Raw genomic sequence first — 140,074 nt, 5'->3', positions numbered from 1 at the left:
GGTGCTCGGTGTTCGTGCAGGGAATAGGGTGCCCAGGAGAGGTCCTCCGTTTCCTGAAATGCTTACTAACGTTAAAGAAAGCAGACCTAAAGCTAATGCCTCAAGGACTCTGCTCCAAGCTTCCACTTCGGCAGGGCTATTCAAGGCTTTACCTTGAGGAAAGGACTCACGTCAAGTTTCCTTTTAGCTCTAGAGCGTATCAGGAGGAGCTCCCACCCAGGCTATGAAAGCACCCTGTTGATGTAGAGAAGACTCGTTCCTTTCCCAGAGCCCTGCCTGCAGTGACTAGAGACCCGTCGTAAAACTGTGATTTAGGTAGCTTCAAGGCAGCATGAATGGAGCATTCAAAATGGGAAAGCAAGGCTTGTGCCATAAGGCCCTGTTTCCAGCGAACACGCAGCCTACCTCCTTGTGATTTCTACCAAGTATACACTCTAGCTACACACTGGTCCCTTCCTTGAATAAAGTTTATTTGGCACGGAGTTCTGCGTGTAGCCAACCGCCTCCCCCAAGGAACGCTCTTGCTAGGCTCTCGGGCTTAGCTTCTTCTAAAACCCTGCAGTGTAAGAGGAAGAACTGTGCTTTGTTTACAGCAGGAACGCAAGCCGAATTTCTCCTGTAAGGATGGGGTCTTAATGTATGACTTTGTGGAAGGAATGCGAAGCAGTTTTGGTTTCTCAGTGCCGCTCAGCCTAGGGCAATGAGGCAGATTTGCATGACATGTAGGACGTGAGAGAACACAGTTCCTGGAGCTGTTGGAGTGCTGAGGAAATCTAGCTCTCCCAGGGAAGAGTGCAGTGTGTTGCCCTACACTCAGCATACACTGAGTGACTGGGAAAGGATTCCGGCCCTGGAAGTTTCTTAGCAGCCTAGTGGAGCCTGCCGGTGCTCGGTGTTCGTGCAGGGAATAGGGTGCCCAGGCGAGGTCCTCCGTTTCGTGAAATGCTTACTAACGTTAAAGAAAGCAGACCTAAAGCTAATGCCTCAAGGACTCTGCTCCAAGCTTCCACTTCGGCAGCGCTATTCAAGGCTTTACCTTGAGGAAAGGACTCACGTCAAGTTTCCTTTTAGCTCTAGAGCGTATCAGGAGGAGCTCCCACCCAGGCTATGAAAGCACCCTGTTGATGTAGAGAACACTTGTTCCTTTCCCAGAGCCCTGCCTGCAGTGACTAGAGACCCGTCCTAAACTGTGACTTAGGTAGCTTCAAGGCAGCATGAATGGAGCACTCAAAATGGGAAAGCAAGGCTTGTGCCATAAGGCCCCCGTTTCCAGCGAACACGTAGCCTACCTCCATGTGATTTCTACCAAGTAAGTAGACACTCTAGCTACACACTGGTCCCTTCCTTGAATAAAGTTTATTTGGCACGGAGTTCTGCGTGTAGCCAAACGCCTCCCCCAAGGAGCGTTCTTGCTAGGCTCTCGGGCTTAGCTTCTTCTAAAACCCTGCAGTGTAAGAGGAAGAACTGTGCTTTGGTTACAGCAGCAAGGCAAGCTGATTTTCTCCTGTAAGGATGGGGTCCTAAGGTATGACTTTGTAGAAGGAATGCAAAGCAGTTTTGGTTTCTCAGTGCCGCTCAGCCTAGGGCAATGAGGCAGATTGGCATGACATGTAGGACGTGAGAGAACACAGTTCCTGGAGCTGTTGGAGTGCTGAGGAAATCTAGCTCTCCCAGGGAAGAGTGCAGTGTGTTGCCCTACACTCAGCATACACTGAGTGACTGGGAAAGGATTCCGGGCCTGGAAGTTTCTTAGCAGCCTAGTGGAGCCTGCCGGTGCTCGGTGTTCGTGCAGGGAATAGGGTGCCCAGGCGAGGTCCTCCGTTTCCTGAAATGCTTACTAACGTTAAAGAAAGCAGACCTAAAGCTAATGCCTCAAGGACTCTGCTCCAAGCTTCCACTTCGGCAGGGCTATTCAAGGCTTTACCTTGAGGAAAGGACTCACGTCAAGTTTCCTTTTAGCTCTAGAGCGTATCAGGAGGAGCTCCCACCCAGGCTATGAAAGCACCCTGTTGATGTAGAGAAGACTCGTTCCTTTCCCAGAGCCCTGCCTGCAGTGACTAGAGACCCGTCCTAAAACTGTGATTTAGGTAGCTTCAAGGCAGCATGAATGGGGCATTCAAAATGGGAAAGCAAGGCTTGTGCCATAAGGCCCTGTTTCCAGCGAACACGCAGCCTACCTCCTTGTGATTTCTACCAAGTATACACTCTAGCTACACACTGGTCCCTTCCTTGAATAAAGTTTATTTGGCACGGAGTTCTGCGTGTAGCCAACCGCCTCCCCCAAGGAACGCTCTTGCTAGGCTCTCGGGCTTAGCTTCTTCTAAAACCCTGCAGTGTAAGAGGAAGAACTGTGCTTTGTTTACAGCAGGAACGCAAGCCGAATTTCTCCTGTAAGGATGGGGTCTTAATGTATGACTTTGTGGAAGGAATGCGAAGCAGTTTTGGTTTCTCAGTGCCGCTCAGCCTAGGGCAATGAGGCAGATTGGCATGACATGTAGGACGTGAGAGAACACAGTTCCTGGAGCTGTTGGAGTGCTGAGGAAATCTAGCTCTCCCAGGGAAGAGTGCAGTGTGTTGCCCTACACTCAGCATACACTGAGTGACTGGGAAAGGATTCCGGGCCTGGAAGTTTCTTAGCAGCCTAGTGGAGCCTGCCGGTGCTCGGTGTTCGTGCAGGGAATAGGGTGCCCAGGCGAGGTCCTCCGTTTCGTGAAATGCTTACTAACGTTAAAGAAAGCAGACCTAAAGCTAATGCCTCAAGGACTCTGCTCCAAGCTTCCACTTCGGCAGGGCTATTCAAGGCTTTACCTTGAGGAAAGGACTCACGTCAAGTTTCCTTTTAGCTCTAGAGCGTATCAGGAGGAGCTCCCACCCAGGCTATGAAAGCACCCTGTTGATGTAGAGAACACTTGTTCCTTTCCCAGAGCCCTGCCTGCAGTGACTAGAGACCCGTCCTAAACTGTGATTTAGGTAGCTTCAAGGCAGCATGAATGGAGCACTCAAAATGGGAAAGCAAGGCTTGTGCCATAAGGCCCCCGTTTCCAGGGAACACGCAGCCTACCTCCTTGTGATTTCTACCAAGTAAGTAGACACTCTAGCTACACACTGGTCCCTTCCTTGAATAAAGTTTATTTGGCACGGAGTTCTGCGTGTAGCCAAACGCCTCCCCCAAGGAGCGCTCTTGCTAGGCTATCGGGCTTAGCTTCTTCTAAAACCCTGCAGTGTAAGAGGAAGAACTGTGCTTTGGTTACAGCAGCAAGGCAAGCTGATTTTCTCCTGTAAGGATGGGGTCCTAAGGTATGACTTTGTAGAAGGAATGCAAAGCAGTTTTGGTTTCTCAGTGCCGCTCAGCCTAGGGCAATGAGGCAGATTGGCATGACATGTAGGACGTGAGAGAACACAGTTCCTGGAGCTGTTGGAGTGCTGAGGAAATCTAGCTCTCCCAGGGAAGAGTGCAGTGTGTTGCCCTACACTCAGCATACACTGAGTGACTGGGAAAGGATTCCGGGCCTGGAAGTTTCTTAGCAGCATAGTGGAGCCTGCCGGTGCTCGGTGTTCGTGCAGGGAATAGGGTGCCCAGGAGAGGTCCTCCGTTTCCTGAAATGCTTACTAACGTTAAAGAAAGCAGACCTAAAGCTAATGCCTCAAGGACTCTGCTCCAAGCTTCCACTTCGGCAGGGCTATTCAAGGCTTTACCTTGAGGAAAGGACTCACGTCAAGTTTCCTTTTAGCTCTAGAGCGTATCAGGAGGAGCTCCCACCCAGGCTATGAAAGCACCCTGTTGATGTAGAGAAGACTCGTTCCTTTCCCAGAGCCCTGCCTGCAGTGACTAGAGACCCGTCCTAAAACTGTTATTTAGGTAGCTTCAAGGCAGCATGAATGGAGCATTCAAAATGGGAAAGCAAGGCTTGTGCCATAAGGCCCTGTTTCCAGCGAACACGCAGCCTACCTCCTTGTGATTTCTACCAAGTATACACTCTAGCTACACACTGGTCCCTTCCTTGAATAAAGTTTATTTGGCACGGAGTTCTGCGTGTAGCCAACCGCCTCCCCCAAGGAACGCTCTTGCTAGGCTCTCGGGCTTAGCTTCTTCTAAAACCCTGCAGTGTAAGAGGAAGAACTGTGCTTTGTTTACAGCAGGAACGGAAGCCGAATTTCTCCTGTAAGGATGGGGTCTTAATGTATGACTTTGTGGAAGGAATGCGAAGCAGTTTTGGTTTCTCAGTGCCGCTCAGCCTAGGGCAATGAGGCAGATTGGCATGACATGTAGGACGTGAGAGAACACAGTTCCTGGAGCTGTTGGAGTGCTGAGGAAATCTAGCTCTCCCAGGGAAGAGTGCAGTGTGTTGCCCTACACTCAGCATACACTGAGTGACTGGGAAAGGATTCCGGGCCTGGAAGTTTCTTAGCAGCCTAGTGGAGCCTGCCGGTGCTCGGTGTTCGTGCAGGGAATAGGGTGCCCAGGCGAGGTCCTCCGTTTCCTGAAATGCTTACTAACGTTAAAGAAAGCAGACCTAAAGCTAATGCCTCAAGGACTCTGCTCCAAGCTTCCACTTCGGCAGCGCTATTCAAGGCTTTACCTTGAGGAAAGGACTCACGTCAAGTTTCCTTTTAGCTCTAGAGCGTATCAGGAGGAGCTCCCACCCAGGCTATGAAAGCACCCTGTTGATGTAGAGAACACTTGTTCCTTTCCCAGAGCCCTGCCTGCAGTGACTAGAGACCCGTCCTAAACTGTGATTTAGGTAGCTTCAAGGCAGCATGAATGGAGCACTCAAAATGGGAAAGCAAGGCTTGTGCCATAAGGCCCCCGTTTCCAGGGAACACGCAGCCTACCTCCTTGTGATTTCTACCAAGTAAGTAGACACTCTAGCTACACACTGGTCCCTTCCTTGAATAAAGTTTATTTGGCACGGAGTTCTGCGTGTAGCCAAACGCCTCCCCCAAGGAGCGCTCTTGCTAGGCTATCGGGCTTAGCTTCTTCTAAAACCCTGCAGTGTAAGAGGAAGAACTGTGCTTTGGTTACAGCAGCAAGGCAAGCTGATTTTCTCCTGTAAGGATGGGGTCCTAAGGTATGACTTTGTAGAAGGAATGCAAAGCAGTTTTGGTTTCTCAGTGCCGCTCAGCCTAGGGCAATGAGGCAGATTGGCATGACATGTAGGACGTGAGAGAACACAGTTCCTGGAGCTGTTGGAGTGCTGAGGAAATCTAGCTCTCCCAGGGAAGAGTGCAGTGTGTTGCCCTACACTCAGCATACACTGAGTGACTGGGAAAGGATTCCGGGCCTGGAAGTTTCTTAGCAGCCTAGTGGAGCCTGCCGGTGCTCGGTGTTCGTGCAGGGAATAGGGTGCCCAGGAGAGGTCCTCCGTTTCCTGAAATGCTTACTAACGTTAAAGAAAGCAGACCTAAAGCTAATGCCTCAAGGACTCTGCTCCAAGCTTCCACTTCGGCAGGGCTATTCAAGGCTTTACCTTGAGGAAAGGACTCACGTCAAGTTTCCTTTTAGCTCTAGAGCGTATCAGGAGGAGCTCCCACCCAGGCTATGAAAGCACCCTGTTGATGTAGAGAAGACTCGTTCCTTTCCCAGAGCCCTGCCTGCAGTGACTAGAGACCCGTCGTAAAACTGTGATTTAGGTAGCTTCAAGGCAGCATGAATGGAGCATTCAAAATGGGAAAGCAAGGCTTGTGCCATAAGGCCCTGTTTCCAGCGAACACGCAGCCTACCTCCTTGTGATTTCTACCAAGTATACACTCTAGCTACACACTGGTCCCTTCCTTGAATAAAGTTTATTTGGCACGGAGTTCTGCGTGTAGCCAACCGCCTCCCCCAAGGAACGCTCTTGCTAGGCTCTCGGGCTTAGCTTCTTCTAAAACCCTGCAGTGTAAGAGGAAGAACTGTGCTTTATTTACAGCAGGAACGCAAGCCGAATTTCTCCTGTAAGGATGGGGTCCTAAGGTATGACTTTGTGGAAGGAATGCGAAGCAGTTTTGGTTTCTCAGTGCCGCTCAGCCTAGGGCAATGAGGCAGATTGGCATGACATGTAGGACGTGAGAGAACACAGTTCCTGGAGCTGTTGGAGTGCTGAGGAAATCTAGCTCTCCCAGGGAAGAGTGCAGTGTGTTGCCCTACACTCAGCATACACTGAGTGACTGGGAAAGGATTCCGGGCCTGGAAGTTTCTTAGCAGCCTAGTGGAGCCTGCCGGTGCTCGGTGTTCGTGCAGGGAATAGGGTGCCCAGGCGAGGTCCTCCGTTTCCTGAAATGCTTACTAACGTTAAAGAAAGCAGACCTAAAGCTAATGCCTCAAGGACTCTGCTCCAAGCTTCCACTTCGGCAGCGCTATTCAAGGCTTTACCTTGAGTAAAGGACTCACGTCAAGTTTCCTTTTAGCTCTAGAGCGTATCAGGAGGAGCTCCCACCCAGGCTATGAAAGCACCCTGTTGATGTAGAGAACACTTGTTCCTTTCCCAGAGCCCTGCCTGCAGTGACTAGAGACCCGTCCTAAACTGTGATTTAGGTAGCTTCATGGCAGCATGAATGGAGCACTCAAAATGGGAAAGCAAGGCTTGTGCCATAAGGCCCCCGTTTCCAGCGAACACGTAGCCTACCTCCATGTGATTTCTACCAAGTAAGTAGACACTCTAGCTACACACTGGTCCCTTCCTTGAATAAAGTTTATTTGGCACGGAGTTCTGCGTGTAGCCAAACGCCTCCCCCAAGGAGCGCTCTTGCTAGGCTATCGGGCTTAGCTTCTTCTAAAACCCTGCAGTGTAAGAGGAAGAACTGTGCTTTGGTTACAGCAGCAAGGCAAGCTGACTTTCTCCTGTAAGGATGGGGTCCTAAGGTATGACTTTGTAGAAGGAATGCAAAGCAGTTTTGGTTTCTCAGTGCCGCTCAGCCTAGGGCAATGAGGCAGATTGGCATGACATGTAGGACGTGAGAGAACACAGTTCCTGGAGCTGTTGGAGTGCTGAGGAAATCTAGCTCTCCCAGGGAAGAGTGCAGTGTGTTGCCCTACACTCAGCATACACTGAGTGACTGGGAAAGGATTCCGGGCCTGGAAGTTTCTTAGCAGCCTAGTGGAGCCTGCCGGTGCTCGGTGTTCGTGCAGGGAATAGGGTGCCCAGGCGAGGTCCTCCGTTTCGTGAAATGCTTACTAACGTTAAAGAAAGCAGACCTAAAGCTAATGCCTCAAGGACTCTGCTCCAAGCTTCCACTTCGGCAGCGCTATTCAAGGCTTTACCTTGAGGAAAGGACTCACGTCAAGTTTCCTTTTAGCTCTAGAGCGTATCAGGAGGAGCTCCCACCCAGGCTATGAAAGCACCCTGTTGATGTAGAGAACACTTGTTCCTTTCCCAGAGCCCTGCCTGCAGTGACTAGAGACCCGTCCTAAACTGTGACTTAGGTAGCTTCAAGGCAGCATGAATGGAGCACTCAAAATGGGAAAGCAAGGCTTGTGCCATAAGGCCCCCGTTTCCAGCGAACACGTAGCCTACCTCCATGTGATTTCTACCAAGTAAGTAGACACTCTAGCTACACACTGGTCCCTTCCTTGAATAAAGTTTATTTGGCACGGAGTTCTGCGTGTAGCCAAACGCCTCCCCCAAGGAGCGCTCTTGCTAGGCTATCGGGCTTAGCTTCTTCTAAAACCCTGCAGTGTAAGAGGAAGAACTGTGCTTTGGTTACAGCAGCAAGGCAAGCTGATTTTCTCCTGTAAGGATGGGGTCCTAAGGTATGACTTTGTAGAAGGAATGCAAAGCAGTTTTGGTTTCTCAGTGCCGCTCAGCCTAGGGCAATGAGGCAGATTGGCATGACATGTAGGACGTGAGAGAACACAGTTCCTGGAGCTGTTGGAGTGCTGAGGAAATCTAGCTCTCCCAGGGAAGAGTGCAGTGTGTTGCCCTACACTCAGCATACACTGAGTGACTGGGAAAGGATTCCGGGCCTGGAAGTTTCTTAGCAGCCTAGTGGAGCCTGCCGGTGCTCGGTGTTCGTGCAGGGAATAGGGTGCCCAGGCGAGGTCCTCCGTTTCCTGAAATGCTTACTAACGTTAAAGAAAGCAGACCTAAAGCTAATGCCTCAAGGACTCTGCTCCAAGCTTCCACTTCGGCAGGGCTATTCAAGGCTTTACCTTGAGGAAAGGACTCACGTCAAGTTTCCTTTTAGCTCTAGAGCGTATCAGGAGGAGCTCCCACCCAGGCTATGAAAGCACCCTGTTGATGTAGAGAAGACTCGTTCCTTTCCCAGAGCCCTGCCTGCAGTGACTAGAGACCCGTCCTAAAACTGTTATTTAGGTAGCTTCAAGGCAGCATGAATGGGGCATTCAAAATGGGAAAGCAAGGCTTGTGCCATAAGGCCCTGTTTCCAGCGAACACGCAGCCTACCTCCTTGTGATTTCTACCAAGTATACACTCTAGCTACACACTGGTCCCTTCCTTGAATAAAGTTTATTTGGCACGGAGTTCTGCGTGTAGCCAACCGCCTCCCCCAAGGAACGCTCTTGCTAGGCTCTCGGGCTTAGCTTCTTCTAAAACCCTGCAGTGTAAGAGGAAGAACTGTGCTTTGTTTACAGCAGGAACGCAAGCCGAATTTCTCCTGTAAGGATGGGGTCTTAATGTATGACTTTGTGGAAGGAATGCGAAGCAGTTTTGGTTTCTCAGTGCCGCTCAGCCTAGGGCAATGAGGCAGATTGGCATGACATGTAGGACGTGAGAGAACACAGTTCCTGGAGCTGTTGGAGTGCTGAGGAAATCTAGCTCTCCCAGGGAAGAGTGCAGTGTGTTGCCCTACACTCAGCATACACTGAGTGACTGGGAAAGGATTCCGGGCCTGGAAGTTTCTTAGCAGCCTAGTGGAGCCTGCCGGTGCTCGGTGTTCGTGCAGGGAATAGGGTGCCCAGGAGAGGTCCTCCGTTTCCTGAAATGCTTACTAACGTTAAAGAAAGCAGACCTAAAGCTAATGCCTCAAGGACTCTGCTCCAAGCTTCCACTTCGGCAGGGCTATTCAAGGCTTTACCTTGAGGAAAGGACTCACGTCAAGTTTCCTTTTAGCTCTAGAGCGTATCAGGAGGAGCTCCCACCCAGGCTATGAAAGCACCCTGTTGATGTAGAGAACACTTGTTCCTTTCCCAGAGCCCTGCCTGCAGTGACTAGAGACCCGTCCTAAACTGTGATTTAGGTAGCTTCAAGGCAGCATGAATGGAGCACTCAAAATGGGAAAGCAAGGCTTGTGCCATAAGGCCCCCGTTTCCAGCGAACACGTAGCCTACCTCCATGTGATTTCTACCAAGTAAGTAGACACTCTAGCTACACACTGGTCCCTTCCTTGAATAAAGTTTATTTGGCACGGAGTTCTGCGTGTAGCCAAACGCCTCCCCCAAGGAGCGCTCTTGCTAGGCTATCGGGCTTAGCTTCTTCTAAAACCCTGCAGTGTAAGAGGAAGAACTGTGCTTTGGTTACAGCAGCAAGGCAAGCTGATTTTCTCCTGTAAGGATGGGGTCCTAAGGTATGACTTTGTAGAAGGAATGCAAAGCAGTTTTGGTTTCTCAGTGCCGCTCAGCCTAGGGCAATGAGGCAGATTGGCATGACATGTAGGACGTGAGAGAACACAGTTCCTGGAGCTGTTGGAGTGCTGAGGAAATCTAGCTCTCCCAGGGAAGAGTGCAGTGTGTTGCCCTACACTCAGCATACACTGAGTGACTGGGAAAGGATTCCGGGCCTGGAAGTTTCTTAGCAGCCTAGTGGAGCCTGCCGGTGCTCGGTGTTCGTGCAGGGAATAGGGTGCCCAGGCGAGGTCCTCCGTTTCCTGAAATGCTTACTAACGTTAAAGAAAGCAGACCTAAAGCTAATGCCTCAAGGACTCTGCTCCAAGCTTCCACTTCGGCAGGGCTATTCAAGGCTTTACCTTGAGGAAAGGACTCACGTCAAGTTTCCTTTTAGCTCTAGAGCGTATCAGGAGGAGCTCCCACCCAGGCTATGAAAGCACCCTGTTGATGTAGAGAAGACTCGTTCCTTTCCCAGAGCCCTGCCTGCAGTGACTAGAGACCCGTCCTAAAACTGTTATTTAGGTAGCTTCAAGGCAGCATGAATGGGGCATTCAAAATGGGAAAGCAAGGCTTGTGCCATAAGGCCCTGTTTCCAGCGAACACGCAGCCTACCTCCTTGTGATTTCTACCAAGTATACACTCTAGCTACACACTGGTCCCTTCCTTGAATAAAGTTTATTTGGCACGGAGTTCTGCGTGTAGCCAACCGCCTCCCCCAAGGAACGCTCTTGCTAGGCTCTCGGGCTTAGCTTCTTCTAAAACCCTGCAGTGTAAGAGGAAGAACTGTGCTTTGTTTACAGCAGGAACGCAAGCCGAATTTCTCCTGTAAGGATGGGGTCTTAATGTATGACTTTGTGGAAGGAATGCGAAGCAGTTTTGGTTTCTCAGTGCCGCTCAGCCTAGGGCAATGAGGCAGATTGGCATGACATGTAGGACGTGAGAGAACACAGTTCCTGGAGCTGTTGGAGTGCTGAGGAAATCTAGCTCTCCCAGGGAAGAGTGCAGTGTGTTGCCCTACACTCAGCATACACTGAGTGACTGGGAAAGGATTCCGGGCCTGGAAGTTTCTTAGCAGCCTAGTGGAGCCTGCCGGTGCTCGGTGTTCGTGCAGGGAATAGGGTGCCCAGGAGAGGTCCTCCGTTTCCTGAAATGCTTACTAACGTTAAAGAAAGCAGACCTAAAGCTAATGCCTCAAGGACTCTGCTCCAAGCTTCCACTTCGGCAGGGCTATTCAAGGCTTTACCTTGAGGAAAGGACTCACGTCAAGTTTCCTTTTAGCTCTAGAGCGTATCAGGAGGAGCTCCCACCCAGGCTATGAAAGCACCCTGTTGATGTAGAGAACACTTGTTCCTTTCCCAGAGCCCTGCCTGCAGTGACTAGAGACCCGTCCTAAACTGTGATTTAGGTAGCTTCAAGGCAGCATGAATGGAGCACTCAAAATGGGAAAGCAAGGCTTGTGCCATAAGGCCCCCGTTTCCAGCGAACACGTAGCCTACCTCCATGTGATTTCTACCAAGTAAGTAGACACTCTAGCTACACACTGGTCCCTTCCTTGAATAAAGTTTATTTGGCACGGAGTTCTGCGTGTAGCCAAACGCCTCCCCCAAGGAGCGCTCTTGCTAGGCTATCGGGCTTAGCTTCTTCTAAAACCCTGCAGTGTAAGAGGAAGAACTGTGCTTTGGTTACAGCAGCAAGGCAAGCTGATTTTCTCCTGTAAGGATGGGGTCCTAAGGTATGACTTTGTAGAAGGAATGCAAAGCAGTTTTGGTTTCTCAGTGCCGCTCAGCCTAGGGCAATGAGGCAGATTGGCATGACATGTAGGACGTGAGAGAACACAGTTCCTGGAGCTGTTGGAGTGCTGAGGAAATCTAGCTCTCCCAGGGAAGAGTGCAGTGTGTTGCCCTACACTCAGCATACACTGAGTGACTGGGAAAGGATTCCGGGCCTGGAAGTTTCTTAGCAGCCTAGTGGAGCCTGCCGGTGCTCGGTGTTCGTGCAGGGAATAGGGTGCCCAGGCGAGGTCCTCCGTTTCCTGAAATGCTTACTAACGTTAAAGAAAGCAGACCTAAAGCTAATGCCTCAAGGACTCTGCTCCAAGCTTCCACTTCGGCAGGGCTATTCAAGGCTTTACCTTGAGGAAAGGACTCACGTCAAGTTTCCTTTTAGCTCTAGAGCGTATCAGGAGGAGCTCCCACCCAGGCTATGAAAGCACCCTGTTGATGTAGAGAAGACTCGTTCCTTTCCCAGAGCCCTGCCTGCAGTGACTAGAGACCCGTCCTAAAACTGTGATTTAGGTAGCTTCAAGGCAGCATGAATGGGGCATTCAAAATGGGAAAGCAAGGCTTGTGCCATAAGGCCCTGTTTCCAGCGAACACGCAGCCTACCTCCTTGTGATTTCTACCAAGTATACACTCTAGCTACACACTGGTCCCTTCCTTGAATAAAGTTTATTTGGCACGGAGTTCTGCGTGTAGCCAACCGCCTCCCCCAAGGAACGCTCTTGCTAGGCTCTCGGGCTTAGCTTCTTCTAAAACCCTGCAGTGTAAGAGGAAGAACTGTGCTTTGTTTACAGCAGGAACGCAAGCCGAATTTCTCCTGTAAGGATGGGGTCTTAATGTATGACTTTGTGGAAGGAATGCGAAGCAGTTTTGGTTTCTCAGTGCCGCTCAGCCTAGGGCAATGAGGCAGATTGGCATGACATGTAGGACGTGAGAGAACACAGTTCCTGGAGCTGTTGGAGTGCTGAGGAAATCTAGCTCTCCCAGGGAAGAGTGCAGTGTGTTGCCCTACACTCAGCATACACTGAGTGACTGGGAAAGGATTCCGGGCCTGGAAGTTTCTTAGCAGCCTAGTGGAGCCTGCCGGTGCTCGGTGTTCGTGCAGGGAATAGGGTGCCCAGGCGAGGTCCTCCGTTTCCTGAAATGCTTACTAACGTTAAAGAAAGCAGACCTAAAGCTAATGCCTCAAGGACTCTGCTCCAAGCTTCCACTTCGGCAGGGCTATTCAAGGCTTTACCTTGAGGAAAGGACTCACGTCAAGTTTCCTTTTAGCTCTAGAGCGTATCAGGAGGAGCTCCCACCCAGGCTATGAAAGCACCCTGTTGATGTAGAGAACACTTGTTCCTTTCCCAGAGCCCTGCCTGCAGTGACTAGAGACCCGTCCTAAACTGTGATTTAGGTAGCTTCAAGGCAGCATGAATGGAGCACTCAAAATGGGAAAGCAAGGCTTGTGCCATAAGGCCCCCGTTTCCAGCGAACACGTAGCCTACCTCCATGTGATTTCTACCAAGTAAGTAGACACTCTAGCTACACACTGGTCCCTTCCTTGAATAAAGTTTATTTGGCACGGAGTTCTGCGTGTAGCCAAACGCCTCCCCCAAGGAGCGCTCTTGCTAGGCTATCGGGCTTAGCTTCTTCTAAAACCCTGCAGTGTAAGAGGAAGAACTGTGCTTTGGTTACAGCAGCAAGGCAAGCTGATTTTCTCCTGTAAGGATGGGGTCCTAAGGTATGACTTTGTAGAAGGAATGCAAAGCAGTTTTGGTTTCTCAGTGCCGCTCAGCCTAGGGCAATGAGGCAGATTGGCATGACATGTAGGACGTGAGAGAACACAGTTCCTGGAGCTGTTGGAGTGCTGAGGAAATCTAGCTCTCCCAGGGAAGAGTGCAGTGTGTTGCCCTACACTCAGCATACACTGAGTGACTGGGAAAGGATTCCGGGCCTGGAAGTTTCTTAGCAGCCTAGTGGAGCCTGCCGGTGCTCGGTGTTCGTGCAGGGAATAGGGTGCCCAGGCGAGGTCCTCCGTTTCCTGAAATGCTTACTAACGTTAAAGAAAGCAGACCTAAAGCTAATGCCTCAAGGACTCTGCTCCAAGCTTCCACTTCGGCAGGGCTATTCAAGGCTTTACCTTGAGGAAAGGACTCACGTCAAGTTTCCTTTTAGCTCTAGAGCGTATCAGGAGGAGCTCCCACCCAGGCTATGAAAGCACCCTGTTGATGTAGAGAAGACTCGTTCCTTTCCCAGAGCCCTGCCTGCAGTGACTAGAGACCCGTCCTAAAACTGTGATTTAGGTAGCTTCAAGGCAGCATGAATGGGGCATTCAAAATGGGAAAGCAAGGCTTGTGCCATAAGGCCCTGTTTCCAGCGAACACGCAGCCTACCTCCTTGTGATTTCTACCAAGTATACACTCTAGCTACACACTGGTCCCTTCCTTGAATAAAGTTTATTTGGCACGGAGTTCTGCGTGTAGCCAACCGCCTCCCCCAAGGAACGCTCTTGCTAGGCTCTCGGGCTTAGCTTCTTCTAAAACCCTGCAGTGTAAGAGGAAGAACTGTGCTTTGTTTACAGCAGGAACGCAAGCCGAATTTCTCCTGTAAGGATGGGGTCTTAATGTATGACTTTGTGGAAGGAATGCGAAGCAGTTTTGGTTTCTCAGTGCCGCTCAGCCTAGGGCAATGAGGCAGATTGGCATGACATGTAGGACGTGAGAGAACACAGTTCCTGGAGCTGTTGGAGTGCTGAGGAAATCTAGCTCTCCCAGGGAAGAGTGCAGTGTGTTGCCCTACACTCAGCATACACTGAGTGACTGGGAAAGGATTCCGGGCCTGGAAGTTTCTTAGCAGCCTAGTGGAGCCTGCCGGTGCTCGGTGTTCGTGCAGGGAATAGGGTGCCCAGGCGAGGTCCTCCGTTTCGTGAAATGCTTACTAACGTTAAAGAAAGCAGACCTAAAGCTAATGCCTCAAGGACTCTGCTCCAAGCTTCCACTTCGGCAGCGCTATTCAAGGCTTTACCTTGAGGAAAGGACACACGTCAAGTTTCCTTTTAGCTCTAGAGCGTATCAGGAGGAGCTCCCACCCAGGCTATGAAAGCACCCTGTTGATGTAGAGAACACTTGTTCCTTTCCCAGAGCCCTGCCTGCAGTGACTAGAGACCCGTCCTAAACTGTGACTTAGGTAGCTTCAAGGCAGCATGAATGGAGCACTCAAAATGGGAAAGCAAGGCTTGTGCCATAAGGCCCCCGTTTCCAGCGAACACGTAGCCTACCTCCATGTGATTTCTACCAAGTAAGTAGACACTCTAGCTACACACTGGTCCCTTCCTTGAATAAAGTTTATTTGGCACGGAGTTCTGCGTGTAGCCAAACGCCTCCCCCAAGGAGCGTTCTTGCTAGGCTATCGGGCTTAGCTTCTTCTAAAACCCTGCAGTGTAAGAGGAAGAACTGTGCTTTGGTTACAGCAGCAAGGCAAGCTGATTTTCTCCTGTAAGGATGGGGTCCTAAGGTATGACTTTGTAGAAGGAATGCAAAGCAGTTTTGGTTTCTCAGTGCCGCTCAGCCTAGGGCAATGAGGCAGATTGGCATGACATGTAGGACGTGAGAGAACACAGTTCCTGGAGCTGTTGGAGTGCTGAGGAAATCTAGCTCTCCCAGGGAAGAGTGCAGTGTGTTGCCCTACACTCAGCATACACTGAGTGACTGGGAAAGGATTCCGGGCCTGGAAGTTTCTTAGCAGCCTAGTGGAGCCTGCCGGTGCTCGGTGTTCGTGCAGGGAATAGGGTGCCCAGGCGAGGTCCTCCGTTTCCTGAAATGCTTACTAACGTTAAAGAAAGCAGACCTAAAGCTAATGCCTCAAGGACTCTGCTCCAAGCTTCCACTTCGGCAGGGCTATTCAAGGCTTTACCTTGAGGAAAGGACTCACGTCAAGTTTCCTTTTAGCTCTAGAGCGTATCAGGAGGAGCTCCCACCCAGGCTATGAAAGCACCCTGTTGATGTAGAGAAGACTCGTTCCTTTCCCAGAGCCCTGCCTGCAGTGACTAGAGACCCGTCCTAAAACTGTGATTTAGGTAGCTTCAAGGCAGCATGAATGGGGCATTCAAAATGGGAAAGCAAGGCTTGTGCCATAAGGCCCTGTTTCCAGCGAACACGCAGCCTACCTCCTTGTGATTTCTACCAAGTATACACTCTAGCTACACACTGGTCCCTTCCTTGAATAAAGTTTATTTGGCACGGAGTTCTGCGTGTAGCCAACCGCCTCCCCCAAGGAACGCTCTTGCTAGGCTCTCGGGCTTAGCTTCTTCTAAAACCCTGCAGTGTAAGAGGAAGAACTGTGCTTTGTTTACAGCAGGAACGCAAGCCGAATTTCTCCTGTAAGGATGGGGTCTTAATGTATGACTTTGTGGAAGGAATGCGAAGCAGTTTTGGTTTCTCAGTGCCGCTCAGCCTAGGGCAATGAGGCAGATTGGCATGACATGTAGGACGTGAGAGAACACAGTTCCTGGAGCTGTTGGAGTGCTGAGGAAATCTAGCTCTCCCAGGGAAGAGTGCAGTGTGTTGCCCTACACTCAGCATACACTGAGTGACTGGGAAAGGATTCCGGGCCTGGAAGTTTCTTAGCAGCCTAGTGGAGCCTGCCGGTGCTCGGTGTTCGTGCAGGGAATAGGGTGCCCAGGCGAGGTCCTCCGTTTCCTGAAATGCTTACTAACGTTAAAGAAAGCAGACCTAAAGCTAATGCCTCAAGGACTCTGCTCCAAGCTTCCACTTCGGCAGGGCTATTCAAGGCTTTACCTTGAGGAAAGGACTCACGTCAAGTTTCCTTTTAGCTCTAGAGCGTATCAGGAGGAGCTCCCACCCAGGCTATGAAAGCACCCTGTTGATGTAGAGAACACTTGTTCCTTTCCCAGAGCCCTGCCTGCAGTGACTAGAGACCCGTCCTAAACTGTGATTTAGGTAGCTTCAAGGCAGCATGAATGGAGCACTCAAAATGGGAAAGCAAGGCTTGTGCCATAAGGCCCCCGTTTCCAGCGAACACGTAGCCTACCTCCATGTGATTTCTACCAAGTAAGTAGACACTCTAGCTACACACTGGTCCCTTCCTTGAATAAAGTTTATTTGGCACGGAGTTCTGCGTGTAGCCAAACGCCTCCCCCAAGGAGCGCTCTTGCTAGGCTATCGGGCTTAGCTTCTTCTAAAACCCTGCAGTGTAAGAGGAAGAACTGTGCTTTGGTTACAGCAGCAAGGCAAGCTGATTTTCTCCTGTAAGGATGGGGTCCTAAGGTATGACTTTGTAGAAGGAATGCAAAGCAGTTTTGGTTTCTCAGTGCCGCTCAGCCTAGGGCAATGAGGCAGATTGGCATGACATGTAGGACGTGAGAGAACACAGTTCCTGGAGCTGTTGGAGTGCTGAGGAAATCTAGCTCTCCCAGGGAAGAGTGCAGTGTGTTGCCCTACACTCAGCATACACTGAGTGACTGGGAAAGGATTCCGGGCCTGGAAGTTTCTTAGCAGCCTAGTGGAGCCTGCCGGTGCTCGGTGTTCGTGCAGGGAATAGGGTGCCCAGGAGAGGTCCTCCGTTTCCTGAAATGCTTACTAACGTTAAAGAAAGCAGACCTAAAGCTAATGCCTCAAGGACTCTGCTCCAAGCTTCCACTTCGGCAGGGCTATTCAAGGCTTTACCTTGAGGAAAGGACTCACGTCAAGTTTCCTTTTAGCTCTAGAGCGTATCAGGAGGAGCTCCCACCCAGGCTATGAAAGCACCCTGTTGATGTAGAGAAGACTCGTTCCTTTCCCAGAGCCCTGCCTGCAGTGACTAGAGACCCGTCCTAAAACTGTGATTTAGGTAGCTTCAAGGCAGCATGAATGGGGCATTCAAAATGGGAAAGCAAGGCTTGTGCCATAAGGCCCTGTTTCCAGCGAACACGCAGCCTACCTCCTTGTGATTTCTACCAAGTATACACTCTAGCTACACACTGGTCCCTTCCTTGAATAAAGTTTATTTGGCACGGAGTTCTGCGTGTAGCCAACCGCCTCCCCCAAGGAACGCTCTTGCTAGGCTCTCGGGCTTAGCTTCTTCTAAAACCCTGCAGTGTAAGAGGAAGAACTGTGCTTTGTTTACAGCAGGAACGCAAGCCGAATTTCTCCTGTAAGGATGGGGTCTTAATGTATGACTTTGTGGAAGGAATGCGAAGCAGTTTTGGTTTCTCAGTGCCGCTCAGCCTAGGGCAATGAGGCAGATTGGCATGACATGTAGGACGTGAGAGAACACAGTTCCTGGAGCTGTTGGAGTGCTGAGGAAATCTAGCTCTCCCAGGGAAGAGTGCAGTGTGTTGCCCTACACTCAGCATACACTGAGTGACTGGGAAAGGATTCCGGGCCTGGAAGTTTCTTAGCAGCCTAGTGGAGCCTGCCGGTGCTCGGTGTTCGTGCAGGGAATAGGGTGCCCAGGCGAGGTCCTCCGTTTCCTGAAATGCTTACTAACGTTAAAGAAAGCAGACCTAAAGCTAATGCCTCAAGGACTCTGCTCCAAGCTTCCACTTCGGCAGGGCTATTCAAGGCTTTACCTTGAGGAAAGGACTCACGTCAAGTTTCCTTTTAGCTCTAGAGCGTATCAGGAGGAGCTCCCACCCAGGCTATGAAAGCACCCTGTTGATGTAGAGAACACTTGTTCCTTTCCCAGAGCCCTGCCTGCAGTGACTAGAGACCCGTCCTAAACTGTGATTTAGGTAGCTTCAAGGCAGCATGAATGGAGCACTCAAAATGGGAAAGCAAGGCTTGTGCCATAAGGCCCCCGTTTCCAGCGAACACGTAGCCTACCTCCATGTGATTTCTACCAAGTAAGTAGACACTCTAGCTACACACTGGTCCCTTCCTTGAATAAAGTTTATTTGGCACGGAGTTCTGCGTGTAGCCAAACGCCTCCCCCAAGGAGCGCTCTTGCTAGGCTATCGGGCTTAGCTTCTTCTAAAACCCTGCAGTGTAAGAGGAAGAACTGTGCTTTGGTTACAGCAGCAAGGCAAGCTGATTTTCTCCTGTAAGGATGGGGTCCTAAGGTATGACTTTGTAGAAGGAATGCAAAGCAGTTTTGGTTTCTCAGTGCCGCTCAGCCTAGGGCAATGAGGCAGATTGGCATGACATGTAGGACGTGAGAGAACACAGTTCCTGGAGCTGTTGGAGTGCTGAGGAAATCTAGCTCTCCCAGGGAAGAGTGCAGTGTGTTGCCCTACACTCAGCATACACTGAGTGACTGGGAAAGGATTCCGGGCCTGGAAGTTTCTTAGCAGCCTAGTGGAGCCTGCCGGTGCTCGGTGTTCGTGCAGGGAATAGGGTGCCCAGGAGAGGTCCTCCGTTTCCTGAAATGCTTACTAACGTTAAAGAAAGCAGACCTAAAGCTAATGCCTCAAGGACTCTGCTCCAAGCTTCCACTTCGGCAGGGCTATTCAAGGCTTTACCTTGAGGAAAGGACTCACGTCAAGTTTCCTTTTAGCTCTAGAGCGTATCAGGAGGAGCTCCCACCCAGGCTATGAAAGCACCCTGTTGATGTAGAGAAGACTCGTTCCTTTCCCAGAGCCCTGCCTGCAGTGACTAGAGACCCGTCGTAAAACTGTGATTTAGGTAGCTTCAAGGCAGCATGAATGGAGCATTCAAAATGGGAAAGCAAGGCTTGTGCCATAAGGCCCTGTTTCCAGCGAACACGCAGCCTACCTCCTTGTGATTTCTACCAAGTATACACTCTAGCTACACACTGGTCCCTTCCTTGAATAAAGTTTATTTGGCACGGAGTTCTGCGTGTAGCCAACCGCCTCCCCCAAGGAACGCTCTTGCTAGGCTCTCGGGCTTAGCTTCTTCTAAAACCCTGCAGTGTAAGAGGAAGAACTGTGCTTTGTTTACAGCAGGAATGGAAGCCGAATTTCTCCTGTAAGGATGGGGTCTTAATGTATGACTTTGTGGAAGGAATGCGAAGCAGTTTTGGTTTCTCAGTGCCGCTCAGCCTAGGGCAATGAGGCAGATTGGCATGACATGTAGGACGTGAGAGAACACAGTTCCTGGAGCTGTTGGAGTGCTGAGGAAATCTAGCTCTCCCAGGGAAGAGTGCAGTGTGTTGCCCTACACTCAGCATACACTGAGTGACTGGGAAAGGATTCTGGGCCTGGAAGTTTCTTAGCAGCCTAGTGGAGCCTGCCGGTGCTCGGTGTTCGTGCAGGGAATAGGGTGCCCAGGCGAGGTCCTCCGTTTCCTGAAATGCTTACTAACGTTAAAGAAAGCAGACCTAAAGCTAATGCCTCAAGGACTCTGCTCCAAGCTTCCACTTCGGCAGCGCTATTCAAGGCTTTACCTTGAGGAAAGGACTCACGTCAAGTTTCCTTTTAGCTCTAGAGCGTATCAGGAGGAGCTCCCACCCAGGCTATGAAAGCACCCTGTTGATGTAGAGAACACTTGTTCCTTTCCCAGAGCCCTGCCTGCAGTGACTAGAGACCCGTCCTAAACTGTGATTTAGGTAGCTTCAAGGCAGCATGAATGGAGCACTCAAAATGGGAAAGCAAGGCTTGTGCCATAAGGCCCCCGTTTCCAGCGAACACGTAGCCTACCTCCATGTGATTTCTACCAAGTAAGTAGACACTCTAGCTACACACTGGTCCCTTCCTTGAATAAAGTTTATTTGGCACGGAGTTCTGCGTGTAGCCAAACGCCTCCCCCAAGGAGCGCTCTTGCTAGGCTATCGGGCTTAGCTTCTTCTAAAACCCTGCAGTGTAAGAGGAAGAACTGTGCTTTGGTTACAGCAGCAAGGCAAGCTGATTTTCTCCTGTAAGGATGGGGTCCTAAGGTATGACTTTGTAGAAGGAATGCAAAGCAGTTTTGGTTTCTCAGTGCCGCTCAGCCTAGGGCAATGAGGCAGATTGGCATGACATGTAGGACGTGAGAGAACACAGTTCCTGGAGCTGTTGGAGTGCTGAGGAAATCTAGCTCTCCCAGGGAAGAGTGCAGTGTGTTGCCCTACACTCAGCATACACTGAGTGACTGGGAAAGGATTCCGGGCCTGGAAGTTTCTTAGCAGCCTAGTGGAGCCTGCCGGTGCTCGGTGTTCGTGCAGGGAATAGGGTGCCCAGGAGAGGTCCTCCGTTTCCTGAAATGCTTACTAACGTTAAAGAAAGCAGACCTAAAGCTAATGCCTCAAGGACTCTGCTCCAAGCTTCCACTTCGGCAGGGCTATTCAAGGCTTTACCTTGAGGAAAGGACTCACGTCAAGTTTCCTTTTAGCTCTAGAGCGTATCAGGAGGAGCTCCCACCCAGGCTATGAAAGCACCCTGTTGATGTAGAGAAGACTCGTTCCTTTCCCAGAGCCCTGCCTGCAGTGACTAGAGACCCGTCGTAAAACTGTGATTTAGGTAGCTTCAAGGCAGCATGAATGGAGCATTCAAAATGGGAAAGCAAGGCTTGTGCCATAAGGCCCTGTTTCCAGCGAACACGCAGCCTACCTCCTTGTGATTTCTACCAAGTATACACTCTAGCTACACACTGGTCCCTTCCTTGAATAAAGTTTATTTGGCACGGAGTTCTGCGTGTAGCCAACCGCCTCCCCCAAGGAACGCTCTTGCTAGGCTCTCGGGCTTAGCTTCTTCTAAAACCCTGCAGTGTAAGAGGAAGAACTGTGCTTTATTTACAGCAGGAACGCAAGCCGAATTTCTCCTGTAAGGATGGGGTCTTAATGTATGACTTTGTGGAAGGAATGCGAAGCAGTTTTGGTTTCTCAGTGCCGCTCAGCCTAGGGCAATGAGGCAGATTGGCATGACATGTAGGACGTGAGAGAACACAGTTCCTGGAGCTGTTGGAGTGCTGAGGAAATCTAGCTCTCCCAGGGAAGAGTGCAGTGTGTTGCCCTACACTCAGCATACACTGAGTGACTGGGAAAGGATTCCGGGCCTGGAAGTTTCTTAGCAGCCTAGTGGAGCCTGCCGGTGCTCGGTGTTCGTGCAGGGAATAGGGTGCCCAGGCGAGGTCCTCCGTTTCCTGAAATGCTTACTAACGTTAAAGAAAGCAGACCTAAAGCTAATGCCTCAAGGACTCTGCTCCAAGCTTCCACTTCGGCAGCGCTATTCAAGGCTTTACCTTGAGGAAAGGACTCACGTCAAGTTTCCTTTTAGCTCTAGAGCGTATCAGGAGGAGCTCCCACCCAGGCTATGAAAGCACCCTGTTGATGTAGAGAACACTTGTTCCTTTCCCAGAGCCCTGCCTGCAGTGACTAGAGACCCGTCCTAAACTGTGATTTAGGTAGCTTCATGGCAGCATGAATGGAGCACTCAAAATGGGAAAGCAAGGCTTGTGCCATAAGGCCCCCGTTTCCAGCGAACACGTAGCCTACCTCCATGTGATTTCTACCAAGTAAGTAGACACTCTAGCTACACACTGGTCCCTTCCTTGAATAAAGTTTATTTGGCACGGAGTTCTGCGTGTAGCCAAACGCCTCCCCCAAGGAGCGCTCTTGCTAGGCTATCGGGCTTAGCTTCTTCTAAAACCCTGCAGTGTAAGAGGAAGAACTGTGCTTTGGTTACAGCAGCAAGGCAAGCTGACTTTCTCCTGTAAGGATGGGGTCCTAAGGTATGACTTTGTAGAAGGAATGCAAAGCAGTTTTGGTTTCTCAGTGCCGCTCAGCCTAGGGCAATGAGGCAGATTGGCATGACATGTAGGACGTGAGAGAACACAGTTCCTGGAGCTGTTGGAGTGCTGAGGAAATCTAGCTCTCCCAGGGAAGAGTGCAGTGTGTTGCCCTACACTCAGCATACACTGAGTGACTGGGAAAGGATTCCGGGCCTGGAAGTTTCTTAGCAGCCTAGTGGAGCCTGCCGGTGCTCGGTGTTCGTGCAGGGAATAGGGTGCCCAGGCGAGGTCCTCCGTTTCGTGAAATGCTTACTAACGTTAAAGAAAGCAGACCTAAAGCTAATGCCTCAAGGACTCTGCTCCAAGCTTCCACTTCGGCAGCGCTATTCAAGGCTTTACCTTGAGGAAAGGACTCACGTCAAGTTTCCTTTTAGCTCTAGAGCGTATCAGGAGGAGCTCCCACCCAGGCTATGAAAGCACCCTGTTGATGTAGAGAACACTTGTTCCTTTCCCAGAGCCCTGCCTGCAGTGACTAGAGACCCGTCCTAAACTGTGACTTAGGTAGCTTCAAGGCAGCATGAATGGAGCACTCAAAATGGGAAAGCAAGGCTTGTGCCATAAGGCCCCCGTTTCCAGCGAACACGTAGCCTACCTCCATGTGATTTCTACCAAGTAAGTAGACACTCTAGCTACACACTGGTCCCTTCCTTGAATAAAGTTTATTTGGCACGGAGTTCTGCGTGTAGCCAAACGCCTCCCCCAAGGAGCGCTCTTGCTAGGCTATCGGGCTTAGCTTCTTCTAAAACCCTGCAGTGTAAGAGGAAGAACTGTGCTTTGGTTACAGCAGCAAGGCAAGCTGATTTTCTCCTGTAAGGATGGGGTCCTAAGGTATGACTTTGTAGAAGGAATGCAAAGCAGTTTTGGTTTCTCAGTGCCGCTCAGCCTAGGGCAATGAGGCAGATTGGCATGACATGTAGGACGTGAGAGAACACAGTTCCTGGAGCTGTTGGAGTGCTGAGGAAATCTAGCTCTCCCAGGGAAGAGTGCAGTGTGTTGCCCTACACTCAGCATACACTGAGTGACTGGGAAAGGATTCCGGGCCTGGAAGTTTCTTAGCAGCCTAGTGGAGCCTGCCGGTGCTCGGTGTTCGTGCAGGGAATAGGGTGCCCAGGCGAGGTCCTCCGTTTCCTGAAATGCTTACTAACGTTAAAGAAAGCAGACCTAAAGCTAATGCCTCAAGGACTCTGCTCCAAGCTTCCACTTCGGCAGGGCTATTCAAGGCTTTACCTTGAGGAAAGGACTCACGTCAAGTTTCCTTTTAGCTCTAGAGCGTATCAGGAGGAGCTCCCACCCAGGCTATGAAAGCACCCTGTTGATGTAGAGAAGACTCGTTCCTTTCCCAGAGCCCTGCCTGCAGTGACTAGAGACCCGTCGTAAAACTGTGATTTAGGTAGCTTCAAGGCAGCATGAATGGAGCATTCAAAATGGGAAAGCAAGGCTTGTGCCATAAGGCCCTGTTTCCAGCGAACACGCAGCCTACCTCCTTGTGATTTCTACCAAGTATACACTCTAGCTACACACTGGTCCCTTCCTTGAATAAAGTTTATTTGGCACGGAGTTCTGCGTGTAGCCAACCGCCTCCCCCAAGGAACGCTCTTGCTAGGCTCTCGGGCTTAGCTTCTTCTAAAACCCTGCAGTGTAAGAGGAAGAACTGTGCTTTGTTTACAGCAGGAACGCAAGCCGAATTTCTCCTGTAAGGATGGGGTCTTAATGTATGACTTTGTGGAAGGAATGCGAAGCAGTTTTGGTTTCTCAGTGCCGCTCAGCCTAGGGCAATGAGGCAGATTTGCATGACATGTAGGACGTGAGAGAACACAGTTCCTGGAGCTGTTGGAGTGCTGAGGAAATCTAGCTCTCCCAGGGAAGAGTGCAGTGTGTTGCCCTACACTCAGCATACACTGAGTGACTGGGAAAGGATTCTGGGCCTGGAAGTTTCTTAGCAGCCTAGTGGAGCCTGCCGGTGCTCGGTGTTCGTGCAGGGAATAGGGTGCCCAGGCGAGGTCCTCCGTTTCCTGAAATGCTTACTAACGTTAAAGAAAGCAGACCTAAAGCTAATGCCTCAAGGACTCTGCTCCAAGCTTCCACTTCGGCAGCGCTATTCAAGGCTTTACCTTGAGGAAAGGACTCACGTCAAGTTTCCTTTTAGCTCTAGAGCGTATCAGGAGGAGCTCCCACCCAGGCTATGAAAGCACCCTGTTGATGTAGAGAACACTTGTTCCTTTCCCAGAGCCCTGCCTGCAGTGACTAGAGACCCGTCCTAAACTGTGATTTAGGTAGCTTCAAGGCAGCATGAATGGAGCACTCAAAATGGGAAAGCAAGGCTTGTGCCATAAGGCCCCCGTTTCCAGCGAACACGTAGCCTACCTCCATGTGATTTCTACCAAGTAAGTAGACACTCTAGCTACACACTGGTCCCTTCCTTGAATAAAGTTTATTTGGCACGGAGTTCTGCGTGTAGCCAAACGCCTCCCCCAAGGAGCGCTCTTGCTAGGCTATCGGGCTTAGCTTCTTCTAAAACCCTGCAGTGTAAGAGGAAGAACTGTGCTTTGGTTACAGCAGCAAGGCAAGCTGACTTTCTCCTGTAAGGATGGGGTCCTAAGGTATGACTTTGTAGAAGGAATGCAAAGCAGTTTTGGTTTCTCAGTGCCGCTCAGCCTAGGGCAATGAGGCAGATTGGCATGACATGTAGGACGTGAGAGAACACAGTTCCTGGAGCTGTTGGAGTGCTGAGGAAATCTAGCTCTCCCAGGGAAGAGTGCAGTGTGTTGCCCTACACTCAGCATACACTGAGTGACTGGGAAAGGATTCCGGGCCTGGAAGTTTCTTAGCAGCCTAGTGGAGCCTGCCGGTGCTCGGTGTTCGTGCAGGGAATAGGGTGCCCAGGAGAGGTCCTCCGTTTCCTGAAATGCTTACTAACGTTAAAGAAAGCAGACCTAAAGCTAATGCCTCAAGGACTCTGCTCCAAGCTTCCACTTCGGCAGGGCTATTCAAGGCTTTACCTTGAGGAAAGGACTCACGTCAAGTTTCCTTTTAGCTCTAGAGCGTATCAGGAGGAGCTCCCACCCAGGCTATGAAAGCACCCTGTTGATGTAGAGAAGACTCGTTCCTTTCCCAGAGCCCTGCCTGCAGTGACTAGAGACCCGTCGTAAAACTGTGATTTAGGTAGCTTCAAGGCAGCATGAATGGAGCATTCAAAATGGGAAAGCAAGGCTTGTGCCATAAGGCCCTGTTTCCAGCGAACACGCAGCCTACCTCCTTGTGATTTCTACCAAGTATACACTCTAGCTACACACTGGTCCCTTCCTTGAATAAAGTTTATTTGGCACGGAGTTCTGCGTGTAGCCAACCGCCTCCCCCAAGGAACGCTCTTGCTAGGCTCTCGGGCTTAGCTTCTTCTAAAACCCTGCAGTGTAAGAGGAAGAACTGTGCTTTATTTACAGCAGGAACGCAAGCCGAATTTCTCCTGTAAGGATGGGGTCTTAATGTATGACTTTGTGGAAGGAATGCGAAGCAGTTTTGGTTTCTCAGTGCCGCTCAGCCTAGGGCAATGAGGCAGATTGGCATGACATGTAGGACGTGAGAGAACACAGTTCCTGGAGCTGTTGGAGTGCTGAGGAAATCTAGCTCTCCCAGGGAAGAGTGCAGTGTGTTGCCCTACACTCAGCATACACTGAGTGACTGGGAAAGGATTCCGGGCCTGGAAGTTTCTTAGCAGCCTAGTGGAGCCTGCCGGTGCTCGGTGTTCGTGCAGGGAATAGGGTGCCCAGGCGAGGTCCTCCGTTTCCTGAAATGCTTACTAACGTTAAAGAAAGCAGACCTAAAGCTAATGCCTCAAGGACTCTGCTCCAAGCTTCCACTTCGGCAGCGCTATTCAAGGCTTTACCTTGAGGAAAGGACTCACGTCAAGTTTCCTTTTAGCTCTAGAGCGTATCAGGAGGAGCTCCCACCCAGGCTATGAAAGCACCCTGTTGATGTAGAGAACACTTGTTCCTTTCCCAGAGCCCTGCCTGCAGTGACTAGAGACCCGTCCTAAACTGTGATTTAGGTAGCTTCATGGCAGCATGAATGGAGCACTCAAAATGGGAAAGCAAGGCTTGTGCCATAAGGCCCCCGTTTCCAGCGAACACGTAGCCTACCTCCATGTGATTTCTACCAAGTAAGTAGACACTCTAGCTACACACTGGTCCCTTCCTTGAATAAAGTTTATTTGGCACGGAGTTCTGCGTGTAGCCAAACGCCTCCCCCAAGGAGCGCTCTTGCTAGGCTATCGGGCTTAGCTTCTTCTAAAACCCTGCAGTGTAAGAGGAAGAACTGTGCTTTGGTTACAGCAGCAAGGCAAGCTGACTTTCTCCTGTAAGGATGGGGTCCTAAGGTATGACTTTGTAGAAGGAATGCAAAGCAGTTTTGGTTTCTCAGTGCCGCTCAGCCTAGGGCAATGAGGCAGATTGGCATGACATGTAGGACGTGAGAGAACACAGTTCCTGGAGCTGTTGGAGTGCTGAGGAAATCTAGCTCTCCCAGGGAAGAGTGCAGTGTGTTGCCCTACACTCAGCATACACTGAGTGACTGGGAAAGGATTCCGGGCCTGGAAGTTTCTTAGCAGCCTAGTGGAGCCTGCCGGTGCTCGGTGTTCGTGCAGGGAATAGGGTGCCCAGGCGAGGTCCTCCGTTTCCTGAAATGCTTACTAACGTTAAAGAAAGCAGACCTAAAGCTAATGCCTCAAGGACTCTGTTCCAAGCTTCCACTTCGGCAGCGCTATTCAAGGCTTTACCTTGAGGAAAGGACTCACGTCAAGTTTCCTTTTAGCTCTAGAGCGTATCAGGAGGAGCTCCCACCCAGGCTATGAAAGCACCCTGTTGATGTAGAGAAGACTCGTTCCTTTCCCAGAGCCCTGCCTGCAGTGACTAGAGACCCGTCCTAAACTGTGATTTAGGTAGCTTCAAGGCAGCATGAATGGAGCATTCAAAATGGGAAAGCAAGGCTTGTGCCATAAGGCCCCCGTTTCCAGCGAACACGTAGCCTACCTCCATGTGATTTCTACCAAGTAAGTAGACACTCTAGCTACACACTGGTCCCTTCCTTGAATAAAGTTTATTTGGCACGGAGTTCTGCGTGTAGCCAACCGCCTCCCCCAAGGAACGCTCTTGGTAGGCTCTCGGGCTTAGCTTCTTCTAAAACCCTGCAGTGTAAGAGGAAGAACTGTGCTTTGTTTACAGCAGGAACGCAAGCCGAATTTCTCCTGTAAGGATGGGGTCTTAATGTATGACTTTGTGGAAGGAATGCGAAGCAGTTTTGGTTTCTCAGTGCCGCTCAGCCTAGGGCAATGAGGCAGATTGGCATGACATGTAGGACGTGAGAGAACACAGTTCCTGGAGCTGTCGGAGTGCTGAGGAAATCTAGCTCTCCCAGGGAAGAGTGCAGTGTGTTGCCCTACACTCAGCATACACTGAGTGACTGGGAAAGGATTCCGGGCCTGGAAGTTTCTTAGCAGCCTAGTGGAGCCTGCCGGTGCTCGGTGTTCGTGCAGGGAGTAGGGTGCCCAGGCGAGGTCCTCCGTTTCCTGAAATGCTTACTAACGTTAAAGAAAGCAGACCTAAAGCTAATGCCTCAAGGACTCTGCTCCAAGCTTCCACTTCGGCAGGGCTATTCAAGGCTTTACCTTGAGGAAAGGACTCACGTCAAGTTTCCTTTTAGCTCTAGAGCGTATCAGGAGGAGCTCCCACCCAGGCTATGAAAGCACCCTGTTGATGTAGAGAACACTTGTTCCTTTCCCAGAGCCCTGCCTGCAGTGACTAGAGACCCGTCCTAAACTGTGATTTAGGTAGCTTCAAGGCAGCATGAATGGAGCACTCAAAATGGGAAAGCAAGGCTTGTGCCATAAGGCCCCCGTTTCCAGCGAACACGTAGCCTACCTCCATGTGATTTCTACCAAGTAAGTAGACACTCTAGCTACACACTGGTCCCTTCCTTGAATAAAGTTTATTTGGCACGGAGTTCTGCGTGTAGCCAAACGCCTCCCCCAAGGAGCGCTCTTGCTAGGCTATCGGGCTTAGCTTCTTCTAAAACCCTGCAGTGTAAGAGGAAGAACTGTGCTTTGGTTACAGCAGCAAGGCAAGCTGATTTTCTCCTGTAAGGATGGGGTCCTAAGGTATGACTTTGTAGAAGGAATGCAAAGCAGTTTTGGTTTCTCAGTGCCGCTCAGCCTAGGGCAATGAGGCCGATTTGCATGACATGTAGGACGTGAGAGAACACAGTTCCTGGAGCTGTTGGAGTGCTGAGGAAATCTAGCTCTCCCAGGGAAGAGTGCAGTGTGTTGCCCTACACTCAGCATACACTGAGTGACTGGGAAAGGATTCCGGGCCTGGAAGTTTCTTAGCAGCCTAGTGGAGCCTGCCGGTGCTCGGTGTTCGTGCAGGGAATAGGGTGCCCAGGAGAGGTCCTCCGTTTCCTGAAATGCTTACTAACGTTAAAGAAAGCAGACCTAAAGCTAATGCCTCAAGGACTCTGCTCCAAGCTTCCACTTCGGCAGCGCTATTCAAGGCTTTACCTTGAGGAAAGGACTCACGTCAAGTTTCCTTTTAGCTCTAGAGCGTATCAGGAGGAGCTCCCACCCAGGCTATGAAAGCACCCTGTTGATGTAGAGAAGACTCGTTCCTTTCCCAGAGCCCTGCCTGCAGTGACTAGAGACCCGTCGTAAAACTGTGATTTAGGTAGCTTCAAGGCAGCATGAATGGAGCATTCAAAATGGGAAAGCAAGGCTTGTGCCATAAGGCCCTGTTTCCAGCGAACACGCAGCCTACCTCCTTGTGATTTCTACCAAGTATACACTCTAGCTACACACTGGTCCCTTCCTTGAATAAAGTTTATTTGGCACGGAGTTCTGCGTGTAGCCAACCGCCTCCCCCAAGGAACGCTCTTGCTAGGCTCTCGGGCTTAGCTTCTTCTAAAACCCTGCAGTGTAAGAGGAAGAACTGTGCTTTGTTTACAGCAGGAACGCAAGCCGAATTTCTCCTGTAAGGATGGGGTCTTAATGTATGACTTTGTGGAAGGAATGCGAAGCAGTTTTGGTTTCTCAGTGCCGCTCAGCCTAGGGCAATGAGGCAGATTTGCATGACATGTAGGACGTGAGAGAACACAGTTCCTGGAGCTGTTGGAGTGCTGAGGAAATCTAGCTCTCCCAGGGAAGAGTGCAGTGTGTTGCCCTACACTCAGCATACACTGAGTGACTGGGAAAGGATTCCGGGCCTGGAAGTTTCTTAGCAGCCTAGTGGAGCCTGCCGGTGCTCGGTGTTCGTGCAGGGAATAGGGTGCCCAGGCGAGGTTCTCCGTTTCGTGAAATGCTTACTAACGTTAAAGAAAGCAGACCTAAAGCTAATGCCTCAAGGACTCTGCTCCAAGCTTCCACTTCGGCAGCGCTATTCAAGGCTTTACCTTGAGGAAAGGACTCACGTCAAGTTTCCTTTTAGCTCTAGAGCGTATCAGGAGGAGCTCCCACCCAGGCTATGAAAGCACCCTGTTGATGTAGAGAACACTTGTTCCTTTCCCAGAGCCCTGCCTGCAGTGACTAGAGACCCGTCCTAAACTGTGACTTAGGTAGCTTCAAGGCAGCATGAATGGAGCACTCAAAATGGGAAAGCAAGGCTTGTGCCATAAGGCCCCCGTTTCCAGCGAACACGTAGCCTACCTCCATGTGATTTCTACCAAGTAAGTAGACACTCTAGCTACACACTGGTCCCTTCCTTGAATAAAGTTTATTTGGCACGGAGTTCTGCGTGTAGCCAAACGCCTCCCCCAAGGAGCGCTCTTGCTAGGCTATCGGGCTTAGCTTCTTCTAAAACCCTGCAGTGTAAGAGGAAGAACTGTGCTTTGGTTACAGCAGCAAGGCAAGCTGATTTTCTCCTGTAAGGATGGGGTCCTAAGGTATGACTTTGTAGAAGGAATGCAAAGCAGTTTTGGTTTCTCAGTGCCGCTCAGCCTAGGGCAATGAGGCAGATTGGCATGACATGTAGGACGTGAGAGAACACAGTTCCTGGAGCTGTTGGAGTGCTGAGGAAATCTAGCTCTCCCAGGGAAGAGTGCAGTGTGTTGCCCTACACTCAGCATACACTGAGTGACTGGGAAAGGATTCCGGGCCTGGAAGTTTCTTAGCAGCCTAGTGGAGCCTGCCGGTGCTCGGTGTTCGTGCAGGGAATAGGGTGCCCAGGCGAGGTCCTCCGTTTCCTGAAATGCTTACTAACGTTAAAGAAAGCAGACCTAAAGCTAATGCCTCAAGGACTCTGCTCCAAGCTTCCACTTCGGCAGGGCTATTCAAGGCTTTACCTTGAGGAAAGGACTCACGTCAAGTTTCCTTTTAGCTCTAGAGCGTATCAGGAGGAGCTCCCACCCAGGCTATGAAAGCACCCTGTTGATGTAGAGAAGACTCGTTCCTTTCCCAGAGCCCTGCCTGCAGTGACTAGAGACCCGTCGTAAAACTGTGATTTAGGTAGCTTCAAGGCAGCATGAATGGAGCATTCAAAATGGGAAAGCAAGGCTTGTGCCATAAGGCCCTGTTTCCAGCGAACACGCAGCCTACCTCCTTGTGATTTCTACCAAGTATACACTCTAGCTACACACTGGTCCCTTCCTTGAATAAAGTTTATTTGGCACGGAGTTCTGCGTGTAGCCAACCGCCTCCCCCAAGGAACGCTCTTGCTAGGCTCTCGGGCTTAGCTTCTTCTAAAACCCTGCAGTGTAAGAGGAAGAACTGTGCTTTGTTTACAGCAGGAACGCAAGCCGAATTTCTCCTGTAAGGATGGGGTCTTAATGTATGACTTTGTGGAAGGAATGCGAAGCAGTTTTGGTTTCTCAGTGCCGCTCAGCCTAGGGCAATGAGGCCGATTTGCCTGACATGTAGGACGTGAGAGAACACAGTTCCTGGAGCTGTTGGAGTGCTGAGGAAATCTAGCTCTCCCAGGGAAGAGTGCAGTGTGTTGCCCTACACTCAGCATACACTGAGTGACTGGGAAAGGATTCCGGGCCTGGAAGTTTCTTAGCAGCCTAGTGGAGCCTGCCGGTGCTCGGTGTTCGTGCAGGGAATAGGGTGCCCAGGCGAGGTCCTCCGTTTCCTGAAATGCTTACTAACGTTAAAGAAAGCAGACCTAAAGCTAATGCCTCAAGGACTCTGCTCCAAGCTTCCACTTCGGCAGCGCTATTCAAGGCTTTACCTTGAGGAAAGGACTCACGTCAAGTTTCCTTTTAGCTCTAGAGCGTATCAGGAGGAGCTCCCACCCAGGCTATGAAAGCACCCTGTTGATGTAGAGAACACTTGTTCCTTTCCCAGAGCCCTGCCTGCAGTGACTAGAGACCCGTCCTAAACTGTGATTTAGGTAGCTTCAAGGCAGCATGAATGGAGCACTCAAAATGGGAAAGCAAGGCTTGTGCCATAAGGCCCCCGTTTCCAGCGAACACGTAGCCTACCTCCATGTGATTTCTACCAAGTAAGTAGACACTCTAGCTACACACTGGTCCCTTCCTTGAATAAAGTTTATTTGGCACGGAGTTCTGCGTGTAGCCAAACGCCTCCCCCAAGGAGCGCTCTTGCTAGGCTATCGGGCTTAGCTTCTTCTAAAACCCTGCAGTGTAAGAGGAAGAACTGTGCTTTGGTTACAGCAGCAAGGCAAGCTGATTTTCTCCTGTAAGGATGGGGTCCTAAGGTATGACTTTGTAGAAGGAATGCAAAGCAGTTTTGGTTTCTCAGTGCCGCTCAGCCTAGGGCAATGAGGCAGATTGGCATGACATGTAGGACGTGAGAGAACACAGTTCCTGGAGCTGTTGGAGTGCTGAGGAAATCTAGCTCTCCCAGGGAAGAGTGCAGTGTGTTGCCCTACACTCAGCATACACTGAGTGACTGGGAAAGGATTCCGGGCCTGGAAGTTTCTTAGCAGCCTAGTGGAGCCTGCCGGTGCTCGGTGTTCGTGCAGGGAATAGGGTGCCCAGGAGAGGTCCTCCGTTTCCTGAAATGCTTACTAACGTTAAAGAAAGCAGACCTAAAGCTAATGCCTCAAGGACTCTGCTCCAAGCTTCCACTTCGGCAGGGCTATTCAAGGCTTTACCTTGAGGAAAGGACTCACGTCAAGTTTCCTTTTAGCTCTAGAGCGTATCAGGAGGAGCTCCCACCCAGGCTATGAAAGCACCCTGTTGATGTAGAGAAGACTCGTTCCTTTCCCAGAGCCCTGCCTGCAGTGACTAGAGACCCGTCGTAAAACTGTGATTTAGGTAGCTTCAAGGCAGCATGAATGGAGCATTCAAAATGGGAAAGCAAGGCTTGTGCCATAAGGCCCTGTTTCCAGCGAACACGCAGCCTACCTCCTTGTGATTTCTACCAAGTATACACTCTAGCTACACACTGGTCCCTTCCTTGAATAAAGTTTATTTGGCACGGAGTTCTGCGTGTAGCCAACCGCCTCCCCCAAGGAACGCTCTTGCTAGGCTCTCGGGCTTAGCTTCTTCTAAAACCCTGCAGTGTAAGAGGAAGAACTGTGCTTTGTTTACAGCAGGAACGCAAGCCGAATTTCTCCTGTAAGGATGGGGTCTTAATGTATGACTTTGTGGAAGGAATGCGAAGCAGTTTTGGTTTCTCAGTGCCGCTCAGCCTAGGGCAATGAGGCCGATTTGCATGACATGTAGGACGTGAGAGAACACAGTTCCTGGAGCTGTTGGAGTGCTGAGGAAATCTAGCTCTCCCAGGGAAGAGTGCAGTGTGTTGCCCTACACTCAGCATACACTGAGTGACTGGGAAAGGATTCCGGGCCTGGAAGTTTCTTAGCAGCCTAGTGGAGCCTGCCGGTGCTCGGTGTTCGTGCAGGGAATAGGGTGCCCAGGCGAGGTCCTCCGTTTCGTGAAATGCTTACTAACGTTAAAGAAAGCAGACCTAAAGCTAATGCCTCAAGGACTCTGCTCCAAGCTTCCACTTCGGCAGCGCTATTCAAGGCTTTACCTTGAGGAAAGGACTCACGTCAAGTTTCCTTTTAGCTCTAGAGCGTATCAGGAGGAGCTCCCACCCAGGCTATGAAAGCACCCTGTTGATGTAGAGAACACTTGTTCCTTTCCCAGAGCCCTGCCTGCAGTGACTAGAGACCCGTCCTAAACTGTGACTTAGGTAGCTTCAAGGCAGCATGAATGGAGCACTCAAAATGGGAAAGCAAGGCTTGTGCCATAAGGCCCCCGTTTCCAGCGAACACGTAGCCTACCTCCATGTGATTTCTACCAAGTAAGTAGACACTCTAGCTACACACTGGTCCCTTCCTTGAATAAAGTTTATTTGGCACGGAGTTCTGCGTGTAGCCAAACGCCTCCCCCAAGGAGCGCTCTTGCTAGGCTATCGGGCTTAGCTTCTTCTAAAACCCTGCAGTGTAAGAGGAAGAACTGTGCTTTGGTTACAGCAGCAAGGCAAGCTGATTTTCTCCTGTAAGGATGGGGTCCTAAGGTATGACTTTGTAGAAGGAATGCAAAGCAGTTTTGGTTTCTCAGTGCCGCTCAGCCTAGGGCAATGAGGCAGATTGGCATGACATGTAGGACGTGAGAGAACACAGTTCCTGGAGCTGTTGGAGTGCTGAGGAAATCTAGCTCTCCCAGGGAAGAGTGCAGTGTGTTGCCCTACACTCAGCATACACTGAGTGACTGGGAAAGGATTCCGGGCCTGGAAGTTTCTTAGCAGCCTAGTGGAGCCTGCCGGTGCTCGGTGTTCGTGCAGGGAATAGGGTGCCCAGGAGAGGTCCTCCGTTTCCTGAAATGCTTACTAACGTTAAAGAAAGCAGACCTAAAGCTAATGCCTCAAGGACTCTGCTCCAAGCTTCCACTTCGGCAGGGCTATTCAAGGCTTTACCTTGAGGAAAGGACTCACGTCAAGTTTCCTTTTAGCTCTAGAGCGTATCAGGAGGAGCTCCCACCCAGGCTATGAAAGCACCCTGTTGATGTAGAGAAGACTCGTTCCTTTCCCAGAGCCCTGCCTGCAGTGACTAGAGACCCGTCGTAAAACTGTGATTTAGGTAGCTTCAAGGCAGCATGAATGGAGCATTCAAAATGGGAAAGCAAGGCTTGTGCCATAAGGCCCTGTTTCCAGCGAACACGCAGCCTACCTCCTTGTGATTTCTACCAAGTATACACTCTAGCTACACACTGGTCCCTTCCTTGAATAAAGTTTATTTGGCACGGAGTTCTGCGTGTAGCCAACCGCCTCCCCCAAGGAACGCTCTTGCTAGGCTCTCGGGCTTAGCTTCTTCTAAAACCCTGCAGTGTAAGAGGAAGAACTGTGCTTTGTTTACAGCAGGAACGCAAGCCGAATTTCTCCTGTAAGGATGGGGTCTTAATGTATGACTTTGTGGAAGGAATGCGAAGCAGTTTTGGTTTCTCAGTGCCGCTCAGCCTAGGGCAATGAGGCCGATTTGCCTGACATGTAGGACGTGAGAGAACACAGTTCCTGGAGCTGTTGGAGTGCTGAGGAAATCTAGCTCTCCCAGGGAAGAGTGCAGTGTGTTGCCCTACACTCAGCATACACTGAGTGACTGGGAAAGGATTCCGGGCCTGGAAGTTTCTTAGCAGCCTAGTGGAGCCTGCCGGTGCTCGGTGTTCGTGCAGGGAATAGGGTGCCCAGGCGAGGTCCTCCGTTTCCTGAAATGCTTACTAACGTTAAAGAAAGCAGACCTAAAGCTAATGCCTCAAGGACTCTGCTCCAAGCTTCCACTTCGGCAGCGCTATTCAAGGCTTTACCTTGAGGAAAGGACTCACGTCAAGTTTCCTTTTAGCTCTAGAGCGTATCAGGAGGAGCTCCCACCCAGGCTATGAAAGCACCCTGTTGATGTAGAGAACACTTGTTCCTTTCCCAGAGCCCTGCCTGCAGTGACTAGAGACCCGTCCTAAACTGTGATTTAGGTAGCTTCAAGGCAGCATGAATGGAGCACTCAAAATGGGAAAGCAAGGCTTGTGCCATAAGGCCCCCGTTTCCAGCGAACACGTAGCCTACCTCCATGTGATTTCTACCAAGTAAGTAGACACTCTAGCTACACACTGGTCCCTTCCTTGAATAAAGTTTATTTGGCACGGAGTTCTGCGTGTAGCCAAACGCCTCCCCCAAGGAGCGCTCTTGCTAGGCTATCGGGCTTAGCTTCTTCTAAAACCCTGCAGTGTAAGAGGAAGAACTGTGCTTTGGTTACAGCAGCAAGGCAAGCTGATTTTCTCCTGTAAGGATGGGGTCCTAAGGTATGACTTTGTAGAAGGAATGCAAAGCAGTTTTGGTTTCTCAGTGCCGCTCAGCCTAGGGCAATGAGGCAGATTGGCATGACAAGTAGGACGTGAGAGAACACAGTTCCTGGAGCTGTTGGAGTGCTGAGGAAATCTAGCTCTCCCAGGGAAGAGTGCAGTGTGTTGCCCTACACTCAGCATACACTGAGTGACTGGGAAAGGATTCCGGGCCTGGAAGTTTCTTAGCAGCCTAGTGGAGCCTGCCGGTGCTCGGTGTTCGTGCAGGGAATAGGGTGCCCAGGAGAGGTCCTCCGTTTCCTGAAATGCTTACTAACGTTAAAGAAAGCACACCTAAAGCTAATGCCTCAAGGACTCTGCTCCAAGCTTCCACTTCGGCAGGGCTATTCAAGGCTTTACCTTGAGGAAAGGACTCACGTCAAGTTTCCTTTTAGCTCTAGAGCGTATCAGGAGGAGCTCCCACCCAGGCTATGAAAGCACCCTGTTGATGTAGAGAAGACTCGTTCCTTTCACAGAGCCCTGCCTGCAGTGACTAGAGACCCGTCCTAAAACTGTTATTTAGGTAGCTTCAAGGCAGCATGAATGGAGCATTCAAAATGGGAAAGCAAGGCTTGTGCCATAAGGCCCTGTTTCCAGCGAACACGCAGCCTACCTCCTTGTGATTTCTACCAAGTATACACTCTAGCTACACACTGGTCCCTTCCTTGAATAAAGTTTATTTGGCACGGAGTTCTGCGTGTAGCCAACCGCCTCCCCCAAGGAACGCTCTTGCTAGGCTCTCGGGCTTAGCTTCTTCTAAAACCCTGCAGTGTAAGAGGAAGAACTGTGCTTTGGTTACAGCAGGAACGCAAGCCGAATTTCTCCTGTAAGGATGGGGTCTTAATGTATGACTTTGTGGAAGGAATGCGAAGCAGTTTTGGTTTCTCAGTGCCGCTCAGCCTAGGGCAATGAGGCAGATTTGCATGACATGTAGGACGTGAGAGAACACAGTTCCTGGAGCTGTTGGAGTGCTGAGGAAATCTAGCTCTCCCAGGGAAGAGTGCAGTGTGTTGCCCTACACTCAGCATACACTGAGTGACTGGGAAAGGATTCCGGGCCTGGAAGTTTCTTAGCAGCCTAGTGGAGCCTGCCGGTGCTCGGTGTTCGTGCAGGGAATAGGGTGCCCAGGCGAGGTCCTCCGTTTCCTGAAATGCTTACTAACGTTAAAGAAAGCAGACCTAAAGCTAATGCCTCAAGGACTCTGCTCCAAGCTTCCACTTCGGCAGGGCTATTCAAGGCTTTACCTTGAGGAAAGGACTCACGTCAAGTTTCCTTTTAGCTCTAGAGCGTATCAGGAGGAGCTCCCACCCAGGCTATGAAAGCACCCTGTTGATGTAGAGAAGACTCGTTCCTTTCCCAGAGCCCTGCCTGCAGTGACTAGAGACCCGTCCTAAAACTGTGATTTAGGTAGCTTCAAGGCAGCATGAATGGAGCATTCAAAATGGGAAAGCAAGGCTTGTGCCATAAGGCCCTGTTTCCAGCGAACACGCAGCCTACCTCCTTGTGATTTCTACCAAGTATACACTCTAGCTACACACTGGTCCCTTCCTTGAATAAAGTTTATTTGGCACGGAGTTCTGCGTGTAGCCAACCGCCTCCCCCAAGGAACGCTCTTGCTAGGCTCTCGGGCTTAGCTTCTTCTAAAACCCTGCAGTGTAAGAGGAAGAACTGTGCTTTGTTTACAGCAGGAACGCAAGCCGAATTTCTCCTGTAAGGATGGGGTCTTAATGTATGACTTTGTGGAAGGAATGCGAAGCAGTTTTGGTTTCTCAGTGCCGCTCAGCCTAGGGCAATGAGGCAGATTGGCATGACATGTAGGACGTGAGAGAACACAGTTCCTGGAGCTGTCGGAGTGCTGAGGAAATCTAGCTCTCCCAGGGAAGAGTGCAGTGTGTTGCCCTACACTCAGCATACACTGAGTGACTGGGAAAGGATTCCGGGCCTGGAAGTTTCTTAGCAGCCTAGTGGAGCCTGCCGGTGCTCGGTGTTCGTGCAGGGAGTAGGGTGCCCAGGCGAGGTCCTCCGTTTCCTGAAATGCTTACTAACGTTAAAGAAAGCAGACCTAAAGCTAATGCCTCAAGGACTCTGCTCCAAGCTTCCACTTCGGCAGGGCTATTCAAGGCTTTACCTTGAGGAAAGGACTCACGTCAAGTTTCCTTTTAGCTCTAGAGCGTATCAGGAGGAGCTCCCACCCAGGCTATGAAAGCACCCTGTTGATGTAGAGAACACTTGTTCCTTTCCCAGAGCCCTGCCTGCAGTGACTAGAGACCCGTCCTAAACTGTGATTTAGGTAGCTTCAAGGCAGCATGAATGGAGCACTCAAAATGGGAAAGCAAGGCTTTTGCCATAAGGCCCCCGTTTCCAGCGAACACGTAGCCTACCTCCATGTGATTTCTACCAAGTAAGTAGACACTCTAGCTACACACTGGTCCCTTCCTTGAATAAAGTTTATTTGGCACGGAGTTCTGCGTGTAGCCAAACGCCTCCCCCAAGGAGCGCTCTTGCTAGGCTATCGGGCTTAGCTTCTTCTAAAACCCTGCAGTGTAAGAGGAAGAACTGTGCTTTGGTTACAGCAGGAACGCAAGCTGAATTTCTCCTGTAAGGATGGGGTCTTAATGTATGACTTTGTGGAAGGAATGCGAAGCAGTTTTGGTTTCTCAGTGCCGCTCAGCCTAGGGCAATGAGGCAGATTTGCATGACATGTAGGACGTGAGAGAACACAGTTCCTGGAGCTGTTGGAGTGCTGAGGAAATCTAGCTCTCCCAGGGAAGAGTGCAGTGTGTTGCCCTACACTCAGCATACACTGAGTGACTGGGAAAGGATTCCGGGCCTGGAAGTTTCTTAGCAGCCTAGTGGAGCCTGCCGGTGCTCGGTGTTCGTGCAGGGAATAGGGTGCCCAGGAGAGGTCCTCCGTTTCCTGAAATGCTTACTAACGTTAAAGAAAGCAGACCTAAAGCTAATGCCTCAAGGACTCTGCTCCAAGCTTCCACTTCGGCAGGGCTATTCAAGGCTTTACCTTGAGGAAAGGACTCACGTCAAGTTTCCTTTTAGCTCTAGAGCGTATCAGGAGGAGCTCCCACCCAGGCTATGAAAGCACCCTGTTGATGTAGAGAACACTTGTTCCTTTCCCAGAGCACTGCCTGCAGTGACTAGAGACCCGTCCTAAACTGTGATTTAGGTAGCTTCAAGGCAGCATGAATGGAGCACTCAAAATGGGAAAGCAAGACTTGTGCCATAAGCCCCCGTTTCCAGCGAACACGTAGCCTACCTCCATGTGATTTCTACCAAGTAAGTAGACACTCTAGCTACACACTGGTCCCTTCCTTGAATAAAGTTTATTTGGCACGGAGTTCTGCGTGTAGCCAACCGCCTCCCCCAAGGAGCGCTCTTGCTAGGCTATCGGGCTTAGCTTCTTCTAAAACCCTGCAGTGTAAGAGGAAGAACTGTGCTTTGTTTACAGCAGGAACGCAAGCCGAATTTCTCCTGTAAGGATGGGGTCTTAATGTATGACTTTGTGGAAGGAATGCGAAGCAGTTTTGGTTTCTCAGTGCCGCTCAGCCTAGGGCAATGAGGCAGATTTGCATGACATGTAGGACGTGAGAGAACACAGTTCTTGGAGCTGTTGGAGTGCTGAGGAAATCTAGGTCTCCCAGGGAAGAGTGCAGTGTGTTGCCCTACACTCAGCATACACTGAGTGACTGGGAAAGGTTTCCGGACCTGGAAGTTTCTTAGCAGCCTAGTGGAGCCTGCCGGTGCTCGGTGTTCGTGCAGGGAATAGGGTGCCCAGGAGAGGTCCTCCGTTTCCTGAAATGCTTACTAACGTTAAAGAAAGCAGACCTAAAGCTAATGCCTCAAGGACTCTGCTCCAAGCTTCCACTTCGGCAGGGCTATTCAAGGCTTTACCTTGAGGAAAGGACTCACGTCAAGTTTCCTTTTAGCTCTAGAGCGTATCAGGAGGAGCTCCCACCCAGGCTATGAAAGCACCCTGTTGATGTAGAGAAGACTCGTTCCTTTCCCAGAGCCCTGCCTGCAGTGACTAGAGACCCGTCCTAAAACTGTGATTTAGGTAGCTTCAAGGCAGCATGAATGGAGCATTCAAAATGGGAAAGCAAGGCTTGTGCCATAAGGCCCTGTTTCCAGCGAACACGCAGCCTACCTCCTTGTGATTTCTACCAAGTATACACTCTAGCTACACACTGGTCCCTTCCTTGAATAAAGTTTATTTGGCACGGAGTTCTGCGTGTAGCCAACCGCCTCCCCCAAGGAACGCTCTTGCTAGGCTCTCGGGCTTAGCTTCTTCTAAAACCCTGCAGTGTAAGAGGAAGAACTGTGCTTTGGTTACAGCAGGAACGCAAGCCGAATTTCTCCTGTAAGGATGGGGTCTTAATGTATGACTTTGTGGAAGGAATGCGAAGCAGTTTTGGTTTCTCAGTGCCGCTCAGCCTAGGGCAATGAGGCAGATTGGCATGACATGTAGGACGTGAGAGAACACAGTTCCTGGAGCTGTCGGAGTGCTGAGGAAATCTAGCTCTCCCAGGGAAGAGTGCAGTGTGTTGCCCTACACTCAGCATACACTGAGTGACTGGGAAAGGATTCCGGGCCTGGAAGTTTCTTAGCAGCCTAGTGGAGCCTGCCGGTGCTCGGTGTTCGTGCAGGGAATAGGGTGCCCAGGAGAGGTCCTCCGTTTCCTGAAATGCTTAGTAACGTTAAAGAAAGCAGACTTAAGCTAATGCCTCAAGGACTCTGCTCCAAGCTTCCACTTCGGCAGGGCTATTCAAGGCTTTACCTTGAGGAAAGGACTCACGTCAAGTTTCCTTTTAGCTCTAGAGCGTATCAGGAGGAGCTCCCACCCAGGCTATGAAAGCACCCTGTTGATGTAGAGAACACTTGTTCCTTTCCCAGAGCACTGCCTGCAGTGACTAGAGACCCGTCCTAAACTGTGATTTAGGTAGCTTCAAGGCAGCATGAATGGAGCACTCAAAATGGGAAAGCAAGACTTGTGCCATAAGGCCCCCGTTTCCAGCGAACACGTAGCCTACCTCCATGTGATTTCTACCAAGTAAGTAGACACTCTAGCTACACACTGATCCCTTCCTTGAATAAAGTTTATTTGGCACGGAGTTCTGCGTGTAGCCAAACGCCTCCCCCAAGGAGCGCTCTTGCTAGGCTATCGGGCTTAGCTTCTTCTAAAACCCTGCAGTGTAAGAGGAAGAACTGTGCTTTGGTTACAGCAGCAAGGCAAGCTGACTTTCTCCTGTAAGGATGGGGTCCTAAGGTATGACTTTGTAGAAGGAATGCAAAGCAGTTTTGGTTTCTCAGTGCCGCTCAGCCTAGGGCAATGAGGCCGATTTGCATGACATGTAGGACGTGAGAGAACACAGTTCCTGGAGCTGTTGGAGTGCTGAGGAAATCTAGCTCTCCCAGGGAAGAGTGCAGTGTGTTGCCCTACACTCAGCATACACTGAGTTGACTGGGAAAGGTTTCCGGGCCTGGAAGTTTCTTATCAGCCTAGTGGAGCCTGCCGGTGCTCGGTGTTCGTGCAGGGAATAGGGTGCCCAGGAGAGGTCCTCCGTTTCCTGAAATGCTTACTAACGTTAAAGAAAGCAGACCTAAAGCTAATGCCTCAAGGACTCTGCTCCAAGCTTCCACTTCGGCAGGGCTATTCAAGGCTTTACCTTGAGGAAAGGACTCACGTCAAGTTTCCTTTTAGCTCTAGAGCGTATCAGGAGGAGCTCCCACCCAGGCTATGAAAGCACCCTGTTGATGTAGAGAAGACTCTTTCCTTTCCCAGAGCCCTGCCTGCAGTGACTAGAGACCCGTCCTAAAACTGTGATTTAGGTAGCTTCAAGGCAGCATGAATGGAGCATTCAAAATGGGAAAGCAAGGCTTGTGCCATAAGGCCCTGTTTCCAGCGAACACGCAGCCTACCTCCTTGTGATTTCTACCAAGTATACACTCTAGCTACACACTGGTCCCTTCCTTGAATAAAGTTTATTTGGCACGGAGTTCTGCGTGTAGCCAACCGCCTCCCCCAAGGAGCGCTCTTGCTAGGCTATCGGGCTTAGCTTCTTCTAAAACCCTGCAGTGTAAGAGGAAGAACTGTGCTTTGTTTACAGCAGGAACGCAAGCCGAATTTCTCCTGTAAGGATGGGGTCTTAATGTATGACTTTGTGGAAGGAATGCGAAGCAGTTTTGGTTTCTCAGTGCCGCTCAGCCTAGGGCAATGAGGCAGATTTGCATGACATGTAGGACGTGAGAGAACACAGTTCCTGGAGCTGTTGGAGTGCTGAGGAAATCTAGCTCTCCCAGGGAAGAGTGCAGTGTGTTGCCCTACACTCAGCATACACTGAGTGACTGGGAAAGGTTTCCGGGCCTGGAAGTTTCTTAGCAGCCTAGTGGAGCCTGCCGGTGCTCGGTGTTCGTGCAGGGAATAGGGTGCCCAGGAGAGGTCCTCCGTTTCCTGAAATGCTTACTAACGTTAAAGAAAGCAGACCTAAAGCTAATGCCTCAAGGACTCTGCTCCAAGCTTCCACTTCGGCAGGGCTATTCAAGGCTTTACCTTGAGGAAAGGACTCACGTCAAGTTTCCTTTTAGCTCTAGAGCGTATCAGGAGGAGCTCCCACCCAGGCTATGAAAGCACGCTGTTGATGTAGAGAAGACTCGTTCCTTTCCCAGAGCCCTGCCTGCAGTGACTAGAGACCCGTCCTAAAACTGTTATTTAGGTAGCTTCAAGGCAGCATGAATGGAGCATTCAAAATGGGAAAGCAAGGCTTGTGCCATAAGGCCCTGTTTCCAGCGAACACGCAGCCTACCTCCTTGTGATTTCTACCAAGTATACACTCTAGCTACACACTGGTCCCTTCCTTGAATAAAGTTTATTTGGCACGGAGTTCTGCGTGTAGCCAACCGCCTCCCCCAAGGAACGCTATTGCTAGGCTCTCGGGCTTAGCTTCTTCTAAAACCCTGCAGTGTAAGAGGAAGAACTGTGCTTTGTTTACAGCAGGAACGCAAGCCGAATTTCTCCTGTAAGGATGGGGTCTTAATGTATGACTTTGTGGAAGGAATGCGAAGCAGTTTTGGTTTCTCAGTGCCGCTCAGCCTAGGGCAATGAGGCAGATTTGCATGACATGTAGGACGTGAGAGAACACAGTTCCTGGAGCTGTCGGAGTGCTGAGGAAATCTAGCTCTCCCAGGGAAGAGTGCAGTGTGTTGCCCTACACTCAGCATACACTGAGTGACTGGGAAAGGATTCCGGGCCTGGAAGTTTCTTAGCAGCCTAGTGGAGCCTGCCGGTGCTCGGTGTTCGTGCAGGGAGTAGGGTGCCCAGGCGAGGTCCTCCGTTTCCTGAAATGCTTACTAACGTTAAAGAAAGCAGACCTAAAGCTAATGCCTCAAGGACTCTGCTCCAAGCTTCCACTTCGGCAGGGCTATTCAAGGCTTTACCTTGAGGAAAGGACTCACGTCAAGTTTCCTTTTAGCTCTAGAGCGTATCAGGAGGAGCTCCCACCCAGGCTATGAAAGCACCCTGTTGATGTAGAGAACACTTGTTCCTTTCCCAGAGCCCTGCCTGCAGTGACTAGAGACCCGTCCTAAACTGTGATTTAGGTAGCTTCAAGGCAGCATGAATGGAGCACTCAAAATGGGAAAGCAAGGCTTGTGCCATAAGGCCCCCGTTTCCAGCGAACACGTAGCCTACCTCCATGTGATTTCTACCAAGTAAGTAGACACTCTAGCTACACACTGGTCCCTTCCTTGAATAAAGTTTATTTGGCACGGAGTTCTGCGTGTAGCCAAACGCCTCCCCCAAGGAGCGCTCTTGCTAGGCTATCGGGCTTAGCTTCTTCTAAAACCCTGCAGTGTAAGAGGAAGAACTGTGCTTTGGTTACAGCAGGAACGCAAGCTGAATTTCTCCTGTAAGGATGGGGTCTTAATGTATGACTTTGTGGAAGGAATGCGAAGCAGTTTTGGTTTCTCAGTGCCGCTCAGCCTAGGGCAATGAGGCAGATTGGCATGACATGTAGGACGTGAGAGAACACAGTTCCTGGAGCTGTTGGAGTGCTGAGGAAATCTAGCTCTCCCAGGGAAGAGTGCAGTGTGTTGCCCTACACTCAGCATACACTGAGTGACTGGGAAAGGATTCCGGGCCTGGAAGTTTCTTAGCAGCCTAGTGGAGCCTGCCGGTGCTCGGTGTTCGTGCAGGGAATAGGGTGCCCAGGCGAGGTCCTCCGTTTCCTGAAATGCTTACTAACGTTAAAGAAAGCAGACCTAAAGCTAATGCCTCAAGGACTCTGCTCCAAGCTTCCACTTCGGCAGGGCTATTCAAGGCTTTACCTTGAGGAAAGGACTCATGTCAAGTTTCCTTTTAGCTCTAGAGCGTATCAGGAGGAGCTCCCACCCAGGCTATGAAAGCACCCTGTTGATGTAGAGAAGACTCGTTCCTTTCCCAGAGCCCTGCCTGCAGTGACTAGAGACCCGTCCTAAAACTGTTATTTAGGTAGCTTCAAGGCAGCATGAATGGAGCATTCAAAATGGGAAAGCAAGGCTTGTGCCATAAGGCCCTGTTTCCAGCGAACACGCAGCCTACCTCCTTGTGATTTCTACCAAGTATACACTCTAGCTACACACTGGTCCCTTCCTTGAATAAAGTTTATTTGGCACGGAGTTCTGCGTGTAGCCAACCGCCTACCCCAAGGAACGCTCTTGCTAGGCTCTCGGGCTTAGCTTCTTCTAAAACCCTGCAGTGTAAGAGGAAGAACTGTGCTTTGTTTACAGCAGGAACGCAAGCCGAATTTCTCCTGTAAGGATGGGGTCTTAATGTATGACTTTGTGGAAGGAATGCGAAGCAGTTTTGGTTTCTCAGTGCCGCTCAGCCTAGGGCAATGAGGCAGATTGGCATGACATGTAGGACGTGAGAGAACACAGTTCCTGGAGCTGTTGGAGTGCTGAGGAAATCTAGCTCTCCCAGGGAAGAGTGCAGTGTGTTGCCCTATACTCAGCATACACTGAGTGACTGGGAAAGGATTCCGGGCCTGGAAGTTTCTTAGCAGCCTAGTGGAGCCTGCCGGTGCTCGGTGTTCGTGCAGGGAATAGGGTGCCCAGGAGAGGTCCTCCGTTTCCTGAAATGCTTACTAACGTTAAAGAAAGCAGACCTAAAGCTAATGCCTCAAGGACTCTGCTCCAAGCTTCCACTTCGGCAGGGCTATTCAAGGCTTTACCTTGAGGAAAGGACTCACGTCAAGTTTCCTTTTAGCTCTAGAGCGTATCAGGAGGAGCTCCCACCCAGGCTATGAAAGCACCCTGTTGATGTAGAGAACACTTGTTCCTTTCCCAGAGCCCTGCCTGCAGTGACTAGGGACCCGTCCTAAACTGTGATTTAGGTAGCTTCAATGCAGCATGAATGGAGCACTCAAAATGGGAAAGCAAGGCTTGTGCCATAAGGCCCTGTTTCCAGCGAACACGCAGCCTACCTCCTTGTGATTTCTACCAAGTATACACTCTAGCTACACACTGGTCCCTTCCTTGAATAAAGTTTATTTGGCACGGAGTTCTGCGTGTAGCCAACCGCCTCCCCCAAGGAACGCTCTTGCTAGGCTCTCGGGCTTAGCTTCTTCTAAAACCCTGCAGTGTAAGAGGAAGAACTGTGCTTTGGTTACAGCAGGAACGCAAGCCGAATTTCTCCTGTAAGGATGGGGTCCTAATGTATGACTTTGTGGAAGGAATGCGAAGCAGTTTTGGTTTCTCAGTGCCGCTCAGCCTAGGGCAATGAGGCAGATTGGCATGACATGTAGGACGTGAGAGAACACAGTTCCTGGAGCTGTTGGAGTGCTGAGGAAATCTAGCTCTCCCAGGGAAGAGTGCAGTGTGTTGCCCTACACTCAGCATACACTGAGTGACTGGGAAAGGATTCCGGGCCTGGAAGTTTCTTAGCAGCCTAGTGGAGCCTGCCGGTGCTCGGTGTTCGTGCAGGGAATAGGGTGCCCAGGCGAGGTCCTCCGTTTCCTGAAATGCTTACTAACGTTAAAGAAAGCAGACCTAAAGCTAATGCCTCAAGGACTCTGCTCCAAGCTTCCACTTCGGCAGGGCTATTCAAGGCTTTACCTTGAGGAAAGGACTCACGTCAAGTTTCCTTTTAGCTCTAGAGCGTATCAGGAGGAGCTCCCACCCAGGCTATGAAAGCACCCTGTTGATGTAGAGAAGACTCGTTCCTTTCCCAGAGCCCTGCCTGCAGTGACTAGAGACCCGTCCTAAAACTGTTATTTAGGTAGCTTCAAGGCAGCATGAATGGAGCATTCAAAATGGGAAAGCAAGGCTTGTGCCATAAGGCCCTGTTTCCAGCGAACACGCAGCCTACCTCCTTGTGATTTCTACCAAGTATACACTCTAGCTACACACTGGTCCCTTCCTTGAATAAAGTTTATTTGGCACGGAGTTCTGCGTGTAGCCAACCGCCTCCCCCAAGGAACGCTCTTGCTAGGCTCTCGGGCTTAGCTTCTTCTAAAACCCTGCAGTGTAAGAGGAAGAACTGTGCTTTGTTTACAGCAGGAACGCAAGTCGAATTTCTCCTGTAAGGATGGGGTCTTAATGTATGACTTTGTGGAAGGAATGCGAAGCAGTTTTGGTTTCTCAGTGCCGCTCAGCCTAGGGCAATGAGGCAGATTGGCATGACATGTAGGACGTGAGAGAACACAGTTCCTGGAGCTGTTGGAGTGCTGAGGAAATCTAGCTCTCCCAGGGAAGAGTGCAGTGTGTTGCCCTACACTCAGCATACACTCAGTGACTGGGAAAGGATTCCGGGCCTGGAAGTTTCTTAGCAGCCTAGTGGAGCCTGCCGGTGCTCGGTGTTCGTGCAGGGAGTAGGGTGCCCAGGCGAGGTCCTCCGTTTCCTGAAATGCTTACTAACGTTAAAGAAAGCAGACCTAAAGCTAATGCCTCAAGGACTCTGCTCCAAGCTTCCACTTCGGCAGGGCTATTCAAGGCTTTACCTTGAGGAAAGGACTCACGTCAAGTTTCCTTTTAGCTCTAGAGCGTATCAGGAGGAGCTCCCACCCAGGCTATGAAAGCACGCTGTTGATGTAGAGAAGACTCGTTCCTTTCCCAGAGCCCTGCCTGCAGTGACTAGAGACCCGTCCTAAAACTGTTATTTAGGTAGCTTCAAGGCAGCATGAATGGAGCATTCAAAATGGGAAACCAAGGCTTGTGCCATAAGGCCCTGTTTCCAGCGAACACGCAGCCTACCTCCTTGTGATTTCTACCAAGTATACACTCTAGCTACACACTGGTCCCTTCCTTGAATAAAGTTTATTTGGCACGGAGTTCTGCGTGTAGCCAACCGCCTCCCCCAAGGAACGCTCTTGCTAGGCTCTCGGGCTTAGCTTCTTCTAAAACCCTGCAGTGTAAGAGGAAGAACTGTGCTTTGTTTACAGCAGGAACGCAAGCCGAATTTCTCCTGTAAGGATGGGGTCTTAATGTATGACTTTGTGGAAGGAATGCGAAGCAGTTTTGGTTTCTCAGTGCCGCTCAGCCTAGGGCAATGAGGCAGATTGGCATGACATGTAGGACGTGAGAGAACACAGTTCCTGGAGCTGTCGGAGTGCTGAGGAAATCTAGCTCTCCCAGGGAAGAGTGCAGTGTGTTGCCCTACACTCAGCATACACTGAGTGACTGGGAAAGGATTCCGGGCCTGGAAGTTTCTTAGCAGCCTAGTGGAGCCTGCCGGTGCTCGGTGTTCGTGCAGGGAGTAGGGTGCTCAGGCGAGGTCCTCCGTTTCCTGAAATGCTTACTAACGTTAAAGAAAGCAGACCTAAAGCTAATGCCTCAAGGACTCTGCTCCAAGCTTCCACTTCGGCAGGGCTATTCAAGGCTTTACCTTGAGGAAAGGACTCACGTCAAGTTTCCTTTTAGCTCTAGAGCGTATCAGGAGGAGCTCCCACCCAGGCTATGAAAGCACCTTGTTGATGTAGAGAACACTTGTTCCTTTCCCAGAGCCCTGCCTGCAGTGACTAGAGACCCGTCCTAAACTGTGATTTAGGTAGCTTCAAGGCAGCATGAATGGAGCACTCAAAATGGGAAAGCAAGGCTTGTGCCATAAGGCCCCCGTTTCCAGCGAACACGTAGCCTACCTCCATGTGATTTCTACCAAGTAAGTAGACACTCTAGCTACACACTGGTCCCTTCCTTGAATAAAGTTTATTTGGCACGGAGTTCTGCGTGTAGCCAAACGCCTCCCCCAAGGAGCGCTCTTGCTAGGCTATCGGGCTTAGCTTCTTTTAAAACCCTGCAGTGTAAGAGGAAGAACTGTGCTTTGGTTACAGCAGCAAGGCAAGCTGATTTTCTCCTGTAAGGATGGGGTCCTAAGGTATGACTTTGTAGAAGGAATGCGAAGCAGTTTTGGTTTCTCAGTGCCGCTCAGCCTAGGGCAATGAGGCAGATTGGCATGACATGTAGGACGTGAGAGAACACAGTTCCTGGAGCTGTTGGAGTGCTGAGGAAATCTAGCTCTCCCAGGGAAGAGTGCAGTGTGTTGCCCTACACTCAGCATACACTGAGTGACTGGGAAAGGATTCCGGGCCTGGAAGTTTCTTAGCAGCCTAGTGGAGCCTGCCGGTGCTCGGTGTTCGTGCAGGGAGTAGGGTGCCCAGGCGAGGTCCTCCGTTTCCTGAAATGCTTACTAACGTTAAAGAAAGCAGACCTAAAGCTAATGCCTCAAGGACTCTGCTCCAAGCTTCCACTTCGGCAGGGCTATTCAAGGCTTTACCTTGAGGAAAGGACTCACGTCAAGTTTCCTTTTAGCTCTAGAGCGTATCAGGAGGAGCTCCCACCCAGGCTATGAAAGCACCCTGTTGATGTAGAGAAGACTCGTTCCTTTCCCAGAGCCCTGCCTGCAGTGACTAGAGACCCGTCCTAAAACTGTTATTTAGGTAGCTTCAAGGCAGCATGAATGGAGCATTCAAAATGGGAAAGCAAGGCTTGTGCCATAAGGCCCTGTTTCCAGCGAACACGCAGCCTACCTCCTTGTGATTTCTACCAAGTATACACTCTAGCTACACACTGGTCCCTTCCTTGAATAAAGTTTATTTGGCACGGAGTTCTGCGTGTAGCCAACCGCCTCCCCCAAGGAACGCTCTTGCTAGGCTCTCGGGCTTAGCTTCTTCTAAAACCCTGCAGTGTAAGAGGAAGAACTGTGCTTTGTTTACAGCAGGAACGCAAGCCGAATTTCTCCTGTAAGGATGGGGTCTTAATGTATGACTTTGTGGAAGGAATGCGAAGCAGTTTTGGTTTCTCAGTGCCGCTCAGCCTAGGGCAATGAGGCAGATTGGCATGACATGTAGGACGTGAGAGAACACAGTTCCTGGAGCTGTTGGAGTGCTGAGGAAATCTAGCTCTCCCAGGGAAGAGTGCAGTGTGTTGCCCTACACTCAGCATACACTGAGTGACTGGGAAAGGATTCCGGGCCTGGAAGTTTCTTAGCAGCCTAGTGGAGCCTGCCGGTGCTCGGTGTTCGTGCAGGGAATAGGGTGCCCAGGCGAGGTCCTCCGTTTCCTGAAATGCTTACTAACGTTAAAGAAAGCAGACCTAAAGCTAATGCCTCAAGGACTCTGCTCCAAGCTTCCACTTCGGCAGGGCTATTCAAGGCTTTACCTTGAGGAAAGGACTCACGTCAAGTTTCCTTTTAGCTCTAGAGCGTATCAGGAGGAGCTCCCACCCAGGCTATGAAAGCACCCTGTTGATGTAGAGAACACTTGTTCCTTTCCCAGAGCCCTGCCTGCAGTGACTAGAGACCCGTCCTAAACTGTGACTTAGGTAGCTTCAAGGCAGCATGAATGGAGCAGTCAAAATGGGAAAGCAAGGCTTGTGCCAAAAGGCCCCCGTTTCCAGCGAACACGTAGCCTACCTCCATGTGATTTCTACCAAGTAAGTAGACACTCTAGCTACACACTGGTCCCTTCCTTGAATAAAGTTTATTTGGCACGGAGTTCTGCGTGTAGCCAAACGCCTCCCCCAAGGAGCGCTCTTGCTAGGCTATCGGGCTTAGCTTCTTCTAAAACCCTGCAGTGTAAGAGGAAGAACTGTGCTTTGGTTACAGCAGCAAGGCAAGCTGACTTTCTCCTGTAAGGATGGGGTCCTAAGGTATGACTTTGTAGAAGGAATGCAAAGCAGTTTTGGTTTCTCAGTGCCGCTCAGCCTAGGGCAATGAGGCCGATTTGCATGACATGTAGGACGTGAGAGAACACAGTTCCTGGAGCTGTTGGAGTGCTGAGGAAATCTAGCTCTCCCAGGGAAGAGTGCAGTGTGTTGCCCTACACTCAGCATACACTGAGTTGACTGGGAAAGGTTTCCGGGCCTGGAAGTTTCTTAGCAGCCTAGTGGAGCCTGCCGGTGCTCGGTGTTCGTGCAGGGAATAGGGTGCCCAGGCGAGGTCCTCCGTTTCCTGAAATGCTTACTAACGTTAAAGAAAGCAGACCTAAAGCTAATGCGTCAAGGACTCTGCTCCAAGCTTCCACTTCGGCAGGGCTATTCAAGGCTTTACCTTGAGGAAAGGACTCACGTCAAGTTTCCTTTTAGCTCTAGAGCGTATCAGGAGGAGCTCCCACCCAGGCTATGAAAGCACCCTGTTGATGTAGAGAAGACTCTTTCCTTTCCCAGAGCCCTGCCTGCAGTGACTAGAGACCCGTCCTAAAACTGTGATTTAGGTAGCTTCAAGGCAGCATGAATGGAGCATTCAAAATGGGAAAGCAAGGCTTGTGCCATAAGGCCCTGTTTCCAGCGAACACGCAGCCTACCTCCTTGTGATTTCTACCAAGTATACACTCTAGCTACACACTGGTCCCTTCCTTGAATAAAGTTTATTTGGCACGGAGTTCTGCGTGTAGCCAACCGCCTCCCCCAAGGAGCGCTCTTGCTAGGCTATCGGGCTTAGCTTCTTCTAAAACCCTGCAGTGTAAGAGGAAGAACTGTGCTTTGTTTACAGCAGGAACGCAAGCCGAATTTCTCCTGTAAGGATGGGGTCTTAATGTATGACTTTGTGGAAGGAATGCGAAGCAGTTTTGGTTTCTCAGTGCCGCTCAGCCTAGGGCAATGAGGCAGATTTGCATGACATGTAGGACGTGAGAGAACACAGTTCCTGGAGCTGTTGGAGTGCTGAGGAAATCTAGCTCTCCCAGGGAAGAGTGCAGTGTGTTGCCCTACACTCAGCATACACTGAGTGACTGGGAAAGGTTTCCGGGCCTGGAAGTTTCTTAGCAGCCTAGTGGAGCCTGCCGGTGCTCGGTGTTCGTGCAGGGAATAGGGTGCCCAGGAGAGGTCCTCCGTTTCCTGAAATGCTTACTAACGTTAAAGAAAGCAGACCTAAAGCTAATGCCTCAAGGACTCTGCTCCAAGCTTCCACTTCGGCAGGGCTATTCAAGGCTTTACCTTGAGGAAAGGACTCACGTCAAGTTTCCTTTTAGCTCTAGAGCGTATCAGGAGGAGCTCCCACCCAGGGTATGAAAGCACCCTGTTGATGTAGAGAAGACTCGTTCCTTTCCCAGAGCCCTGCCTGCAGTGACTAGAGACCCGTCCTAAAACTGTTATTTAGGTAGCTTCAAGGCAGCATGAATGGAGCATTCAAAATGGGAAAGCAAGGCTTGTGCCATAAGGCCCTGTTTCCAGCGAACACGCAGCCTACCTCCTTGTGATTTCTACCAAGTATACACTCTAGCTACACACTGGTCCCTTCCTTGAATAAAGTTTATTTGGCACGGAGTTCTGCGTGTAGCCAACCGCCTCCCCCAAGGAACGCTCTTGCTAGGCTCTCGGGCTTAGCTTCTTCTAAAACCCTGCAGTGTAAGAGGAAGAACTGTGCTTTGGTTACAGCAGGAACGCAAGCCGAATTTCTCCTGTAAGGATGGGGTCTTAATGTATGACTTTGTGGAAGGAATGCGAAGCAGTTTTGGTTTCTCAGTGCCGCTCAGCCTAGGGCAATGAGGCAGATTGGCATGACATGTAGGACGTGAGAGAACACAGTTCCTGGAGCTGTCGGAGTGCTGAGGAAATCTAGCTCTCCCAGGGAAGAGTGCAGTGTGTTGCCCTACACTCAGCATACACTGAGTGACTGGGAAAGGATTCCGGGCCTGGAAGTTTCTTAGCAGCCTAGTGGAGCCTGCCGGTGCTCGGTGTTCGTGCAGGGAATAGGGTGCCCAGGAGAGGTCCTCCGTTTCCTGAAATGCTTACTAACGTTAAAGAAAGCAGACCTAAAGCTAATGCCTCAAGGACTCTGCTCCAAGCTTCCACTTCGGCAGGGCTATTCAAGGCTTTACCTTGAGGAAAGGACTCACGTCAAGTTTCCTTTTAGCTCTAGAGCGTATGAGGAGGAGCTCCCACCCAGGCTATGAAAGCACCCTGTTGATGTAGAGAACACTTGTTCCTTTCCCAGAGCACTGCCTGCAGTGACTAGAGACCCGTCCTAAACTGTGATTTAGGTAGCTTCAAGGCAGCATGAATGGAGCACTCAAAATGGGAAAGCAAGGCTTGTGCCATAAGGCCCCCGTTTCCAGCGAACACGTAGCCTACCTCCATGTGATTTCTACCAAGTAAGTAGACACTCTAGCTACACACTGATCCCTTCCTTGAATAAAGTTTATTTGGCACGGAGTTCTGCGTGTAGCCAAACGCCTCCCCCAAGGAGCGCTCTTGCTAGGCTATCGGGCTTAGCTTCTTCTAAAACCCTGCAGTGTAAGAGGAAGAACTGTGCTTTGGTTACAGCAGCAAGGCAAGCTGACTTTCTCCTGTAAGGATGGGGTCCTAAGGTATGACTTTGTAGAAGGAATGCAAAGCAGTTTTGGTTTCTCAGTGCCGCTCAGCCTAGGGCAATGAGGCCGATTTGCATGACATGTAGGACGTGAGAGAACACAGTTCCTGGAGCTGTTGGAGTGCTGAGGAAATCTAGCTCTCCCAGGGAAGAGTGCAGTGTGTTGCCCTACACTCAGCATACACTGAGTGACTGGGAAAGGTTTCCGGGCCTGGAAGTTTCTTAGCAGCCTAGTGGAGCCTGCCGGTGCTCGGTGTTCGTGCAGGGAATAGGGTGCCCAGGCGAGGTCCTCCGTTTCCTGAAATGCTTACTAACGTTAAAGAAAGCAGACCTAAAGCTAATGCCTCAAGGACTCTGCTCCAAGCTTCCACTTCGGCAGGGCTATTCAAGGCTTTACCTTGAGGAAAGGACTCACGTCAAGTTTCCTTTTAGCTCTAGAGCGTATCAGGAGGAGCTCCCACCCAGGCTATGAAAGCACCCTGTTGATGTAGAGAAGACTCGTTCCTTTCCCAGAGCCCTGCCTGCAGTGACTAGAGACCCGTCCTAAAACTGTGATTTAGGTAGCTTCAAGGCAGCATGAATGGAGCATTCAAAATGGGAAAGCAAGGCTTGTGCCATAAGGCCCTGTTTCCAGCGAACACGCAGCCTACCTCCTTGTGATTTCTACCAAGTATACACTCTAGCTACACACTGGTCCCTTCCTTGAATAAAGTTTATTTGGCACGGAGTTCTGCGTGTAGCCAACCGCCTCCCCCAAGGAACGCTCTTGCTAGGCTCTCGGGCTTAGCTTCTTCTAAAACCCTGCAGTGTAAGAGGAAGAACTGTGCTTTGTTTACAGCAGGAACGCAAGCCGAATTTCTCCTGTAAGGATGGGGTCTTAATGTATGACTTTGTGGAAGGAATGCGAAGCAGTTTTGGTTTCTCAGTGCCGCTCAGCCTAGGGCAATGAGGCAGATTTGCATGACATGTAGGACGTGAGAGAACACAGTTCCTGGAGCTGTTGGAGTGCTGAGGAAATCTAGCTCTCCCAGGGAAGAGTGCAGTGTGTTGCCCTACACTCAGCATACACTGAGTGACTGGGAAAGGATTCCGGGCCTGGAAGTTTCTTAGCAGCCTAGTGGAGCCTGCCGGTGCTCGGTGTTCGTGCAGGGAGTAGGGTGCCCAGGCGAGGTCCTCCGTTTCCTGAAATGCTTACTAACGTTAAAGAAAGCAGACCTAAAGCTAATGCCTCAAGGACTCTGCTCCAAGCTTCCACTTCGGCAGGGCTATTCAAGGCTTTACCTTGAGGAAAGGACTCACGTCAAGTTTCCTTTTAGCTCTAGAGCGTATCAGGAGGAGCTCCCACCCAGGCTATGAAAGCACCCTGTTGATGTAGAGAACACTTGTTCCTTTCCCAGAGCCCTGCCTGCAGTGACTAGAGACCCGTCCTAAACTGTGATTTAGGTAGCTTCAAGGCAGCATGAATGGAGCACTCAAAATGGGAAAGCAAGGCTTGTGCCATAAGGCCCCCGTTTCCAGCGAACACGTAGCCTACCTCCATGTGATTTCTACCAAGTAAGTAGACACTCTAGCTACACACTGATCCCTTCCTTGAATAAAATTTATTTGGCACGGAGTTCTGCGTGTAGCCAAACGCCTCCCCCAAGGAGCGCTCTTGCTAGGCTATCGGGCTTAGCTTCTTCTAAAACCCTGCAGTGTAAGAGGAAGAACTGTGCTTTGGTTACAGCAGCAAGGCAAGCTGACTTTCTCCTGTAAGGATGGGGTCCTAAGGTATGACTTTGTAGAAGGAATGCAAAGCAGTTTTGGTTTCTCAGTGCCGCTCAGCCTAGGGCAATGAGGCCGATTTGCATGACATGTAGGACGTGAGAGAACACAGTTCCTGGAGCTGTTGGAGTGCTGAGGAAATCTAGCTCTCCCAGGGAAGAGTGCAGTGTGTTGCCCTACACTCAGCATACACTGAGTTGACTGGGAAAGGTTTCCGGGCCTGGAAGTTTCTTAGCAGCCTAGTGGAGCCTGCCGGTGCTCGGTGTTCGTGCAGGGAATAGGGTGCCCAGGCGAGGTCCTCCGTTTCCTGAAATGCTTACTAACGTTAAAGAAAGCAGACCTAAAGCTAATGCCTCAAGGACTCTGCTCCAAGCTTCCACTTCAGCAGGGCTATTCAAGGCTTTACCTTGAGGAAAGGACTCACGTCAAGTTTCCTTTTAGCTCTAGAGCGTATCAGGAGGAGCTCCCACCCAGGCTATGAAAGCACCCTGTTGATGTAGAGAAGACTCTTTCCTTTCCCAGAGCCCTGCCTGCAGTGACTAGAGACCCGTCCTAAAACTGTGATTTAGGTAGCTTCAAGGCAGCATGAATGGAGCATTCAAAATGGGAAAGCAAGGCTTGTGCCATAAGGCCCTGTTTCCAGCGAACACGCAGCCTACCTCCTTGTGATTTCTACCAAGTATACACTCTAGCTACACACTGGTCCCTTCCTTGAATAAAGTTTATTTGGCACGGAGTTCTGCGTGTAGCCAACCGCCTCCCCCAAGGAACGCTCTTGCTAGGCTCTCGGGCTTAGCTTCTTCTAAAACCCTGCAGTGTAAGAGGAAGAACTGTGCTTTGTTTACAGCAGGAACGCAAGCCGAATTTCTCCTGTAAGGATGGGGTCTTAATGTATGACTTTGTGGAATGAATGCGAAGCAGTTTTGGTTTCTCAGTGCCGCTCAGCCTAGGGCAATGAGGCAGATTGGCATGACATGTAGGACGTGAGAGAACACAGTTCCTGGAGCTGTCGGAGTGCTGAGGAAATCTAGCTCTCCCAGGGAAGAGTGCAGTGTGTTGCCCTACACTCAGCATACACTGAGTGACTGGGAAAGGATTCCGGGCCTGGAAGTTTCTTAGCAGCCTAGTGGAGCCTGCCGGTGCTCGGTGTTCGTGCAGGGAATAGGGTGCCCAGGCGAGGTCCTCCGTTTCCTGAAATGCTTACTAACGTTAAAGAAAGCAGACCTAAAGCTAATGCCTCAAGGACTCTGCTCCAAGCTTCCACTTCGGCAGGGCTATTCAAGGCTTTACCTTGAGGAAAGGACTCACGTCAAGTTTCCTTTTAGCTCTAGAGCGTATCAGGAGGAGCTCCCACCCAGGCTATGAAAGCACCCTGTTGATGTAGAGAAGACTCTTTCCTTTCCCAGAGCCCTGCCTGCAGTGACTAGAGACCCGTCCTAAAACTGTGATTTAGGTAGCTTCAAGGCAGCATGAATGGAGCATTCAAAATGGGAAAGCAAGGCTTGTGCCATAAGGCCCTGTTTCCAGCGAACACGCAGCCTACCTCCTTGTGATTTCTACCAAGTATACACTCTAGCTACACACTGGTCCCTTCCTTGAATAAAGTTTATTTGGCACGGAGTTCTGCGTGTAGCCAACCGCCTCCCCCAAGGAACGCTCTTGCTAGGCTCTCGGGCTTAGCTTCTTCTAAAACCCTGCAGTGTAAGAGGAAGAACTGTGCTTTGTTTACAGCAGGAACGCAAGCCGAATTTCTCCTGTAAGGATGGGGTCTTAATGTATGACTTTGTGGAAGGAATGCGAAGCAGTTTTGGTTTCTCAGTGCCGCTCAGCCTAGGGCAATGAGGCAGATTGGCATGACATGTAGGACGTGAGAGAACACAGTTCCTGGAGCTGTTGGAGTGCTGAGGAAATCTAGCTCTCCCAGGGAAGAGTGCAGTGTGTTGCCCTACACTCAGCATACACTGAGTGACTGGGAAAGGATTCCGGGCCTGGAAGTTTCTTAGCAGCCTAGTGGAGCCTGCCGGTGCTCGGTGTTCGTGCAGGGAATAGGGTGCCCAGGCGAGGTCCTCCGTTTCCTGAAATGCTTACTAACGTTAAAGAAAGCAGACCTAAAGCTAATGCCTCAAGGACTCTGCTCCAAGCTTCCACTTCGGCAGGGCTATTCAAGGCTTTACCTTGAGGAAAGGACTCACGTCAAGTTTCCTTTTAGCTCTAGAGCGTATCAGGAGGAGCTCCCACCCAGGCTATGAAAGCACCCTGTTGATGTAGAGAACACTTGTTCCTTTCCCAGAGCCCTGCCTGCAGTGACTAGAGACCCGTCCTAAACTGTGACTTAGGTAGCTTCAAGGCAGCATGAATGGAGCAGTCAAAATGGGAAAGCAAGGCTTGTGCCAAAAGGCCCCCGTTTCCAGCGAACACGTAGCCTACCTCCATGTGATTTCTACCAAGTAAGTAGACACTCTAGCTACACACTGGTCCCTTCCTTGAATAAAGTTTATTTGGCACGGAGTTCTGCGTGTAGCCAAACGCCTCCCCCAAGGAGCGCTCTTGCTAGGCTATCGGGCTTAGCTTCTTCTAAAACCCTGCAGTGTAAGAGGAAGAACTGTGCTTTGGTTACAGCAGCAAGGCAAGCTGACTTTCTCCTGTAAGGATGGGGTCCTAAGGTATGACTTTGTAGAAGGAATGCAAAGCAGTTTTGGTTTCTCAGTGCCGCTCAGCCTAGGGCAATGAGGCCGATTTGCATGACATGTAGGACGTGAGAGAACACAGTTCCTGGAGCTGTTGGAGTGCTGAGGAAATCTAGCTCTCCCAGGGAAGAGTGCAGTGTGTTGCCCTACACTCAGCATACACTGAGTTGACTGGGAAAGGTTTCCGGGCCTGGAAGTTTCTTAGCAGCCTAGTGGAGCCTGCCGGTGCTCGGTGTTCGTGCAGGGAATAGGGTGCCCAGGCGAGGTCCTCCGTTTCCTGAAATGCTTACTAACGTTAAAGAAAGCAGACCTAAAGCTAATGCGTCAAGGACTCTGCTCCAAGCTTCCACTTCGGCAGGGCTATTCAAGGCTTTACCTTGAGGAAAGGACTCACGTCAAGTTTCCTTTTAGCTCTAGAGCGTATCAGGAGGAGCTCCCACCCAGGCTATGAAAGCACCCTGTTGATGTAGAGAAGACTCTTTCCTTTCCCAGAGCCCTGCCTGCAGTGACTAGAGACCCGTCCTAAAACTGTGATTTAGGTAGCTTCAAGGCAGCATGAATGGAGCATTCAAAATGGGAAAGCAAGGCTTGTGCCATAAGGCCCTGTTTCCAGCGAACACGCAGCCTACCTCCTTGTGATTTCTACCAAGTATACACTCTAGCTACACACTGGTCCCTTCCTTGAATAAAGTTTATTTGGCACGGAGTTCTGCGTGTAGCCAACCGCCTCCCCCAAGGAGCGCTCTTGCTAGGCTATCGGGCTTAGCTTCTTCTAAAACCCTGCAGTGTAAGAGGAAGAACTGTGCTTTGTTTACAGCAGGAACGCAAGCCGAATTTCTCCTGTAAGGATGGGGTCTTAATGTATGACTTTGTGGAAGGAATGCGAAGCAGTTTTGGTTTCTCAGTGCCGCTCAGCCTAGGGCAATGAGGCAGATTTGCATGACATGTAGGACGTGAGAGAACACAGTTCCTGGAGCTGTTGGAGTGCTGAGGAAATCTAGCTCTCCCAGGGAAGAGTGCAGTGTGTTGCCCTACACTCAGCATACACTGAGTGACTGGGAAAGGTTTCCGGGCCTGGAAGTTTCTTAGCAGCCTAGTGGAGCCTGCCGGTGCTCGGTGTTCGTGCAGGGAATAGGGTGCCCAGGAGAGGTCCTCCGTTTCCTGAAATGCTTACTAACGTTAAAGAAAGCAGACCTAAAGCTAATGCCTCAAGGACTCTGCTCCAAGCTTCCACTTCGGCAGGGCTATTCAAGGCTTTACCTTGAGGAAAGGACTCACGTCAAGTTTCCTTTTAGCTCTAGAGCGTATCAGGAGGAGCTCCCACCCAGGCTATGAAAGCACCCTGTTGATGTAGAGAAGACTCGTTCCTTTCCCAGAGCCCTGCCTGCAGTGACTAGAGACCCGTCCTAAAACTGTTATTTAGGTAGCTTCAAGGCAGCATGAATGGAGCATTCAAAATGGGAAAGCAAGGCTTGTGCCATAAGGCCCTGTTTCCAGCGAACACGCAGCCTACCTCCTTGTGATTTCTACCAAGTATACACTCTAGCTACACACTGGTCCCTTCCTTGAATAAAGTTTATTTGGCACGGAGTTCTGCGTGTAGCCAACCGCCTCCCCCAAGGAACGCTCTTGCTAGGCTCTCGGGCTTAGCTTCTTCTAAAACCCTGCAGTGTAAGAGGAAGAACTGTGCTTTGGTTACAGCAGGAACGCAAGCCGAATTTCTCCTGTAAGGATGGGGTCTTAATGTATGACTTTGTGGAAGGAATGCGAAGCAGTTTTGGTTTCTCAGTGCCGCTCAGCCTAGGGCAATGAGGCAGATTGGCATGACATGTAGGACGTGAGAGAACACAGTTCCTGGAGCTGTCGGAGTGCTGAGGAAATCTAGCTCTCCCAGGGAAGAGTGCAGTGTGTTGCCCTACACTCAGCATACACTGAGTGACTGGGAAAGGATTCCGGGCCTGGAAGTTTCTTAGCAGCCTAGTGGAGCCTGCCGGTGCTCGGTGTTCGTGCAGGGAATAGGGTGCCCAGGAGAGGTCCTCCGTTTCCTGAAATGCTTACTAACGTTAAAGAAAGCAGACCTAAAGCTAATGCCTCAAGGACTCTGCTCCAAGCTTCCACTTCGGCAGGGCTATTCAAGGCTTTACCTTGAGGAAAGGACTCACGTCAAGTTTCCTTTTAGCTCTAGAGCGTATGAGGAGGAGCTCCCACCCAGGCTATGAAAGCACCCTGTTGATGTAGAGAACACTTGTTCCTTTCCCAGAGCACTGCCTGCAGTGACTAGAGACCCGTCCTAAACTGTGATTTAGGTAGCTTCAAGGCAGCATGAATGGAGCACTCAAAATGGGAAAGCAAGGCTTGTGCCATAAGGCCCCCGTTTCCAGCGAACACGTAGCCTACCTCCATGTGATTTCTACCAAGTAAGTAGACACTCTAGCTACACACTGATCCCTTCCTTGAATAAAGTTTATTTGGCACGGAGTTCTGCGTGTAGCCAAACGCCTCCCCCAAGGAGCGCTCTTGCTAGGCTATCGGGCTTAGCTTCTTCTAAAACCCTGCAGTGTAAGAGGAAGAACTGTGCTTTGGTTACAGCAGCAAGGCAAGCTGACTTTCTCCTGTAAGGATGGGGTCCTAAGGTATGACTTTGTAGAAGGAATGCAAAGCAGTTTTGGTTTCTCAGTGCCGCTCAGCCTAGGGCAATGAGGCCGATTTGCATGACATGTAGGACGTGAGAGAACACAGTTCCTGGAGCTGTTGGAGTGCTGAGGAAATCTAGCTCTCCCAGGGAAGAGTGCAGTGTGTTGCCCTACACTCAGCATACACTGAGTGACTGGGAAAGGTTTCCGGGCCTGGAAGTTTCTTAGCAGCCTAGTGGAGCCTGCCGGTGCTCGGTGTTCGTGCAGGGAATAGGGTGCCCAGGCGAGGTCCTCCGTTTCCTGAAATGCTTACTAACGTTAAAGAAAGCAGACCTAAAGCTAATGCCTCAAGGACTCTGCTCCAAGCTTCCACTTCGGCAGGGCTATTCAAGGCTTTACCTTGAGGAAAGGACTCACGTCAAGTTTCCTTTTAGCTCTAGAGCGTATCAGGAGGAGCTCCCACCCAGGCTATGAAAGCACCCTGTTGATGTAGAGAAGACTCGTTCCTTTCCCAGAGCCCTGCCTGCAGTGACTAGAGACCCGTCCTAAAACTGTGATTTAGGTAGCTTCAAGGCAGCATGAATGGAGCATTCAAAATGGGAAAGCAAGGCTTGTGCCATAAGGCCCTGTTTCCAGCGAACACGCAGCCTACCTCCTTGTGATTTCTACCAAGTATACACTCTAGCTACACACTGGTCCCTTCCTTGAATAAAGTTTATTTGGCACGGAGTTCTGCGTGTAGCCAACCGCCTCCCCCAAGGAGCGCTCTTGCTAGGCTCTCGGGCTTAGCTTCTTCTAAAACCCTGCAGTGTAAGAGGAAGAACTGTGCTTTGTTTACAGCAGGAACGCAAGCCGAATTTCTCCTGTAAGGATGGGGTCTTAATGTATGACTTTGTGGAAGGAATGCGAAGCAGTTTTGGTTTCTCAGTGCCGCTCAGCCTAGGGCAATGAGGCAGATTTGCATGACATGTAGGACGTGAGAGAACACAGTTCCTGGAGCTGTTGGAGTGCTGAGGAAATCTAGCTCTCCCAGGGAAGAGTGCAGTGTGTTGCCCTACACTCAGCATACACTGAGTGACTGGGAAAGGATTCCGGGCCTGGAAGTTTCTTAGCAGCCTAGTGGAGCCTGCCGGTGCTCGGTGTTCGTGCAGGGAGTAGGGTGCCCAGGCGAGGTCCTCCGTTTCCTGAAATGCTTACTAACGTTAAAGAAAGCAGACCTAAAGCTAATGCCTCAAGGACTCTGCTCCAAGCTTCCACTTCGGCAGGGCTATTCAAGGCTTTACCTTGAGGAAAGGACTCACGTCAAGTTTCCTTTTAGCTCTAGAGCGTATCAGGAGGAGCTCCCACCCAGGCTATGAAAGCACCCTGTTGATGTAGAGAACACTTGTTCCTTTCCCAGAGCCCTGCCTGCAGTGACTAGAGACCCGTCCTAAACTGTGATTTAGGTAGCTTCAAGGCAGCATGAATGGAGCACTCAAAATGGGAAAGCAAGGCTTGTGCCATAAGGCCCCCGTTTCCAGCGAACACGTAGCCTACCTCCATGTGATTTCTACCAAGTAAGTAGACACTCTAGCTACACACTGATCCCTTCCTTGAATAAAATTTATTTGGCACGGAGTTCTGCGTGTAGCCAAACGCCTCCCCCAAGGAGCGCTCTTGCTAGGCTATCGGGCTTAGCTTCTTCTAAAACCCTGCAGTGTAAGAGGAAGAACTGTGCTTTGGTTACAGCAGCAAGGCAAGCTGACTTTCTCCTGTAAGGATGGGGTCCTAAGGTATGACTTTGTAGAAGGAATGCAAAGCAGTTTTGGTTTCTCAGTCCCGCTCAGCCTAGGGCAATGAGGCCGATTTGCATGACATGTAGGACGTGAGAGAACACAGTTCCTGGAGCTGTTGGAGTGCTGAGGAAATCTAGCTCTCCCAGGGAAGAGTGCAGTGTGTTGCCCTACACTCAGCATACACTGAGTTGACTGGGAAAGGTTTCCGGGCCTGGAAGTTTCTTAGCAGCCTAGTGGAGCCTGCCGGTGCTCGGTGTTCGTGCAGGGAATAGGGTGCCCAGGCGAGGTCCTCCGTTTCCTGAAATGCTTACTAACGTTAAAGAAAGCAGACCTAAAGCTAATGCCTCAAGGACTCTGCTCCAAGCTTCCACTTCAGCAGGGCTATTCAAGGCTTTACCTTGAGGAAAGGACTCACGTCAAGTTTCCTTTTAGCTCTAGAGCGTATCAGGAGGAGCTCCCACCCAGGCTATGAAAGCACCCTGTTGATGTAGAGAAGACTCTTTCCTTTCCCAGAGCCCTGCCTGCAGTGACTAGAGACCCGTCCTAAAACTGTGATTTAGGTAGCTTCAAGGCAGCATGAATGGAGCATTCAAAATGGGAAAGCAAGGCTTGTGCCATAAGGCCCTGTTTCCAGCGAACACGCAGCCTACCTCCTTGTGATTTCTACCAAGTATACACTCTAGCTACACACTGGTCCCTTCCTTGAATAAAGTTTATTTGGCACGGAGTTCTGCGTGTAGCCAACCGCCTCCCCCAAGGAACGCTCTTGCTAGGCTCTCGGGCTTAGCTTCTTCTAAAACCCTGCAGTGTAAGAGGAAGAACTGTGCTTTGTTTACAGCAGGAACGCAAGCCGAATTTCTCCTGTAAGGATGGGGTCTTAATGTATGACTTTGTGGAATGAATGCGAAGCAGTTTTGGTTTCTCAGTGCCGCTCAGCCTAGGGCAATGAGGCAGATTGGCATGACATGTAGGACGTGAGAGAACACAGTTCCTGGAGCTGTCGGAGTGCTGAGGAAATCTAGCTCTCCCAGGGAAGAGTGCAGTGTGTTGCCCTACACTCAGCATACACTGAGTGACTGGGAAAGGATTCCGGGCCTGGAAGTTTCTTAGCAGCCTAGTGGAGCCTGCCGGTGCTCGGTGTTCGTGCAGGGAGTAGGGTGCCCAGGCGAGGTCCTCCGTTTCCTGAAATGCTTACTAACGTTAAAGAAAGCAGACCTAAAGCTAATGCCTCAAGGACTCTGCTCCAAGCTTCCACTTCGGCAGGGCTATTCAAGGCTTTACCTTGAGGAAAGGACTCACGTCAAGTTTCCTTTTAGCTCTAGAGCGTATCAGGAGGAGCTCCCACCCAGGCTATGAAAGCACCCTGTTGATGTAGAGAACACTTGTTCCTTTCCCAGAGCCCTGCCTGCAGTGACTAGAGACCCGTCCTAAACTGTGATTTAGGTAGCTTCAAGGCAGCATGAATGGAGCACTCAAAATGGGAAAGCAAGGCTTGTGCCATAAGGCCCCCGTTTCCAGCGAACACGTAGCCTACCTCCATGTGATTTCTACCAAGTAAGTAGACACTCTAGCTACACACTGGTCCCTTCCTTGAATAAAGTTTATTTGGCACGGAGTTCTGCGTGTAGCCAAACGCCTCCCCCAAGGAGCGCTCTTGCTAGGCTATCGGGCTTAGCTTCTTCTAAAACCCTGCAGTGTAAGAGGAAGAACTGTGCTTTGGTTACAGCAGGAACGCAAGCTGAATTTCTCCTGTAAGGATGGGGTCTTAATGTATGACTTTGTGGAAGGAATGCGAAGCAGTTTTGGTTTCTCAGTGCCGCTCAGCCTAGGGCAATGAGGCAGATTGGCATGACATGTAGGACGTGAGAGAACACAGTTCCTGGAGCTGTTGGAGTGCTGAGGAAATCTAGCTCTCCCAGGGAAGAGTGCAGTGTGTTGCCCTACACTCAGCATACACTGAGTGACTGGGAAAGGATTCCGGGCCTGGAAGTTTCTTAGCAGCCTAGTGGAGCCTGCCGGTGCTCGGTGTTCGTGCAGGGAATAGGGTGCCCAGGCGAGGTCCTCCGTTTCCTGAAATGCTTACTAACGTTAAAGAAAGCAGACCTAAAGCTAATGCCTCAAGGACTCTGCTCCAAGCTTCCACTTCGGCAGGGCTATTCAAGGCTTTACCTTGAGGAAAGGACTCATGTCAAGTTTCCTTTTAGCTCTAGAGCGTATCAGGAGGAGCTCCCACCCAGGCTATGAAAGCACCCTGTTGATGTAGAGAAGACTCGTTCCTTTCCCAGAGCCCTGCCTGCAGTGACTAGAGACCCGTCCTAAAACTGTTATTTAGGTAGCTTCAAGGCAGCATGAATGGAGCATTCAAAATGGGAAAGCAAGGCTTGTGCCATAAGGCCCTGTTTCCAGCGAACACGCAGCCTACCTCCTTGTGATTTCTACCAAGTATACACTCTAGCTACACACTGGTCCCTTCCTTGAATAAAGTTTATTTGGCACGGAGTTCTGCGTGTAGCCAACCGCCTCCCCCAAGGAACGCTCTTGCTAGGCTCTCGGGCTTAGCTTCTTCTAAAACCCTGCAGTGTAAGAGGAAGAACTGTGCTTTGTTTACAGCAGGAACGCAAGCCGAATTTCTCCTGTAAGGATGGGGTCTTAATGTATGACTTTGTGGAAGGAATGCGAAGCAGTTTTGGTTTCTCAGTGCCGCTCAGCCTAGGGCAATGAGGCAGATTGGCATGACATGTAGGACGTGAGAGAACACAGTTCCTGGAGCTGTTGGAGTGCTGAGGAAATCTAGCTCTCCCAGGGAAGAGTGCAGTGTGTTGCCCTACACTCAGCATACACTGAGTGACTGGGAAAGGATTCCGGGCCTGGAAGTTTCTTAGCAGCCTAGTGGAGCCTGCCGGTGCTCGGTGTTCGTGCAGGGAATAGGGTGCCCAGGAGAGCTCCTCCGTTTCCTGAAATGCTTACTAACGTTAAAGAAAGCAGACCTAAAGCTAATGCCTCAAGGACTCTGCTCCAAGCTTCCACTTCGGCAGGGCTATTCAAGGCTTTACCTTGAGGAAAGGACTCACGTCAAGTTTCCTTTTAGCTCTAGAGCGTATCAGGAGGAGCTCCCACCCAGGCTATGAAAGCACCCTGTTGATGTAGAGAACACTTGTTCCTTTCCCAGAGCCCTGCCTGCAGTGACTAGGGACCCGTCCTAAACTGTGATTTAGGTAGCTTCAATGCAGCATGAATGGAGCACTCAAAATGGGAAAGCAAGGCTTGTGCCATAAGGCCCTGTTTCCAGCGAACACGCAGCCTACCTCCTTGTGATTTCTACCAAGTATACACTCTAGCTACACACTGGTCCCTTCCTTGAATAAAGTTTATTTGGCACGGAGTTCTGCGTGTAGCCAACCGCCTCCCCCAAGGAACGCTCTTGCTAGGCTCTCGGGCTTAGCTTCTTCTAAAACCCTGCAGTGTAAGAGGAAGAACTGTGCTTTGTTTACAGCAGGAACGCAAGCCGAATTTCTCCTGTAAGGATGGGGTCTTAATGTATGACTTTGTGGAAGGAATGCGAAGCAGTTTTGGTTTCTCAGTGCCGCTCAGCCTAGGGCAATGAGGCAGATTGGCATGACATGTAGGACGTGAGAGAACACAGTTCCTGGAGCTGTTGGAATGCTGAGGAAATCTAGCTCTCCCAGGGAAGAGTGCAGTGTGTTGCCCTACACTCAGCATACACTGAGTGACTGGGAAAGGATTCCGGGCCTGGAAGTTTCTTAGCAGCCTAGTGGAGCCTGCCGGTGCTCGGTGTTCGTGCAGGGAATAGGGTGCCCAGGCGAGGTCCTCCGTTTCCTGAAATGCTTACTAACGTTAAAGAAAGCAGACCTAAAGCTAATGCCTCAAGGACTCTGCTCCAAGCTTCCACTTCGGCAGGGCTATTCAAGGCTTTACCTTGAGGAAAGGACTCACGTCAAGTTTCCTTTTAGCTCTAGAGCGTATCAGGAGGAGCTCCCACCCAGGCTATGAAAGCACCCTGTTGATGTAGAGAAGACTCGTTCCTTTCCCAGAGCCCTGCCTGCAGTGACTAGAGACCCGTCCTAAAACTGTTATTTAGGTAGCTTCAAGGCAGCATAAATGGAGCACTCAAAATGGGAAAGCAAGGCTTGTGCCATAAGGCCCCCGTTTCCAGCGAACACGTAGCCTACCTCCATGTGATTTCTACCAAGTAAGTAGACACTCTAGCTACACACTGGTCCCTTCCTTGAATAAAGTTTATTTGGCACGGAGTTCTGCGTGTAGCCAAACGCCTCCCCCAAGGAGCGCTCTTGCTAGGCTATCGGGCTTAGCTTCTTCTAAAACCCTGCAGTGTAAGAGGAAGAACTGTGCTTTGGTTACAGCAGCAAGGCAAGCTGACTTTCTCCTGTAAGGATGGGGTCCTAAGGTATGACTTTGTAGAAGGAATGCAAAGCAGTTTTGGTTTCTCAGTGCCGCTCAGCCTAGGGCAATGAGGCCGATTTGCATGACATGTAGGACGTGAGAGAACACAGTTCCTGGAGTTGTTGGAGTGCTGAGGAAATCTAGCTCTCCCAGGGAAGAGTGCAGTGTGTTGCCCTACACTCAGCATACACTGAGTGACTGGGAAAGGATTCCGGGCCTGGAAGTTTCTTAGCAGCCTAGTGGAGCCTGCCGGTGCTCGGTGTTCGTGCAGGGAATAGGGTGCCCAGGCGAGGTCCTCCGTTTCCTGAAATGCTTACTAACGTTAAAGAAAGCAGACCTAAAGCTAATGCCTCAAGGACTCTGCTCCAAGCTTCCACTTCGGCAGGGCTATTCAAGGCTTTACCTTGAGGAAAGGACTCACGTCAAGTTTCCTTTTAGCTCTAGAGCGTATCAGGAGGAGCTCCCACCCAGGCTATGAAAGCACCCTGTTGATGTAGAGAAGACTCGTTCCTTTCCCAGAGCCCTGCCTGCAGTGACTAGAGACCCGTCCTAAAACTGTTATTTAGGTAGCTTCAAGGCAGCATGAATGGAGCATTCAAAATGGGAAAGCAAGGCTTGTGCCATAAGGCCCTGTTTCCAGCGAACACGCAGCCTACCTCCTTGTGATTTCTACCAAGTATACACTCTAGCTACACACTGGTCCCTTCCTTGAATAAAGTTTATTTGGCACGGAGTTCTGCGTGTAGCCAACCGCCTCCCCCAAGGAACGCTCTTGCTAGGCTCTCGGGCTTAGCTTCTTCTAAAACCCTGCAGTGTAAGAGGAAGAACTGTGCTTTGTTTACAGCAGGAACGCAAGCCGAATTTCTCCTGTAAGGATGGGGTCTTAATGTATGACTTTGTGGAAGGAATGCGAAGCAGTTTTGGTTTCTCAGTGCCGCTCAGCCTAGGGCAATGAGGCAGATTGGCATGACATGTAGGACGTGAGAGAACACAGTTCCTGGAGCTGTTGGAGTGCTGAGGAAATCTAGCTCTCCCAGGGAAGAGTGCAGTGTGTTGCCCTACACTCAGCATACACTGAGTGACTGGGAAAGGATTCCGGGCCTGGAAGTTTCTTAGCAGCCTAGTGGAGCCTGCCGGTGCTCGGTGTTCGTGCAGGGAATAGGGTGCCCAGGCGAGGTCCTCCGTTTCCTGAAATGCTTACTAACGTTAAAGAAAGCAGACCTAAAGCTAATGCCTCAAGGACTCTGCTCCAAGCTTCCACTTCGGCAGGGCTATTCAAGGCTTTACCTTGAGGAAAGGACTCACGTCAAGTTTCCTTTTAGCTCTAGAGCGTATCAGGAGGAGCTCCCACCCAGGCTATGAAAGCACCCTGTTGATGTAGAGAACACTTGTTCCTTTCCCAGAGCCCTGCCTGCAGTGACTAGAGACCCGTCCTAAACTGTGACTTAGGTAGCTTCAAGGCAGCATGAATGGAGCAGTCAAAATGGGAAAGCAAGGCTTGTGCCAAAAGGCCCCCGTTTCCAGCGAACACGTAGCCTACCTCCATGCGATTTCTACCAAGTAAGTAGACACTCTAGCTACACACTGGTCCCTTCCTTGAATAAAGTTTATTTGGCACGGAGTTCTGCGTGTAGCCAAACGCCTCCCCCAAGGAGCGCTCTTGCTAGGCTATCGGGCTTAGCTTCTTCTAAAACCCTGCAGTGTAAGAGGAAGAACTGTGCTTTGGTTACAGCAGCAAGGCAAGCTGACTTTCTCCTGTAAGGATGGGGTCCTAAGGTATGACTTTGTAGAAGGAATGCAAAGCAGTTTTGGTTTCTCAGTGCCGCTCAGCCTAGGGCAATGAGGCAGATTTGCATGACATGTAGGACGTGAGAGAACACAGTTCCTGGAGCTGTTGGAGTGCTGAGGAAATCTAGCTCTCCCAGGGAAGAGTGCAGTGTGTTGCCCTACACTCAGCATACACTGAGTGACTGGGAAAGGATTCCGGGCCTGGAAGTTTCTTAGCAGCCTACTGGAGCCTGCCGGTGCTCGGTGTTCGTGCAGGGAATAGGGTGCCCAGGAGAGGTCCTCCGTTTCCTGAAATGCTTACTAACGTTAAAGAAAGCAGACCTAAAGCTAATGCCTCAAGGACTCTGCTCCAAGCTTCCACTTCGGCAGGGCTATTCAAGGCTTTACCTTGAGGAAAGGACTCACGTCAAGTTTCCTTTTAGCTCTAGAGCGTATCAGGAGGAGCTCCCACCCAGGCTATGAAAGCACCCTGTTGATGTAGAGAACACTTGTTCCTTTCCCAGAGCACTGCCTGCAGTGACTAGAGACCCGTCCTAAACTGTGATTTAGGTAGCTTCAAGGCAGCATGAATGGAGCACTCAAAATGGGAAAGCAAGACTTGTGCCATAAGGCCCCCGTTTCCAGCGAACACGTAGCCTACCTCCATGTGATTTCTACCAAGTAAGTAGACACTCTAGCTACACACTGATCCCTTCCTTGAATAAAGTTTATTTGGCACGGTGTTCTGCGTGTAGCCAAACGCCTCCCCCAAGGAGCGCTCTTGCTAGGCTATCGGGCTTAGCTTCTTCTAAAACCCTGCAGTGTAAGAGGAAGAACTGTGCTTTGGTTACAGCAGCAAGGCAAGCTGACTTTCTCCTGTAAGGATGGGGTCCTAAGGTATGACTTTGTAGAAGGAATGCAAAGCAGTTTTGGTTTCTCAGTGCCGCTCAGCCTAGGGCAATGAGGCCGATTTGCATGACATGTAGGACGTGAGAGAACACAGTTCCTGGAGCTGTTGGAGTGCTGAGGAAATCTAGCTCTCCCAGGGAAGAGTGCAGTGTGTTGCCCTACACTCAGCATACACTGAGTTGACTGGGAAAGGTTTCCGGGCCTGGAAGTTTCATAGCAGCCTAGTGGAGCCTGCCGGTGCTCGGTGTTCGTGCAGGGAATAGGGTGCCCAGGCGAGGTCCTCCGTTTCCTGAAATGCTTACTAACGTTAAAGAAAGCAGACCTAAAGCTAATGCCTCAAGGACTCTGCTCCAAGCTTCCACTTCGGCAGGGCTATTCAAGGCTTTACCTTGAGGAAAGGACTCACGTCAAGTTTCCTTTTAGCTCTAGAGCGTATCAGGAGGAGCTCCCACCCAGACTATGAAAGCACCCTGTTGATGTAGAGAAGACTCTTTCCTTTCCCAGAGCCCTGCCTGCAGTGACTAGAGACCCGTCCTAAAACTGTGATTTAGGTAGCTTCAAGGCAGCATGAATGGAGCATTCAAAATGGGAAAGCAAGGCTTGTGCCATAAGGCCCTGTTTCCAGCGAACACGCAGCCTACCTCCTTGTGATTTCTACCAAGTATACACTCTAGCTACACACTGGTCCCTTCCTTGAATAAAGTTTATTTGGCACGGAGTTCTGCGTGTAGCCAACCGCCTCCCCCAAGGAGCGCTCTTGCTAGGCTATCGGGCTTAGCTTCTTCTAAAACCCTGCAGTGTAAGAGGAAGAACTGTGCTTTGTTTACAGCAGGAACGCAAGCCGAATTTCTCCTGTAAGGATGGGGTCTTAATGTATGACTTTGTGGAAGGAATGCGAAGCAGTTTTGGTTTCTCAGTGCCGCTCAGCCTAGGGCAATGAGGCAGATTTGCATGACATGTAGGACGTGAGAGAACACAGTTCCTGGAGCTGTTGGAGTGCTGAGGAAATCTAGCTCTCCCAGGGAAGAGTGCAGTGTGTTGCCCTACACTCAGCATACACTGAGTGACTGGGAAAGGATTCCGGGCCTGGAAGTTTCTTAGCAGCCTAGTGGAGCCTGCCGGTGCTCGGTGTTCGTGCAGGGAATAGGGTGCCCAGGAGAGGTCCTCCGTTTCCTGAAATGCTTACTAACGTTAAAGAAAGCAGACCTAAAGCTAATGCCTCAAGGACTCTGCTCCAAGCTTCCACTTCGGCAGGGCTATTCAAGGCTTTACCTTGAGGAAAGGACTCACGTCAAGTTTCCTTTTAGCTCTAGAGCGTATCAGGAGGAGCTCCCACCCAGGCTATGAAAGCACCCTGTTGATGTAGAGAACACTTGTTCCTTTCCCAGAGCACTGCCTGCAGTGACTAGAGACCCGTCCTAAACTGTGATTTAGGTAGCTTCAAGGCAGCATGAATGGAGCACTCAAAATGGGAAAGCAAGGCTTGTGCCATAAGGCCCCCGTTTCCAGCGAACACGTAGCCTACCTCCATGTGATTTCTACCAAGTAAGTAGACACTCTAGCTACACACTGATCCCTTCCTTGAATAAAGTTTATTTGGCACGGAGTTCTGCGTGTAGCCAAACGCCTCCCCCAAGGAGCGCTCTTGCTAGGCTATCGGGCTTAGCTTCTTCTAAAACCCTGCAGTGTAAGAGGAAGAACTGTGCTTTGGTTACAGCAGCAAGGCAAGCTGACTTTCTCCTGTAAGGATGGGGTCCTAAGGTATGACTTTGTAGAAGGAATGCAAAGCAGTTTTGGTTTCTCAGTGCCGCTCAGCCTAGGGCAATGAGGCCGATTTGCATGACATGTAGGACGTGAGAGAACACAGTTCCTGGAGCTGTTGGAGTGCTGAGGAAATCTAGCTCTCCCAGGGAAGAGTGCAGTGTGTTGCCCTACACTCAGCATACACTGAGTTGACTGGGAAAGGTTTCCGGGCCTGGAAGTTTCTTAGCAGCCTAGTGGAGCCTGCCGGTGCTCGGTGTTCGTGCAGGGAATAGGGTGCCCAGGCGAGGTCCTCCGTTTCCTGAAATGCTTACTAACGTTAAAGAAAGCAGACCTAAAGCTAATGCCTCAAGGACTCTGCTCCAAGCTTCCACTTCGGCAGGGCTATTCAAGGCTTTACCTTGAGGAAAGGACTCACGTCAAGTTTCCTTTTAGCTCTAGAGCGTATCAGGAGGAGCTCCCACCCAGGCTATGAAAGCACCCTGTTGATGTAGAGAAGACTCTTTCCTTTCCCAGAGCCCTGCCTGCAGTGACTAGAGACCCGTCCTAAAACTGTGATTTAGGTAGCTTCAAGGCAGCATGAATGGAGTATTCAAAATGGGAAAGCAAGGCTTGTGCCATAAGGCCCTGTTTCCAGCGAACACGCAGCCTACCTCCTTGTGATTTCTACCAAGTATACACTCTAGCTACACACTGGTCCCTTCCTTGAATAAAGTTTATTTGGCACGGAGTTCTGCGTGTAGCCAACCGCCTCCCCCAAGGAACGCTCTTGCTAGGCTCTCGGGCTTAGCTTCTTCTAAAACCCTGCAGTGTAAGAGGAAGAACTGTGCTTTGTTTACAGCAGGAACGCAAGCCGAATTTCTCCTGTAAGGATGGGGTCTTAATGTATGACTTTGTGGAAGGAATGCGAAGCAGTTTTGGTTTCTCAGTGCCGCTCAGCCTAGGGCAATGAGGCAGATTGGCATGACATGTAGGACGTGAGAGAACACAGTTCCTGGAGCTGTTGGAGTGCTGAGGAAATCTAGCTCTCCCAGGGAAGAGTGCAGTGTGTTGCCCTACACTCAGCATACACTGAGTGACTGGGAAAGGTTTCCGGGCCTGGAAGTTTCTTAGCAGCCTAGTGGAGCCTGCCGGTGCTCGGTGTTCGTGCAGGGAATAGGGTGCCCAGGCGAGGTCCTCCGTTTCCTGAAATGCTTACTAACGTTAAAGAAAGCAGACCTAAAGCTAATGCCTCAAGGACTCTGCTCCAAGCTTCCACTTCGGCAGGGCTATTCAAGGCTTTACCTTGAGGAAAGGACTCACGTCAAGTTTCCTTTTAGCTCTAGAGCGTATCAGGAGGAGCTCCCACCCAGGCTATGAAAGCACCCTGTTGATGTAGAGAAGACTCGTTCCTTTCCCAGAGCCCTGCCTGCAGTGACTAGAGACCCGTCCTAAAACTGTGATTTAGGTAGCTTCAAGGCAGCATGAATGGAGCATTCAAAATGGGAAAGCAAGGCTTGTGCCATAAGGCCCTGTTTCCAGCGAACACGCAGCCTACCTCCTTGTGATTTCTACCAAGTATACACTCTAGCTACACACTGGTCCCTTCCTTGAATAAAGTTTATTTGGCACGGAGTTCTGCGTGTAGCCAACCGCCTCCCCCAAGGAACGCTCTTGCTAGGCTCTCGGGCTTAGCTTCTTCTAAAACCCTGCAGTGTAAGAGGAAGAACTGTGCTTTGTTTACAGCAGGAACGCAAGCCGAATTTCTCCTGTAAGGATGGGGTCTTAATGTATGACTTTGTGGAAGGAATGCGAAGCAGTTTTGGTTTCTCAGTGCCGCTCAGCCTAGGGCAATGAGGCAGATTGGCATGACATGTAGGACGTGAGAGAACACAGTTCCTGGAGCTGTCGGAGTGCTGAGGAAATCTAGCTCTCCCAGGGAAGAGTGCAGTGTGTTGCCCTACACTCAGCATACACTGAGTGACTGGGAAAGGATTCCGGGCCTGGAAGTTTCTTAGCAGCCTAGTGGAGCCTGCCGGTGCTCGGTGTTCGTGCAGGGAGTAGGGTGCCCAGGCGAGGTCCTCCGTTTCCTGAAATGCTTACTAACGTTAAAGAAAGCAGACCTAAAGCTAATGCCTCAAGGACTCTGCTCCAAGCTTCCACTTCGGCAGGGCTATTCAAGGCTTTACCTTGAGGAAAGGACTCACGTCAAGTTTCCTTTTAGCTCTAGAGCGTATCAGGAGGAGCTCCCACCCAGGCTATGAAAGCACCCTGTTGATGTAGAGAACACTTGTTCCTTTCCCAGAGCCCTGCCTGCAGTGACTAGAGACCCGTCCTAAACTGTGATTTAGGTAGCTTCAAGGCAGCATGAATGGAGCACTCAAAATGGGAAAGCAAGGCTTGTGCCATAAGGCCCCCGTTTCCAGCGAACACGTAGCCTACCTCCATGTGATTTCTACCAAGTAAGTAGACACTCTAGCTACACACTGGTCCCTTCCTTGAATAAAGTTTATTTGGCACGGAGTTCTGCGTGTAGCCAAACGCCTCCCCCAAGGAGCGCTCTTGCTAGGCTATCGGGCTTAGCTTCTTCTAAAACCCTGCAGTGTAAGAGGAAGAACTTTGCTTTGGTTACAGCAGCAAGGCAAGCTGACTTTCTCCTGTAAGGATGGGGTCCTAAGGTATGACTTTGTAGAAGGAATGCAAAGCAGTTTTGGTTTCTCAGTGCCGCTCAGCCTAGGGCAATGAGGCAGATTTGCATGACATGTAGGACGTGAGAGAACACAGTTCCTGGAGCTGTTGGAGTGCTGAGGAAATCTAGCTCTCCCAGGGAAGAGTGCAGTGTGTTGCCCTACACTCAGCATACACTGAGTTGACTGGGAAAGGTTTCCGGGCCTGGAAGTTTCTTAGCAGCCTAGTGGAGCCTGCCGGTGCTCGGTGTTCGTGCAGGGAATAGGGTGCCCAGGCGAGGTCCTCCGTTTCCTGAAATGCTTACTAACGTTAAAGAAAGCAGACCTAAAGCTAATGCCTCAAGGACTCTGCTCCAAGCTTCCACTTCGGCAGGGCTATTCAAGGCTTTACCTTGAGGAAAGGACTCACGTCAAGTTTCCTTTTAGCTCTAGAGCGTATCAGGAGGAGCTCCCACCCAGGCTATGAAAGCACCCTGTTGATGTAGAGAAGACTCTTTCCTTTCCCAGAGCCCTGCCTGCAGTGACTAGAGACCCGTCCTAAAACTGTTATTTAGGTAGCTTCAAGGCAGCATGAATGGAGCATTCAAAATGGGAAAGCAAGGCTTGTGCCATAAGGCCCTGTTTCCAGCGAACACGCAGCCTACCTCCTTGTGATTTCTACCAAGTATACACTCTAGCTACACACTGGTCCCTTCCTTGAATAAAGTTTATTTGGCACGGAGTTCTGCGTGTAGCCAACCGCCTCCCCCAAGGAGCGCTCTTGCTAGGCTATCGGGCTTAGCTTCTTCTAAAACCCTGCAGTGTAAGAGGAAGAACTGTGCTTTGTTTACAGCAGGAACGCAAGCCGAATTTCTCCTGTAAGGATGGGGTCTTAATGTATGACTTTGTGGAAGGAATGCGAAGCAGTTTTGGTTTCTCAGTGCCGCTCAGCCTAGGGCAATGAGGCAGATTTGCATGACATGTAGGACGTGAGAGAACACAGTTCCTGGAGCTGTTGGAGTGCTGAGGAAATCTAGCTCTCCCAGGGAAGAGTGCAGTGTGTTGCCCTACACTCAGCATACACTGAGTGACTGGGAAAGGATTCCGGGCCTGGAAGTTTCTTAGCAGCCTAGTGGAGCCTGCCGGTGCTCGGTGTTCGTGCAGGGAATAGGGTGCCCAGGAGAGGTCCTCCGTTTCCTGAAATGCTTACTAACGTTAAAGAAAGCAGACCTAAAGCTAATGCCTCAAGGACTCTGCTCCAAGCTTCCACTTCGGCAGGGCTATTCAAGGCTTTACCTTGAGGAAAGGACTCACGTCAAGTTTCCTTTTAGCTCTAGAGCGTATCAGGAGGAGCTCCCACCCAGGCTATGAAAGCACCCTGTTGATGTAGAGAACACTTGTTCCTTTCCCAGAGCACTGCCTGCAGTGACTAGAGACCCGTCCTAAACTGTGATTTAGGTAGCTTCAAGGCAGCATGAATGGAGCACTCAAAATGGGAAAGCAAGGCTTGTGCCATAAGGCCCCCGTTTCCAGCGAACACGTAGCCTACCTCCATGTGATTTCTACCAAGTAAGTAGACACTCTAGCTACACACTGATCCCTTCCTTGAATAAAGTTTATTTGGCACGGAGTTCTGCGTGTAGCCAAACGCCTCCCCCAAGGAGCGCTCTTGCTAGGCTATCGGGCTTAGCTTCTTCTAAAACCCTGCAGTGTAAGAGGAAGAACTGTGCTTTGGTTACAGCAGCAAGGCAAGCTGACTTTCTCCTGTAAGGATGGGGTCCTAAGGTATGACTTTGTAGAAGGAATGCAAAGCAGTTTTGGTTTCTCAGTGCCGCTCAGCCTAGGGCAATGAGGCCGATTTGCATGACATGTAGGACGTGAGAGAACACAGTTCCTGGAGCTGTTGGAGTGCTGAGGAAATCTAGCTCTCCCAGGGAAGAGTGCAGTGTGTTGCCCTACACTCAGCATACACTGAGTTGACTGGGAAAGGTTTCCGGGCCTGGAAGTTTCTTAGCAGCCTAGTGGAGCCTGCCGGTGCTCGGTGTTCGTGCAGGGAATAGGGTGCCCAGGCGAGGTCCTCCGTTTCCTGAAATGCTTACTAACGTTAAAGAAAGCAGACCTAAAGCTAATGCCTCAAGGACTCTGCTCCAAGCTTCCACTTCGGCAGGGCTATTCAAGGCTTTACCTTGAGGAAAGGACTCACGTCAAGTTTCCTTTTAGCTCTAGAGCGTATCAGGAGGAGCTCCCACCCAGGCTATGAAAGCACCCTGTTGATGTAGAGAAGACTCTTTCCTTTCCCAGAGCCCTGCCTGCAGTGACTAGAGACCCGTCCTAAAACTGTGATTTAGGTAGCTTCAAGGCAGCATGAATGGAGTATTCAAAATGGGAAAGCAAGGCTTGTGCCATAAGGCCCTGTTTCCAGCGAACACGCAGCCTACCTCCTTGTGATTTCTACCAAGTATACACTCTAGCTACACACTGGTCCCTTCCTTGAATAAAGTTTATTTGGCACGGAGTTCTGCGTGTAGCCAACCGCCTCCCCCAAGGAACGCTCTTGCTAGGCTCTCGGGCTTAGCTTCTTCTAAAACCCTGCAGTGTAAGAGGAAGAACTGTGCTTTGTTTACAGCAGGAACGCAAGCCGAATTTCTCCTGTAAGGATGGGGTCTTAATGTATGACTTTGTGGAAGGAATGCGAAGCAGTTTTGGTTTCTCAGTGCCGCTCAGCCTAGGGCAATGAGGCAGATTGGCATGACATGTAGGACGTGAGAGAACACAGTTCCTGGAGCTGTTGGAGTGCTGAGGAAATCTAGCTCTCCCAGGGAAGAGTGCAGTGTGTTGCCCTACACTCAGCATACACTGAGTGACTGGGAAAGGTTTCCGGGCCTGGAAGTTTCTTAGCAGCCTAGTGGAGCCTGCCGGTGCTCGGTGTTCGTGCAGGGAATAGGGTGCCCAGGAGAGGTCCTCCGTTTCCTGAAATGCTTACTAACGTTAAAGAAAGCAGACCTAAAGCTAATGCCTCAAGGACTCTGCTCCAAGCTTCCACTTCGGCAGGGCTATTCAAGGCTTTACCTTGAGGAAAGGACTCACGTCAAGTTTCCTTTTAGCTCTAGAGCGTATCAGGAGGAGCTCCCACCCAGGCTATGAAAGCACCCTGTTGATGTAGAGAAGACTCGTTCCTTTCCCAGAGCCCTGCCTGCAGTGACTAGAGACCCGTCCTAAAACTGTGATTTAGGTAGCTTCAAGGCAGCATGAATGGAGCATTCAAAATGGGAAAGCAAGGCTTGTGCCATAAGGCCCTGTTTCCAGCGAACACGCAGCCTACCTCCTTGTGATTTCTACCAAGTATACACTCTAGCTACACACTGGTCCCTTCCTTGAATAAAGTTTATTTGGCACGGAGTTCTGCGTGTAGCCAACCGCCTCCCACAAGGAACGCTCTTGCTAGGCTCTCGGGCTTAGCTTCTTCTAAAACCCTGCAGTGTAAGAGGAAGAACTGTGCTTTGTTTACAGCAGGAACGCAAGCCGAATTTCTCCTGTAAGGATGGGGTCTTAATGTATGACTTTGTGGAAGGAATGCGAAGCAGTTTTGGTTTCTCAGTGCCGCTCAGCCTAGGGCAATGAGGCAGATTTGCATGACATGTAGGACGTGAGAGAACACAGTTCCTGGAGCTGTTGGAGTGCTGAGGAAATCTAGCTCTCCCAGGGAAGAGTGCAGTGTGTTGCCCTACACTCAGCATACACTGAGTGACTGGGAAAGGATTCCGGGCCTGGAAGTTTCTTAGCAGCCTAGTGGAGCCTGCCGGTGCTCGGTGTTCGTGCAGGGAATAGGGTGCCCAGGAGAGGTCCTCCGTTTCCTGAAATGCTTACTAACGTTAAAGAAAGCAGACCTAAAGCTAATGCCTCAAGGACTCTGCTCCAAGCTTCCACTTCGGCAGGGCTATTCAAGGCTTTACCTTGAGGAAAGGACTCACGTCAAGTTTCCTTTTAGCTCTAGAGCGTATCAGGAGGAGCTCCCACCCAGGCTATGAAAGCACCCTGTTGATGTAGAGAACACTTGTTCCTTTCCCAGAGCACTGCCTGCAGTGACTAGAGACCCGTCCTAAACTGTGATTTAGGTAGCTTCAAGGCAGCATGAATGGAGCACTCAAAATGGGAAAGCAAGGCTTGTGCCATAAGGCCCCCGTTTCCAGCGAACACGTAGCCTACCTCCATGTGATTTCTACCAAGTAAGTAGACACTCTAGCTACACACTGATCCCTTCCTTGAATAAAGTTTATTTGGCACGGAGTTCTGCGTGTAGCCAAACGCCTCCCCCAAGGAGCGCTCTTGCTAGGCTATCGGGCTTAGCTTCTTCTAAAACCCTGCAGTGTAAGAGGAAGAACTGTGCTTTGGTTACAGCAGCAAGGCAAGCTGACTTTCTCCTGTAAGGATGGGGTCCTAAGGTATGACTTTGTAGAAGGAATGCAAAGCAGTTTTGGTTTCTCAGTGCCGCTCAGCCTAGGGCAATGAGGCCGATTTGCATGACATGTAGGACGTGAGAGAACACAGTTCCTGGAGCTGTTGGAGTGCTGAGGAAATCTAGCTCTCCCAGGGAAGAGTGCAGTGTGTTGCCCTACACTCAGCATACACTGAGTTGACTGGGAAAGGTTTCCGGGCCTGGAAGTTTCTTAGCAGCCTAGTGGAGCCTGCCGGTGCTCGGTGTTCGTGCAGGGAATAGGGTGCCCAGGCGAGGTCCTCCGTTTCCTGAAATGCTTACTAACGTTAAAGAAAGCAGACCTAAAGCTAATGCCTCAAGGACTCTGCTCCAAGCTTCCACTTCGGCAGGGCTATTCAAGGCTTTACCTTGAGGAAAGGACTCACGTCAAGTTTCCTTTTAGCTCTAGAGCGTATCAGGAGGAGCTCCCACCCAGGCTATGAAAGCACCCTGTTGATGTAGAGAAGACTCTTTCCTTTCCCAGAGCCCTGCCTGCAGTGACTAGAGACCCGTCCTAAAACTGTGATTTAGGTAGCTTCAAGGCAGCATGAATGGAGTATTCAAAATGGGAAAGCAAGGCTTGTGCCATAAGGCCCTGTTTCCAGCGAACACGCAGCCTACCTCCTTGTGATTTCTACCAAGTATACACTCTAGCTACACACTGGTCCCTTCCTTGAATAAAGTTTATTTGGCACGGAGTTCTGCGTGTAGCCAACCGCCTCCCCCAAGGAACGCTCTTGCTAGGCTCTCGGGCTTAGCTTCTTCTAAAACCCTGCAGTGTAAGAGGAAGAACTGTGCTTTGTTTACAGCAGGAACGCAAGCCGAATTTCTCCTGTAAGGATGGGGTCTTAATGTATGACTTTGTGGAAGGAATGCGAAGCAGTTTTGGTTTCTCAGTGCCGCTCAGCCTAGGGCAATGAGGCAGATTGGCATGACATGTAGGACGTGAGAGAACACAGTTCCTGGAGCTGTTGGAGTGCTGAGGAAATCTAGCTCTCCCAGGGAAGAGTGCAGTGTGTTGCCCTACACTCAGCATACACTGAGTGACTGGGAAAGGTTTCCGGGCCTGGAAGTTTCTTAGCAGCCTAGTGGAGCCTGCCGGTGCTCGGTGTTCGTGCAGGGAATAGGGTGCCCAGGAGAGGTCCTCCGTTTCCTGAAATGCTTACTAACGTTAAAGAAAGCAGACCTAAAGCTAATGCCTCAAGGACTCTGCTCCAAGCTTCCACTTCGGCAGGGCTATTCAAGGCTTTACCTTGAGGAAAGGACTCACGTCAAGTTTCCTTTTAGCTCTAGAGCGTATCAGGAGGAGCTCCCACCCAGGCTATGAAAGCACCCTGTTGATGTAGAGAAGACTCGTTCCTTTCCCAGAGCCCTGCCTGCAGTGACTAGAGACCCGTCCTAAAACTGTGATTTAGGTAGCTTCAAGGCAGCATGAATGGAGCATTCAAAATGGGAAAGCAAGGCTTGTGCCATAAGGCCCTGTTTCCAGCGAACACGCAGCCTACCTCCTTGTGATTTCTACCAAGTATACACTCTAGCTACACACTGGTCCCTTCCTTGAATAAAGTTTATTTGGCACGGAGTTCTGCGTGTAGCCAACCGCCTCCCACAAGGAACGCTCTTGCTAGGCTCTCGGGCTTAGCTTCTTCTAAAACCCTGCAGTGTAAGAGGAAGAACTGTGCTTTGTTTACAGCAGGAACGCAAGCCGAATTTCTCCTGTAAGGATGGGGTCTTAATGTATGACTTTGTGGAAGGAATGCGAAGCAGTTTTGGTTTCTCAGTGCCGCTCAGCCTAGGGCAATGAGGCAGATTTGCATGACATGTAGGACGTGAGAGAACACAGTTCCTGGAGCTGTTGGAGTGCTGAGGAAATCTAGCTCTCCCAGGGAAGAGTGCAGTGTGTTGCCCTACACTCAGCATACACTGAGTGACTGGGAAAGGATTCCGGGCCTGGAAGTTTCTTAGCAGCCTAGTGGATCCTGCCGGTGCTCGGTGTTCGTGCAGGGAGTAGGGTGCCCAGGCGAGGTCCTCCGTTTCCTGAAATGCTTACTAACGTTAAAGAAAGCAGACCTAAAGCTAATGCCTCAAGGACTCTGCTCCAAGCTTCCACTTCGGCAGGGCTATTCAAGGCTTTACCTTGAGGAAAGGACTCACGTCAAGTTTCCTTTTAGCTCTAGAGCGTATCAGGAGGAGCTCCCACCCAGGCTATGAAAGCACCCTGTTGATGTAGAGAACACTTGTTCCTTTCCCAGAGCCCTGCCTGCAGTGACTAGAGACCCGTCCTAAACTGTGATTTAGGTAGCTTCAAGGCAGCATGAATGGAGCACTCAAAATGGGAAAGCAAGGCTTGTGCCATAAGGCCCCCGTTTCCAGCGAACACGTAGCCTACCTCCATGTGATTTCTACCAAGTAAGTAGACAGTCTAGCTACACACTGATCCCTTCCTTGAATAAAATTTATTTGGCACGGAGTTCTGCGTGTAGCCAAACGCCTCCCCCAAGGAGCGCTCTTGCTAGGCTCTCGGGCTTAGCTTCTTCTAAAACCCTGCAGTGTAAGAGGAAGAACTGTGCTTTGGTTACAGCAGCAAGGCAAGCTGACTTTCTCCTGTAAGGATGGGGTCCTAAGGTATGACTTTGTAGAAGGAATGCAAAGCAGTATTGGTTTCTCAGTCCCGCTCAGCCTAGGGCAATGAGGCCGATTTGCATGACATGTAGGACGTGAGAGAACACAGTTCCTGGAGCTGTTGGAGTGCTGAGGAAATCTAGCTCTCCCAGGGAAGAGTGCAGTGTGTTGCCCTACACTCAGCATACACTGAGTTGACTGGGAAAGGTTTCCGGGCCTGGAAGTTTCTTAGCAGCCTAGTGGAGCCTGCCGGTGCTCGGTGTTCGTGCAGGGAATAGGGTGCCCAGGCGAGGTCCTCCGTTTCCTGAAATGCTTACTAACGTTAAAGAAAGCAGACCTAAAGCTAATGCCTCAAGGACTCTGCTCCAAGCTTCCACTTCAGCAGGGCTATTCAAGGCTTTACCTTGAGGAAAGGACTCACGTCAAGTTTCCTTTTAGCTCTAGAGCGTATCAGGAGGAGCTCCCACCCAGGCTATGAAAGCACCCTGTTGATGTAGAGAAGACTCTTTCCTTTCCCAGAGCCCTGCCTGCAGTGACTAGAGACCCGTCCTAAAACTGTGATTTAGGTAGCTTCAAGGCAGCATGAATGGAGCATTCAAAATGGGAAAGCAAGGCTTGTGCCATAAGGCCCTGTTTCCAGCGAACACGCAGCCTACCTCCTTGTGATTTCTACCAAGTATACACTCTAGCTACACACTGGTCCCTTCCTTGAATAAAGTTTATTTGGCACGGAGTTCTGCGTGTAGCCAACCGCCTCCCCCAAGGAGCGCTCTTGCTAGGCTATCGGGCTTAGCTTCTTCTAAAACCCTGCAGTGTAAGAGGAAGAACTGTGCTTTGTTTACAGCAGGAACGCAAGCCGAATTTCTCCTGTAAGGATGGGGTCTTAATGTATGACTTTGTGGAAGGAATGCGAAGCAGTTTTGGTTTCTCAGTGCCGCTCAGCCTAGGGCAATGAGGCAGATTTGCATGACATGTAGGACGTGAGAGAACACAGTTCCTGGAGCTGTTGGAGTGCTGAGGAAATCTAGCTCTCCCAGGGAAGAGTGCAGTGTGTTGCCCTACACTCAGCATACACTGAGTGACTGGGAAAGGTTTCCGGGCCTGGAAGTTTCTTAGCAGCCTAGTGGAGCCTGCCGGTGCTCGGTGTTCGTGCAGGGAATAGGGTGCCCAGGAGAGGTCCTCCGTTTCCTGAAATGCTTACTAACGTTAAAGAAAGCAGACCTAAAGCTAATGCCTCAAGGACTCTGCTCCAAGCTTCCACTTCGGCAGGGCTATTCAAGGCTTTACCTTGAGGAAAGGACTCACGTCAAGTTTCCTTTTAGCTCTAGAGCGTATCAGGAGGAGCTCCCACCCAGGCTATGAAAGCACCCTGTTGATGTAGAGAAGACTCGTTCCTTTCCCAGAGCCCTGCCTGCAGTGACTAGAGACCCGTCCTAAAACTGTGATTTAGGTAGCTTCAAGGTAGCATGAATGGAGCATTCAAAATGGGAAAGCAAGGCTTGTGCCATAAGGCCCTGTTTCCAGCGAACACGCAGCCTACCTCCTTGTGATTTCTACCAAGTATACACTCTAGCTACACACTGGTCCCTTCCTTGAATAAAGTTTATTTGGCACGGAGTTCTGCGTGTAGCCAACCGCCTCCCCCAAGGAACGCTCTTGCTAGGCTCTCGGGCTTAGCTTCTTCTAAAACCCTGCAGTGTAAGAGGAAGAACTGTGCTTTGTTTACAGCAGGAACGCAAGCCAAATTTCTCCTGTAAGGATGGGGTCTTAATGTATGACTTTGTGGAAGGAATGCGAAGCAGTTTTGGTTTCTCAGTGCCGCTCAGCCTAGGGCAATGAGGCAGATTGGCATGACATGTAGGACGTGAGAGAACACAGTTCCTGGAGCTGTCGGAGTGCTGAGGAAATCTAGCTCTCCCAGGGAAGAGTGCAGTGTGTTGCCCTACACTCAGCATACACTGAGTGACTGGGAAAGGATTCCGGGCCTGGAAGTTTCTTAGCAGCCTAGTGGAGCCTGCCGGTGCTCGGTGTTCGTGCAGGGAGTAGGGTGCCCAGGCGAGGTCCTCCGTTTCCTGAAATGCTTACTAACGTTAAAGAAAGCAGACCTAAAGCTAATGCCTCAAGGACTCTGCTCCAAGCTTCCACTTCGGCAGGGCTATTCAAGGCTTTACCTTGAGGAAAGGACTCACGTCAAGTTTCCTTTTAGCTCTAGAGCGTATCAGGAGGAGCTCCCACCCAGGCTATGAAAGCACCCTGTTGATGTAGAGAACACTTGTTCCTTTCCCAGAGCCCTGCCTGCAGTGACTAGAGACCCGTCCTAAACTGTGATTTAGGTAGCTTCAAGGCAGCATGAATGGAGCACTCAAAATGGGAAAGCAAGGCTTGTGCCATAAGGCCCCCGTTTCCAGCGAACACGTAGCCTACCTCCATGTGATTTCTACCAAGTAAGTAGACACTCTAGCTACACACTGGTCCCTTCCTTGAATAAAGTTTATTTGGCACGGAGTTCTGCGTGTAGCCAAACGCCTCCCCCAAGGAGCGCTCTTGCTAGGCTATCGGGCTTAGCTTCTTCTAAAACCCTGCAGTGTAAGAGGAAGAACTGTGCTTTGGTTACAGCAGGAACGCAAGCTGAATTTCTCCTGTAAGGATGGGGTCTTAATGTATGACTTTGTGGAAGGAATGCGAAGCAGTTTTGGTTTCTCAGTGCCGCTCAGCCTAGGGCAATGAGGCAGATTGGCATGACATGTAGGACGTGAGAGAACACAGTTCCTGGAGCTGTTGGAGTGCTGAGGAAATCTAGCTCTCCCAGGGAAGAGTGCAGTGTGTTGCCCTACACTCAGCATACACTGAGTGACTGGGAAAGGATTCCGGGCCTGGAAGTTTCTTAGCAGCCTAGTGGAGCCTGCCGGTGCTCGGTGTTCGTGCAGGGAATAGGGTGCCCAGGCGAGGTCCTCCGTTTCCTGAAATGCTTACTAACGTTAAAGAAAGCAGACCTAAAGCTAATGCCTCAAGGACTCTGCTCCAAGCTTCCACTTCGGCAGGGCTATTCAAGGCTTTACCTTGAGGAAAGGACTCATGTCAAGTTTCCTTTTAGCTCTAGAGCGTATCAGGAGGAGCTCCCACCCAGGCTATGAAAGCACCCTGTTGATGTAGAGAAGACTCGTTCCTTTCCCAGAGCCCTGCCTGCAGTGACTAGAGACCCGTCCTAAAACTGTTATTTAGGTAGCTTCAAGGCAGCATGAATGGAGCATTCAAAATGGGAAAGCAAGGCTTGTGCCATAAGGCCCTGTTTCCAGCGAACACGCAGCCTACCTCCTTGTGATTTCTACCAAGTATACACTCTAGCTACACACTGGTCCCTTCCTTGAATAAAGTTTATTTGGCACGGAGTTCTGCGTGTAGCCAACCGCCTACCCCAAGGAACGCTCTTGCTAGGCTCTCGGGCTTAGCTTCTTCTAAAACCCTGCAGTGTAAGAGGAAGAACTGTGCTTTGTTTACAGCAGGAACGCAAGCCGAGTTTCTCCTGTAAGGATGGGGTCTTAATGTATGACTTTGTGGAAGGAATGCGAAGCAGTTTTGGTTTCTCAGTGCCGCTCAGCCTAGGGCAATGAGGCAGATTGGCATGACATGTAGGACGTGAGAGAACACAGTTCCTGGAGCTGTTGGAGTGCTGAGGAAATCTAGCTCTCCCAGGGAAGAGTGCAGTGTGTTGCCCTACACTCAGCATACACTGAGTGACTGGGAAAGGATTCCGGGCCTGGAAGTTTCTTAGCAGCCTAGTGGAGCCTGCCGGTGCTCGGTGTTCGTGCAGGGAATAGGGTGCCCAGGAGAGGTCCTCCGTTTCCTGAAATGCTTACTAACGTTAAAGAAAGCAGACCTAAAGCTAATGCCTCAAGGACTCTGCTCCAAGCTTCCACTTCGGCAGGGCTATTCAAGGCTTTACCTTGAGGAAAGGACTCACGTCAAGTTTCCTTTTAGCTCTAGAGCGTATCAGGAGGAGCTCCCACCCAGGCTATGAAAGCACCCTGTTGATGTAGAGAACACTTGTTCCTTTCCCAGAGCCCTGCCTGCAGTGACTAGGGACCCGTCCTAAACTGTGATTTAGGTAGCTTCAATGCAGCATGAATGGAGCACTCAAAATGGGAAAGCAAGGCTTGTGCCATAAGGCCCTGTTTCCAGCGAACACGCAGCCTACCTCCTTGTGATTTCTACCAAGTATACACTCTAGCTACACACTGGTCCCTTCCTTGAATAAAGTTTATTTGGCACGGAGTTCTGCGTGTAGCCAACCGCCTCCCCCAAGGAACGCTCTTGCTAGGCTCTCGGGCTTAGCTTCTTCTAAAACCCTGCAGTGTAAGAGGAAGAACTGTGCTTTGGTTACAGCAGGAACGCAAGCCGAATTTCTCCTGTAAGGATGGGGTCTTAATGTATGACTTTGTGGAAGGAATGCGAAGCAGTTTTGGTTTCTCAGTGCCGCTCAGCCTAGGGCAATGAGGCAGATTGGCATGACATGTAGGACGTGAGAGAACACAGTTCCTGGAGCTGTCGGAGTGCTGAGGAAATCTAGCTCTCCCAGGGAAGAGTGCAGTGTGTTGCCCTACACTCAGCATACACTGAGTGACTGGGAAAGGATTCCGGGCCTGGAAGTTTCTTAGCAGCCTAGTGGAGCCTGCCGGTGCTCGGTGTTCGTGCAGGGAATAGGGTGCCCAGGCGAGGTCCTCCGTTTCCTGAAATGCTTACTAACGTTAAAGAAAGCAGACCTAAAGCTAATGCCTCAAGGACTCTGCTCCAAGCTTCCACTTCGGCAGGGCTATTCAAGGCTTTACCTTGAGGAAAGGACTCACGTCAAGTTTCCTTTTAGCTCTAGAGCGTATCAGGAGGAGCTCCCACCCAGGCTATGAAAGCACCCTGTTGATGTAGAGAAGACTCGTTCCTTTCCCAGAGCCCTGCCTGCAGTGACTAGAGACCCGTCCTAAAACTGTTATTTAGGTAGCTTCAAGGCAGCATGAATGGAGCATTCAAAATGGGAAAGCAAGGCTTGTGCCATAAGGCCCTGTTTCCAGCGAACACGCAGCCTACCTCTTTGTGATTTCTACCAAGTATACACTCTAGCTACACACTGGTCCCTTCCTTGAATAAAGTTTATTTGGCACGGAGTTCTGCGTGTAGCCAACCGCCTCCCCCAAGGAACGCTCTTGCTAGGCTCTCGGGCTTAGCTTCTTCTAAAACCCTGCAGTGTAAGAGGAAGAACTGTGCTTTGTTTACAGCAGGAACGCAAGCCGAATTTCTCCTGTAAGGATGGGGTCTTAATGTATGACTTTGTGGAAGGAATGCGAAGCAGTTTTGGTTTCTCAGTGCCGCTCAGCCTAGGGCAATGAGGCAGATTGGCATGACATGTAGGACGTGAGAGAACACAGTTCCTGGAGCTGTTGGAGTGCTGAGGAAATCTAGCTCTCCCAGGGAAGAGTGCAGTGTGTTGCCCTACACTCAGCATACACTGAGTGACTGGGAAAGGATTCCGGGCCTGGAAGTTTCTTAGCAGCCTAGTGGAGCCTGCCGGTGCTCGGTGTTCGTGCAGGGAATAGGGTGCCCAGGCGAGGTCCTCCGTTTCCTGAAATGCTTACTAACGTTAAAGAAAGCAGACCTAAAGCTAATGCCTCAAGGACTCTGCTCCAAGCTTCCACTTCGGCAGGGCTATTCAAGGCTTTACCTTGAGGAAAGGACTCACGTCAAGTTTCCTTTTAGCTCTAGAGCGTATCAGGAGGAGCTCCCACCCAGGCTATGAAAGCACGCTGTTGATGTAGAGAAGACTCGTTCCTTTCCCAGAGCCCTGCCTGCAGTGACTAGAGACCCGTCCTAAAACTGTTATTTAGGTAGCTTCAAGGCAGCATGAATGGAGCATTCAAAATGGGAAAGCAAGGCTTGTGCCATAAGGCCCTGTTTCCAGCGAACACGCAGCCTACCTCCTTGTGATTTCTACCAAGTATACACTCTAGCTACACACTGGTCCCTTCCTTGAATAAAGTTTATTTGGCACGGAGTTCTGCGTGTAGCCAACCGCCTCCCCCAAGGAACGCTCTTGCTAGGCTCTCGGGCTTAGCTTCTTCTAAAACCCTGCAGTGTAAGAGGAAGAACTGTGCTTTGTTTACAGCAGGAACGCAAGCCGAATTTCTCCTGTAAGGATGGGGTCTTAATGTATGACTTTGTGGAAGGAATGCGAAGCAGTTTTGGTTTCTCAGTGCCGCTCAGCCTAGGGCAATGAGGCAGATTGGCATGACATGTAGGACGTGAGAGAACACAGTTCCTGGAGCTGTCGGAGTGCTGAGGAAATCTAGCTCTCCCAGGGAAGAGTGCAGTGTGTTGCCCTACACTCAGCATACACTGAGTGACTGGGAAAGGATTCCGGGCCTGGAAGTTTCTTAGCAGCCTAGTGGAGCCTGCCGGTGCTCGGTGTTCGTGCAGGGAGTAGGGTGCCCAGGCGAGGTCCTCCGTTTCCTGAAATGCTTACTAACGTTAAAGAAAGCAGACCTAAAGCTAATGCCTCAAGGACTCTGCTCCAAGCTTCCACTTCGGCAGGGCTATTCAAGGCTTTACCTTGAGGAAAGGACTCACGTCAAGTTTCCTTTTAGCTCTAGAGCGTATCAGGAGGAGCTCCCACCCAGGCTATGAAAGCACCCTGTTGATGTAGAGAACACTTGTTCCTTTCCCAGAGCCCTGCCTGCAGTGACTAGAGACCCGTCCTAAACTGTGATTTAGGTAGCTTCAAGGCAGCATGAATGGAGCACTCAAAATGGGAAAGCAAGGCTTGTGCCATAAGGCCCCCGTTTCCAGCGAACACGTAGCCTACCTCCATGTGATTTCTACCAAGTAAGTAGACACTCTAGCTACACACTGGTCCCTTCCTTGAATAAAGTTTATTTGGCACGGAGTTCTGCGTGTAGCCAAACGCCTCCCCCAAGGAGCGCTCTTGCTAGGCTATCGGGCTTAGCTTCTTCTAAAACCCTGCAGTGTAAGAGGAAGAACTTTGCTTTGGTTACAGCAGCAAGGCAAGCTGACTTTCTCCTGTAAGGATGGGGTCCTAAGGTATGACTTTGTAGAAGGAATGCAAAGCAGTTTTGGTTTCTCAGTGCCGCTCAGCCTAGGGCAATGAGGCAGATTTGCATGACATGTAGGACGTGAGAGAACACAGTTCCTGGAGCTGTTGGAGTGCTGAGGAAATCTAGCTCTCCCAGGGAAGAGTGCAGTGTGTTGCCCTACACTCAGCATACACTGAGTGACTGGGAAAGGATTCCGGGCCTGGAAGTTTCTTAGCAGCCTAGTGGAGCCTGCCGGTGCTCGGTGTTCGTGCAGGGAATAGGGTGCCCAGGCGAGGTCCTCCGTTTCCTGAAATGCTTACTAACGTTAAAGAAAGCAGACCTAAAGCTAATGCCTCAAGGACTCTGCTCCAAGCTTCCACTTCGGCAGGGCTATTCAAGGCTTTACCTTGAGGAAAGGACTCACGTCAAGTTTCCTTTTAGCTCTAGAGCGTATCAGGAGGAGCTCCCACCCAGGCTATGAAAGCACCCTGTTGATGTAGAGAAGACTCGTTCCTTTCCCAGAGCCCTGCCTGCAGTGACTAGAGACCCGTCCTAAAACTGTTATTTAGGTAGCTTCAAGGCAGCATGAATGGAGCATTCAAAATGGGAAAGCAAGGCTTGTGCCATAAGGCCCTGTTTCCAGCGAACACGCAGCCTACCTCCTTGTGATTTCTACCAAGTATACACTCTAGCTACACACTGGTCCCTTCCTTGAATAAAGTTTATTTGGCACGGAGTTCTGCGTGTAGCCAACCGCCTCCCCCAAGGAACGCTCTTGCTAGGCTCTCGGGCTTAGCTTCTTCTAAAACCCTGCAGTGTAAGAGGAAGAACTGTGCTTTGTTTACAGCAGGAACGCAAGCCGAATTTCTCCTGTAAGGATGGGGTCTTAATGTATGACTTTGTGGAAGGAATGCGAAGCAGTTTTGGTTTCTCAGTGCCGCTCAGCCTAGGGCAATGAGGCAGATTGGCATGACATGTAGGACGTGAGAGAACACAGTTCCTGGAGCTGTTGGAGTGCTGAGGAAATCTAGCTCTCCCAGGGAAGAGTGCAGTGTGTTGCCCTACACTCAGCATACACTGAGTGACTGGGAAAGGATTCCGGGCCTGGAAGTTTCTTAGCAGCCTAGTGGAGCCTGCCGGTGCTCGGTGTTCGTGCAGGGAATAGGGTGCCCAGGAGAGGTCCTCCGTTTCCTGAAATGCTTACTAACGTTAAAGAAAGCAGACCTAAAGCTAATGCCTCAAGGACTCTGCTCCAAGCTTCCACTTCGGCAGGGCTATTCAAGGCTTTACCTTGAGGAAAGGACTCACGTCAAGTTTCCTTTTAGCTCTAGAGCGTATCAGGAGGAGCTCCCACCCAGGCTATGAAAGCACCCTGTTGATGTAGAGAACACTTGTTCCTTTCCCAGAGCACTGCCTGCAGTGACTAGAGACCCGTCCTAAACTGTGATTTAGGTAGCTTCAAGGCAGCATGAATGGAGCACTCAAAATGGGAAAGCAAGACTTGTGCCATAAGGCCCCCGTTTCCAGCGAACACGTAGCCTACCTCCATGTGATTTCTACCAAGTAAGTAGACACTCTAGCTACACACTGATCCCTTCCTTGAATAAAGTTTATTTGGCACGGTGTTCTGCGTGTAGCCAAACGCCTCCCCCAAGGAGCGCTCTTGCTAGGCTATCGGGCTTAGCTTCTTCTAAAACCCTGCAGTGTAAGAGGAAGAACTGTGCTTTGGTTACAGCAGCAAGGCAAGCTGACTTTCTCCTGTAAGGATGGGGTCCTAAGGTATGACTTTGTAGAAGGAATGCAAAGCAGTTTTGGTTTCTCAGTGCCGCTCAGCCTAGGGCAATGAGGCCGATTTGCATGACATGTAGGACGTGAGAGAACACAGTTCCTGGAGCTGTTGGAGTGCTGAGGAAATCTAGCTCTCCCAGGGAAGAGTGCAGTGTGTTGCCCTACACTCAGCATACACTGAGTTGACTGGGAAAGGTTTCCGGGCCTGGAAGTTTCTTAGCAGCCTAGTGGAGCCTGCCGGTGCTCGGTGTTCGTGCAGGGAATAGGGTGCCCAGGCGAGGTCCTCCGTTTCCTGAAATGCTTACTAACGTTAAAGAAAGCAGACCTAAAGCTAATGCCTCAAGGACTCTGCTCCAAGCTTCCACTTCGGCAGGGCTATTCAAGGCTTTACCTTGAGGAAAGGACTCACGTCAAGTTTCCTTTTAGCTCTAGAGCGTATCAGGAGGAGCTCCCACCCAGGCTATGAAAGCACCCTGTTGATGTAGAGAAGACTCTTTCCTTTCCCAGAGCCCTGCCTGCAGTGACTAGAGACCCGTCCTAAAACTGTGATTTAGGTAGCTTCAAGGCAGCATGAATGGAGCATTCAAAATGGGAAAGCAAGGCTTGTGCCATAAGGCCCTGTTTCCAGCGAACACGCAGCCTACCTCCTTGTGATTTCTACCAAGTATACACTCTAGCTACACACTGGTCCCTTCCTTGAATAAAGTTTATTTGGCACGGAGTTCTGCGTGTAGCCAACCGCCTCCCCCAAGGAGCGCTCTTGCTAGGCTATCGGGCTTAGCTTCTTCTAAAACCCTGCAGTGTAAGAGGAAGAAGTGTGCTTTGTTTACAGCAGGAACGCAAGCCGAATTTCTCCTGTAAGGATGGGGTCTTAATGTATGACTTTGTGGAAGGAATGCGAAGCAGTTTTGGTTTCTCAGTGCCGCTCAGCCTAGGGCAATGAGGCAGATTTGCATGACATGTAGGACGTGAGAGAACACAGTTCCTGGAGCTGTTGGAGTGCTGAGGAAATCTAGCTCTCCCAGGGAAGAGTGCAGTGTGTTGCCCTACACTCAGCATACACTGAGTGACTGGGAAAGGTTTCCGGGCCTGGAAGTTTCTTAGCAGCCTAGTGGAGCCTGCCGGTGCTCGGTGTTCGTGCAGGGAATAGGGTGCCCAGGAGAGGTCCTCCGTTTCCTGAAATGCTTACTAACGTTAAAGAAAGCAGACCTAAAGCTAATGCCTCAAGGACTCTGCTCCAAGCTTCCACTTCGGCAGGGCTATTCAAGGCTTTACCTTGAGGAAAGGACTCACGTCAAGTTTCCTTTTAGCTCTAGAGCGTATCAGGAGGAGCTCCCACCCAGGCTATGAAAGCACCCTGTTGATGTAGAGAAGACTCGTTCCTTTCCCAGAGCCCTGCCTGCAGTGACTAGAGACCCGTCCTAAAACTGTTATTTAGGTAGCTTCAAGGCAGCATGAATGGAGCATTCAAAATGGGAAAGCAAGGCTTGTGCCATAAGGCCCTGTTTCCAGCGAACACGCAGCCTACCTCCTTGTGATTTCTACCAAGTATACACTCTAGCTACACACTGGTCCCTTCCTTGAATAAAGTTTATTTGGCACGGAGTTCTGCGTGTAGCCAACCGCCTCCCCCAAGGAACGCTCTTGCTAGGCTCTCGGGCTTAGCTTCTTCTAAAACCCTGCAGTGTAAGAGGAAGAACTGTGCTTTGGTTACAGCAGGAACGCAAGCCGAATTTCTCCTGTAAGGATGGGGTCTTAATGTATGACTTTGTGGAAGGAATGCGAAGCAGTTTTGGTTTCTCAGTGCCGCTCAGCCTAGGGCAATGAGGCAGATTGGCATGACATGTAGGACGTGAGAGAACACAGTTCCTGGAGCTGTCGGAGTGCTGAGGAAATCTAGCTCTCCCAGGGAAGAGTGCAGTGTGTTGCCCTACACTCAGCATACACTGAGTGACTGGGAAAGGATTCCGGGCCTGGAAGTTTCTTAGCAGCCTAGTGGAGCCTGCCGGTGCTCGGTGTTCGTGCAGGGAATAGGGTGCCCAGGAGAGGTCCTCCGTTTCCTGAAATGCTTACTAACGTTAAAGAAAGCAGACCTAAAGCTAATGCCTCAAGGACTCTGCTCCAAGCTTCCACTTCGGCAGGGCTATTCAAGGCTTTACCTTGAGGAAAGGACTCACGTCAAGTTTCCTTTTAGCTCTAGAGCGTATCAGGAGGAGCTCCCACCCAGGCTATGAAAGCACCCTGTTGATGTAGAGAACACTTGTTCCTTTCCCAGAGCACTGCCTGCAGTGACTAGAGACCCGTCCTAAACTGTGATTTAGGTAGCTTCAAGGCAGCATGAATGGAGCACTCAAAATGGGAAAGCAAGGCTTGTGCCATAAGGCCCCCGTTTCCAGCGAACACGTAGCCTACCTCCATGTGATTTCTACCAAGTAAGTAGACACTCTAGCTACACACTGATCCCTTCCTTGAATAAAGTTTATTTGGCACGGAGTTCTGCGTGTAGCCAAACGCCTCCCCCAAGGAGCGCTCTTGCTAGGCTATCGGGCTTAGCTTCTTCTAAAACCCTGCAGTGTAAGAGGAAGAACTGTGCTTTGGTTACAGCAGCAAGGCAAGCTGACTTTCTCCTGTAAGGATGGGGTCCTAAGGTATGACTTTGTAGAAGGAATGCAAAGCAGTTTTGGTTTCTCAGTGCCGCTCAGCCTAGGGCAATGAGGCCGATTTGCATGACATGTAGGACGTGAGAGAACACAGTTCCTGGAGCTGTTGGAGTGCTGAGGAAATCTAGCTCTCCCAGGGAAGAGTGCAGTGTGTTGCCCTACACTCAGCATACACTGAGTTGACTGGGAAAGGTTTCCGGGCCTGGAAGTTTCTTAGCAGCCTAGTGGAGCCTGCCGGTGCTCGGTGTTCGTGCAGGGAATAGGGTGCCCAGGCGAGGTCCTCCGTTTCCTGAAATGCTTACTAACGTTAAAGAAAGCAGACCTAAAGCTAATGCCTCAAGGACTCTGCTCCAAGCTTCCACTTCGGCAGGGCTATTCAAGGCTTTACCTTGAGGAAAGGACTCACGTCAAGTTTCCTTTTAGCTCTAGAGCGTATCAGGAGGAGCTCCCACCCAGGCTATGAAAGCACCCTGTTGATGTAGAGAAGACTCTTTCCTTTCCCAGAGCCCTGCCTGCAGTGACTAGAGACCCGTCCTAAAACTGTGATTTAGGTAGCTTCAAGGCAGCATGAATGGAGTATTCAAAATGGGAAAGCAAGGCTTGTGCCATAAGGCCCTGTTTCCAGCGAACACGCAGCCTACCTCCTTGTGATTTCTACCAAGTATACACTCTAGCTACACACTGGTCCCTTCCTTGAATAAAGTTTATTTGGCACGGAGTTCTGCGTGTAGCCAACCGCCTCCCCCAAGGAACGCTCTTGCTAGGCTCTCGGGCTTAGCTTCTTCTAAAACCCTGCAGTGTAAGAGGAAGAACTGTGCTTTGTTTACAGCAGGAACGCAAGCCGAATTTCTCCTGTAAGGATGGGGTCTTAATGTATGACTTTGTGGAAGGAATGCGAAGCAGTTTTGGTTTCTCAGTGCCGCTCAGCCTAGGGCAATGAGGCAGATTGGCATGACATGTAGGACGTGAGAGAACACAGTTCCTGGAGCTGTTGGAGTGCTGAGGAAATCTAGCTCTCCCAGGGAAGAGTGCAGTGTGTTGCCCTACACTCAGCATACACTGAGTGACTGGGAAAGGTTTCCGGGCCTGGAAGTTTCTTAGCAGCCTAGTGGAGCCTGCCGGTGCTCGGTGTTCGTGCAGGGAATAGGGTGCCCAGGAGAGGTCCTCCGTTTCCTGAAATGCTTACTAACGTTAAAGAAAGCAGACCTAAAGCTAATGCCTCAAGGACTCTGCTCCAAGCTTCCACTTCGGCAGGGCTATTCAAGGCTTTACCTTGAGGAAAGGACTCACGTCAAGTTTCCTTTTAGCTCTAGAGCGTATCAGGAGGAGCTCCCACCCAGGCTATGAAAGCACCCTGTTGATGTAGAGAACACTTGTTCCTTTCCCAGAGCACTGCCTGCAGTGACTAGAGACCCGTCCTAAACTGTGATTTAGGTAGCTTCAAGGCAGCATGAATGGAGCACTCAAAATGGGAAAGCAAGACTTGTGCCATAAGGCCCCCGTTTCCAGCGAACACGTAGCCTACCTCCATGTGATTTCTACCAAGTAAGTAGACACTCTAGCTACACACTGATCCCTTCCTTGAATAAAGTTTATTTGGCACGGTGTTCTGCGTGTAGCCAAACGCCTCCCCCAAGGAGCGCTCTTGCTAGGCTATCGGGCTTAGCTTCTTCTAAAACCCTGCAGTGTAAGAGGAAGAACTGTGCTTTGGTTACAGCAGCAAGGCAAGCTGACTTTCTCCTGTAAGGATGGGGTCCTAAGGTATGACTTTGTAGAAGGAATGCAAAGCAGTTTTGGTTTCTCAGTGCCGCTCAGCCTAGGGCAATGAGGCCGATTTGCATGACATGTAGGACGTGAGAGAACACAGTTCCTGGAGCTGTTGGAGTGCTGAGGAAATCTAGCTCTCCCAGGGAAGAGTGCAGTGTGTTGCCCTACACTCAGCATACACTGAGTTGACTGGGAAAGGTTTCCGGGCCTGGAAGTTTCTTAGCAGCCTAGTGGAGCCTGCCGGTGCTCGGTGTTCGTGCAGGGAATAGGGTGCCCAGGCGAGGTCCTCCGTTTCCTGAAATGCTTACTAACGTTAAAGAAAGCAGACCTAAAGCTAATGCCTCAAGGACTCTGCTCCAAGCTTCCACTTCGGCAGGGCTATTCAAGGCTTTACCTTGAGGAAAGGACTCACGTCAAGTTTCCTTTTAGCTCTAGAGCGTATCAGGAGGAGCTCCCACCCAGGCTATGAAAGCACCCTGTTGATGTAGAGAAGACTCTTTCCTTTCCCAGAGCCCTGCCTGCAGTGACTAGAGACCCGTCCTAAAACTGTGATTTAGGTAGCTTCAAGGCAGCATGAATGGAGCATTCAAAATGGGAAAGCAAGGCTTGTGCCATAAGGCCCTGTTTCCAGCGAACACGCAGCCTACCTCCTTGTGATTTCTACCAAGTATACACTCTAGCTACACACTGGTCCCTTCCTTGAATAAAGTTTATTTGGCACGGAGTTCTGCGTGTAGCCAACCGCCTCCCCCAAGGAGCGCTCTTGCTAGGCTATCGGGCTTAGCTTCTTCTAAAACCCTGCAGTGTAAGAGGAAGAAGTGTGCTTTGTTTACAGCAGGAACGCAAGCCGAATTTCTCCTGTAAGGATGGGGTCTTAATGTATGACTTTGTGGAAGGAATGCGAAGCAGTTTTGGTTTCTCAGTGCCGCTCAGCCTAGGGCAATGAGGCCGATTTGCATGACATGTAGGACGTGAGAGAACACAGTTCCTGGAGCTGTTGGAGTGCTGAGGAAATCTAGCTCTCCCAGGGAAGAGTGCAGTGTGTTGCCCTACACTCAGCATACACTGAGTGACTGGGAAAGGTTTCCGGGCCTGGAAGTTTCTTAGCAGCCTAGTGGAGCCTGCCGGTGCTCGGTGTTCGTGCAGGGAATAGGGTGCCCAGGAGAGGTCCTCCGTTTCCTGAAATGCTTACTAACGTTAAAGAAAGCAGACCTAAAGCTAATGCCTCAAGGACTCTGCTCCAAGCTTCCACTTCGGCAGGGCTATTCAAGGCTTTACCTTGAGGAAAGGACTCACGTCAAGTTTCCTTTTAGCTCTAGAGCGTATCAGGAGGAGCTCCCACCCAGGCTATGAAAGCACCCTGTTGATGTAGAGAAGACTCGTTCCTTTCCCAGAGCCCTGCCTGCAGTGACTAGAGACCCGTCCTAAAACTGTTATTTAGGTAGCTTCAAGGCAGCATGAATGGAGCATTCAAAATGGGAAAGCAAGGCTTGTGCCATAAGGCCCTGTTTCCAGCGAACACGCAGCCTACCTCCTTGTGATTTCTACCAAGTATACACTCTAGCTACACACTGGTCCCTTCCTTGAATAAAGTTTATTTGGCACGGAGTTCTGCGTGTAGCCAACCGCCTCCCCCAAGGAACGCTCTTGCTAGGCTCTCGGGCTTAGCTTCTTCTAAAACCCTGCAGTGTAAGAGGAAGAACTGTGCTTTGGTTACAGCAGGAACGCAAGCCGAATTTCTCCTGTAAGGATGGGGTCTTAATGTATGACTTTGTGGAAGGAATGCGAAGCAGTTTTGGTTTCTCAGTGCCGCTCAGCCTAGGGCAATGAGGCAGATTGGCATGACATGTAGGACGTGAGAGAACACAGTTCCTGGAGCTGTCGGAGTGCTGAGGAAATCTAGCTCTCCCAGGGAAGAGTGCAGTGTGTTGCCCTACACTCAGCATACACTGAGTGACTGGGAAAGGATTCCGGGCCTGGAAGTTTCTTAGCAGCCTAGTGGAGCCTGCCGGTGCTCGGTGTTCGTGCAGGGAATAGGGTGCCCAGGAGAGGTCCTCCGTTTCCTGAAATGCTTACTAACGTTAAAGAAAGCAGACCTAAAGCTAATGCCTCAAGGACTCTGCTCCAAGCTTCCACTTCGGCAGGGCTATTCAAGGCTTTACCTTGAGGAAAGGACTCACGTCAAGTTTCCTTTTAGCTCTAGAGCGTATCAGGAGGAGCTCCCACCCAGGCTATGAAAGCACCCTGTTGATGTAGAGAACACTTGTTCCTTTCCCAGAGCACTGCCTGCAGTGACTAGAGACCCGTCCTAAACTGTGATTTAGGTAGCTTCAAGGCAGCATGAATGGAGCACTCAAAATGGGAAAGCAAGGCTTGTGCCATAAGGCCCCCGTTTCCAGCGAACACGTAGCCTACCTCCATGTGATTTCTACCAAGTAAGTAGACACTCTAGCTACACACTGATCCCTTCCTTGAATAAAGTTTATTTGGCACGGAGTTCTGCGTGTAGCCAAACGCCTCCCCCAAGGAGCGCTCTTGCTAGGCTATCGGGCTTAGCTTCTTCTAAAACCCTGCAGTGTAAGAGGAAGAACTGTGCTTTGGTTACAGCAGCAAGGCAAGCTGACTTTCTCCTGTAAGGATGGGGTCCTAAGGTATGACTTTGTAGAAGGAATGCAAAGCAGTTTTGGTTTCTCAGTGCCGCTCAGCCTAGGGCAATGAGGCCGATTTGCATGACATGTAGGACGTGAGAGAACACAGTTCCTGGAGCTGTTGGAGTGCTGAGGAAATCTAGCTCTCCCAGGGAAGAGTGCAGTGTGTTGCCCTACACTCAGCATACACTGAGTTGACTGGGAAAGGTTTCCGGGCCTGGAAGTTTCTTAGCAGCCTAGTGGAGCCTGCCGGTGCTCGGTGTTCGTGCAGGGAATAGGGTGCCCAGGCGAGGTCCTCCGTTTCCTGAAATGCTTACTAACGTTAAAGAAAGCAGACCTAAAGCTAATGCCTCAAGGACTCTGCTCCAAGCTTCCACTTCGGCAGGGCTATTCAAGGCTTTACCTTGAGGAAAGGACTCACGTCAAGTTTCCTTTTAGCTCTAGAGCGTATCAGGAGGAGCTCCCACCCAGGCTATGAAAGCACCCTGTTGATGTAGAGAACACTCGTTCCTTTCCCAGAGCCCTGCCTGCAGTGACTAGAGACCCGTCCTAAAACTGTGATTTAGGTAGCTTCAAGGCAGCATGAATGGAGTATTCAAAATGGGAAAGCAAGGCTTGTGCCATAAGGCCCTGTTTCCAGCGAACACGCAGCCTACCTCCTTGTGATTTCTACCAAGTATACACTCTAGCTACACACTGGTCCCTTCCTTGAATAAAGTTTATTTGGCACGGAGTTCTGCGTGTAGCCAACCGCCTCCCCCAAGGAACGCTCTTGCTAGGCTCTCGGGCTTAGCTTCTTCTAAAACCCTGCAGTGTAAGAGGAAGAACTGTGCTTTGTTTACAGCAGGAACGCAAGCCGAATTTCTCCTGTAAGGATGGGGTCTTAATGTATGACTTTGTGGAAGGAATGCGAAGCAGTTTTGGTTTCTCAGTGCCGCTCAGCCTAGGGCAATGAGGCAGATTTGCATGACATGTAGGACGTGAGAGAACACAGTTCCTGGAGCTGTTGGAGTGCTGAGGAAATCTAGCTCTCCCAGGGAAGAGTGCAGTGTGTTGCCCTACACTCAGCATACACTGAGTGACTGGGAAAGGTTTCCGGGCCTGGAAGTTTCTTAGCAGCCTAGTGGAGCCTGCCGGTGCTCGGTGTTCGTGCAGGGAATAGGGTGCCCAGGCGAGGTCCTCCGTTTCCTGAAATGCTTACTAACGTTAAAGAAAGCAGACCTAAAGCTAATGCCTCAAGGACTCTGCTCCAAGCTTCCACTTCGGCAGGGCTATTCAAGGCTTTACCTTGAGGAAAGGACTCACGTCAAGTTTCCTTTTAGCTCTAGAGCGTATCAGGAGGAGCTCCCACCCAGGCTATGAAAGCACCCTGTTGATGTAGAGAAGACTCGTTCCTTTCCCAGAGCCCTGCCTGCAGTGACTAGAGACCCGTCCTAAAACTGTGATTTAGGTAGCTTCAAGGCAGCATGAATGGAGCATTCAAAATGGGAAAGCAAGGCTTGTGCCATAAGGCCCTGTTTCCAGCGAACACGCAGCCTACCTCCTTGTGATTTCTACCAAGTATACACTCTAGCTACACACTGGTCCCTTCCTTGAATAAAGTTTATTTGGCACGGAGTTCTGCGTGTAGCCAACCGCCTCCCCCAAGGAACGCTCTTGCTAGGCTCTCGGGCTTAGCTTCTTCTAAAACCCTGCAGTGTAAGAGGAAGAACTGTGCTTTGGTTACAGCAGGAACGCAAGCCGAATTTCTCCTGTAAGGATGGGGTCTTAATGTATGACTTTGTGGAAGGAATGCGAAGCAGTTTTGGTTTCTCAGTGCCGCTCAGCCTAGGGCAATGAGGCAGATTGGCATGACATGTAGGACGTGAGAGAACACAGTTCCTGGAGCTGTCGGAGTGCTGAGGAAATCTAGCTCTCCCAGGGAAGAGTGCAGTGTGTTGCCCTACACTCAGCATACACTGAGTGACTGGGAAAGGATTCCGGGCCTGGAAGTTTCTTAGCAGCCTAGTGGAGCCTGCCGGTGCTCGGTGTTCGTGCAGGGAATAGGGTGCCCAGGAGAGGTCCTCCGTTTCCTGAAATGCTTACTAACGTTAAAGAAAGCAGACCTAAAGCTAATGCCTCAAGGACTCTGCTCCAAGCTTCCACTTCGGCAGGGCTATTCAAGGCTTTACCTTGAGGAAAGGACTCACGTCAAGTTTCCTTTTAGCTCTAGAGCGTATCAGGAGGAGCTCCCACCCAGGCTATGAAAGCACCCTGTTGATGTAGAGAACACTTGTTCCTTTCCCAGAGCACTGCCTGCAGTGACTAGAGACCCGTCCTAAACTGTGATTTAGGTAGCTTCAAGGCAGCATGAATGGAGCACTCAAAATGGGAAAGCAAGGCTTGTGCCATAAGGCCCCCGTTTCCAGCGAACACGTAGCCTACCTCCATGTGATTTCTACCAAGTAAGTAGACACTCTAGCTACACACTGATCCCTTCCTTGAATAAAGTTTATTTGGCACGGAGTTCTGCGTGTAGCCAAACGCCTCCCCCAAGGAGCGCTCTTGCTAGGCTATCGGGCTTAGCTTCTTCTAAAACCCTGCAGTGTAAGAGGAAGAACTGTGCTTTGGTTACAGCAGCAAGGCAAGCTGACTTTCTCCTGTAAGGATGGGGTCCTAAGGTATGACTTTGTAGAAGGAATGCAAAGCAGTTTTGGTTTCTCAGTGCCGCTCAGCCTAGGGCAATGAGGCCGATTTGCATGACATGTAGGAAGTGAGAGAACACAGTTCCTGGAGCTGTTGGAGTGCTGAGGAAATCTAGCTCTCCCAGGGAAGAGTGCAGTGTGTTGCCCTACACTCAGCATACACTGAGTTGACTGGGAAAGGTTTCCGGGCCTGGAAGTTTCTTAGCAGCCTAGTGGAGCCTGCCGGTGCTCGGTGTTCGTGCAGGGAATAGGGTGCCCAGGCGAGGTCCTCCGTTTCCTGAAATGCTTACTAACGTTAAAGAAAGCAGACCTAAAGCTAATGCCTCAAGGACTCTGCTCCAAGCTTCCACTTCGGCAGGGCTATTCAAGGCTTTACCTTGAGGAAAGGACTCACGTCAAGTTTCCTTTTAGCTCTAGAGCGTATCAGGAGGAGCTCCCACCCAGGCTATGAAAGCACCCTGTTGATGTAGAGAACACTCGTTCCTTTCCCAGAGCCCTGCCTGCAGTGACTAGAGACCCGTCCTAAAACTGTGATTTAGGTAGCTTCAAGGCAGCATGAATGGAGTATTCAAAATGGGAAAGCAAGGCTTGTGCCATAAGGCCCTGTTTCCAGCGAACACGCAGCCTACCTCCTTGTGATTTCTACCAAGTATACACTCTAGCTACACACTGGTCCCTTCCTTGAATAAAGTTTATTTGGCACGGAGTTCTGCGTGTAGCCAACCGCCTCCCCCAAGGAACGCTCTTGCTAGGCTCTCGGGCTTAGCTTCTTCTAAAACCCTGCAGTGTAAGAGGAAGAACTGTGCTTTGTTTACAGCAGGAACGCAAGCCGAATTTCTCCTGTAAGGATGGGGTCTTAATGTATGACTTTGTGGAAGGAATGCGAAGCAGTTTTGGTTTCTCAGTGCCGCTCAGCCTAGGGCAATGAGGCAGATTTGCATGACATGTAGGACGTGAGAGAACACAGTTCCTGGAGCTGTTGGAGTGCTGAGGAAATCTAGCTCTCCCAGGGAAGAGTGCAGTGTGTTGCCCTACACTCAGCATACACTGAGTGACTGGGAAAGGTTTCCGGGCCTGGAAGTTTCTTAGCAGCCTAGTGGAGCCTGCCGGTGCTCGGTGTTCGTGCAGGGAATAGGGTGCCCAGGCGAGGTCCTCCGTTTCCTGAAATGCTTACTAACGTTAAAGAAAGCAGACCTAAAGCTAATGCCTCAAGGACTCTGCTCCAAGCTTCCACTTCGGCAGGGCTATTCAAGGCTTTACCTTGAGGAAAGGACTCACGTCAAGTTTCCTTTTAGCTCTAGAGCGTATCAGGAGGAGCTCCCACCCAGGCTATGAAAGCACCCTGTTGATGTAGAGAAGACTCGTTCCTTTCCCAGAGCCCTGCCTGCAGTGACTAGAGACCCGTCCTAAAACTGTTATTTAGGTAGCTTCAAGGCAGCATGAATGGAGCATTCAAAATGGGAAAGCAAGGCTTGTGCCATAAGGCCCTGTTTCCAGCGAACACGCAGCCTACCTCCTTGTGATTTCTACCAAGTATACACTCTAGCTACACACTGGTCCCTTCCTTGAATAAAGTTTATTTGGCACGGAGTTCTGCGTGTAGCCAACCGCCTCCCCCAAGGAACGCTCTTGCTAGGCTCTCGGGCTTAGCTTCTTCTAAAACCCTGCAGTGTAAGAGGAAGAACTGTGCTTTGTTTACAGCAGGAACGCAAGCCGAATTTCTCCTGTAAGGATGGGGTCTTAATGTATGACTTTGTGGAAGGAATGCGAAGCAGTTTTGGTTTCTCAGTGCCGCTCAGCCTAGGGCAATGAGGCAGATTTGCATGACATGTAGGACGTGAGAGAACACAGTTCCTGGAGCTGTTGGAGTGCTGAGGAAATCTAGCTCTCCCAGGGAAGAGTGCAGTGTGTTGCCCTACACTCAGCATACACTGAGTGACTGGGAAAGGATTCCGGGCCTGGAAGTTTCTTAGCAGCCTAGTGGAGCCTGCCGGTGCTCGGTGTTCGTGCAGGGAGTAGGGTGCCCAGGCGAGGTCCTCCGTTTCCTGAAATGCTTACTAACGTTAAAGAAAGCAGACCTAAAGCTAATGCCTCAAGGACTCTGCTCCAAGCTTCCACTTCGGCAGGGCTATTCAAGGCTTTACCTTGAGGAAAGGACTCACGTCAAGTTTCCTTTTAGCTCTAGAGCGTATCAGGAGGAGCTCCCACCCAGGCTATGAAAGCACCCTGTTGATGTAGAGAACACTTGTTCCTTTCCCAGAGCCCTGCCTGCAGTGACTAGAGACCCGTCCTAAACTGTGATTTAGGTAGCTTCAAGGCAGCATGAATGGAGCACTCAAAATGGGAAAGCAAGGCTTGTGCCATAAGGCCCCCGTTTCCAGCGAACACGTAGCCTACCTCCATGTGATTTCTACCAAGTAAGTAGACACTCTAGCTACACACTGATCCCTTCCTTGAATAAAATTTATTTGGCACGGAGTTCTGCGTGTAGCCAAACGCCTCCCCCAAGGAGCGCTCTTGCTAGGCTATGGGGCTTAGCTTCTTCTAAAACCCTGCAGTGTAAGAGGAAGAACTGTGCTTTGGTTACAGCAGCAAGGCAAGCTGACTTTCTCCTGTAAGGATGGGGTCCTAAGGTATGACTTTGTAGAAGGAATGCAAAGCAGTTTTGGTTTCTCAGTGCCGCTCAGCCTAGGGCAATGAGGCCGATTTGCATGACATGTAGGACGTGAGAGAACACAGTTCCTGGAGCTGTTGGAGTGCTGAGGAAATCTAGCTCTCCCAGGGAAGAGTGCAGTGTGTTGCCCTACACTCAGCATACACTGAGTTGACTGGGAAAGGTTTCCGGGCCTGGAAGTTTCTTAGCAGCCTAGTGGAGCCTGCCGGTGCTCGGTGTTCGTGCAGGGAATAGGGTGCCCAGGCGAGGTCCTCCGTTTCCTGAAATGCTTACTAACGTTAAAGAAAGCAGACCTAAAGCTAATGCCTCAAGGACTCTGCTCCAAGCTTCCACTTCGGCAGGGCTATTCAAGGCTTTACCTTGAGGAAAGGACTCACGTCAAGTTTCCTTTTAGCTCTAGAGCGTATCAGGAGGAGCTCCCACCCAGGCTATGAAAGCACCCTGTTGATGTAGAGAAGACTCTTTCCTTTCCCAGAGCCCTGCCTGCAGTGACTAGAGACCCGTCCTAAAACTGTGATTTAGGTAGCTTCAAGGCAGCATGAATGGAGCATTCAAAATGGGAAAGCAAGGCTTGTGCCATAAGGCCCTGTTTCCAGCGAACACGCAGCCTACCTCCTTGTGATTTCTACCAAGTATACACTCTAGCTACACACTGGTCCCTTCCTTGAATAAAGTTTATTTGGCACGGAGTTCTGCGTGTAGCCAACCGCCTCCCCCAAGGAGCGCTCTTGCTAGGCTATCGGGCTTAGCTTCTTCTAAAACCCTGCAGTGTAAGAGGAAGAACTGTGCTTTGTTTACAGCAGGAACGCAAGCCGAATTTCTCCTGTAAGGATGGGGTCTTAATGTATGACTTTGTGGAAGGAATGCGAAGCAGTTTTGGTTTCTCAGTGCCGCTCAGCCTAGGGCAATGAGGCAGATTTGCATGACATGTAGGACGTGAGAGAACACAGTTCCTGGAGCTGTTGGAGTGCTGAGGAAATCTAGCTCTCCCAGGGAAGAGTGCAGTGTGTTGCCCTACACTCAGCATACACTGAGTGACTGGGAAAGGTTTCCGGGCCTGGAAGTTTCTTAGCAGCCTAGTGGAGCCTGCCGGTGCTCGGTGTTCGTGCAGGGAATAGGGTGCCCAGGAGAGGTCCTCCGTTTCCTGAAATGCTTACTAACGTTAAAGAAAGCAGACCTAAAGCTAATGCCTCAAGGACTCTGCTCCAAGCTTCCACTTCGGCAGGGCTATTCAAGGCTTTACCTTGAGGAAAGGACTCACGTCAAGTTTCCTTTTAGCTCTAGAGCGTATCAGGAGGAGCTCCCACCCAGGCTATGAAAGCACCCTGTTGATGTAGAGAAGACTCGTTCCTTTCCCAGAGCCCTGCCTGCAGTGACTAGAGACCCGTCCTAAAACTGTTATTTAGTAGCTTCAAGGTAGCATGAATGGAGCATTCAAAATGGGAAAGCAAGGCTTGTGCCATAAGGCCCTGTTTCCAGCGAACACGCAGCCTACCTCCTTGTGATTTCTACCAAGTATACACTCTAGCTACACACTGGTCCCTTCCTTGAATAAAGTTTATTTGGCACGGAGTTCTGCGTGTAGCCAACCGCCTCCCCCAAGGAACGCTCTTGCTAGGCTCTCGGGCTTAGCTTCTTCTAAAACCCTGCAGTGTAAGAGGAAGAACTGTGCTTTGTTTACAGCAGGAACGCAAGCCGAATTTCTCCTGTAAGGATGGGGTCTTAATGTATGACTTTGTGGAAGGAATGCGAAGCAGTTTTGGTTTCTCAGTGCCGCTCAGCCTAGGGCAATGAGGCAGATTGGCATGACATGTAGGACGTGAGAGAACACAGTTCCTGCAGCTGTCGGAGTGCTGAGGAAATCTAGCTCTCCCAGGGAAGAGTGCAGTGTGTTGCCCTACACTCAGCATACACTGAGTGACTGGGAAAGGATTCCGGGCCTGGAAGTTTCTTAGCAGCCTAGTGGAGCCTGCCGGTGCTCGGTGTTCGTGCAGGGAGTAGGGTGCCCAGGCGAGGTCCTCCGTTTCCTGAAATGCTTACTAACGTTAAAGAAAGCAGACCTAAAGCTAATGCCTCAAGGACTCTGCTCCAAGCTTCCACTTCGGCAGGGCTATTCAAGGCTTTACCTTGAGGAAAGGACTCACGTCAAGTTTCCTTTTAGCTCTAGAGCGTATCAGGAGGAGCTCCCACCCAGGCTATGAAAGCACCCTGTTGATGTAGAGAACACTTGTTCCTTTCCCAGAGCCCTGCCTGCAGTGACTAGAGACCCGTCCTAAACTGTGACTTAGGTAGCTTCAAGGCAGCATGAATGGAGCACTCAAAATGGGAAAGCAAGGCTTGTGCCATAAGGCCCCCGTTTCCAGCGAACACGTAGCCTACCTCCATGTGATTTCTACCAAGTAAGTAGACACTCTAGCTACACACTGGTCCCTTCCTTGAATAAAGTTTATTTGGCACGGAGTTCTGCGTGTAGCCAAACGCCTCCCCCAAGGAGCGCTCTTGCTAGGCTATCGGGCTTAGCTTCTTCTAAAACCCTGCAGTGTAAGAGGAAGAACTGTGCTTTGGTTACAGCAGCAAGGCAAGCTGACTTTCTCCTGTAAGGATGGGGTCCTAAGGTATGACTTTGTAGAAGGAATGCAAAGCAGTTTTGGTTTCTCAGTGCCGCTCAGCCTAGGGCAATGAGGCAGATTTGCATGACATGTAGGACGTGAGAGAACACAGTTCCTGGAGCTGTTGGAGTGCTGAGGAAATCTAGCTCTCCCAGGGAAGAGTGCAGTGTGTTGCCCTACACTCAGCATACACTGAGTGACTGGGAAAGGATTCCGGGCCTGGAAGTTTCTTAGCAGCCTAGTGGAGCCTGCCGGTGCTCGGTGTTCGTGCAGGGAATAGGGTGCCCAGGCGAGGTCCTCCGTTTCCTGAAATGCTTACTAACGTTAAAGAAAGCAGACCTAAAGCTAATGCCTCAAGGACTCTGCTCCAAGCTTCCACTTCGGCAGGGCTATTCAAGGCTTTACCTTGAGGAAAGGACTCACGTCAAGTTTCCTTTTAGCTCTAGAGCGTATCAGGAGGAGCTCCCACCCAGGCTATGAAAGCACCCTGTTGATGTAGAGAAGACTCGTTCCTTTCCCAGAGCCCTGCCTGCAGTGACTAGAGACCCGTCCTAAAACTGTTATTTAGGTAGCTTCAAGGCAGCATGAATGGAGCATTCAAAATGGGAAAGCAAGGCTTGTGCCATAAGGCCCTGTTTCCAGCGAACACGCAGCCTACCTCCTTGTGATTTCTACCAAGTATACACTCTAGCTACACACTGGTCCCTTCCTTGAATAAAGTTTATTTGGCACGGAGTTCTGCGTGTAGCCAACCGCCTCCCCCAAGGAACGCTCTTGCTAGGCTCTCGGGCTTAGCTTCTTCTAAAACCCTGCAGTGTAAGAGGAAGAACTGTGCTTTGTTTACAGCAGGAACACAAGCCGAATTTCTCCTGTAAGGATGGGGTCTTAATGTATGACTTTGTGGAAGGAATGCGAAGCAGTTTTGGTTTCTCAGTGCCGCTCAGGCTAGGGCAATGAGGCAGATTTGCATGACATGTAGGACGTGAGAGAACACAGTTCCTGGAGCTGTCGGAGTGCTGAGGAAATCTAGCTCTCCCAGGGAAGAGTGCAGTGTGTTGCCCTACACTCAGCATACACTGAGTGACTGGGAAAGGATTCCGGGCCTGGAAGTTTCTTAGCAGCCTAGTGGAGCCTGCCGGTGCTCGGTGTTCGTGCAGGGAGTAGGGTGCCCAGGCGAGGTCCTCCGTTTCCTGAAATGCTTACTAACGTTAAAGAAAGCAGACCTAAAGCTAATGCCTCAAGGACTCTGCTCCAAGCTTCCACTTCGGCAGGGCTATTCAAGGCTTTACCTTGAGGAAAGGACTCACGTCAAGTTTCCTTTTAGCTCTAGAGCGTATCAGGAGGAGCTCCCACCCAGGCTATGAAAGCACCCTGTTGATGTAGAGAACACTTGTTCCTTTCCCAGAGCCCTGCCTGCAGTGACTAGAGACCCGTCCTAAACTGTGATTTAGGTAGCTTCAAGGCAGCATGAATGGAGCACTCAAAATGGGAAAGCAAGGCTTGTGCCATAAGGCCCCCGTTTCCAGCGAACACGTAGCCTACATCCATGTGATTTCTACCAAGTAAGTAGACACTCTAGCTACACACTGGTCCCTTCCTTGAATAAAGTTTATTTGGCACGGAGTTCTGCGTGTAGCCAAACGCCTCCCCCAAGGAGCGCTCTTGCTAGGCTATCGGGCTTAGCTTCTTCTAAAACCCTGCAGTGTAAGAGGAAGAATTGTGCTTTGGTTACAGCAGCAAGGCAAGCTGACTTTCTCCTGTAAGGATGGGGTCCTAAGGTATGACTTTGTAGAAGGAATGAAAAGCAGTTTTGGTTTCTCAGTGCCGCTCAGCCTAGGGCAATGAGGCAGATTTGCATGACATGTAGGACGTGAGAGAACACAGTTCCTGGAGCTGTTGGAGTGCTGAGGAAATCTAGCTCTCCCAGGGAAGAGTGCAGTGTGTTGCCCTACACTCAGCATACACTGAGTGACTGGGAAAGGATTCCGGGCCTGGAAGTTTCTTAGCAGCCTAGTGGAGCCTGCCGGTGCTCGGTGTTCGTGCAGGGAATAGGGTGCCCAGGCGAGGTCCTCCGTTTCCTGAAATGCTTACTAACGTTAAAGAAAGCAGACCTAAAGCTAATGCCTCAAGGACTCTGCTCCAAGCTTCCACTTCGGCAGGGCTATTCAAGGCTTTACCTTGAGGAAAGGACTCACGTCAAGTTTCCTTTTAGCTCTAGAGCGTATCAGGAGGAGCTCCCACCCAGGCTATGAAAGCACCCTGTTGATGTAGAGAAGACTCGTTCCTTTCCCAGAGCCCTGCCTGCAGTGACTAGAGACCCGTCCTAAAACTGTTATTTAGGTAGCTTCAAGGCAGCATGAATGGAGCATTCAAAATGGGAAAGCAAGGCTTGTGCCATAAGGCCCTGTTTCCAGCGAACACGCAGCCTACCTCCTTGTGATTTCTACCAAGTATACACTCTAGCTACACACTGGTCCCTTCCTTGAATAAAGTTTATTTGGCACGGAGTTCTGCGTGTAGCCAACCGCCTCCCCCAAGGAACGCTCTTGCTAGGCTCTCGGGCTTAGCTTCTTCTAAAACCCTGCAGTGTAAGAGGAAGAACTGTGCTTTGTTTACAGCAGGAACGCAAGCCGAATTTCTCCTGTAAGGATGGGGTCTTAATGTATGACTTTGTGGAAGGAATGCGAAGCAGTTTTGGTTTCTCAGTGCCGCTCAGCCTAGGGCAATGAGGCAGATTTGCATGACATGTAGGACGTGAGAGAACACAGTTCCTGGAGCTGTTGGAGTGCTGAGGAAATCTAGCTCTCCCAGGGAAGAGTGCAGTGTGTTGCCCTACACTCAGCATACACTGAGTGACTGGGAAAGGTTTCCGGGCCTGGAAGTTTCTTAGCAGCCTAGTGGAGCCTGCCGGTGCTCGGTGTTCGTGCAGGGAATAGGGTGCCCAGGCGAGGTCCTCCGTTTCCTGAAATGCTTACTAACGTTAAAGAAAGCAGACCTAAAGCTAATGCCTCAAGGACTCTGCTCCAAGCTTCCACTTCGGCAGGGCTATTCAAGGCTTTACCTTGAGGAAAGGACTCACGTCAAGTTTCCTTTTAGCTCTAGAGCGTATCAGGAGGAGCTCCCACCCAGGCTATGAAAGCACCCTGTTGATGTAGAGAAGACTCGTTCCTTTCCCAGAGCCCTGCCTGCAGTGACTAGAGACCCGTCCTAAAACTGTGATTTAGGTAGCTTCAAGGCAGCATGAATGGAGCATTCAAAATGGGAAAGCAAGGCTTGTGCCATAAGGCCCTGTTTCCAGCGAACACGCAGCCTACCTCCTTGTGATTTCTACCAAGTATACACTCTAGCTACACACTGGTCCCTTCCTTGAATAAAGTTTATTTGGCACGGAGTTCTGCGTGTAGCCAACCGCCTCCCCCAAGGAACGCTCTTGCTAGGCTCTCGGGCTTAGCTTCTTCTAAAACCCTGCAGTGTAAGAGGAAGAACTGTGCTTTGTTTACAGCAGGAACGCAAGCCGAATTTCTCCTGTAAGGATGGGGTCTTAATGTATGACTTTGTGGAAGGAATGCGAAGCAGTTTTGGTTTCTCAGTGCCGCTCAGCCTAGGGCAATGAGGCAGATTTGCATGACATGTAGGACGTGAGAGAACACAGTTCCTGGAGCTGTTGGAGTGCTGAGGAAATCTAGCTCTCCCAGGGAAGAGTGCAGTGTGTTGCCCTACACTCAGCATACACTGAGTGACTGGGAAAGGATTCCGGGCCTGGAAGTTTCTTAGCAGCCTAGTGGAGCCTGCCGGTGCTCGGTGTTCGTGCAGGGAGTAGGGTGCCCAGGCGAGGTCCTCCGTTTCCTGAAATGCTTACTAACGTTAAAGAAAGCAGACCTAAAGCTAATGCCTCAAGGACTCTGCTCCAAGCTTCCACTTCGGCAGGGCTATTCAAGGCTTTACCTTGAGGAAAGGACTCACGTCAAGTTTCCTTTTAGCTCTAGAGCGTATCAGGAGGAGCTCCCACCCAGGCTATGAAAGCACCCTGTTGATGTAGAGAAGACTCGTTCCTTTCCCAGAGCCCTGCCTGCAGTGACTAGAGACCCGTCCTAAAACTGTTATTTAGGTAGCTTCAAGGCAGCATGAATGGAGCATTCAAAATGGGAAAGCAAGGCTTGTGCCATAAGGCCCTGTTTCCAGCGAACACGCAGCCTACCTCCTTGTGATTTCTACCAAGTATACACTCTAGCTACACACTGGTCCCTTCCTTGAATAAAGTTTATTTGGCACGGAGTTCTGCGTGTAGCCAACCGCCTCCCCCAAGGAACGCTCTTGCTAGGCTCTCGGGCTTAGCTTCTTCTAAAACCCTGCAGTGTAAGAGGAAGAACTGTGCTTTGTTTACAGCAGGAACACAAGCCGAATTTCTCCTGTAAGGATGGGGTCTTAATGTATGACTTTGTGGAAGGAATGCGAAGCAGTTTTGGTTTCTCAGTGCCGCTCAGGCTAGGGCAATGAGGCAGATTTGCATGACATGTAGGACGTGAGAGAACACAGTTCCTGGAGCTGTCGGAGTGCTGAGGAAATCTAGCTCTCCCAGGGAAGAGTGCAGTGTGTTGCCCTACACTCAGCATACACTGAGTGACTGGGAAAGGATTCCGGGCCTGGAAGTTTCTTAGCAGCCTAGTGGAGCCTGCCGGTGCTCGGTGTTCGTGCAGGGAGTAGGGTGCCCAGGCGAGGTCCTCCGTTTCCTGAAATGCTTACTAACGTTAAAGAAAGCAGACCTAAAGCTAATGCCTCAAGGACTCTGCTCCAAGCTTCCACTTCGGCAGGGCTATTCAAGGCTTTACCTTGAGGAAATGACTCACGTCAAGTTTCCTTTTAGCTCTAGAGCGTATCAGGAGGAGCTCCCACCCAGGCTATGAAAGCACCCTGTTGATGTAGAGAACACTTGTTCCTTTCCCAGAGCCCTGCCTGCAGTGACTAGAGACCCGTCCTAAACTGTGATTTAGGTAGCTTCAAGGCAGCATGAATGGAGCACTCAAAATGGGAAAGCAAGGCTTGTGCCATAAGGCCCCCGTTTCCAGCGAACACGTAGCCTACATCCATGTGATTTCTACCAAGTAAGTAGACACTCTAGCTACACACTGGTCCCTTCCTTGAATAAAGTTTATTTGGCACGGAGTTCTGCGTGTAGCCAAACGCCTCCCCCAAGGAGCGCTCTTGCTAGGCTATCGGGCTTAGCTTCTTCTAAAACCCTGCAGTGTAAGAGGAAGAATTGTGCTTTGGTTACAGCAGCAAGGCAAGCTGACTTTCTCCTGTAAGGATGGGGTCCTAAGGTATGACTTTGTAGAAGGAATGCAAAGCAGTTTTGGTTTCTCAGTGCCGCTCAGCCTAGGGCAATGAGGCAGATTTGCATGACATGTAGGACGTGAGAGAACACAGTTCCTGGAGCTGTTGGAGTGCTGAGGAAATCTAGCTCTCCCAGGGAAGAGTGCAGTGTGTTGCCCTACACTCAGCATACACTGAGTGACTGGGAAAGGATTCCGGGCCTGGAAGTTTCTTAGCAGCCTAGTGGAGCCTGCCGGTGCTCGGTGTTCGTGCAGGGAATAGGGTGCCCAGGCGAGGTCCTCCGTTTCCTGAAATGCTTACTAACGTTAAAGAAAGCAGACCTAAAGCTAATGCCTCAAGGACTCTGCTCCAAGCTTCCACTTCGGCAGGGCTATTCAAGGCTTTACCTTGAGGAAAGGACTCACGTCAAGTTTCCTTTTAGCTCTAGAGCGTATCAGGAGGAGCTCCCACCCAGGCTATGAAAGCACCCTGTTGATGTAGAGAAGACTCGTTCCTTTCCCAGAGCCCTGCCTGCAGTGACTAGAGACCCGTCCTAAAACTGTGATTTAGGTAGCTTCAAGGCAGCATGAATGGAGCATTCAAAATGGGAAAGCAAGGCTTGTGCCATAAGGCCCTGTTTCCAGCGAACACGCAGCCTACCTCCTTGTGATTTCTACCAAGTATACACTCTAGCTACACACTGGTCCCTTCCTTGAATAAAGTTTATTTGGCACGGAGTTCTGCGTGTAGCCAACCGCCTCCCCCAAGGAACGCTCTTGCTAGGCTCTCGGGCTTAGCTTCTTCTAAAACCCTGCAGTGTAAGAGGAAGAACTGTGCTTTGTTTACAGCAGGAACGCAAGCCGAATTTCTCCTGTAAGGATGGGGTCTTAATGTATGACTTTGTGGAAGGAATGCGAAGCAGTTTTGGTTTCTCAGTGCCGCTCAGCCTAGGGCAATGAGGCAGATTTGCATGACATGTAGGACGTGAGAGAACACAGTTCCTGGAGCTGTTGGAGTGCTGAGGAAATCTAGCTCTCCCAGGGAAGAGTGCAGTGTGTTGCCCTACACTCAGCATACACTGAGTGACTGGGAAAGGTTTCCGGGCCTGGAAGTTTCTTAGCAGCCTAGTGGAGCCTGCCGGTGCTCGGTGTTCGTGCAGGGAATAGGGTGCCCAGGCGAGGTCCTCCGTTTCCTGAAATGCTTACTAACGTTAAAGAAAGCAGACCTAAAGCTAATGCCTCAAGGACTCTGCTCCAAGCTTCCACTTCGGCAGGGCTATTCAAGGCTTTACCTTGAGGAAAGGACTCACGTCAAGTTTCCTTTTAGCTCTAGAGCGTATCAGGAGGAGCTCCCACCCAGGCTATGAAAGCACCCTGTTGATGTAGAGAAGACTCGTTCCTTTCCCAGAGCCCTGCCTGCAGTGACTAGAGACCCGTCCTAAAACTGTGATTTAGGTAGCTTCAAGGCAGCATGAATGGAGCATTCAAAATGGGAAAGCAAGGCTTGTGCCATAAGGCCCTGTTTCCAGCGAACACGCAGCCTACCTCCTTGTGATTTCTACCAAGTATACACTCTAGCTACACACTGGTCCCTTCCTTGAATAAAGTTTATTTGGCACGGAGTTCTGCGTGTAGCCAACCGCCTCCCCCAAGGAACGCTCTTGCTAGGCTCTCGGGCTTAGCTTCTTCTAAAACCCTGCAGTGTAAGAGGAAGAACTGTGCTTTGTTTACAGCAGGAACGCAAGCCGAATTTCTCCTGTAAGGATGGGGTCTTAATGTATGACTTTGTGGAAGGAATGCGAAGCAGTTTTGGTTTCTCAGTGCCGCTCAGCCTAGGGCAATGAGGCAGATTTGCATGACATGTAGTACGTGAGAGAACACAGTTCCTGGAGCTGTTGGAGTGCTGAGGAAATCTAGCTCTCCCAGGGAAGAGTGCAGTGTGTTGCCCTACACTCAGCATACACTGAGTGACTGGGAAAGGATTCCGGGCCTGGAAGTTTCTTAGCAGCCTAGTGGAGCCTGCCGGTGCTCGGTGTTCGTGCAGGGAGTAGGGTGCCCAGGCGAGGTCCTCCGTTTCCTGAAATGCTTACTAACGTTAAAGAAAGCAGACCTAAAGCTAATGCCTCAAGGACTCTGCTCCAAGCTTCCACTTCGGCAGGGCTATTCAAGGCTTTACCTTGAGGAAAGGACTCACGTCAAGTTTCCTTTTAGCTCTAGAGCGTATCAGGAGGAGCTCCCACCCAGGCTATGAAAGCACCCTGTTGATGTAGAGAACACTTGTTCCTTTCCCAGAGCCCTGCCTGCAGTGACTAGAGACCCGTCCTAAACTGTGATTTAGGTAGCTTCAAGGCAGCATGAATGGAGCACTCAAAATGGGAAAGCAAGGCTTGTGCCATAAGGCCCCCGTTTCCAGCGAACACGTAGCCTACCTCCATGTGATTTCTACCAAGTAAGTAGACACTCTAGCTACACACTGATCCCTTCCTTGAATAAAATTTATTTGGCACGGAGTTCTGCGTGTAGCCAAACGCCTCCCCCAAGGAGCGCTCTTGCTAGGCTATGGGGCTTAGCTTCTTCTAAAACCCTGCAGTGTAAGAGGAAGAACTGTGCTTTGGTTACAGCAGCAAGGCAAGCTGACTTTCTCCTGTAAGGATGGGGTCCTAAGGTATGACTTTGTAGAAGGAATGCAAAGCAGTTTTGGTTTCTCAGTGCCGCTCAGCCTAGGGCAATGAGGCCGATTTGCATGACATGTAGGACGTGAGAGAACACAGTTCCTGGAGCTGTTGGAGTGCTGAGGAAATCTAGCTCTCCCAGGGAAGAGTGCAGTGTGTTGCCCTACACTCAGCATACACTGAGTTGACTGGGAAAGGTTTCCGGGCCTGGAAGTTTCTTAGCAGCCTAGTGGAGCCTGCCGGTGCTCGGTGTTCGTGCAGGGAATAGGGTGCCCAGGCGAGGTCCTCCGTTTCCTGAAATGCTTACTAACGTTAAAGAAAGCAGACCTAAAGCTAATGCCTCAAGGACTCTGCTCCAAGCTTCCACTTCGGCAGGGCTATTCAAGGCTTTACCTTGAGCAAAGGACTCTCGTCAAGTTTCCTTTTAGCTCTAGAGCGTATCAGGAGGAGCTCCCACCCAGGCTATGAAAGCACCCTGTTGATGTAGAGAAGACTCTTTCCTTTCCCAGAGCCCTGCCTGCAGTGACTAGAGACCCGTCCTAAAACTGTGATTTAGGTAGCTTCAAGGCAGCATGAATGGAGCATTCAAAATGGGAAAGCAAGGCTTGTGCCATAAGGCCCTGTTTCCAGCGAACACGCAGCCTACCTCCTTGTCATTTCTACCAAGTATACACTCTAGCTACACACTGGTCCCTTCCTTGAATAAAGTTTATTTGGCACGGAGTTCTGCGTGTAGCCAACCGCCTCCCCCAAGGAGCGCTCTTGCTAGGCTATCGGGCTTAGCTTCTTCTAAAACCCTGCAGTGTAAGAGGAAGAACTGTGCTTTGTTTACAGCAGGAACGCAAGCCGAATTTCTCCTGTAAGGATGGGGTCTTAATGTATGACTTTGTGGAAGGAATGCGAAGCAGTTTTGGTTTCTCAGTGCCGCTCAGCCTAGGGCAATGAGGCAGATTTGCATGACATGTAGGACGTGAGAGAACACAGTTCCTGGAGCTGTTGGAGTGCTGAGGAAATCTAGCTCTCCCAGGGAAGAGTGCAGTGTGTTGCCCTACACTCAGCATACACTGAGTGACTGGGAAAGGTTTCCGGGCCTGGAAGTTTCTTAGCAGCCTAGTGGAGCCTGCCGGTGCTCGGTGTTCGTGCAGGGAATAGGGTGCCCAGGAGAGGTCCTCCGTTTCCTGAAATGCTTACTAACGTTAAAGAAAGCAGACCTAAAGCTAATGCCTCAAGGACTCTGCTCCAAGCTTCCACTTCGGCAGGGCTATTCAAGGCTTTACCTTGAGGAAAGGACTCACGTCAAGTTTCCTTTTAGCTCTAGAGCGTATCAGGAGGAGCTCCCACCCAGGCTATGAAAGCACCCTGTTGATGTAGAGAAGACTCGTTCCTTTCCCAGAGCCCTGCCTGCAGTGACTAGAGACCCGTCCTAAAACTGTTATTTAGGTAGCTTCAAGGTAGCATGAATGGAGCATTCAAAATGGGAAAGCAAGGCTTGTGCCATAAGGCCCTGTTTCCAGCGAACACGCAGCCTACCTCCTTGTGATTTCTACCAAGTATACACTCTAGCTACACACTGGTCCCTTCCTTGAATAAAGTTTATTTGGCACGGAGTTCTGCGTGTAGCCAACCGCCTCCCCCAAGGAACGCTCTTGCTAGGCTCTCGGGCTTAGCTTCTTCTAAAACCCTGCAGTGTAAGAGGAAGAACTGTGCTTTGTTTACAGCAGGAACGCAAGCCGAATTTCTCCTGTAAGGATGGGGTCTTAATGTATGACTTTGTGGAAGGAATGCGAAGCAGTTTTGGTTTCTCAGTGCCGCTCAGCCTAGGGCAATGAGGCAGATTGGCATGACATGTAGGACGTGAGAGAACACAGTTCCTGCAGCTGTCGGAGTGCTGAGGAAATCTAGCTCTCCCAGGGAAGAGTGCAGTGTGTTGCCCTACACTCAGCATACACTGAGTGACTGGGAAAGGATTCCGGGCCTGGAAGTTTCTTAGCAGCCTAGTGGAGCCTGCCGGTGCTCGGTGTTCGTGCAGGGAGTAGGGTGCCCAGGCGAGGTCCTCCGTTTCCTGAAATGCTTACTAACGTTAAAGAAAGCAGACCTAAAGCTAATGCCTCAAGGACTCTGCTCCAAGCTTCCACTTCGGCAGGGCTATTCAAGGCTTTACCTTGAGGAAAGGACTCACGTCAAGTTTCCTTTTAGCTCTAGAGCGTATCAGGAGGAGCTCCCACCCAGGCTATGAAAGCACCCTGTTGATGTAGAGAACACTTGTTCCTTTCCCAGAGCCCTGCCTGCAGTGACTAGAGACCCGTCCTAAACTGTGACTTAGGTAGCTTCAAGGCAGCATGAATGGAGCACTCAAAATGGGAAAGCAAGGCTTGTGCCATAAGGCCCCCGTTTCCAGCGAACACGTAGCCTACCTCCATGTGATTTCTACCAAGTAAGTAGACACTCTAGCTACACACTGGTCCCTTCCTTGAATAAAGTTTATTTGGCACGGAGTTCTGCGTGTAGCCAAACGCCTCCCCCAAGGAGCGCTCTTGCTAGGCTATCGGGCTTAGCTTCTTCTAAAACCCTGCAGTGTAAGAGGAAGAACTGTGCTTTGGTTACAGCAGCAAGGCAAGCTGACTTTCTCCTGTAAGGATGGGGTCCTAAGGTATGACTTTGTAGAAGGAATGCAAAGCAGTTTTGGTTTCTCAGTGCCGCTCAGCCTAGGGCAATGAGGCAGATTTGCATGACATGTAGGACGTGAGAGAACACAGTTCCTGGAGCTGTTGGAGTGCTGAGGAAATCTAGCTCTCCCAGGGAAGAGTGCAGTGTGTTGCCCTACACTCAGCATACACTGAGTGACTGGGAAAGGATTCCGGGCCTGGAAGTTTCTTAGCAGCCTAGTGGAGCCTGCCGGTGCTCGGTGTTCGTGCAGGGAATAGGGTGCCCAGGCGAGGTCCTCCGTTTCCTGAAATGCTTACTAACGTTAAAGAAAGCAGACCTAAAGCTAATGCCTCAAGGACTCTGCTCCAAGCTTCCACTTCGGCAGGGCTATTCAAGGCTTTACCTTGAGGAAAGGACTCACGTCAAGTTTCCTTTTAGCTCTAGAGCGTATCAGGAGGAGCTCCCACCCAGGCTATGAAAGCACCCTGTTGATGTAGAGAAGACTCGTTCCTTTCCCAGAGCCCTGCCTGCAGTGACTAGAGACCCGTCCTAAAACTGTTATTTAGGTAGCTTCAAGGCAGCATGAATGGAGCATTCAAAATGGGAAAGCAAGGCTTGTGCCATAAGGCCCTGTTTCCAGCGAACACGCAGCCTACCTCCTTGTGATTTCTACCAAGTATACACTCTAGCTACACACTGGTCCCTTCCTTGAATAAAGTTTATTTGGCACGGAGTTCTGCGTGTAGCCAACCGCCTCCCCCAAGGAACGCTCTTGCTAGGCTCTCGGGCTTAGCTTCTTCTAAAACCCTGCAGTGTAAGAGGAAGAACTGTGCTTTGTTTACAGCAGGAACACAAGCCGAATTTCTCCTGTAAGGATGGGGTCTTAATGTATGACTTTGTGGAAGGAATGCGAAGCAGTTTTGGTTTCTCAGTGCCGCTCAGGCTAGGGCAATGAGGCAGATTTGCATGACATGTAGGACGTGAGAGAACACAGTTCCTGGAGCTGTCGGAGTGCTGAGGAAATCTAGCTCTCCCAGGGAAGAGTGCAGTGTGTTGCCCTACACTCAGCATACACTGAGTGACTGGGAAAGGATTCCGGGCCTGGAAGTTTCTTAGCAGCCTAGTGGAGCCTGCCGGTGCTCGGTGTTCGTGCAGGGAGTAGGGTGCCCAGGCGAGGTCCTCCGTTTCCTGAAATGCTTACTAACGTTAAAGAAAGCAGACCTAAAGCTAATGCCTCAAGGACTCTGCTCCAAGCTTCCACTTCGGCAGGGCTATTCAAGGCTTTACCTTGAGGAAAGGACTCACGTCAAGTTTCCTTTTAGCTCTAGAGCGTATCAGGAGGAGCTCCCACCCAGGCTATGAAAGCACCCTGTTGATGTAGAGAACACTTGTTCCTTTCCCAGAGCCCTGCCTGCAGTGACTAGAGACCCGTCCTAAACTGTGATTTAGGTAGCTTCAAGGCAGCATGAATGGAGCACTCAAAATGGGAAAGCAAGGCTTGTGCCATAAGGCCCCCGTTTCCAGCGAACACGTAGCCTACATCCATGTGATTTCTACCAAGTAAGTAGACACTCTAGCTACACACTGGTCCCTTCCTTGAATAAAGTTTATTTGGCACGGAGTTCTGCGTGTAGCCAAACGCCTCCCCCAAGGAGCGCTCTTGCTAGGCTATCGGGCTTAGCTTCTTCTAAAACCCTGCAGTGTAAGAGGAAGAATTGTGCTTTGGTTACAGCAGCAAGGCAAGCTGACTTTCTCCTGTAAGGATGGGGTCCTAAGGTATGACTTTGTAGAAGGAATGCAAAGCAGTTTTGGTTTCTCAGTGCCGCTCAGCCTAGGGCAATGAGGCAGATTTGCATGACATGTAGGACGTGAGAGAACACAGTTCCTGGAGCTGTTGGAGTGCTGAGGAAATCTAGCTCTCCCAGGGAAGAGTGCAGTGTGTTGCCCTACACTCAGCATACACTGAGTGACTGGGAAAGGATTCCGGGCCTGGAAGTTTCTTAGCAGCCTAGTGGAGCCTGCCGGTGCTCGGTGTTCGTGCAGGGAATAGGGTGCCCAGGCGAGGTCCTCCGTTTCCTGAAATGCTTACTAACGTTAAAGAAAGCAGACCTAAAGCTAATGCCTCAAGGACTCTGCTCCAAGCTTCCACTTCGGCAGGGCTATTCAAGGCTTTACCTTGAGGAAAGGACTCACGTCAAGTTTCCTTTTAGCTCTAGAGCGTATCAGGAGGAGCTCCCACCCAGGCTATGAAAGCACCCTGTTGATGTAGAGAAGACTCGTTCCTTTCCCAGAGCCCTGCCTGCAGTGACTAGAGACCCGTCCTAAAACTGTTATTTAGGTAGCTTCAAGGCAGCATGAATGGAGCATTCAAAATGGGAAAGCAAGGCTTGTGCCATAAGGCCCTGTTTCCAGCGAACACGCAGCCTACCTCCTTGTGATTTCTACCAAGTATACACTCTAGCTACACACTGGTCCCTTCCTTGAATAAAGTTTATTTGGCACGGAGTTCTGCGTGTAGCCAACCGCCTCCCCCAAGGAACGCTCTTGCTAGGCTCTCGGGCTTAGCTTCTTCTAAAACCCTGCAGTGTAAGAGGAAGAAGTGTGCTTTGTTTACAGCAGGAACGCAAGCCGAATTTCTCCTGTAAGGATGGGGTCTTAATGTATGACTTTGTGGAAGGAATGCGAAGCAGTTTTGGTTTCTCAGTGCCGCTCAGCCTAGGGCAATGAGGCAGATTGGCATGACATGTAGGACGTGAGAGAACACAGTTCCTGGAGCTGTTGGAGTGCTGAGGAAATCTAGCTCTCCCAGGGAAGAGTGCAGTGTGTTGCCCTACACTCAGCATACACTGAGTGACTGGGAAAGGATTCCGGGCCTGGAAGTTTCTTAGCAGCCTAGTGGAGCCTGCCGGTGCTCGGTGTTCGTGCAGGGAGTAGGGTGCCCAGGCGAGGTCCTCCGTTTCCTGAAATGCTTACTAACGTTAAAGAAAGCAGACCTAAAGCTAATGCCTCAAGGACTCTGCTCCAAGCTTCCACTTCGGCAGGGCTATTCAAGGCTTTACCTTGAGGAAAGGACTCACGTCAAGTTTCCTTTTAGCTCTAGAGCGTATCAGGAGGAGCTCCCACCCAGGCTATGAAAGCACCCTGTTGATGTAGAGAAGACTCGTTCCTTTCCCAGAGCCCTGCCTGCAGTGACTAGAGACCCGTCCTAAAACTGTTATTTAGGTAGCTTCAAGGCAGCATGAATGGAGCATTCAAAATGGGAAAGCAAGGCTTGTGCCATAAGGCCCTGTTTCCAGCGAACACGCAGCCTACCTCCTTGTGATTTCTACCAAGTATACACTCTAGCTACACACTGGTCCCTTCCTTGAATAAAGTTTATTTGGCACGGAGTTCTGCGTGTAGCCAACCGCCTCCCCCAAGGAACGCTCTTGCTAGGCTCTCGGGCTTAGCTTCTTCTAAAACCCTGCAGTGTAAGAGGAAGAACTGTGCTTTGTTTACAGCAGGAACGCAAGCCGAATTTCTCCTGTAAGGATGGGGTCTTAATGTATGACTTTGTGGAAGGAATGCGAAGCAGTTTTGGTTTCTCAGTGCCGCTCAGCCTAGGGCAATGAGGCAGATTGGCATGACATGTAGGACGTGAGAGAACACAGTTCCTGCAGCTGTCGGAGTGCTGAGGAAATCTAGCTCTCCCAGGGAAGAGTGCAGTGTGTTGCCCTACACTCAGCATACACTGAGTGACTGGGAAAGGATTCCGGGCCTGGAAGTTTCTTAGCAGCCTAGTGGAGCCTGCCGGTGCTCGGTGTTCGTGCAGGGAGTAGGGTGCCCAGGCGAGGTCCTCCGTTTCCTGAAATGCTTACTAACGTTAAAGAAAGCAGACCTAAAGCTAATGCCTCAAGGACTCTGCTCCAAGCTTCCACTTCGGCAGGGCTATTCAAGGCTTTACCTTGAGGAAAGGACTCACGTCAAGTTTCCTTTTAGCTCTAGAGCGTATCAGGAGGAGCTCCCACCCAGGCTATGAAAGCACCCTGTTGATGTAGAGAACACTTGTTCCTTTCCCAGAGCCCTGCCTGCAGTGACTAGAGACCCGTCCTAAACTGTGACTTAGGTAGCTTCAAGGCAGCATGAATGGAGCACTCAAAATGGGAAAGCAAGGCTTGTGCCATAAGGCCCCCGTTTCCAGCGAACACGTAGCCTACCTCCATGTGATTTCTACCAAGTAAGTAGACACTCTAGCTACACACTGGTCCCTTCCTTGAATAAAGTTTATTTGGCACGGAGTTCTGCGTGTAGCCAAACGCCTCCCCCAAGGAGCGCTCTTGCTAGGCTATCGGGCTTAGCTTCTTCTAAAACCCTGCAGTGTAAGAGGAAGAATTGTGCTTTGGTTACAGCAGCAAGGCAAGCTGACTTTCTCCTGTAAGGATGGGGTCCTAAGGTATGACTTTGTAGAAGGAATGCAAAGCAGTTTTGGTTTCTCAGTGCCGCTCAGCCTAGGGCAATGAGGCAGATTTGCATGACATGTAGGACGTGAGAGAACACAGTTCCTGGAGCTGTTGGAGTGCTGAGGAAATCTAGCTCTCCCAGGGAAGAGTGCAGTGTGTTGCCCTACACTCAGCATACACTGAGTGACTGGGAAAGGATTCCGGGCCTGGAAGTTTCTTAGCAGCCTAGTGGAGCCTGCCGGTGCTCGGTGTTCGTGCAGGGAATAGGGTGCCCAGGCGAGGTCCTCCGTTTCCTGAAATGCTTACTAACGTTAAAGAAAGCAGACCTAAAGCTAATGCCTCAAGGACTCTGCTCCAAGCTTCCACTTCGGCAGGGCTATTCAAGGCTTTACCTTGAGGAAAGGACTCACGTCAAGTTTCCTTTTAGCTCTAGAGCGTATCAGGAGGAGCTCCCACCCAGGCTATGAAAGCACCCTGTTGATGTAGAGAAGACTCGTTCCTTTCCCAGAGCCCTGCCTGCAGTGACTAGAGACCCGTCCTAAAACTGTTATTTAGGTAGCTTCAAGGCAGCATGAATGGAGCATTCAAAATGGGAAAGCAAGGCTTGTGCCATAAGGCCCTGTTTCCAGCGAACACGCAGCCTACCTCCTTGTGATTTCTACCAAGTATACACTCTAGCTACACACTGGTCCCTTCCTTGAATAAAGTTTATTTGGCACGGAGTTCTGCGTGTAGCCAACCGCCTCCCCCAAGGAACGCTCTTGCTAGGCTCTCGGGCTTAGCTTCTTCTAAAACCCTGCAGTGTAAGAGGAAGAACTGTGCTTTGTTTACAGCAGGAACACAAGCCGAATTTCTCCTGTAAGGATGGGGTCTTAATGTATGACTTTGTGGAAGGAATGCGAAGCAGTTTTGGTTTCTCAGTGCCGCTCAGGCTAGGGCAATGAGGCAGATTTGCATGACATGTAGGACGTGAGAGAACACAGTTCCTGGAGCTGTCGGAGTGCTGAGGAAATCTAGCTCTCCCAGGGAAGAGTGCAGTGTGTTGCCCTACACTCAGCATACACTGAGTGACTGGGAAAGGATTCCGGGCCTGGAAGTTTCTTAGCAGCCTAGTGGAGCCTGCCGGTGCTCGGTGTTCGTGCAGGGAGTAGGGTGCCCAGGCGAGGTCCTCCGTTTCCTGAAATGCTTACTAACGTTAAAGAAAGCAGACCTAAAGCTAATGCCTCAAGGACTCTGCTCCAAGCTTCCACTTCGGCAGGGCTATTCAAGGCTTTACCTTGAGGAAATGACTCACGTCAAGTTTCCTTTTAGCTCTAGAGCGTATCAGGAGGAGCTCCCACCCAGGCTATGAAAGCACCCTGTTGATGTAGAGAACACTTGTTCCTTTCCCAGAGCCCTGCCTGCAGTGACTAGAGACCCGTCCTAAACTGTGATTTAGGTAGCTTCAAGGCAGCATGAATGGAGCACTCAAAATGGGAAAGCAAGGCTTGTGCCATAAGGCCCCCGTTTCCAGCGAACACGTAGCCTACATCCATGTGATTTCTACCAAGTAAGTAGACACTCTAGCTACACACTGGTCCCTTCCTTGAATAAAGTTTATTTGGCACGGAGTTCTGCGTGTAGCCAAACGCCTCCCCCAAGGAGCGCTCTTGCTAGGCTATCGGGCTTAGCTTCTTCTAAAACCCTGCAGTGTAAGAGGAAGAATTGTGCTTTGGTTACAGCAGCAAGGCAAGCTGACTTTCTCCTGTAAGGATGGGGTCCTAAGGTATGACTTTGTAGAAGGAATGCAAAGCAGTTTTGGTTTCTCAGTGCCGCTCAGCCTAGGGCAATGAGGCAGATTTGCATGACATGTAGGACGTGAGAGAACACAGTTCCTGGAGCTGTTGGAGTGCTGAGGAAATCTAGCTCTCCCAGGGAAGAGTGCAGTGTGTTGCCCTACACTCAGCATACACTGAGTGACTGGGAAAGGATTCCGGGCCTGGAAGTTTCTTAGCAGCCTAGTGGAGCCTGCCGGTGCTCGGTGTTCGTGCAGGGAATAGGGTGCCCAGGCGAGGTCCTCCGTTTCCTGAAATGCTTACTAACGTTAAAGAAAGCAGACCTAAAGCTAATGCCTCAAGGACTCTGCTCCAAGCTTCCACTTCGGCAGGGCTATTCAAGGCTTTACCTTGAGGAAAGGACTCACGTCAAGTTTCCTTTTAGCTCTAGAGCGTATCAGGAGGAGCTCCCACCCAGGCTATGAAAGCACCCTGTTGATGTAGAGAAGACTCGTTCCTTTCCCAGAGCCCTGCCTGCAGTGACTAGAGACCCGTCCTAAAACTGTTATTTAGGTAGCTTCAAGGCAGCATGAATGGAGCATTCAAAATGGGAAAGCAAGGCTTGTGCCATAAGGCCCTGTTTCCAGCGAACACGCAGCCTACCTCCTTGTGATTTCTACCAAGTATACACTCTAGCTACACACTGGTCCCTTCCTTGAATAAAGTTTATTTGGCACGGAGTTCTGCGTGTAGCCAACCGCCTCCCCCAAGGAACGCTCTTGCTAGGCTCTCGGGCTTAGCTTCTTCTAAAACCCTGCAGTGTAAGAGGAAGAACTGTGCTTTGTTTACAGCAGGAACGCAAGCCGAATTTCTCCTGTAAGGATGGGGTCTTAATGTATGACTTTGTGGAAGGAATGCGAAGCAGTTTTGGTTTCTCAGTGCCGCTCAGCCTAGGGCAATGAGGCAGATTTGCATGACATGTAGGACGTGAGAGAACACAGTTCCTGGAGCTGTTGGAGTGCTGAGGAAATCTAGCTCTCCCAGGGAAGAGTGCAGTGTGTTGCCCTACACTCAGCATACACTGAGTGACTGGGAAAGGTTTCCGGGCCTGGAAGTTTCTTAGCAGCCTAGTGGAGCCTGCCGGTGCTCGGTGTTCGTGCAGGGAATAGGGTGCCCAGGCGAGGTCCTCCGTTTCCTGAAATGCTTACTAACGTTAAAGAAAGCAGACCTAAAGCTAATGCCTCAAGGACTCTGCTCCAAGCTTCCACTTCGGCAGGGCTATTCAAGGCTTTACCTTGAGGAAAGGACTCACGTCAAGTTTCCTTTTAGCTCTAGAGCGTATCAGGAGGAGCTCCCACCCAGGCTATGAAAGCACCCTGTTGATGTAGAGAAGACTCGTTCCTTTCCCAGAGCCCTGCCTGCAGTGACTAGAGACCCGTCCTAAAACTGTGATTTAGGTAGCTTCAAGGCAGCATGAATGGAGCATTCAAAATGGGAAAGCAAGGCTTGTGCCATAAGGCCCTGTTTCCAGCGAACACGCAGCCTACCTCCTTGTGATTTCTACCAAGTATACACTCTAGCTACACACTGGTCCCTTCCTTGAATAAAGTTTATTTGGCACGGAGTTCTGCGTGTAGCCAACCGCCTCCCCCAAGGAACGCTCTTGCTAGGCTCTCGGGCTTAGCTTCTTCTAAAACCCTGCAGTGTAAGAGGAAGAACTGTGCTTTGTTTACAGCAGGAACGCAAGCCGAATTTCTCCTGTAAGGATGGGGTCTTAATGTATGACTTTGTGGAAGGAATGCGAAGCAGTTTTGGTTTCTCAGTGCCGCTCAGCCTAGGGCAATGAGGCAGATTTGCATGACATGTAGTACGTGAGAGAACACAGTTCCTGGAGCTGTTGGAGTGCTGAGGAAATCTAGCTCTCCCAGGGAAGAGTGCAGTGTGTTGCCCTACACTCAGCATACACTGAGTGACTGGGAAAGGATTCCGGGCCTGGAAGTTTCTTAGCAGCCTAGTGGAGCCTGCCGGTGCTCGGTGTTCGTGCAGGGAGTAGGGTGCCCAGGCGAGGTCCTCCGTTTCCTGAAATGCTTACTAACGTTAAAGAAAGCAGACCTAAAGCTAATGCCTCAAGGACTCTGCTCCAAGCTTCCACTTCGGCAGGGCTATTCAAGGCTTTACCTTGAGGAAAGGACTCACGTCAAGTTTCCTTTTAGCTCTAGAGCGTATCAGGAGGAGCTCCCACCCAGGCTATGAAAGCACCCTGTTGATGTAGAGAACACTTGTTCCTTTCCCAGAGCCCTGCCTGCAGTGACTAGAGACCCGTCCTAAACTGTGATTTAGGTAGCTTCAAGGCAGCATGAATGGAGCACTCAAAATGGGAAAGCAAGGCTTGTGCCATAAGGCCCCCGTTTCCAGCGAACACGTAGCCTACCTCCATGTGATTTCTACCAAGTAAGTAGACACTCTAGCTACACACTGATCCCTTCCTTGAATAAAATTTATTTGGCACGGAGTTCTGCGTGTAGCCAAACGCCTCCCCCAAGGAGCGCTCTTGCTAGGCTATGGGGCTTAGCTTCTTCTAAAACCCTGCAGTGTAAGAGGAAGAACTGTGCTTTGGTTACAGCAGCAAGGCAAGCTGACTTTCTCCTGTAAGGATGGGGTCCTAAGGTATGACTTTGTAGAAGGAATGCAAAGCAGTTTTGGTTTCTCAGTGCCGCTCAGCCTAGGGCAATGAGGCCGATTTGCATGACATGTAGGACGTGAGAGAACACAGTTCCTGGAGCTGTTGGAGTGCTGAGGAAATCTAGCTCTCCCAGGGAAGAGTGCAGTGTGTTGCCCTACACTCAGCATACACTGAGTTGACTGGGAAAGGTTTCCGGGCCTGGAAGTTTCTTAGCAGCCTAGTGGAGCCTGCCGGTGCTCGGTGTTCGTGCAGGGAATAGGGTGCCCAGGCGAGGTCCTCCGTTTCCTGAAATGCTTACTAACGTTAAAGAAAGCAGACCTAAAGCTAATGCCTCAAGGACTCTGCTCCAAGCTTCCACTTCGGCAGGGCTATTCAAGGCTTTACCTTGAGCAAAGGACTCTCGTCAAGTTTCCTTTTAGCTCTAGAGCGTATCAGGAGGAGCTCCCACCCAGGCTATGAAAGCACCCTGTTGATGTAGAGAAGACTCTTTCCTTTCCCAGAGCCCTGCCTGCAGTGACTAGAGACCCGTCCTAAAACTGTGATTTAGGTAGCTTCAAGGCAGCATGAATGGAGCATTCAAAATGGGAAAGCAAGGCTTGTGCCATAAGGCCCTGTTTCCAGCGAACACGCAGCCTACCTCCTTGTCATTTCTACCAAGTATACACTCTAGCTACACACTGGTCCCTTCCTTGAATAAAGTTTATTTGGCACGGAGTTCTGCGTGTAGCCAACCGCCTCCCCCAAGGAGCGCTCTTGCTAGGCTATCGGGCTTAGCTTCTTCTAAAACCCTGCAGTGTAAGAGGAAGAACTGTGCTTTGTTTACAGCAGGAACGCAAGCCGAATTTCTCCTGTAAGGATGGGGTCTTAATGTATGACTTTGTGGAAGGAATGCGAAGCAGTTTTGGTTTCTCAGTGCCGCTCAGCCTAGGGCAATGAGGCAGATTTGCATGACATGTAGGACGTGAGAGAACACAGTTCCTGGAGCTGTTGGAGTGCTGAGGAAATCTAGCTCTCCCAGGGAAGAGTGCAGTGTGTTGCCCTACACTCAGCATACACTGAGTGACTGGGAAAGGTTTCCGGGCCTGGAAGTTTCTTAGCAGCCTAGTGGAGCCTGCCGGTGCTCGGTGTTCGTGCAGGGAATAGGGTGCCCAGGAGAGGTCCTCCGTTTCCTGAAATGCTTACTAACGTTAAAGAAAGCAGACCTAAAGCTAATGCCTCAAGGACTCTGCTCCAAGCTTCCACTTCGGCAGGGCTATTCAAGGCTTTACCTTGAGGAAAGGACTCACGTCAAGTTTCCTTTTAGCTCTAGAGCGTATCAGGAGGAGCTCCCACCCAGGCTATGAAAGCACCCTGTTGATGTAGAGAAGACTCGTTCCTTTCCCAGAGCCCTGCCTGCAGTGACTAGAGACCCGTCCTAAAACTGTTATTTAGGTAGCTTCAAGGTAGCATGAATGGAGCATTCAAAATGGGAAAGCAAGGCTTGTGCCATAAGGCCCTGTTTCCAGCGAACACGCAGCCTACCTCCTTGTGATTTCTACCAAGTATACACTCTAGCTACACACTGGTCCCTTCCTTGAATAAAGTTTATTTGGCACGGAGTTCTGCGTGTAGCCAACCGCCTCCCCCAAGGAACGCTCTTGCTAGGCTCTCGGGCTTAGCTTCTTCTAAAACCCTGCAGTGTAAGAGGAAGAACTGTGCTTTGTTTACAGCAGGAACGCAAGCCGAATTTCTCCTGTAAGGATGGGGTCTTAATGTATGACTTTGTGGAAGGAATGCGAAGCAGTTTTGGTTTCTCAGTGCCGCTCAGCCTAGGGCAATGAGGCAGATTGGCATGACATGTAGGACGTGAGAGAACACAGTTCCTGCAGCTGTCGGAGTGCTGAGGAAATCTAGCTCTCCCAGGGAAGAGTGCAGTGTGTTGCCCTACACTCAGCATACACTGAGTGACTGGGAAAGGATTCCGGGCCTGGAAGTTTCTTAGCAGCCTAGTGGAGCCTGCCGGTGCTCGGTGTTCGTGCAGGGAGTAGGGTGCCCAGGCGAGGTCCTCCGTTTCCTGAAATGCTTACTAACGTTAAAGAAAGCAGACCTAAAGCTAATGCCTCAAGGACTCTGCTCCAAGCTTCCACTTCGGCAGGGCTATTCAAGGCTTTACCTTGAGGAAAGGACTCACGTCAAGTTTCCTTTTAGCTCTAGAGCGTATCAGGAGGAGCTCCCACCCAGGCTATGAAAGCACCCTGTTGATGTAGAGAACACTTGTTCCTTTCCCAGAGCCCTGCCTGCAGTGACTAGAGACCCGTCCTAAACTGTGACTTAGGTAGCTTCAAGGCAGCATGAATGGAGCACTCAAAATGGGAAAGCAAGGCTTGTGCCATAAGGCCCCCGTTTCCAGCGAACACGTAGCCTACCTCCATGTGATTTCTACCAAGTAAGTAGACACTCTAGCTACACACTGGTCCCTTCCTTGAATAAAGTTTATTTGGCACGGAGTTCTGCGTGTAGCCAAACGCCTCCCCCAAGGAGCGCTCTTGCTAGGCTATCGGGCTTAGCTTCTTCTAAAACCCTGCAGTGTAAGAGGAAGAACTGTGCTTTGGTTACAGCAGCAAGGCAAGCTGACTTTCTCCTGTAAGGATGGGGTCCTAAGGTATGACTTTGTAGAAGGAATGCAAAGCAGTTTTGGTTTCTCAGTGCCGCTCAGCCTAGGGCAATGAGGCAGATTTGCATGACATGTAGGACGTGAGAGAACACAGTTCCTGGAGCTGTTGGAGTGCTGAGGAAATCTAGCTCTCCCAGGGAAGAGTGCAGTGTGTTGCCCTACACTCAGCATACACTGAGTGACTGGGAAAGGATTCCGGGCCTGGAAGTTTCTTAGCAGCCTAGTGGAGCCTGCCGGTGCTCGGTGTTCGTGCAGGGAATAGGGTGCCCAGGCGAGGTCCTCCGTTTCCTGAAATGCTTACTAACGTTAAAGAAAGCAGACCTAAAGCTAATGCCTCAAGGACTCTGCTCCAAGCTTCCACTTCGGCAGGGCTATTCAAGGCTTTACCTTGAGGAAAGGACTCACGTCAAGTTTCCTTTTAGCTCTAGAGCGTATCAGGAGGAGCTCCCACCCAGGCTATGAAAGCACCCTGTTGATGTAGAGAAGACTCGTTCCTTTCCCAGAGCCCTGCCTGCAGTGACTAGAGACCCGTCCTAAAACTGTTATTTAGGTAGCTTCAAGGCAGCATGAATGGAGCATTCAAAATGGGAAAGCAAGGCTTGTGCCATAAGGCCCTGTTTCCAGCGAACACGCAGCCTACCTCCTTGTGATTTCTACCAAGTATACACTCTAGCTACACACTGGTCCCTTCCTTGAATAAAGTTTATTTGGCACGGAGTTCTGCGTGTAGCCAACCGCCTCCCCCAAGGAACGCTCTTGCTAGGCTCTCGGGCTTAGCTTCTTCTAAAACCCTGCAGTGTAAGAGGAAGAACTGTGCTTTGTTTACAGCAGGAACACAAGCCGAATTTCTCCTGTAAGGATGGGGTCTTAATGTATGACTTTGTGGAAGGAATGCGAAGCAGTTTTGGTTTCTCAGTGCCGCTCAGGCTAGGGCAATGAGGCAGATTTGCATGACATGTAGGACGTGAGAGAACACAGTTCCTGGAGCTGTCGGAGTGCTGAGGAAATCTAGCTCTCCCAGGGAAGAGTGCAGTGTGTTGCCCTACACTCAGCATACACTGAGTGACTGGGAAAGGATTCCGGGCCTGGAAGTTTCTTAGCAGCCTAGTGGAGCCTGCCGGTGCTCGGTGTTCGTGCAGGGAGTAGGGTGCCCAGGCGAGGTCCTCCGTTTCCTGAAATGCTTACTAACGTTAAAGAAAGCAGACCTAAAGCTAATGCCTCAAGGACTCTGCTCCAAGCTTCCACTTCGGCAGGGCTATTCAAGGCTTTACCTTGAGGAAAGGACTCACGTCAAGTTTCCTTTTAGCTCTAGAGCGTATCAGGAGGAGCTCCCACCCAGGCTATGAAAGCACCCTGTTGATGTAGAGAACACTTGTTCCTTTCCCAGAGCCCTGCCTGCAGTGACTAGAGACCCGTCCTAAACTGTGATTTAGGTAGCTTCAAGGCAGCATGAATGGAGCACTCAAAATGGGAAAGCAAGGCTTGTGCCATAAGGCCCCCGTTTCCAGCGAACACGTAGCCTACATCCATGTGATTTCTACCAAGTAAGTAGACACTCTAGCTACACACTGGTCCCTTCCTTGAATAAAGTTTATTTGGCACGGAGTTCTGCGTGTAGCCAAACGCCTCCCCCAAGGAGCGCTCTTGCTAGGCTATCGGGCTTAGCTTCTTCTAAAACCCTGCAGTGTAAGAGGAAGAATTGTGCTTTGGTTACAGCAGCAAGGCAAGCTGACTTTCTCCTGTAAGGATGGGGTCCTAAGGTATGACTTTGTAGAAGGAATGCAAAGCAGTTTTGGTTTCTCAGTGCCGCTCAGCCTAGGGCAATGAGGCAGATTTGCATGACATGTAGGACGTGAGAGAACACAGTTCCTGGAGCTGTTGGAGTGCTGAGGAAATCTAGCTCTCCCAGGGAAGAGTGCAGTGTGTTGCCCTACACTCAGCATACACTGAGTGACTGGGAAAGGATTCCGGGCCTGGAAGTTTCTTAGCAGCCTAGTGGAGCCTGCCGGTGCTCGGTGTTCGTGCAGGGAATAGGGTGCCCAGGCGAGGTCCTCCGTTTCCTGAAATGCTTACTAACGTTAAAGAAAGCAGACCTAAAGCTAATGCCTCAAGGACTCTGCTCCAAGCTTCCACTTCGGCAGGGCTATTCAAGGCTTTACCTTGAGGAAAGGACTCACGTCAAGTTTCCTTTTAGCTCTAGAGCGTATCAGGAGGAGCTCCCACCCAGGCTATGAAAGCACCCTGTTGATGTAGAGAAGACTCGTTCCTTTCCCAGAGCCCTGCCTGCAGTGACTAGAGACCCGTCCTAAAACTGTTATTTAGGTAGCTTCAAGGCAGCATGAATGGAGCATTCAAAATGGGAAAGCAAGGCTTGTGCCATAAGGCCCTGTTTCCAGCGAACACGCAGCCTACCTCCTTGTGATTTCTACCAAGTATACACTCTAGCTACACACTGGTCCCTTCCTTGAATAAAGTTTATTTGGCACGGAGTTCTGCGTGTAGCCAACCGCCTCCCCCAAGGAACGCTCTTGCTAGGCTCTCGGGCTTAGCTTCTTCTAAAACCCTGCAGTGTAAGAGGAAGAAGTGTGCTTTGTTTACAGCAGGAACGCAAGCCGAATTTCTCCTGTAAGGATGGGGTCTTAATGTATGACTTTGTGGAAGGAATGCGAAGCAGTTTTGGTTTCTCAGTGCCGCTCAGCCTAGGGCAATGAGGCAGATTGGCATGACATGTAGGACGTGAGAGAACACAGTTCCTGGAGCTGTTGGAGTGCTGAGGAAATCTAGCTCTCCCAGGGAAGAGTGCAGTGTGTTGCCCTACACTCAGCATACACTGAGTGACTGGGAAAGGATTCCGGGCCTGGAAGTTTCTTAGCAGCCTAGTGGAGCCTGCCGGTGCTCGGTGTTCGTGCAGGGAATAGGGTGCCCAGGCGAGGTCCTCCGTTTCCTGAAATGCTTACTAACGTTAAAGAAAGCAGACCTAAAGCTAATGCCTCAAGGACTCTGCTCCAAGCTTCCACTTCGGCAGGGCTATTCAAGGCTTTACCTTGAGGAAAGGACTCACGTCAAGTTTCCTTTTAGCTCTAGAGCGTATCAGGAGGAGCTCCCACCCAGGCTATGAAAGCACCCTGTTGATGTAGAGAAGACTCGTTCCTTTCCCAGAGCCCTGCCTGCAGTGACTAGAGACCCGTCCTAAAACTGTTATTTAGGTAGCTTCAAGGCAGCATGAATGGAGCATTCAAAATGGGAAAGCAAGGCTTGTGCCATAAGGCCCTGTTTCCAGCGAACACGCAGCCTACCTCCTTGTGATTTCTACCAAGTATACACTCTAGCTACACACTGGTCCCTTCCTTGAATAAAGTTTATTTGGCACGGAGTTCTGCGTGTAGCCAACCGCCTCCCCCAAGGAACGCTCTTGCTAGGCTCTCGGGCTTAGCTTCTTCTAAAACCCTGCAGTGTAAGAGGAAGAACTGTGCTTTGTTTACAGCAGGAACGCAAGCCGAATTTCTCCTGTAAGGATGGGGTCTTAATGTATGACTTTGTGGAAGGAATGCGAAGCAGTTTTGGTTTCTCAGTGCCGCTCAGCCTAGGGCAATGAGGCAGATTGGCATGACATGTAGGACGTGAGAGAACACAGTTCCTGCAGCTGTCGGAGTGCTGAGGAAATCTAGCTCTCCCAGGGAAGAGTGCAGTGTGTTGCCCTACACTCAGCATACACTGAGTGACTGGGAAAGGATTCCGGGCCTGGAAGTTTCTTAGCAGCCTAGTGGAGCCTGCCGGTGCTCGGTGTTCGTGCAGGGAGTAGGGTGCCCAGGCGAGGTCCTCCGTTTCCTGAAATGCTTACTAACGTTAAAGAAAGCAGACCTAAAGCTAATGCCTCAAGGACTCTGCTCCAAGCTTCCACTTCGGCAGGGCTATTCAAGGCTTTACCTTGAGGAAAGGACTCACGTCAAGTTTCCTTTTAGCTCTAGAGCGTATCAGGAGGAGCTCCCACCCAGGCTATGAAAGCACCCTGTTGATGTAGAGAACACTTGTTCCTTTCCCAGAGCCCTGCCTGCAGTGACTAGAGACCCGTCCTAAACTGTGACTTAGGTAGCTTCAAGGCAGCATGAATGGAGCACTCAAAATGGGAAAGCAAGGCTTGTGCCATAAGGCCCCCGTTTCCAGCGAACACGTAGCCTACCTCCATGTGATTTCTACCAAGTAAGTAGACACTCTAGCTACACACTGGTCCCTTCCTTGAATAAAGTTTATTTGGCACGGAGTTCTGCGTGTAGCCAAACGCCTCCCCCAAGGAGCGCTCTTGCTAGGCTATCGGGCTTAGCTTCTTCTAAAACCCTGCAGTGTAAGAGGAAGAATTGTGCTTTGGTTACAGCAGCAAGGCAAGCTGACTTTCTCCTGTAAGGATGGGGTCCTAAGGTATGACTTTGTAGAAGGAATGCAAAGCAGTTTTGGTTTCTCAGTGCCGCTCAGCCTAGGGCAATGAGGCAGATTTGCATGACATGTAGGACGTGAGAGAACACAGTTCCTGGAGCTGTTGGAGTGCTGAGGAAATCTAGCTCTCCCAGGGAAGAGTGCAGTGTGTTGCCCTACACTCAGCATACACTGAGTGACTGGGAAAGGATTCCGGGCCTGGAAGTTTCTTAGCAGCCTAGTGGAGCCTGCCGGTGCTCGGTGTTCGTGCAGGGAATAGGGTGCCCAGGCGAGGTCCTCCGTTTCCTGAAATGCTTACTAACGTTAAAGAAAGCAGACCTAAAGCTAATGCCTCAAGGACTCTGCTCCAAGCTTCCACTTCGGCAGGGCTATTCAAGGCTTTACCTTGAGGAAAGGACTCACGTCAAGTTTCCTTTTAGCTCTAGAGCGTATCAGGAGGAGCTCCCACCCAGGCTATGAAAGCACCCTGTTGATGTAGAGAAGACTCGTTCCTTTCCCAGAGCCCTGCCTGCAGTGACTAGAGACCCGTCCTAAAACTGTTATTTAGGTAGCTTCAAGGCAGCATGAATGGAGCATTCAAAATGGGAAAGCAAGGCTTGTGCCATAAGGCCCTGTTTCCAGCGAACACGCAGCCTACCTCCTTGTGATTTCTACCAAGTATACACTCTAGCTACACACTGGTCCCTTCCTTGAATAAAGTTTATTTGGCACGGAGTTCTGCGTGTAGCCAACCGCCTCCCCCAAGGAACGCTCTTGCTAGGCTCTCGGGCTTAGCTTCTTCTAAAACCCTGCAGTGTAAGAGGAAGAACTGTGCTTTGTTTACAGCAGGAACACAAGCCGAATTTCTCCTGTAAGGATGGGGTCTTAATGTATGACTTTGTGGAAGGAATGCGAAGCAGTTTTGGTTTCTCAGTGCCGCTCAGGCTAGGGCAATGAGGCAGATTTGCATGACATGTAGGACGTGAGAGAACACAGTTCCTGGAGCTGTCGGAGTGCTGAGGAAATCTAGCTCTCCCAGGGAAGAGTGCAGTGTGTTGCCCTACACTCAGCATACACTGAGTGACTGGGAAAGGATTCCGGGCCTGGAAGTTTCTTAGCAGCCTAGTGGAGCCTGCCGGTGCTCGGTGTTCGTGCAGGGAGTAGGGTGCCCAGGCGAGGTCCTCCGTTTCCTGAAATGCTTACTAACGTTAAAGAAAGCAGACCTAAAGCTAATGCCTCAAGGACTCTGCTCCAAGCTTCCACTTCGGCAGGGCTATTCAAGGCTTTACCTTGAGGAAAGGACTCACGTCAAGTTTCCTTTTAGCTCTAGAGAATATCAGGAGGAGCTCCCACCCAGGCTATGAAAGCACCCTGTTGATGTAGAGAACACTTGTTCCTTTCCCAGAGCCCTGCCTGCAGTGACTAGAGACCCGTCCTAAACTGTGATTTAGGTAGCTTCAAGGCAGCATGAATGGAGCACTCAAAATGGGAAAGCAAGGCTTGTGCCATAAGGCCCCCGTTTCCAGCGAACACGTAGCCTACATCCATGTGATTTCTACCAAGTAAGTAGACACTCTAGCTACACACTGGTCCCTTCCTTGAATAAAGTTTATTTGGCACGGAGTTCTGCGTGTAGCCAAACGCCTCCCCCAAGGAGCGCTCTTGCTAGGCTATCGGGCTTAGCTTCTTCTAAAACCCTGCAGTGTAAGAGGAAGAATTGTGCTTTGGTTACAGCAGCAAGGCAAGCTGACTTTCTCCTGTAAGGATGGGGTCCTAAGGTATGACTTTGTAGAAGGAATGCAAAGCAGTTTTGGTTTCTCAGTGCCGCTCAGCCTAGGGCAATGAGGCAGATTTGCATGACATGTAGGACGTGAGAGAACACAGTTCCTGGAGCTGTTGGAGTGCTGAGGAAATCTAGCTCTCCCAGGGAAGAGTGCAGTGTGTTGCCCTACACTCAGCATACACTGAGTGACTGGGAAAGGATTCCGGGCCTGGAAGTTTCTTAGCAGCCTAGTGGAGCCTGCCGGTGCTCGGTGTTCGTGCAGGGAATAGGGTGCCCAGGCGAGGTCCTCCGTTTCCTGAAATGCTTACTAACGTTAAAGAAAGCAGACCTAAAGCTAATGCCTCAAGGACTCTGCTCCAAGCTTCCACTTCGGCAGGGCTATTCAAGGCTTTACCTTGAGGAAAGGACTCACGTCAAGTTTCCTTTTAGCTCTAGAGCGTATCAGGAGGAGCTCCCACCCAGGCTATGAAAGCACCCTGTTGATGTAGAGAAGACTCGTTCCTTTCCCAGAGCCCTGCCTGCAGTGACTAGAGACCCGTCCTAAAACTGTTATTTAGGTAGCTTCAAGGCAGCATGAATGGAGCATTCAAAATGGGAAAGCAAGGCTTGTGCCATAAGGCCCTGTTTCCAGCGAACACGCAGCCTACCTCCTTGTGATTTCTACCAAGTATACACTCTAGCTACACACTGGTCCCTTCCTTGAATAAAGTTTATTTGGCACGGAGTTCTGCGTGTAGCCAACCGCCTCCCCCAAGGAACGCTCTTGCTAGGCTCTCGGGCTTAGCTTCTTCTAAAACCCTGCAGTGTAAGAGGAAGAAGTGTGCTTTGTTTACAGCAGGAACGCAAGCCGAATTTCTCCTGTAAGGATGGGGTCTTAATGTATGACTTTGTGGAAGGAATGCGAAGCAGTTTTGGTTTCTCAGTGCCGCTCAGCCTAGGGCAATGAGGCAGATTGGCATGACATGTAGGACGTGAGAGAACACAGTTCCTGGAGCTGTTGGAGTGCTGAGGAAATCTAGCTCTCCCAGGGAAGAGTGCAGTGTGTTGCCCTACACTCAGCATACACTGAGTGACTGGGAAAGGATTCCGGGCCTGGAAGTTTCTTAGCAGCCTAGTGGAGCCTGCCGGTGCTCGGTGTTCGTGCAGGGAATAGGGTGCCCAGGCGAGGTCCTCCGTTTCCTGAAATGCTTACTAACGTTAAAGAAAGCAGACCTAAAGCTAATGCCTCAAGGACTCTGCTCCAAGCTTCCACTTCGGCAGGGCTATTCAAGGCTTTACCTTGAGGAAAGGACTCACGTCAAGTTTCCTTTTAGCTCTAGAGCGTATCAGGAGGAGCTCCCACCCAGGCTATGAAAGCACCCTGTTGATGTAGAGAAGACTCGTTCCTTTCCCAGAGCCCTGCCTGCAGTGACTAGAGACCCGTCCTAAAACTGTTATTTAGGTAGCTTCAAGGCAGCATGAATGGAGCATTCAAAATGGGAAAGCAAGGCTTGTGCCATAAGGCCCTGTTTCCAGCGAACACGCAGCCTACCTCCTTGTGATTTCTACCAAGTATACACTCTAGCTACACACTGGTCCCTTCCTTGAATAAAGTTTATTTGGCACGGAGTTCTGCGTGTAGCCAACCGCCTCCCCCAAGGAACGCTCTTGCTAGGCTCTCGGGCTTAGCTTCTTCTAAAACCCTGCAGTGTAAGAGGAAGAACTGTGCTTTGTTTACAGCAGGAACGCAAGCCGAATTTCTCCTGTAAGGATGGGGTCTTAATGTATGACTTTGTGGAAGGAATGCGAAGCAGTTTTGGTTTCTCAGTGCCGCTCAGCCTAGGGCAATGAGGCAGATTTGCATGACATGTAGGACGTGAGAGAACACAGTTCCTGGAGCTGTCGGAGTGCTGAGGAAATCTAGCTCTCCCAGGGAAGAGTGCAGTGTGTTGCCCTACACTCAGCATACACTGAGTGACTGGGAAAGGATTCCGGGCCTGAAGTTTCTTAGCAGCCTAGTGGAGCCTGCCGGTGCTCGGTGTTCGTGCAGGGAATAGGGTGCCCAGGCGAGGTCCTCCGTTTCCTGAAATGCTTACTAACGTTAAAGAAAGCAGACCTAAAGCTAATGCCTCAAGGACTCTGCTCCAAGCTTCCACTTCGGCAGGGCTATTCAAGGCTTTACCTTGAGGAAAGAACTCACGTCAAGTTTCCTTTTAGCTCTAGAGCGTATCAGGAGGAGCTCCCACCCAGGCTATGAAAGCACCCTGTTGATGTAGAGAACACTTGTTCCTTTCCCAGAGCCCTGCCTGCAGTGACTAGAGACCCGTCCTAAACTGTGATTTAGGTAGCTTCAAGGCAGCATGAATGGAGCACTCAAAATGGGAAAGCAAGGCTTGTGCCATAAGGCCCCCGTTTCCAGCGAACACGTAGCCTACCTCCATGTGATTTCTACCAAGTAAGTAGACACTCTAGCTACACACTGGTCCCTTCCTTGAATAAAGTTTATTTGGCACGGAGTTCTGCGTGTAGCCAAACGCCTCCCCCAAGGAGCGCTCTTGCTAGGCTATCGGGCTTAGCTTCTTCTAAAACCCTGCAGTGTAAGAGGAAGAACTGTGCTTTGGTTACAGCAGCAAGGCAAGCTGACTTTCTCCTGTAAGGATGGGGTCCTAAGGTATGACTTTGTAGAAGGAATGCAAAGCAGTTTTGGTTTCTCAGTGCCGCTCAGCCTAGGGCAATGAGGCAGATTTGCATGACATGTAGGACGTGAGAGAACACAGTTCCTGGAGCTGTTGGAGTGCTGAGGAAATCTAGCTCTCCCAGGGAAGAGTGCAGTGTGTTGCCCTACACTCAGCATACACTGAGTGACTGGGAAAGGATTCCGGGCCTGGAAGTTTCTTAGCAGCCTAGTGGAGCCTGCCGGTGCTCGGTGTTCGTGCAGGGAATAGGGTGCCCAGGCGAGGTCCTCCGTTTCCTGAAATGCTTACTAACGTTAAAGAAAGCAGACCTAAAGCTAATGCCTCAAGGACTCTGCTCCAAGCTTCCACTTCGGCAGGGCTATTCAAGGCTTTACCTTGAGGAAAGGACTCACGTCAAGTTTCCTTTTAGCTCTAGAGCGTATCAGGAGGAGCTCCCACCCAGGCTATGAAAGCACCCTGTTGATGTAGAGAACACTTGTTCCTTTCCCAGAGCCCTGCCTGCAGTGACTAGAGACCCGTCCTAAAACTGTTATTTAGGTAGCTTCAAGGCAGCATGAATGGAGCATTCAAAATGGGAAAGCAAGGCTTGTGCCATAAGGCCCTGTTTCCAGCGAAAACGCAGCCTACCTCCTTGTGATTTCTACCAAGTATACACTCTAGCTACACACTGGTCCCTTCCTTGAATAAAGTTTATTTGGCACGGAGTTCTGCGTGTAGCCAACCGCCTCCCCCAAGGAACGCTCTTGCTAGGCTCTCGGGCTTAGCTTCTTCTAAAACCCTGCAGTGTAAGAGGAAGAACTGTGCTTTGTTTACAGCAGGAACGCAAGCCGAATTTCTCCTGTAAGGATGGGGTCTTAATGTATGACTTTGTGGAAGGAATGCGAAGCAGTTTTGGTTTCTCAGTGCCGCTCAGCCTAGGGCAATGAGGCAGATTGGCATGACATGTAGGACGTGAGAGAACACAGTTCCTGGAGCTGTTGGAGTGCTGAGGAAATCTAGCTCTCCCAGGGAAGAGTGCAGTGTGTTGCCCTACACTCAGCATACACTGAGTGACTGGGAAAGGATTCCGGGCCTGGAAGTTTCTTAGCAGCCTAGTGGAGCCTGCCGGTGCTCGGTGTTCGTGCAGGGAGTAGGGTGCCCAGGCGAGGTCCTCCGTTTCCTGAAATGCTTACTAACGTTAAAGAAAGCAGACCTAAAGCTAATGCCTCAAGGACTCTGCTCCAAGCTTCCACTTCGGCAGGGCTATTCAAGGCTTTACCTTGAGGAAAGGACTCACGTCAAGTTTCCTTTTAGCTCTAGAGCGTATCAGGAGGAGCTCCCACCCAGGCTATGAAAGCACGCTGTTGATGTAGAGAAGACTCGTTCCTTTCACAGAGCCCTGCCTGCAGTGACTAGAGACCCGTCCTAAAACTGTTATTTAGGTAGCTTCAAGGCAGCATGAATGGAGCATTCAAAATGGGAAAGCAAGGCTTGTGCCATAAGGCCCTGTTTCCAGCGAACACGCAGCCTACCTCCTTGTGATTTTTACCAAGTATACACTCTAGCTACACACTGGTCCCTTCCTTGAATAAAGTTTATTTGGCACGGAGTTCTGCGTGTAGCCAACCGCCTCCCCCAAGGAACGCTCTTGCTAGGCTCTCGGGCTTAGCTTCTTCTAAAACCCTGCAGTGTAAGAGGAAGAACTGTGCTTTGTTTACAGCAGGAACGCAAGCCGAATTTCTCCTGTAAGGATGGGGTCTTAATGTATGACTTTGTGGAAGGAATGCGAAGCAGTTTTGGTTTCTCAGTGCCGCTCAGCCTAGGGCAATGAGGCAGATTTGCATGACATGTAGGACGTGAGAGAACACAGTTCCTGGAGCTGTCGGAGTGCTGAGGAAATCTAGCTCTCCCAGGGAAGAGTGCAGTGTGTTGCCCTACACTCAGCATACACTGAGTGACTGGGAAAGGATTCCGGGCCTGGAAGTTTCTTAACAGCCTAGTGGAGCCTGCCGGTGCTCGGTGTTCGTGCAGGGAGTAGGGGCCCAGGTGAGGTCCTCCGTTTCCTGAAATGCTTACTAACGTTAAAGAAAGCAGACCTAAACCTAATGCCTCAAGGACTCTGCTCCAAGCTTCCACTTCGGCAGGGCTATTCAAGGCTTTACCTTGAGGAAAGGACTCACGTCAAGTTTCCTTTTAGCTCTAGAGCGTATCAGGAGGAGCTCCCACCCAGGCTATGAAAGCACCCTGTTGATGTAGAGAACACTTGTTCCTTTCCCAGAGCCCTGCCTGCAGTGACTAGAGACCCGTCCTAAACTGTGATTTAGGTAGCTTCAAGGCAGCATGAATGGAGCACTCAAAATGGGAAAGCAAGGCTTGTGCTATAAGGCCCCCGTTTCCAGCGAACACGTAGCCTACCTCCATGTGATTTCTACCAAGTAAGTAGACACTCTAGCTACACACTGGTCCCTTCCTTGAATAAAGTTTATTTGGCACGGAGTTCTGCGTGTAGCCAAACGCCTCCCCCAAGGAGCGCTCTTGCTAGGCTATCGGGCTTAGCTTCTTCTAAAACCCTGCAGTGTAAGAGGAAGAACTGTGCTTTGGTTACAGCAGGAACGCAAGCCGAATTTCTCCTGTAAGGATGGGGTCTTAATGTATGACTTTGTGGAAGGAATGCGAAGCAGTTTTGGTTTCTCAGTGCCGCTCAGCCTAGGGCAATGAGGCAGATTTGCATGACATGTAGGACGTGAGAGAACACAGTTCCTGGAGCTGTTGGAGTGCTGAGGAAATCTAGCTCTCCCAGGGAAGAGTGCAGTGTGTTGCCCTACACTCAGCATACACTGAGTGACTGGGAAAGGTTTCCGGGCCTGGAAGTTTCTTAGCAGCCTAGTGGAGCCTGCCGGTGCTCGGTGTTCGTGCATGGAGTAGGGTGCCCAGGCGAGGTCCTCCGTTTCCTGAAATGCTTACTAACGTTAAAGAAAGCAGACCTAAAGCTAATGCCTCAAGGACTCTGCTCCAAGCTTCCACTTCGGCAGGGCTATTCAAGGCTTTACCTTGAGGAAAGGACTCACGTCAAGTTTCCTTTTAGCTCTAGAGCGTATCAGGAGGAGCTCCCACCCAGGCTATGAAAGCACCCTGTTGATGTAGAGAACACTTGTTCCTTTCCCAGAGCCCTGCCTGCAGTGACTAGAGACCCGTCCTAAACTGTGATTTAGGTAGCTTCAAGGCAGCATGAATGGAGCACTCAAAATGGGAAAGCAAGGCTTGTGCCATAAGGCCCCCGTTTCCAGCGAACACGTAGCCTACCTCCATGTGATTTCTACCAAGTAAGTAGACACTCTAGCTACACACTGGTCCCTTCCTTGAATAAAGTTTATTTGGCACGGAGTTCTGCGTGTAGCCAAACGCCTCCCCCAAGGAGCGCTCTTGCTAGGCTCTCGGGCTTAGCTTCTTCTAAAACCCTGCAGTGTAAGAGGAAGAATTGTGCTTTGGTTACAGCAGCAAGGCAAGCTGACTTTCTCCTGTAAGGATGGGGTCCTAAGGTATGACTTTGTAGAAGGAATGCAAAGCAGTTTTGGTTTCTCAGTGCCGCTCAGCCTAGGGCAATGAGGCAGATTTGCATGACATGTAGGACGTGAGAGAACACAGTTCCTGGAGCTGTTGGAGTGCTGAGGAAATCTAGCTCTCCCAGGGAAGAGTGCAGTGTGTTGCCCTACACTCAGCATACACTGAGTGACTGGGAAAGGTTTCCGGGCCTGGAAGTTTCTTAGCAGCCTAGTGGAGCCTGCCGGTGCTCGGTGTTCGTGCAGGGAATAGGGTGCCCAGGCGAGGTCCTCCGTTTCCTGAAATGCTTACTAACGTTAAAGAAAGCAGACCTAAAGCTAATGCCTCAAGGACTCTGCTCCAAGCTTCCACTTCGGCAGGGCTATTCAAGGCTTTACCTTGAGGAAAGGACTCACGTCAAGTTTCCTTTTAGCTCTAGAGCGTATCAGGAGGAGCTCCCACCCAGGCTATGAAAGCACCCTGTTGATGTAGAGAACACTTGTTCCTTTCCCAGAGCCCTGCCTGCAGTGACTAGAGACCCGTCCTAAAACTGTTATTTAGGTAGCTTCAAGGCAGCATGAATGGAGCATTCAAAATGGGAAACCAAGGCTTGTGCCATAAGGCCCTGTTTCCAGCGAACACGCAGCCTACCTCCTTGTGATTTCTACCAAGTATACACTCTAGCTACACACTGGTCCCTTCCTTGAATAAAGTTTATTTGGCACGGAGTTCTGCGTGTAGCCAACCGCCTCCCCCAAGGAACGCTCTTGCTAGGCTCTCGGGCTTAGCTTCTTCTAAAACCCTGCAGTGTAAGAGGAAGAACTGTGCTTTGTTTACAGCAGGAACGCAAGCCGAATTTCTCCTGTAAGGATGGGGTCTTAATGTATGACTTTGTGGAAGGAATGCGAAGCAGTTTTGGTTTCTCAGTGCCGCTCAGCCTAGGGCAATGAGGCAGATTGGCATGACATGTAGGACGTGAGAGAACACAGTTCCTGGAGCTGTTGGAGTGCTGAGGAAATCTAGCTCTCCCAGGGAAGAGTGCAGTGTGTTGCCCTACACTCAGCATACACTGAGTGACTGGGAAAGGATTCCGGGCCTGGAAGTTTCTTAGCAGCCTAGTGGAGCCTGCCGGTGCTCGGTGTTCGTGCAGGGAATAGGGTGCCCAGGCGAGGTCCTCCGTTTCCTGAAATGCTTACTAACGTTAAAGAAAGCACACCTAAAGCTAATGCCTCAAGGACTCTGCTCCAAGCTTCCACTTCGGCAGGGCTGTTCAAGGCTTTACCTTGAGGAAAGGACTCACGTCAAGTTTCCTTTTAGCTCTAGAGCGTATCAGGAGTAGCTCCCACCCAGGCTATGAAAGCACGCTGTTGATGTAGAGAAGACTCGTTCCTTTCCCAGAGCCCTGCCTGCAGTGACTAGAGACCCGTCCTAAAACTGTTATTTAGGTAGCTTCAAGGCAGCATGAATGGAGCATTCAAAATGGGAAAGCAAGGCTTGTGCCATAAGGCCCTGTTTCCAGCGAACACGCAGCCTACCTCCTTGTGATTTCTACCAAGTATACACTCTAGCTACACAGTGGTCCCTTCCTTGAATAAAGTTTATTTGGCATGGAGTTCTGCGTGTAGCCAACCGCCTCCCCCAAGGAACGCTCTTGCTAGGCTCTCGGGCTTAGCTTCTTCTAAAACCCTGCAGTGTAAGAGGAAGAACTGTGCTTTGTTTACAGCAGGAACGCAAGCCGAATTTCTCCTGTAAGGATGGGGTCTTAATGTATGACTTTGTGGAAGGAATGCGAAGCAGTTTTGGTTTCTCAGTGCCGCTCAGCCTAGGGCAATGAGGCAGATTTGCATGACATGTAGGACGTGAGAGAACACAGTTCCTGGAGCTGTCGGAGTGCTGAGGAAATCTAGCTCTCCCAGGGAAGAGTGCAGTGTGTTGCCCTACACTCAGCATACACTGAGTGACTGGGAAAGGATTCCGGGCCTGGAAGTTTCTTAACAGCCTAGTGGAGCCTGCCGGTGCTCGGTGTTCGTGCAGGGAGTAGGGGCCCAGGTGAGGTCCTCCGTTTCCTGAAATGCTTACTAACGTTAAAGAAAGCAGACCTAAAGCTAATGCCTCAAGGACTCTGCTCCAAGCTTCCACT

Source organism: Balaenoptera borealis (assembly GCF_965194805.1).
Source record: "Balaenoptera borealis genome assembly, chromosome: 17".
Taxonomy (NCBI): domain Eukaryota; kingdom Metazoa; phylum Chordata; class Mammalia; order Artiodactyla; family Balaenopteridae; genus Balaenoptera; species Balaenoptera borealis.
The sequence above is the reverse complement of the archived record's forward strand: the minus strand, read 5'-3'. Positions refer to the sequence as shown.